The sequence below is a fragment of the Mus caroli genome, unplaced genomic scaffold, assembly GCF_978045245.1.
Source record: "Mus caroli unplaced genomic scaffold, Mus_caroli_1 scaffold_3, whole genome shotgun sequence".
Classification (NCBI taxonomy): Eukaryota; Metazoa; Chordata; class Mammalia; order Rodentia; family Muridae; genus Mus; species Mus caroli.
Window position 1 is genome coordinate 152864886 of NW_028227258.1, and position 144179 is coordinate 153009064.

General features: G+C 41.3%; 1 protein-coding gene and 1 long non-coding RNA gene across 3 annotated transcripts; both read right to left on the bottom strand.

The window, feature by feature from the left end:
* Window positions 1-57889: 57889 nt before the first annotated feature.
* Stmn2 (stathmin 2) lies at window positions 57890-105822 on the bottom strand. The gene is made up of 5 exons (XM_021158507.3): window positions 105543-105822; window positions 75547-75642; window positions 73434-73606; window positions 64171-64362; window positions 57890-58924 (listed from the first exon to the last, which is right to left on the bottom strand). Exons 1-5 carry the CDS (start codon window positions 105559-105561, stop codon window positions 58865-58867), a joined length of 540 nt encoding a protein of 179 aa, XP_021014166.1. The 5' UTR covers window positions 105562-105822; the 3' UTR covers window positions 57890-58864.
* Window positions 91548-95655, bottom strand: LOC147005682 (uncharacterized). 2 transcript variants are annotated; one of them, XR_015046647.1, is made up of 4 exons: window positions 95144-95655; window positions 94672-94820; window positions 93132-93291; window positions 91548-92584 (listed from the first exon to the last, which is right to left on the bottom strand). It is a non-coding gene; the product is annotated as an uncharacterized LOC147005682 (long non-coding RNA). The 2 variants fall into 2 exon arrangements; XR_015046646.1 differs by having other exon boundaries at window positions 93132-94820.
* Window positions 105823-144179: the final 38357 nt, after the last annotated feature.

The following is a 144179-nucleotide window of genomic DNA, read 5'->3' on the forward strand; positions in this document are numbered from 1 at the left end:
TGACCTTGGCTCCTAGCTGCCCGCTGCATCTGGCTGCCTGCCTCCTGCCACCAACACTGGGGCAGCTGTGGCTGCAGAAGAGGCCTGACAATCCTCCTTGCTCCTGTTCCCCCTCAGAGAGCTGCAACTCTTCTGCTGTTCTGGCTGTACCTAAGTCCTGCAATCCCTGTGGAAAGCACCCAGTATTCAGACCCAAAAACAGTGTGCCCAAAGTACATGGCTGCCATGTCTGGCCTCAGTGGGAGAGATATGCCTAGACCTGTAGAGATTTGAGGTTCCAAGGTGGGTTGGTATTGTTGTGGGGAGAGCTCCCTCTTTTCAGAGGTGAAGGGGAGGGGTGGTGGAGGGAGGGGTTTGTATGTGTGTGTGTTGGGGGGACAGAGGAGAGGAGGGCTGTGATCAAGATTTAATGTGAATGAATAAATAAATAAATGAAATAAATAAAAAGGTAGTCAAATAAAACTAGTAACACCTTTAAAATGAAAAAAATAAAGACGCATGGTATCTTCAACAGTAGCCCTACCTTCCACCTCTAGGGGAAAGCTGGGGGCAATAGCAATAGCCTGTAATATTTTGGGAGTCTCTTGAACAGTGCAGACCAACAACTCAAAAGAGAGCACGTGACTGAAGTTGGGTATTTTGTTAGATTGTCTATGGCTCTTGGGGGCGGAAGAGCATGAAAATTTCTCTCTCTCTCTCTCTCTCTCTCTCTCTCTCTCTCTCTCTCTCTCTCTCTCATGAAATGGGGCAGACCTCAGCAGGGTCATATGGTTTTATCAGCCATGAAAACAGGGCTGTATATTGTGGGAAGGAGAAGTACATTATCCCATTGAAGGATATCCCATCTCTTTAGCATGTCTTAAGGTGAGACAACCTACCTGAGGTTGCCTCTACCTGGTGAGAGACAAGTCTAGCTATATTAACTCTTATATTTTTGATAACTTAGAGTGTGAGGTCTCTTCCCAAGGCCAGAGGTAGGTTCTATTCTTTGACCAGAGGCAATAGCTCTTTTAATGGGCCTCACCAGCACCCGGATCAAGGCTGCTTTAAGGTCATCTTCACCACTATTACCACCAACATCACTACCCAAAGGAACCAAAAGAAAAATGCTAATCATACCCTCTCCCCAAAACAAAATCTTACGTCTTCCACTAGGAATTATGCAACAGAATAATTAAACTATACTATGCAGTTAATGAATAATTAACAACAGAATAATTAAACTATAGTATACTCTGAAAATAAATGAGAAGCTTAGGTAAGCAAATCTCTCTTGGATTAGTTTTAGAGTTTACCTGGAAGAGCATTACAGTTGGGTAATATATTGAGTCCACTAAATTTTAAAACTAGAAAACAAAGAGAATCCTTATCGTACACAGGCTTCAAGCACCTAGCACTAGTTTGGACAATATTTTTAGATGCATTATCAAGTTTTAGAGTCTCCTGGTTGTTACTGTCTTTTCTCTGTAGAATAGTCTGGAAATCTTTCAGGTGGGAATACCTAATATGTAGCAGCCTTGAGTGAGTCTCAGGTGTGTGGTCTTGCACCAGAAACATGGTGGCAGTGAGCTGCAGGAAGAATCTGGCCATGCAGGGAGAACACCAGGAGACTAGGGAGTCAGGACCTTATTCTCCTACTGCTCGAGGAAACAATGCTCAGAACACCTGCCCCTCAGCACCTCTGTCATCTGTGGATGTTCATGCTTAGCTCTTCAACAGGCCCAGAGGAGCTTGTGGTAAAACTGTTAGGATCATTTGTTACGCAGAAGCAATGAAAAGAAAGATGGTTGCCCATCTGAAGCTGGTGTCCTTGGCTTTGCTTGTGCATTGTGTCTTGTGTGCACATTCACTGCACACAGGTTTCTTTGGCTAGGGCAGGTTACCTTTGGCCTTGGCCTTTGTGCATTACATCCTTTCACACAAAGAATGACCACTACAGCCATCATAATTTTCTAACAGCTCTGACAGGCCAGCAGCTTTTGGCAAGTGTGTTGTGTATTTATTTTTAGTCACTTAGACATAGTAGCAGGCTTATCACACCATGAAGTGATGAGGGTAGGATGGCCTGTGCTCTAAATCATTTTCTTGGCATATTCCCAGGCAGTCACTTCCCTGGGAGTGGGATCAGGCAGCTGGGGTTGTACTTTGTACCAAGAAATTCTCACCTAGTATAGACAAAAGCTAAAGTATCATCATGATTGGTTCTTGGGAAGACCGATGTTCTATTCAGAGGGCAAAGAGCTGAGACAGATAGAGGTGTTATCTCCTGAAGACATGGGGGCAGACAGGAACAGAAGTTACCATGAACCACCTCTTCAGAGACAGACTTCTACTTCTACTTGGGTCCAGTGAGGCTAATTTTGACTCATGTTGAGTCCTCTGTCACACTTTTTACAGTGAGAGGAAGCACTCCCCACTTTAGCCTCCTTCCTGGTGGTCCCCTGAGAACCTTTTCCGATCGAGTCTTCCACAGTGTAGACATTTGATGGGCGAGCTGTGTGCCAGGCCAGGGTGGAGGTGGGAAGGTTGCACTGTTCTCTGAACTAAGCTGCCTTCCCTGGGAAACTGAACTTCTCTAAGAATTTAGTACTGAGGACAGGACAGGGTTCATCCTAAATGGGAGAATAGTCCAGAAAATGTTTCAATGTTAAACCAAAACCCAAAACCTTGTAGCTGGAGAGGTGAGTCAGTAGGTATGAGCACTTTCTGTTCAAGCAAGTTTTCCAGCACACACATAAAAAGCCAGGACTGGTTCTGATTGCCTGTAACCATAGTGATAGGGCAGGGCATGGTAGGTGGAGGCAGGAGGATCACTAGGCCTAGTTGGCCATCTGCCTATCCAAACTCCATCAAGACCCAGGTTCTGTGAGAGATCCTATCTCAAAGAAAGAAATCACAGAGTGATATAACACTCAAAGTGTTCCTCTGGCTTCCATGCATATACACAGATAAGCATACACAGGCATGCACACTTGTATACACATCTGTCCACATAGTGCCTACATAAACCACACACACACACACACACACACACTATACATGTTTGTATAGTGCAAACTAGACGGTAGTAGTAGTTGAGCTGTCTCTATTGTTCATTTCCTTGAGAATTTACTGAGACCAAGATTCTTTCTTCATCACCTCTGCTTCCGCCAATCTCTTCTAAGACATTTCCTAAAGACATTGTTACGGTTGCATCCGCTGGCATTCTCCTCCTGTTCATGCTTCAGGAAGATTGTGCACTCTGACAGTTTACATCTCTTCTTTATTACAATTATATAGTTGGTTTGCTCAAAAATAAATAGAACTCACATATACTGTATATGCAGCGACAAATTATTTCCTGAAGTGTATAAAAAGTTGACTAAGTTGCCTTCCCGACTGACCCCATCCCACCTCTGTTACCCACAGTAGCGATTAGATGTGTGTTTTTCATGCTTCTCTTTGTGCTTATTCCAGAAGAGTTAACTGTTTGTGAATAAATATGGGCCCTTTTCCTTGTGTTTCACAGAAAAGCAGCCAATGTACAATGCAAGTATTACTTTGCAATTTGTGTTTTGCTTTAAGATTATAGTGCATCCCTTATTTTTAACAGACAAGCACTATTTCATAGTATGGCTATACTGTGGTTTATTCAATCATTTTCTTATCTGTATCCAATTTTTTCAAATATTTTCCTCTATCACAAGTATTTTGAAGTATATTGCAACTTGTATTTTTATGTGATGGATTTTCAAGGTGGTGTTGTCATTGGGCCAAGGATGTGTGTATTTTAAAATGATTGTGCCAATTCTGTCTGTACTCTCACCTGCCATATGGGAATGACCCTCTCCCACATGCTACACACCATGGGTAGGGTCACTTTTACAAACAGGTTATAATTTCACTTTTATTCTCTTAATTACAGGAACACACACACACACACACACACACACACACACACATATATGCCATGATATGTTTCTGGAGATCACGGGACAACCTCAGCTGCCAGTCCTTACCTGTCTTCTTTGGGACATCATCTTCTGTTTAGCTGCTGTATACAATGTATTAACTTTGTATGTGGATGAGTACATATATGTACTTGTTCATACGTGTGCATGTGCATGAATGGGCACATGTGGGTACATACATGTACCTAAGGAGGCCAAAGACTGATGTTGAGTGTCTTAATCATTTTTGACCTTGTATTTTGAGACAGGGTCACTCAGTGAACCTGGTCATTGATTTGGTGACTGACTGGCCAGCAAGCCTGGAAGAGTCTGCTTGCCTCTGCCTCCATTACAGGGGCACCCTGCCACCCCCAGCTTTTATATAGTCTTACCTTCCTTCAGGCAGTATTTCTTGTTTCACTGCCTTGTTCCACAGGCTAACTGGACTGTGAGCTTGCATCTTGCTCTGCCATCCTCAGCCAGGTTCACATGAGTTCTGAGGATCTGAGCTTGGGGCCCCATCCTTGTGCAGCAAGTCTGTTACCCACAGAGCCTGTCCTCTATGGCAGGATTTTTTTTTTTGTCATATTGATATGAATTAATCTTCTATTTCTAGTTCACCTGTGCTCTGGTGTGGATGTTTGTGTCTTTGTAAGATTCCTGTGTTGAAAGGTAAGCCCAAGGCAACTGTAGGGGCCCAAGGCAGAAATGGGGGCACACAGGTTGTGTTCATGAGGGCTACGCGGTTATAAATGCCTAGTCAAAGAGACTTTGAGAACTTGATAACCTACTCACTAGACACTAAGTCTGTCACCTGAGTCTCCGCCTTCCCAGCCTGCTGAACCATGGGCGGTAAGGGTCTGAGATTTGTTAACTTGCTCCTTGCCCCGCCTAAGGCATTTCAGTCCAAGAGCCCACATGGGTGCAGCAGGTGCTCCTCCCCAAATACTGATTGTCTCGTGCTCTGATTCTGGCATCTCTACCTCTCCAGACTTATAACATCACCTCCTCTCTTCTCTGACACGTTCACTGCTGCCGGGGCTGCAGAGCAGCCTCTGTTCTTTCTCCTCCCTACACGGTTCTACTGACTCTCAACAACCTGCCACCCAGTTCTTCTGCCCTTTGTTTTACTGGTGGAGTGTGAGCTGTGCTCTCTTAGCCTTTGGTTTTCCTCTCTTAGAACGAAGAGTACATTCCAGCTGTCTGTCATTCTCACGTCTATATCTGTCTCAGACTCCAGCATCACCTACAGCCAGAAAAGTTCAGCCACCAGTCTGCCATCGCTCTTGGTCTTTCTTCATTACCTCTAGGACAACACGGACAACTATACTGATCTTCACCCTTACAATCCATTTCACCCCCACCAAGTTCTCTGACTTTCTCAACCTCATTCCTTTTCTTGCACCTGCCCTTGACTGTTTGACTCATCCTTACCTCATCATGCCAGATCAAGACCCATCTTTTCTTCTTGATCCCCGATGTTTCGATCTGCCACCCACCTCTTTGTGAGGAGCAACTTCTTTCTTAAAACTGTAAACTCTCTTATTTTCACATATTTTTAAGATTTAAATCTAGGTTCCACATATGAAAGCAGACATTGAATATTTCTATTTCTGAGTCTGGCTTGTTTCACTTCCTGTAACTGATGCGATTCACTCTCCGTAATGGGTGGATGGCAACTCCACTGTGTCTCTCTCCCCCTCTACTCTTTTACCACTCAGAGGCAGCAAGGCTGTCTCTGTACCTCCACTATTGTGACAGGTGCCACGTGGACATGATTATGCAGGTATCCCTATTGTTGTCTTCACGTGTGTTAAAGATGATTTTAACAGGCCAGGCTTAGAAAGTGGAGGCCTCAGATGGTAGGCATGGAGTTCTTAGAGTGAATGAATTGTTCTGAGGATATCACAAGAACGGCTAAGTTCACAAGGAGTAGAGATGTGCTTCCTAAGCCAGTCTGGCTTTCTGAGCACTCATCCTGTGTTTGCACCTGATGGCAGGAAAGACTATGACAAGGGCTGCTTGTTAGTACTTAGGGGACAGAGCAGGACAGCCCTGGAAACAGGGTAGTGACAGAAAAAAAATGCAGATGAGTGAGCTCTGAGGGCAGGTCCAGGGTTGGGGGAGCCAGGTACTTGGGAGACCATGTAGGGAAGTGTTAGAACATGCAGGCAGCACAGACTTCCACAACTTGCCAGCTGAGTAACATTTAGCACATTACTGAATAGCTATGCTTGCCTGTTCCCTCCTCTGTAGGCAGCAGTAAGAATGGAAAGATCTGGGGTGATCCAAGGAACTGTGTAAAGCAGAGTGGGAAGGCAGCACAGTGTTAGCATGTTGCAAACACTAGCCGGCATCACTCCTGCCTACTGATGTCCAGTCGCCTCTGTGCAGGATGCTGACTGTGGAGGCTCATTTTACTGTGTGATGGGAGATGGCATCCTCTCCTCTTCACTCTAAGAATTATGCTGACCTCCCATTTGTTTCCTTCATCTAGACTGCTCTGTCTTTTAACCCTGCATCACATCCCCCAAACCTGCATCACATCCTCTCCCCACCGCACCTTTCCATTTTCATTAGGGCCCTGGGTTTGTTTTACTCAGGCTAGGCTCCTGCAGTGTCCTCAGGACAGTGTCGACTTAAAAAAGAAAAGAAAAGAAAAGAAAAGAAAAAGAAAGGAAGGAAGGAAGGAAGGAAGGAAGGAAGGAAGGAAGGAAGGAAGGAAGGAAGAAAGGAAGAAAGGAAGAAAGAAAGAAAGAATAGGGCTGGGGAGGGCTGGGGAGATGTGCAGTGGCTCCAGCTTGCTGAGTAAGCTCATGACTCAAGGTAGTATTCCCAGAACCCATATAAAAATCTGATACAGCAATGCATGGGAATTTGTAAATATTTCCCACATTTCTATGGGACTATGGGAAACAGAGACAGGAACAGCCCTGGAATCCAGGCTAGTTAGGCTATTATAGGTGTTGGTGAACAGTGAAAACTCTGTCTCAAAAGATGTGGAAGCAAAGGACTGACACCCAAGGTCATCGTCTGTTGTCCACACACTGCTGTGGCACGTGCCCCCCCCCCCCCCCCCCAGAGACCAGGGTCTTTATCTGCGTCCCTTTTAGGCTGTTGGTTGTTGTATCAGCTGTGACCATTTTCTACTACAAATTATTCTCTTCAGCTATTAAAATACCTTTTCTCTCACACATATATGTTCTAGTCTTCTCTGATATGTCCAGTGCTCTGTACTGTAAAGTTGTTCTTAGGATCACCAAACCATCAGTTCCCATCCTCTGCTGGTCCCATCTCCTCCCATGGTAAATCAGTTTGACCCTGAGCCTGGGTGTGATTGACTACCAGGTCTGTTTCTGCCTCTCCCATGCACGTATGAAGTTCCTCCTACCTGGAAGATCCTTTCTCCAGTAGTTCAGTTAGAAGACACCATCTTCCCCTACAGGGAGCTAGTGAAGTCCTGAGTCAATATGTATTGTTGACATGGATATTTCCCAGTCAAAGACTCTCAGCACCATTGGAGTGGCAAAGCGCCAGTTTCACAAGGGTAAGGCTCAGAAGAAGGGCAAAAGCTTTCTCAGGTCTGAGTTTGAGACTGTAGATAGAAAATGTTCACCATAGCCACCCCCCGAGACTGTTCCTACAGCATTGGCTAAGCCTACTTCCTTGTTCAGCTGTATGCAACAACCTTCCTCCCTCCCTCCCTCCCTCCCTCCCTCCCTCCCTCCCTCCCTCCCTCCCTCCCCTACAGTTCAATAGTATATAATAAATTCACTGAGCTTCTGGGATGCTTCAGTTCCTCTATCAGAGAATCTAGCTTTTCTGTGTCTGGGTGTCTGTCCTTTCTTCATTCCTTCACAGCCCAAGTTATGTCAATTCCTGAAGCCAAGCAAGGACATGGCATCCCTCACATAGCACCTTTTCTACTTTTCTTTTGAAAAATATTGTTGTTGCTATTATTATTAATTTTATTATGTTTGTGAGTGTGTAAAAAGTACCCCGGAGCTCTTGACTCTAGCTGCATATGTATCAAAAGATGGCCTAGTCGGCCATCACTGGAAAGAGAGGTCCATTGGACTTGCAAACTTTATATGCCCCAGTACAGGGGAACACCAGGGCCAAAAAGTGGGAGTGGGTAGGTAGGGGAGTGGGGGGGAGGGTATGGGGGACTTTTGGGATAGCATTGGAAATGTAAATGAGGAAAATACCTAATAAAAATATTTTTAAAAAATCAGAGAAAAATTTTGTGAAGTGAGTTCTCTCTTTACTTCACCATGTATGTTCTGAAGATCAAACTCAGGTTTGCCAGTGACTGACTTTATCCCCTGAGGCACTGCCAGCTCATATCTAGCATCTTTCATTGAGCGTCTCCCTATCAGATCAGGACACTCATGTTAGCGCCTCCATTATCTTTCTATCATTACTACACTCACATTAGAGACTCTCTATCTTCCTTACATGTATGGCTCTCTATCTTCCTTTGTGTGTGTGTGTGTGTGATCTAGGAATGAATTTTGGTTAATCTTGTTTGTCAGCTTAGCAGGTTCTGGATTCAGCTAAGAGACTCCTTTGGATGGGCAAGGTTAGTTTCAGGGAGGATTCACTAAGGGCAGTGGGCACCATCTTCCAGCAGACTCCCAGGTACAGACAGGTCTGCGGGAAGCAGTGCCCTCTTGTTCTCTTGGCTGCCTTGAACCTCCCTGGGAGCTCCCTGGATGCATCAGCCACCACCCTTGGCTGCCGTCGGAACCCAGCTGAAGATCAGTGATTTTCTGAGAACTGTTTAGGTGTTAACACCAGATTAAAGATGTCATTCAGCTTCGAGGTCTGAGCAACTAGAGGTTCGCAGGCTCAAACAGCCATGGTGGGTAGTCTTTGCAAGATGGTCGAGTAAATCCCCTTCATCAGCAAGGCTCTGGGTTCTGTTCCTCTAGAGAACTCTAATTGCCCATCTTCTATCTTTAATTATCTAGTCATCTTCTAGTCATCTTCAATGTAGTGAAACACACACTCGCTCTCTCACACACACAGCATTACAAATAAATGATTTATTCAAAGGTCTGCCAGGCCTTATGGCTTATTCATATCTCTGTCTTTTAACACAAGTAGCTGAGAAAATTAATACTTTTTAAAGTTTTTTAAAGAAGAGACAGTCTTACCCTGTGTCCCAGGCTGGTCTGGAAACCAAGCTCCTGCCTCAGTGCCCTGCGTCTGGGCTTGCAGGTGTGTGGTGCCATGCGCTGCACCTCAGTCCCTGTCATCTACACTCTCATATCTCATCTAGATTGGGCACTTGGTGACCTGGTGATTCAGCGAACTCTTACTGTTAGTCTCTCTTATACTACTGTTCATATTTGTAAAATTAATCCAATTCCAGTTTCTCAGGACAAGGAAGTGTGTTTCCATCGCTGTTCCTGCACATTTTACGCACGATGTTTAGTGAATAGCTGTTGATTGAATAACCAGGAAGCAAAGCCTGGGTCATTTCCTTCCAACTTTTATGGCATTTTACTTCCTGAAACAGTGTCTGGTTCCTCCTGCAAGATTATCTGAAGCTGTGGGACGCCCTCTTTGCTCCAACCAGGGCCTCTAGTTCTGACAGGACTCACATCCTTAGGTGTCTTGAATGACACACTCTGGAAAGCACCTGGTCACTGAGTTTTGCAAAGAAATGGCTGTGTGCCAGGGCTTGCTCCCTCCTTCTAGCATCGAGGACTCTTTCCATTTTGCCAGCCAGCAGCGAGCAGCTCTGTCTTCCTCACTGCCAAGCCAAAAAAAAAAAAAAAAAAAAAAAAAAAAAAAAGGTAATTGCCTCTCATCTGTTTGAATAACCTAAGATGAAGCTAAATAAAGCTATTCAACAGGAAGGAAGCAGCGCTTGGAAGTGCTCAAACAGCACAAATAGCGAAGAGGAACCGGAAAATTCCTTTGCACCTATTATGAATACCTGCTAGGACCTATAGCCTAGTGACAGAGATGATAAATGACCAGGAAGTTAGGATTCAGTTTGGCAGATAAGGATAATTGCAGAACTCTGAATATGAATGCATCCCGCCTTAATAGATTTTAATCCCACTATCATCTTATCATCTTTGAGGGTTGTGTTTATTACCGATGTGGAGGGAGTGAATAACACTTTGCTTATATTTGTATGTTATATACTATTTCCTAAAGGTACTGTCCGCAAACATTCAGTGCAGCCTAGGTCCGGGGAGTTCTCATCACTTGTAATTAAACACTGCCCCCTGGTGGCCCAGCGGGATCTCACATTTTGTCCTGAAAGGGAAGTGAGATGGGCCAGTCTCCCTATCTCCTTTGTAAAGTCTTCCCAGTGCTATCCTCTCCCCACAGTGATATTTTACACCTTCGTGCGTTCCTCATGTCTACGCATCTTTAGCTCTGTCCAACGGTTAAGGAAACTCAGTGAGTTCCTACTGTGTGCGCGGGGCGCTCTGCTGTCGCTTCGGAGGAAATTCTCTCCACAGATGGGAAGGATCTGGTGATGGAAAGCTATGACCACTGCTGGTCAGCAGCGTTGGAGGGAGAAGCGAGGGATGATGTCTGCATCCTGCCGGAGGTGCTGAAGGACAGAGAACACTATCTGTGGGTCAGTGGCAGCCACTGTTATGTAGCCCAAATTTGCTCCATCATCAAGGCTGACTAAGAACTCCCGATCCTCCTGCCCACACACCCCCTAGTAGTAAGACTGAGGTATGCACTGCCATGCTTGGCACAAATACATTTTAAAAGCTTTGTCTTTTAAATTATTTCTAGTATCACTTAGAGAATGAAAATAATTAGCTCAACTTACTCCTGGTGGTGTAGGGTGTGCCACTTGGGAAACTCAGTTTAAAGCCTGCTTGGAATACAAGAGAGTTCAAGGTCAGCTTGGGCAACATAATGAGACTCTACTGTCACCACCGCCATCACCACCATCACCAACAACGATAATGAAAACACGACTATGCATGTAGACTTACTACACGCTACAGCACCTCGTGTGAGACTAAGGTTTAATCTTCAGTTCAGCAAACCCTTTTTCTTCAAGGCCTGTTCATTTGAAGTCACTGCCATGGGTTATGGTATTAAAACCACCAGGTTACTGTTCCCTTTGCCCTAATACAGTATGCACATGCTTAGTGACTGAAAGTCAAGTTATTAATCCTTTAAGATTTCTTATTTGGTACTTATTGGCTTTAAAAATACTTTTCACAAATTTGTGATCATATTTTTTCCACTCTTCCAGCTCCTCCCAGGTCCTTCTCACCTCACTACCCATGAACTTCATGTTCTTTCTCTCTCTCAAAAACCAAACAAAAGCCCAAGAATCAATCAATCAATCAAACAATCAATTAACCAACCAACCAACCAATCAATTAAAACATAGAAATACAAAGAAAACTGAAACAAAACCCAAACCAAACCAAACTTGGATTTTTTTGTTTGTTTGTTATTGTTAGGGAATTTCTTTTTTTTTTCTTTTTTTCTTTTTTATTAGGTATTTTCCTCATTTACATTTCCAATGCTATCCCAAAAGTCCCCCATACCCTCGCCCCCAACCCCCCTACCTACCCACTCCCACATTTTGGCCCTGGTGTTCCCCTGTACTGGGGCATATAAAGGCTGCAAGTCCAATGGGCCTCTCTTTCCAGTGATGGCCGACTAGGCCATCTTCTGATACATATGCAGCTAGAGTCAAGAGCTCCGGGGTACTGGTTAGTTCATAATGTTGTTCCACCTATAGGGTTGCAGATCCCTTTAGCAACTTGGGTACTTTCTCTAGCTCCTCCATTGGGGGTCCTGTGATCCATCCAATAGCTGATTGTGAGCATCCACTTCTGTGTTTGCTAGGCCCTGGCATAGTCTCACAAGAGACAGCTATATCAGGGTCCTATCAGCACAGTCTTGCTAGTGTATGCAATGGTGTCAGCGTTTGGAGGCTGATTATGGGATGGATTCCTGGATATGGCAGTCTCTAGATGGTCCATCCTTTTGTCTCAGCTCCAAACTTTGTAACTCCTTCCATGGGTGTTTTGTTCCCAATTCTAAGAAGGGGCAAAGTGTCCACACTTTGGTCTTCGTTCTTCTTGAGTTTCATGTGCCAAACTTGGATCTTATGCAAGAGCAGGTAATACTCTTTTCTACTCATATTCACACACACACACACACACACAACTTAGGGGTTTATTGTTGTGAAAAGACAACATGGCCAAGGCATCTTTTATAAAGAAAATTTTAATTGGGCCTAGCTTATAGGTTTAGAGATTTAGTCCATTATCATCGCGGTGGGAAACATGGCAGTGTGCAGGTAGACATGGTGCTTGAGGAACCAAGAGGTCTACGTCTTGATCTGAAGGCAGCCAGGAGGAGGCTGTCGTCATCTGCACTGGGAAGAGCCTGAGCACAGGAGACCTAAAAGTCCACTCCCACAGTGACACACATCCTTCAACAAGGCTACACTTTCTAATAGTGCCACTTCCCATGGGCCAAATATTCAAACACATGAATCCACAGGGCCCAAACCTATTTGAACCAACACACAGAGAGATACACTTAAAAATTAGATACCACAACTTAAGGAAGACCAGTCTAGTCTCTTATTCCCTGGAGATTGTGCCTGGGTCTCTGTGTTAATTTAGGGTAGTTTGTCACCTACCACAAAAAGGAAGCTTCTCTGGTGAGGGGTGAATGATCTGCTGACTTATGAAGGCAGAGGCAAGTCATTAGGAGCAGGGTTAAAGCTGTGTCAACTTAGTAGAGTGCAGTGATAAGAAGAAATTAAGTGTAAGTTTTATACAAGGTGTGTGTGGCAACAGGCCCTCAGTTCCATTTCTTTTCTTTCCTGTTTTTATTTTTATTTTTTGGAGTGAGCTTTAAGTCCAATCAGAAAGTGCTTGGTTACTCCCATAATATTAAGAGCTCTATTGTACTGCAGGCATGTCCTGTAGGGTGATCATTAGTGTAGCCCACAGCCTGGGAGACTGACGGTTATGGTTCTCCATCAGTAGAGTGCACAGTGCCTTACAGCACATGAAAGCTATCCAGCAGGGGAGAGGATGCCAGTTGAGTACCGATTTGATCTCCTGTGGTGTAGAACTTCAGCAGTAAGGCCTCACCATCAAGCTCTGGAGAGTAACTAAGAGCACTGGCAATGGTCTTTAATATTTGGGGTCTATGGGACCCCACTGACCAAATAACTCCAAAGGAGGTAACCCTAGCATTGCATCTTTTTATTTGATAGCTTATGGTTTCCAGGATGGATAGTGCTCCCTATAATCAGGTAACTCTGTATTTAAAGTGTGTGTGTGTGTGTGTGTGTGTGTGTGTGTTAGAGGAAGTTTTTATGGTAGTCGATTTCCATTTGACTTTCTCAAGGCTCAGAGATCATCATGGCAGAGGGGCAGAAAGATTATAACAGCCAGAGGAAGTGGATGACTACAACACAAAACTGTTTTCTGAACACGGCAGCACAGTTAACACTTGTGAGTTGTGGCAGTTGTTATAGCATGCACAATAGCATGGCAAGCTTAAGCCAGAAACAGTTCAAGTGTGGAGAGAGAGGTCATTATGTCCCTAGTTGGAGAGCTACTGGTGGATTATAAATTTAGGGAGAGAGAGAGAGCATGTTGCCTTAATGTGTGGCTCCTGGGAAGTCAGTTACAGTCTAGTAGGTGACTCTACACCCAGAAGTGAACAGACAGCACAAGATTGGGTTGTACAGGTTAGTAAACAAGGGGCAGAAACATGGGGGTGGGAAGTAGGGGTGGGTTTAGGAGAGATTGTGGGGCTGGAAGGTGACTGATAGAAAGCCATTGTATGAAATTCTCAAAGGATTAGTTGTTAAAATAAAAATGAATAACATCTGAAAGCAATAAGAAGGCTTATCTTATTTATGTCAGTCATCTTTGGTCCAGCCATTCATTCTGTTCATTCAGTTCACAAGGAGGCAGCAGGCTTCTGCCATGGACCTGGTATGCTGTTACACATGACTGGAGATCACAGAGCTTTTCAGACGATGCAGGATGTGACAGTGCTCTCCCCATCCACAGGACAGCAGTTGGGAATACAGACTCTCTCCAGGAGAAGAAAGAATAACTATAATATTTTATGTGAAAAACGGACACAAGAGGATTTCAGCATTGGAACTCCACCTTGGATGGAATGCGTGGGGAGAATGTCAAGGGGTAACTACATGCCAAAAGACTACCCCATCTTTTGCATGATTTTTCTTGCTCTCCTAAATTTGGTGTTAGCTTTAATCTACAAAAGCGAAACTCAGCCAAGAAAATAAAAGCTCATTAAATTTAGAAGGTTTCACTTGATGCCATAATAGACTTTCCAACGGTGTAGATGCAGATCACGTTTCACAGATTTCCCACTTCCCCCTTCTGTGTTTTTGCTACTCCTTTTGTGAGGACTTGCTTCAGAGACCACATTAGAAATGATGCGCGCCTTCCGGTCGGTGCCAGCACCAGGTCACCTTGGGCATGGAGTCGGCGGACACCCACAAGGTCCCCTAGAGGTCTCTCCACGTGATCTTAGGACCACTGGTGAGTGGAACACAACTTCTGGTCCAATCCAATCATGCGGGACCTGAGACAGCACTAGAGAAGCAGAAAACCCAACCTGGCCAGGGTCCAAACCCCTTCCAGTCAGTGCCAGCACCGGGTCACCTGGGCACAGAGTCGGCAGACACCCCCAAAGTCCCTAGTGGACAGCTTCTGAGGCAGACCCTGTTTCATGCTCCAGACATCCGGGCACCTTCGCTGCCAGAGGAGAGGTGTCCACCCTGCCCGGGAGGGCTTTGCCAGAGCACCTGTGGGAGCCATCTTGGTTCCCCGATCCCTCCGAGACTAGTCTGCTCAGGTAAGAGTGTGGACTACAGAAGCTAACAGCTTCTGTAACAGGCTGAAGCGACACAGCTTCTGGGACAGGCCCTGTTTCGAGCCTTCATCTTCGGCCAGGAGGCAGGTCTGAACTCCAGATATCTGTGCACCTTCCCTGTAAGAGGAGAGCTTGCCTGCAGAGAGTGCTCTGACCACTGAAACTTAGAGGAGAGAGCTAGTCTCTCAGGTCTGCTGATAGAGGCTAACAGAATCACGAGAGGAACAATCTCTAACCAGAGACAACTATAACAACTAACTCCAGAGAATACCAGATGGCGAAAGGCAAACATAAGACTCTTACTAACAGAAATCAAGACCACTCACCATCTTCAGAATGCAGCACTCCCACCTTGCCCAGTCCTGGGCACCCCAACACAACCGAAAAGCTAGACCCAGATTTAAAAAAGAATATCTCATGATGATGGTAGATGACATCAAGAAGGACTTTAATAACTCACTTAAAGAAATACAGGAGAACACTGCTAAAGAGTTACAAGTCCTTAAAGAAAAACAGGAAAACACAACCAAACAGGTAGAAGACCTTAAAGAAAAACAGGAAAACACATCCAAACAGGTGATGGAAATGAACTATATATATATACTAGACCTAAAAAGGGAAGTAGACACAATAACGAAAACCCAAAGTGAGGCAACGCTGGAGATAGAAACCCTAGGAAAGAAATCTGGAACCATAGATGCGAGCATCAGCAACAGAAAACAAGAGATGAAAGAGAGAATCTCAGGTGCAGAAGATTCCATAGAGAACATCTGCACAACAATCAAAGAAAATGCAAAATGCGAAAAGATCCTAACTCAAAACATCCAGGAAATCCAGGACACAATGAGAAGACCAAACCTATGGATAATAGGAGTAGATGAGAATGAAGATTTTCAACTTAAAGGGCCAGCAAATATCTTCAACAAAATTATAGAAGAAAACTTCCCAAACGTAAAGAAAGAGTTGACCATGAACATACAAGAAGCCTACAGAAAAGAAATTCATCCCGACACATAATAATCAGAACAACAAATGCACTAAATGAAGATAGAATATTAAAAGCAGTAAGGGAAAAAGGTCAAGTAACATATAAGGGCAAGCCTATCAGAATTACACCAGAATTTTCACCAGAGACTATGAAAGCCAGAAGAGCCTGGACAGATGTTCTACAGACACTAAGAGAACACAAATGCCAGCCCAGGCTACTATAGCCAGCCAAACTTTCAATTACCATAGATGGAGAAACCAAAGTATTCCATGACAAAACCAAATTCACACATTATCTTTCCATGAATCCAGCCCTTCAAAGGATAAAAACAGAAAATAACGAATACAAGGACGGAAACCACACCCTAGAAAAAGCAAGAAAGTAATCCTTCAACAAACCTAAAAGAAGAGATCCACAAGAACAGAATGCCAACTCTAACAAGAAAAATAATAGGAAGCAACAATTACTTTTCCTTAATATCTCTTAATAACAATGGACTCAATTCCCCAATAAAAAGACATAGACTAATAGACTGGCTACACAAACAGGACCCAACATTCTGCTGCTTACAGGAAACCCATCTCAGGGAAAAAGACAGACACTACCTCAGAGTGAAATGCTGGAAAACAATTTTCCAAGTAAATGGTCTGAAGAAACAAGCTGGAGTAGCCATTAAAATATCTAAAAAAATTGACTTCCAACTCAAAGTTATCAAAAAAGACAAGGAGGGACACTTCATACTCATCAAAGGTAAAATCCTCCAAGAGGAACTCTCAATTCTGAATATCTATGCTCCAAATGCAAGGGCAGCCACATTCATTAAAGAAACTTTAGTAATGCTCAAAGCACACATTGCAGCTCACACAATATTAGTGGGAGACTTCAACACACCACTTTCATCAATGGACAGATCATGGAAACAGAAACTAAACAGGGACACAGTGAAACTAACAGAAGTTATGAAACAAATGGATTTAACAGATATCTACAGAACATTTTATCCTAAAACAAAAGGATATACCTTCTCAGCACCTTATGGTACCTTCTCCAAAATTTACCATATAATTGGTCAAAAAAGAGGCCTCAACAGATACAAAAATATTGAAATTGTCCCATGCATCCTATCAGATCACCATGGACTAAGGCTGATCTTCAATAACAACATAAATAATAGAAAGCCAAAATTCGCGTGGAAACCGTACAACACTCTTCTCAAAGATACTTTGGTCAAGGAAGGAATAAAGAAAGAAATTAAAGACTTTTTAGAGTTTAATGAAACTGAAGTCACAACATACCCAAACTTATGGGAGACAATTAAAGCATTTCTAAGAGGAAAACTCATAGCTCTGAGTGCCTCCAAAAAGAAACTAGAGAGAGCAAATACTAACAGCTTGACAACACACCTAAAAGCTCTACAACAAAAGGAAGAAAATTCACCCAAGAGGAGTAGACAGCAGGAAATAATCAAACTCAGGGGCGAAATCAACCAAGTCGAAACAAGAAGAACTATTCAAAGAATCAACCAAACAAGGAGCTGGTTCTTTGAGAAAATTAACAAGGTAGATTAAACCCTTAGCCAGACTCACTAGAGGGCACAGGGACAGCATCCTAATTAAAAAAATCAGAAATGAAAAGGGAGACATAACAACAGATCCTGAAGAAATCTAAAACACCATCAGATTCTTCTACAAAAGGCTGTACTCAACAAAACTGGAAAACCTGGACTAAATGAAAAAATTTCTAGACAGATACCAGGTATCAAAGTTAAATCAGGATCAGGTTAATGATCTAAACAGTCCTATATCCCCTAAAGTAATAGAAGCAGTCATTAATAGTCTCCCAACCAAAAAAACCCCAGGACCAGATGGTTCTATCAGACCTTCAAAGAAGATCTAATTCCAGTTCTTCACAAACTATTCCACAAAATAGAAGCCAAAAGTCATTCTATGAAGCTACAATTACTCTGATACCTAAACCTCAGAAAGACCCAACAGAGATAGAGAACTTTAGACCAATTTTCCTTGTGAATATCAATGCAAAAATAGTCAATAAAATTCTCGCTAAAGGAATCCAAGAACACATCAAAACCATCATCCATCCTGACCAAGTAGGTTTCATTCCAGGGATGCAGGGATGGTTTAATATATGGAAATCCTTCAACGTAATCCATTATATAAACAAACTCAAAGACAAAAACCACATGATCATCTCATTAGATGCGGAGAAAGCATTTGACAAAATCCAACACCCATTCATGATAAAAGTCTTGGAAAGATCAGGAATTCAAGGCCCATACCTAAATATAATAAAAGCAATCTATAGCAAACCAGTAGCCAACATCAAAGTAAATGGTGAGAAGCTGGAAGCAATCCCACTAAAATCAGGGACTAGACAAGGCTGACCACTTTCTCCATACCTATTCAACATAGTACTCGAAGTCCTAGACAGAGCTATTCGACAACAAGAGGAGATCAAGGGGATACAAATTGGAAAGGAAGAAGTCAAAATATCACTTTTTGCAGATGATATGATAGTCTATATAAGTGACCCTAAAAATTCCACCAGAGAACTCCTAAACCTGATAAATATCTTCAATGAAGTAGCTGGATATAAAGTAACTCAAACAATTCAATGGCCTTTCTCCACACAAAGGATAAACAGGCTGAGAAAGAAATTCGGGAAACAGCACCCTTCTCAATAGTCACAAATAATATAAAATGCCTAAGGAATGAAAGACTTGTATGATTAAAAACTTCAAGTCTCTGAAGAAAGAAATTAAAGAAGATCTCAGAAGATGGAAAGATCTCCCATGCTCATGGATTGGCAGGATCAACATTGTAAAAATGGCTATCTTGCCAAATGCAATCTACAGATTCAATGCAATCCCTATGAAAATTCCAACTCAATTCTTCAACGAATTAGAAAGGGCAATCTGCAAATTCATCTGGAATAACAAAAACTAGGATAGCAAAAACTCTTCTCAAGGATAAAAGAACCTCTGGTGGAATCACCATGCCTGACCTAAAGCTGTATTACAGAGCAATTGTGATAAAAACTGCATGGTACTGGTATAGTGACAGACAAGTAGACCAATGGAATAGAATTAAAGACCCAGAAATGAACCCGCACACCTGTGGTCACTTGATCTTTGACAAGAGAGCTAAAACCATGCAGTGGAAAAAAGACAGCATTTTCAACAAATGGTGCTGGCATAACTGGTGGTTATCATGTAGAAGAATTCGAATTGATCCATTCCTATATCCTTGTACTAAGGGTAAATCTAAGTGGATCAAGGAACTCCACCTAAAACCAGAGACACTGAAACTTATAGAGGAGAAAGTGGGGAAAAGCCTTGAAGATATGGGAACAGGGGAAAAATTCCTGAATAGAACAGCAATGGCTTGTGCTCTAAGGTCAAGAATAGGCAAATGGGACTTCATAAAATTGCAAAGCTTCTGTTAGGCAAAAGACACTGTCAATAAGACAAAAAGGCCACCAACAGATTGGGAAAGGATCTTTACCTATCCGAAATCATAATTAGGGGACTAATATCCAATATATACAAAGACCTTAAGAAGCTGGACCCCAGAAAATCCAATAACACCATTAAAAATGGGGCTCAGAGCTAAACAAAGAACTCTCAACTGATGAATACCAAATAGCTGTGAAGCACCTGAAAAATGTTCAGCATCCTTAATCATCAGGGAAATGCAAATCAAAGCAACACTGAGATTCCACCTCACACCAGTCAGAATGGCTAAGATCAAAAATTCAGGTGACATCAGATGCTGGCGAGGATGTGGAGAAAGAGGAACACACCTCCATTGTTGGTGGGATTGCAAGGTTGTACAACCACTCTGGAAATCAGTATGGCGGTTCCTCAGATTGGACATAGTACTACCGGAGGATCCAGCAATACCTCTTTTGGGCATATATCCAGAAGATGTCCCAACCGGTAAGAAGGACACATGCTCCACTATGTTCATAGCAGTCTTATTTATAATAGCCAGAAGCTGGAAAGAACCCAGATGCCCCTCAACAGAGGAATGGATACAAAAAATGTTGTACATTTACACAATGGAGTACTACTCAGCTATTAAACAGAATGAATTTATGAAATTCCTAGGCAAATGGATGGACCTGGAGGGCATCATCCTGAGTGAGGTAACCCAATCACAAAAGAACTCACACAATATGTACTCACTCATAAGTGGATATTAGCTTAGAAACTTAGAATACCCAACATACAAGATACAATTTGCAAAACACATTAAACTCAAGAAGAATGAACACCAAAATGTGGACACTTTGCCCCTTCTTAGAATTGGGAACAAAACACCCATGGAAGGAGTTACAGAGACAAAGTTTGGAGCTGAGACGAAAGGATGGACCATCTAGGGACTGCCATACCCAGGGATCCATCCCATAATTAGCCTCCAAACGCTGACACCATTGCATATACTAGCAAGATTTTGCTGAAAGGACCCTGATATAGCTGTCTCTTGTGAGACTATGCCGGGGCCTAGCAAACACAGAAGTGGATGCTCACAATCAGCTATTGGATGGATCACAGGGCCCCCAATGGAGGAGGTAGAGAAAGTACCCAAGGAGCTAATGGGATCTGTAACCCTATAGGTAGAACAATAGTATGAACTAACCAGTACCCCCCCGGAGCTCCTGTCTCTAGCTGCACATGTATCAGAAGATGGCCTAGTAGGACATCATTGGAAAGAGAGGCCCTTGGTCTTGCAAACTTTATATGCCTCAGTACAGGGGAACGCCAGGGCCAAGAAGTGGGAGTGGATGGGGGAGTGGGAGGGAGGGTATGGGGGACCTTTGGGATAGTATTGGAATGTAAATGAAGAAAATACCTAAAAAAAAAAGAAAGAAAAGAAAAGAAATGATGCTCACCTGAAGCAGCCGTAACCTGTAGCCATCCTGTAACCAGGCAAGACTTTCAGTGGAGGGATTGAGACACTAGTCCAGCCTCAAAGCCTTTGACCTATGATTTGTCCTGCCTGCAGGATGTGCTTTGGTGCAGAAGTGACACTGTCTGGAGGGCCAGGAACCAGAGGCTAGCCCAGATGCCTAGGAAGAGCCAAACACAACCAGAAAAAGTCAATAAAACGATTCCTTATGACATTTTGCTATACTTGTAGCTAGCATAATTATTATCAGAGTCTTCACTCAGCAACTGATGGAAACAGATGCAGAGACCCACAGCCAATCACTAGGGGGAGCTTGAGGAATCCTGCTGAAGAGGGGGAGGAAGAATTGTAGGAGCCAGAAGGGTCAAGAACACTCACAGAGTCAACTAATCTAGGCCCATAGGGGCTCACAGAGACTGAATGGACAATCAGGAAAGCTGCATGGGTCTGTCCTAGGCCCTCTGCATTTATGTTATGGTTGGGACCTTGGTCTTCTTGTGGGACTCCTAACAGTGGTAGAAGGGGCTATCTCTGACCTTTTTGACTGCTTTTGGGACCCTTTTCCTCCTGCTGGTCACTTTGTTCAGCTCTAATAGGCGACGATGTGCCTAGTGTCACTGAAATCTGATATGCCATGTCTGCTAGATACATGTGGGAGGCCTTCCCTTCTCTGAAGGAAACTGAAGTAGGAGTGGATGGGGGTGGGGAGAAGGGAGATGCGAGGAGGGAGTGGGAGAAGAGGAGGAAGGGGAAACTTCAGGAGGGAAATCCATTTATTCAGAAACATAAAATGGTAAATCTTTTTAAAAAGGATGCTTTCTTCTTCTGTAATCATTAATTTCTTTACAAATGTGTGACCTGTCATGGTTTCCTGGGTTCCCAAGACAGTGATTGCTGGGGAATTCCTGGGGTGCTCTGGTTTTGCTCACCATTTCCTCTGTATTGTATCATCAGCTCCCCAGGGACAATGAAAATGCCTATTAGGAAGTTATTGTTTCTGAGTGAATGCCCAGTAATGAGTAGACAAAGCGGGCAGGAAGGGAAAACTGCCCACAGCTGTTCAGATTTATAACTGATTCTCATTGTTGTGTTTCTCAGTACGTTCCTTCACCAGAGCAAATGTACGTGATTTACAGAGGAAATGTAGTGTTTTGGGGTTTCAAAATGATCAATGGAAATATATTTAATTCTGTATTAGTCAGGGTTCTCTAGAGTCACAGAACTTATGGATAGTCTCTATATAGTAAAAGAATTTATTGATGACTTACAGTCGGCAGCCCAATTCCCAACAATGGTTCAGTCGCAGCTGTGAATGGAAGTTCAAGGATCTAGCAGTTACTCAGTCTCACACGGCAAGCAGGCGAAGGAGCAAGAGCTAGACTCCCTTCTTCCAATGTCCTTATATTGTCTCCAGCAGAAGGTGTAGCCCAGATTAAAGGTGTGTTCCACCACACCTTTAATCCCAGATGAAAGGTGTAGCCCAGATTAAATCTCCTTAAACTCAGAGATTTAATCTTCTGGAATCCATAGCCACTATGGCTCAAGATCTCCATACCAAGATCCAGATAAGGATCTCCAAGCCTCCAGATAAGGGTCACTGGTGAGCCTTCCAATTCTGGATTGTAGTTCATTCCAAATATAGTCAAGTTGACAACCAGGAATAGCCACTACAACTTCTGTTCTGTTCCAGAATTGATTATAAAATTGGTCCTCATTATAGGGTAGTGGTGCTCTGTTTCTTCTCTCTCTCTCTCTCTCTCTCTCTCTCTCTCTCTCTCTCTGTGCGTGTGTGCACACGTGCATGCACATGTGTGTGTAAATATTGCTTCTCACTACAGAGACATACTTCAAAATTAAATTTCTAATAAAGCTCCCCAAAGAACCTTAATAATGCAATTCTCTCTCTCTCTCTCTCTCTCTCTCTCTCTCTCTCTCTCTCACACACACACACACACACACAAAATCTTTCAGAAAGCTATTTGGGATAAGTTGAACAGAAAGTTCATGAGAGGAAAGCATTCGCCTCCTTCTAGATAAAAATGATTAAAAAAAACCCAATTCTTTGCTTTAAAGGACTCTGTGCTAGTTACTAGAGGTCACCCATGATTCCTAGTGCTTGCAGTCATTTCTTTCCTTCCCTCCTCCCTTCTTCCTTCCTGTCCTCTCTCTTTCCTTCTTCTCTTCCTTCCTCTCTCCCTCCCTCCTTGCCTTCTTTTCCTCCTCCTTCCCTTTCTTTTTTTAGACCAGGTCTCACTTATTTCAGGCTGTCCTTGAGCTTGCTATGTAGCTAGGAATAGCCTTCAATTTCTCATCCTCCTTCCCCCACCCCCTGCCCAAGTGCTAGGACCACAGGCATGAGCTGGTAGCTTGGCTCATGCAGTTCTGGGAATTGAACCTCAGACTTTGCTGTGTTAGGTAATCATGCTGCCAATGAAGTAGAATTTCTATCCCCTCATTTAATTTTTTTTTTTTTTTGGCTACAGTTTCTTCTTCTTCTTTTTTTTTTAATATATTTTTTTATTACGTATTTTCCTCAATTACATTTCCAATGCTATCCCCAAAGTCTCCCCCCCCCCCCCCACTTCCCTACCCACCCATTCCCATTTTTTGGCCCTGGTGTTCCCCTGTACTGGGGCATATAAAGTTTGCGTGTCCAATGGGCCTCTCTTTCCAGTGATGGCCGACTAGACCATCTTTTGATACATATGCAGCTAGAGACAAGAGCTCCGGGATACTGGTTAGTTCATAATGTTGCACCTACAGGGTTGCAGATCTCTTTAGCTCCTTAGATACTTTCTCTAGCTCCTCCATTGGGGGCTCTGTGATCCATCCAATAGCTGACTGTGAGCATCCACTTATGTGTTTGCTAGGCCTCGGCCTAGTCTCACAAGAGACAGCTATATCAGGGTCCTTACAGCAAATGCTTGCTAGTGTATGCAATGGTATCATCGTTTGGAGGCTAATTATGGGATGTATCCCTGGATATGGCAGTCTCTAGATGGTCCATCCTTTTGTCTCAGCTCCAAACTTTGTCTCTGTAACTCCTTCCATGGGTGATTGTTTCCAATTCTAAGAAGGGGCAAAGTGTCCACACTTTGGTCTTCGTTCTTCTTCAGTTTCATGTGTTTTGCAAATTGTATCTTATATCTCGCTATACTAAGTTTCTAGGCTAATATTCACGTATCAGTGAGTACATATCATGTGTGTTCTTTTCTGATTGTGTTACCTCACTCAGGATGATGCCCTCCAGGTCCAACCATTTGCTTAGGAATTTCATAAATTCATTCTTTTTAATAGCTGAGTAGTACTCCATTGTGTAAATGTACAACATTTTTTGTATCCATTCCTCTGTTGAGGGGCATCTGGGTTCTTTCCAGCTTCTGGCTATTATAAATAAGGTTGCTATGAACATAGTGGAGCATGTGTCCTACTTACCAGTTGGGACATCTTCTGGATATATGCCCAGGAGAGGTATTGCGGGATCCTCCGGTAGTACTATGTCAAATTTTCTGAGGAACCGCCAGACTGATTTCCAGAGTGGTTGTACAAGCTTGCAATCCCACCAACAATGGAGGAGTGTTCCTCTTTCTCTACATCCTCGCCAGCATCTGCTGTCACCTGAATTTTTGATCTTAGCCATTCTGACTGGTGTGAGATGGAATCTCAGGGCTCTTTTGATTTGCATTTCTCTGATGATTAAGGATGTTGAACATTTTTTCAGGTGCTTCTCAGCCATTCAGTATTCCTCAGGTGAGAATTCTTTGTTTAGCTCTGAGCTCCATTTTTTAATGGTGTTATTTGATTTTCTGGAGTCCAGCTTCTTGAGTTCTTTATATATATATTGGATATTAGTCCCCTATCTGATTTAAGATAGGTAAAGATCCTTCCCCAATCTGTTGGTGGCCTTTTTGTCTTATTGACGGTGTCTTTTGCCTTGCAGAAGCTTTGCAGTTTCATGAGGTCCCATTTGTCAATCCTCGATCTTACAGCACAAGCCATTGATGTTCTATTCAGGAATTTTATCCCCTGTCCCCATATCTTCAAGGCTTTTCCCCACTTTCTCCTCTATAAGTTTCAGTGTCTCTGGTTTCATGTGAAGTTCCTTGATCCACTTAGATTTGACCTTAGTACAAGGAGATAGGAATGGATCGATTCGCATTCTTCTACATGATAACAACCACTTGTGCCAGCACCATTTGTTGAAAATGCTGTCTTTCTTCCACTGCATGGTTTTAGCTCCCTTGTCAAAGATCAAGTGACCATACGTGTGTGGGTTCATTTCTGGGTCTTCAATTCTATTCCATTGGTCTACTTGTCTGTTGTTATACCAGTACCATGCAGTTTTTATCACAATTGCTCTGTAGTAAAGCTCTAGGTCAGGCATGGTGATTCCACCAGAGGTTCTTTTATCCTTGAGAAGAGTTTTTGCTATCCTAGTTTTTTGTTACTCCAGATGAATTTGCAGATTGCTCTTTCTAATTCGTTGAAGAATTGAGTTGGAATTATGATGGGGATTGCATTGAATCTGTAGATTGCTTTTGGCAAGATAGCCATTTTTACAATGTTGATCCTGCCAATCCATGAGTATGGGAGATCTTTCCATCTTCTGAGATCTTTAGTTTCTTTCTCCAGAGACTTGAAGTTTTTATCATACAGATCTTTCACTTCCTTAGTTAGAGTCACGCCACGGTATTTTATATTATTTGTGACTATTGAGAAGGGTGTTGTTTCCCTAATTTCTTTCTCAGCCTGTTTATTCTTTGTGTAGAGAAAGGCCATTGACTTGTTTGAGTTAATTTTATATACAGCTACTTCACTGAAGCTGTTTATCAGGTTTAGGAGTTCTCTGGAGGAATTTTTAGGGTCACTTATATATACTACATATCATCTGCAAAAAGTGATATTTTGACTTCATCTTTTCCAATTTGTATCCCCTTGATCTCCTTTTGTTGTCGAATTGCTCTGGCTAGGACTTCAAGTACTACGTTGAATAGATAGGGAGAAAGTGGGCAGCCTTGTCTAGTCCCTGATTTTAGTGGGATTGCTTCCAGCTTCTCACCATTTACTTTGATGTTGGCTACTGGTTTGCTGTAGATTGCTTTTATCATGTTTAGGTATGGGCCTTGAATTCCTGATCTTTCCAAGACTTTTATCATGAACGGGTGTTGGATCTTGTCGAATGCTTTTTCAGCATCTAACGTGATGATCATGTGGTTTTTGTATTTGAGTTTGTTTATATAATGGATTACGTTGATGGATTTCTGTATATTAAACCATCTCTGCATCCCTGGAATAAAACCTACTTGGTCAGGATGGATGATTGCTATAATGTGTTCTTGGATTTGGTTAGCAAGAAATTTATTGAGTATTTTTGCATCAATATTCATAAGGGAAATTGGTCTGAAGTTCTCTATCTTTGTTGGATCTTTCTGTGGTTTAGGTATCAGAGTAATTGTGGCTTCATAGAATGAGTTGGGTAGATTTCCCTCTACTTCTATTTTGTGGAATAGTTCATGCAGAACTGGAATTAGATCTTCTTTGAAGGTCTGGTAGAACTCTGCACTAAACCCATCTGGTCCTGGGTTTTTTTGGTGGGAGACTATTAATGACTGCTTCTATTTCTTTAGGGGATATGGGACTGTTTAGATGGTTAACTTGATCCTGATTTAACTTTGGTACCTGGTATCTGACTAGAAATTGGTCCATTTCATCCAGGTTTTCCAGTTTTGTTGAGTATAGCCTTTTGTAGAAGGATCTGATGGTGTTTTGGATTTCTTCAGGATCTGTTGTTATGTCTCCCTTTTCATTTCTGATTTTTTTAATTAGGAAGCTGTCCCTGTGCCCTCTAGTGAGTCTAGCCAAGGGTTTATCTACCTTGTTGATTTTCTCAAAGAACCAACTCCTCGTTTGGTTAATTCTTTGAATAGTTCTTCTTGTTTCCACTTGGTTGATTTCACCCCTGAGTTTGATTATTTCCTGCCGTCTACTCCTCTTGGGTGAATTTTCTTCCTTTTTTTCTAGAGCTTTTAGGTGTGTTGTCAAGCTGCTAGAGTGTGCTCCCTCCAGTTCTTTTTGGAGGCACTCAGAGCTATTAGTTTCCCTCTTAGAAATGCTTTCATTGTGTCCCATAGGTTTGGGTATGTTGTGGCTTCATTTTCATTAAACTCTAAAAAGTCTTTAATTTCTTTCTTTATTCCTTCCTTGACCAAGGTATCATTGAGAAGAGTATTGTTCAGTTACCACGTGAATGTTGGCTTTTCATTATTTATGTTGTTATTGAAGATCAGCTTTAGGCCATGGTGGTCTGATAGGATGCATGGGACAATTTCAATATTTTTGTATCTGTTGAGGCCTGTTTTGCGACCAATTATATGTTCAATTTTGGAGAAGGTCCCGTGAGGTGCTGAGAAGAAGGTATATCCTTTTGTTTTAGGATAAAATGTCCTGTAGATAATTGTTTTTTTTTTTTTATTTTTTTTTATATATATTTTTATTACATATTTTCCTCAATTACATTTCCAATACTATCCCAAAAGTCCCCCATAGCGCCCCCCACTTCCCTACCCACCCATTCCCATTCTTTTGGCCCTGGCATTCCCCTATATTGGGGCATATAAAGTTTGCAAGTCCAATGGGCCTCTCTTTCCATTGATGGCCGACTAGACCATCTTTCGATACATATGCAGCTAGAGACAAGAGCTCCAGGGTTCTGGTTAGTACGTCATGTTGTTCCAACAATAGGGTTGCAGATCCCTTTAGCTCCTTGGGTACTTTCTCTAGCTTCTCCATTGGGAGCCCTGTAATACATCCAATAGCTGACTGTGAACATCCACTCCTGTGTTTGCTAGGCCCCGGCATCGTCTCACAAGAGACAGCTATATTTGGGTCCTTTCAGCAAAATCTTGCTAGGGTATGCAATGGTGTCAGCGTTTAGAGGCTGATTATGGGACGGATCCCTGGATACGGCAGTCTCTAAATGGTCCATCCTTTCATCACCGCTACGAACTTTGTCTCTGTAACTCCTTCCCTGGGTGTTTTGTTCCCAATTCTGAGAAGGTGCACAGTGTCCACACTTTGGTCTTCATTCTTCTTGAGTTTCATGCGTTTATCAAATTGTATCTTAAATCTTGGGTATCCTAAGTTTTGGGCTAATATCCACTTATCAGTGAATACATATTGTGTGAGTTCTTTTGTGATTGTGTTACTTCACTCAAGATGATGCCCTCGAGGTCCATCCATTTGGCTAGGAATTTCATAAATTCATTCTTTTTAATAGCTGAGTAGTACTCCATTGTGTAAATGTACCATAATTTCTGTATCCATTCCTCTGTTGAGGGACATCTGGGTTCTTTCCAGCTTCTGGCTATTATAAATAGGGCTGCTATGAACATAGTGGAACATGTGTCCTTTTTACCGGTTGGGGCATCTTCTGGATATATGCCCAGGAGAGGTATTGCTGGATCCTCCGGTAGTACTATGTCCTATTTTCTGAGGAACCGCCAGACTGATTTCCAGAGTGGTTGTACAAGCTTGCAATCCCACCAACAATGGAGGAGTGTTCCTCTTTCTCCACATCCTCGCCAGCAACTGCTGTCACCTGAATTTTTGATCTTAGCCATTCTGACTGGTGTGAGGTGGAATCTCAGGGTTGTTTTGATTTGCATTTCCCTGATGATTAAGGATGTTGAACATTTTTTCAGGTGTTTCTCTGCCATTCGGTATTCCTCAGGCGAGAATTCTTTGTTCAGTTCTGAGCCCCATTTTTTAATGGGGTTATTTGACTTTCTGGAGTCCACCTTCTTGAGTTCTTTATATATATTGGATATTAGTCCCTTATCTGATTTAGGATAGGTGAAGATCCTTTCCCAATCTGTTGGTGGTTTTTTTGTCTTATTGATGGTGTCTTTAGCCTTGCAGAAGCTTTGTAGTTTCATGAGGTCCCACTTGTCAATTCTCGATCTTACAGCACAAGCCATTACTGTTCTATTCAGGAATTTTTCCCCTGTGCCCATATCTTCAAGGCTTTTCCCCACTTTCTCCTCTATAAGTTTCAGTGTCTCTGGTTTTATGTGAAGTTCCTTGATCCACTTAGACTTGACCTTAGTACAAGGAGATAGGAATGGATCGATTCGCATTCTTCTACATGTTAACAACCAGTTGTGCCAGCACCATTTGTTGAAAATGCTGTCTTTCTTCCACTGGATGTTTTTAGCTCCCTTGTCGAAGATCAAGTGACCATAGGTGTGTGGGTTCATTTCTGGGTCTTCAATTCTATTCCATTGGTCTATTTGTCTGTCACTATACCAGTACCATGCAGTTTTTATCACAATTGCTCTGTAGTAGAGCTTTAGGTCCGGCATGGTGATTCCACCAGAGGTTCTTTTATCCTTGAGAAGAGTTTTTGCTATCCTAGGTTTTTTGTTATTCCAGATGAATTTGCAGATTGCACTTTCTAATTCGTTGAAGAATTGATTTGGAATTTTGATGGGGATTGCATTGAATCTGTAGATTGCTTTTGGCAAGATAGCCATTTTTACAATGTTGATCCTGCCAATCCATGAGCATGGGAGATCTTTCCATCTTCTGAGATCTTCTATAATTTCTTTCTTCAGAGACTTGAAGTTTTTATTATACAGATCTTTCACTTCCTTAGTTAGAGTCACGCCAAGATATTTTATATTATTTGTGACTATTGAGAAGGGTGTTGTTTCCCTAATTTCTTTCTCAGCCTGTTTATTCTTTGTGTAGAGAAAGGCCATTGATTTGTTTGAGTTAATTTTATATCCAGCTACTTCACCGAAGCTGTTTATCAGGCTTAGGAGTTCTCTGGTGGAATTTTTAGGGTCACTTATATATACTATCATATCATCTGCAAAGAGTGATATTTTGACTTCATCTTTTCCAATTTGTATCCCTTTGATCTCCTTTTGTTGTCGAATTGCTCTGGCTAGGACTTCAAGTACAATGTTGAATAGGTATGGAGAAAGTGGACAGCCTTGTCTAGTCCCTGATTTTAGAGGGATTGCTTCAAGCTTCTCACCATTTACTTTGATGTTGGCTACTGGTTTGCTGTAGATTGCTTTTATCATGTTTAGGTATGGGCCTTGAATTCCTGATCTTTCCAAGACTTTTATCATGAATGGGTGTTGGATCTTGTCAAATGCTTTTTCCGCATCTAACGAGATGACCATGTGGTTTTTGTCTTTGAGTTTGTTTATATAGTGGATTACGTTGATGGATTTCCGTATATTGAACCATCCCTGCATCCCTGGGATGAAACCTACTTGGTCAGGATGGATGATTGTTTTGATGTGTTCTTGGATTCGGTTAGCAAGAACTTTATTGAGGATTTTTGCATCAATATTCATAAGGGATATTGGTCTGAAGTTTTCTATCTTTGTTGGGTCTTTTTGTGGTTTAGGTATCAGAGTAATTGTGGCTTCATAGAATGAGTTGGGTAGAGTACCTTCTGTTTCTATTTTGTGGAATAGTTTGTGAAGAACTGGGATTAGATCTTCTTTGAAGGTCTGATAGAACTCTGCACTAAACCCATCTGGTCCTGGGCTTTTTTTAGTTGGGAGACTATTAATGACTGCTTCTATTTCTTTGGGGGATATAGGGCTGTTTAGATCATTAACCTGATCTTGATTCAACTTTGGTACCTGGTATCTGTCTAGGAACTTCTCCATTTCATCCAGGTTCTCCAGTTTTGTTGAGTATAGCCTTTGGTAGAAGGATCTGATGGTGTTTTGGATGTCTTCAGGATCTGTTGTTATGTCTCCTTTTTCATTTCTGATTTTGTTAATTAGGATGCTTTCCCTGTGCCCTCTAGTGAGTCTGGCTAAGGGTTTATCTATCTTGTTGATTTTCTCAAAGAACCAGCTCCTTGATTGGTTGATTCTTTGAATAGTTTTTCTTATTTCCACTTGGTTGATTTCACCCCTGAGTTTGATTATTTCCTGCCGTCTACTCCTCTTGGGTGAATTTGCTTCCTTTTGTTCTAGTGCTTTTAGGTGTGTTGTCAAGCTGCTAATGTGTGCTCTCTCTAGTTTCCTTTTGGAGGCACTCATAGCTATGAGTTTTCCTCTTAGAAATGCTTTCATTGTGTCCCATAAGTTTGGGTATGTTGTGGCTTCATTTTCATTGAACTCTAAAAAGTCCTTAATTTCTTTCTTTATTCCTTCCTTGACCAAGGTATCATTGAGAAGAGTGTTGTTCAGTTTCCACGTGAAGGTTGGCTTTCTATTATTTATTTTGTTATTGAAGATCAGCCTTAGTCCATGGTGATCTGATAGGATGCATGGGACAATTTCAATATTTTTATATCTGTTGAGGCCTGCTTTGTGACCAATTATGTGGTCAATTTTGGAGAAGGTACCATGAGGTGCTGAGAAGAAGGTATATCCTTTTGTTTTAGGATAGAATGTTCTGTAGATATCTGCCAGATCCATTTGATTCATAATTTCTCTTAGTTTCACTGTGTCCCTGTTTAGTTTCTGTTTCCATGATCTGTCCATTGGTGAAAGTGGTGTGTTGAAGTCTCCCACTATTATTGTATGAGGTGCAATGTGTGCTTTGAGCTTTACTAAAGTTTCTTTAATGAATGTGGCTGCCTTTGTATTTGGAGCATAGATATTCAGGATTGATAGTTCCTCTTGGAGGATTTTACCTTTGATGAGTATGAAGTGTCCCTCCCTGTCTTTTTTAATGACTTTGGGTTGGAAGTCAATCTTATCAGATATTAGAATGGCTACTCCAGCTTGTTTCTTCATGCCATTTGCTTGGAAAATTGTTTTCCAGCCTTTCATTCTGAGGTAGTGTCTATCCTTTTCTCTGAGATGAGTTTCCTGTAAGCAGCAAAATGTTGGGTCTTGTTTGTGTAGCCAGTTTGTTAGTCTATGTCTTTTTATCGGGGAGTTGAGTCCATTGATATTAAGAGATATTAAGGAAAAGTAATTGTTGTTTCCTGTTATTTTTGTTGTTAAAGTTGGCATTTTGTTCTTGTGGCTGTCTTCTTTTAGGTTTGTTGAGGGATTACCTTCTTGTTGTTTCTAGGGCGTGGTTCCTGTCCTTGTATTGGTTTTTTTCTGTTATTATCCTTTGAAGGGCTGGATTCGTGGAGAGATAATGTGTGAATTTGGTTTTGTCGTGGAATACTTTGGTTTCTCCATCTATGTTAATTGAGAGTTTGGCTGGGTATAGTAGCCTGGGCTGGAATTTGTGTTCTTTTAGTGTCTGTATAACATCCGTCCAGGATCTTCTGGCTTTCATAGTCTCTGGTGAAAAATCTGGTGTAATTCTGATAGGCTTGCCTTTATATGTTACTTGGCCTTTTTCTCTTACTGCTTTTAGTATTCTATCTTTATTTAGAGCATTTGTTGCTCTGATTATTATGTGTCGGGAGGTATTTCTTTTCTGGTCCAGTCTATTTGGAGTTCTGTAGGCTTCTTGTATGTTCATGGGCATCTCTTTCTTTAGATTTGGGAAGTTTTCTTCTATAATTTTGTTGAAGATGTTTGCTGGTCCTTTGAGTTGAAAATCTTCATTCTCATCCACTCCTATTATCCGTAGGTTTGGTCTTCTCATTGTGTCCTGTATTTCTTGGATGTTTTGAGTTAGGGTCTTTCTGCATTTTACATTTTCCTTGATTGTTGTGCCGATGTTCTCTATGGAATCTTCTGCACCTGAGATTCTCTCTTCCATCTCTTGTATTCTGTTGCTGATGCTCGTATCTATGGTTCCAGATTTCTTTCCTAGGGTTTCTATCTCCAGTGTTGCCTCATTTTGGGTTTTCTTTATTGTGTCTACTTCCATTTTTAGGTCTAGTATGGTTTTGTTCATTTCCATCATCTGTTTGGATGTGTTTTCCTGTTTTTCTGTAAGGACTTCTACCTGTTTGATTATGTTATCATGTTTTTCTTTAAGGATTTGTAACTCTTTAGCAGTGTTCTCCTGCAATTCTTTAAGGGATTTTTGTGCTTTCTCTTCATTGTCTTCTGCCTGTTTAGCAGTGTTCTCCTGCATTTCTTTAAGTGTGTTATTAAAGTCCTTCTTGAAGTCCTCTATCATCATCAGGAGATATGCTTTTAAATCCGTGTCTAGCTTTTCCGGTGTGTTGGGGTGCCCTGGACTGGGCGAAGTGGGGGTGCTGGGTTCTGATGATGGTGAGTGGTCTTGGTTTCTGTTAGTAAGATTATTACGTTTACCTTTCGCCATCTGGTAATCTCTGGGGTTAGTTGTTATCGTTGTCACTGTTTAAAGATTGGAGGAGAAGCTGTGTTCCACTCACCAGCAGTCTCTAAATCCTGCGGCGGGGGTCGTGGGTAGCTGACGGTACCCCGGTGCTGGTCCAGCCGGAAGAGGCCTGTGGTCCTACACAGGCCGTTTTTCTGCTTCCCTAACTAATGCAGTCTCTGGTCCCGCGTGCAATTGGATTGGAGCAGAAGCTGTGTTCCACTCTCCAGAAGTCTTAAGATCCTGTGGTGGGTGTTGTGGGTAGCTGGTGAGTGTCAGCCGACCCTGCGCCCCAGCTGCCCCGGTGCTTTTCTTACCGGAACAGGGTTGTGGCCCTATGTAGGCCGGATTTCTCTCTCCCCAACCAGAGCAGTCTCAGGTCCCGCGTGATTGGACTGGAACGGAAGCTGTGTTCCACTCACCAGCAGTCCCAAAATCCTGCGGCGGGGGTCGTGGGTAGCTGGCGGGTGTCAGGCAACCCTGCGCTCCAGCTACCCCGGCGCTGATCCGGCCGGATGAGGCCTGTGGCCCTACTCAGGCCAGTTTCTGCTTCCCTAACTAATGCAGTCTCAGGTCCCGCGCAATTGGATTGGAGCAGAAGCTGTGTTCCACTCACCAGCAGTCCCAAAATCCTGCGGCGGGGGTCGTGGGTAGCTGGCGGGTGTCAGGCAACCCTGCGCTCCTGCTACCCTGGCGCTGATCCGGCCTGATGAGGCCTGTGGCCCTACTCAGGCCGGTTTCTGCTTCCCTAACTAATGCCTGTAGATAATTGTTAAGCCCATTTGTTTCGTAACTTCTGTTAGTTTCACTGTGTCCATGTTTAGTTTCTGTTTCCACGATCTGTCCATTGATGAAAGTGGTGTGTTGAAATCTCCCACTATTATTGTGTGAGGTGCAATGTGTGGTCTGAGCTTTACTAAAGTGTCTTTAATGAATGTGGCTGCCCTTGCATTTGGAGCATAGATATTCAGAATTGAGAGTTCCTCTTGGAGGATTTTACCTTTGATGAGTATAAAGTGTCACTCCTTGTCTTTTTTGATAACTTTGGATTTGAAGTCGATTTTATTCGATATTAGAATGGCTACTCTAGCTTGTTTCTTCAGACCATTTGCTTGGAAAATTGTTTTCCAGCCTTTCACTCTGAGGTAGTGTCTGTCTTTTTCCCTGAGATGGGTTTCCTGTAAGCAGCAGAATGTTGGGTCCTGTTTGTGTAGCCAGTCTGTTAGTCTATGTCCTTTTATTGGGGAATTGAGTCCATTGATATCAAGAGATATTAAGGAAAAGCAATTGTTGCTTCCTATTATTTTTGTTGTTAGAGTTGGCATTCTGTTCTTGTGGGTGTCTTCTTTTTGGTTTGTTGAGGGATTACTTTCTTGCTTTTTCTAGGCCGTGATTTCTGTCCTTTTATTTTATTTTTTTTGTTATTATCCTTTGAAGGGCTGGATTCGTGGAAAGATAACGTGTGAATTTGGTTTTGTCATGGAATACTTTGGTTTCTCCATCTATGGTAATAGAGAGTTTGGCCGGGTATAGTAGCCTGTGCTGGCATTTGTGTTCTCTTAGTGTCTGTATAACATCTGTCCAGGCTTTTTTGGCTTTCATAGTCTCTGGTGAAAAGTCTTGTGTAATTCTGATAGGCCTGCCTTTATATGTTACTTGACCTTTCTCCCTTACTGCTTTTAATATTCTATCTTCATTTAGTGCATTTGTTGTTCTGATTATTATGTGTAGGGATGAATTTCTTTTCTTGTCCAGTCTATTTGGAGTTCTGTAGGCTTCTTGTATGATCATGGTCATGCCTTTCTTTAGGTTTGGGAAGTTTTCTTCTATAATTTTGTTGAAGATATTTGCTGGCCCTTTAAGTTGAAAATCTTCATTCTCATCTACTCCTATTATCCATAGGTTTGGTCTTCTCATTGTGTCCTGGATTTCCTGGATGTTTTGAGTTAGGATCCTTTTGCGTTTTGTATATTCTTTTTTTTTTTTCCTTTTTTTTTTAAATATTTTTATTACATATTTTCCTCAATTACATTTCCAATACTATCCCAAAAGTCCCCCATAGCGCCCCCCACTTCCCTACCCACCCATTCCCATTCTTTTGGCCCTGGCATTCCCCTATATTGGGGCATATAAAGTTTGCAAGTCCAATGGGCCTCTCTTTCCATTGATGGCCGACTAGGCCATCTTTCGATACATATGCAGCTAGAGACAAGAGCTCCAGGGTTCTGGTTAGTACATCATGTTGTTCCAACAATAGGGTTGCAGATCCCTTTAGCTCCTTGGGTACTTTCTCTAGCTTCTCCATTGGGAGCCCTGTGATACATCCAATAGCTGACTGTGAACATCCACTCCTGTGTTTGCTAGGCCCCGGCATCGTCTCACAAGAGACAGCTATATTTGGGTCCTTTCAGCAAGATCTTGCTAGTGTATGCAATGGTGTCAGCGTTTAGAAGCTGATTATGGGACGGATCCCTGGATACAGCAGTCTCTAAATGGTCCATCCTTTCATCACAGCTACGAACTTTGTCTCTGTAACTCCTTCCCTGGGTGTTTTGTTCCCAATTCTAAGAAGGTGCACAGTGTCCACACTTTGGTCTTCATTCTTCTTGAGTTTCATGCGTTTATCAAATTGTATCTTATATCTTGGGTATCCTAAGTTTTGGGCTAATATCCACTTATCAATGAATACATATTGTGTGAGTTCTTTTGTGATTGTGTTACTTCACTCAAGATGATGCCCTCCAGGTCCATCCATTTGGCTAGGAATTTCATAAATTCATTCTTTTTAATAGCTGAGTAGTACTCCATTGTGTAAATGTACCATAATTTCTGTATCCATTCCTCTGTTGAGGGACATCTGGGTTCTTTCCAGCTTCTGGCTATTATAAATAGGGCTGCTATGAACATAGTGGAGCATGTGTCCTTTTTACCGGTTGGGACATCTTCTGGATATATGCCCAGGAGAGGTATTGCTGGATCCTCCGGTAGTACTATGTCCAATTTTCTGAGGAACCGCCAGACTGATTTCCAGAGTGGTTGTACAAGCTTGCAATCCCACCAACAATGGAGGAGTGTTCCTCTTTCTCCACATCCTCGCCAGCATCTGCTGTCACCTGAATTTTTGATCTTAGCCATTCTGACTGGTGTGAGGTGGAATCTCAGGGTTGTTTTGATTTGCATTTCCCTGATGATTAAGGATGTTGAACATTTTTTCAGGTGCTTCTCTGCCATTTGGTATTCCTCAGGTGAGAATTCTTTGTTCAGTTCTGAGCCCCATTTTTTAATGGGGTTATTTGACTTTCTGGAGTCCACCTTCTTGAGTTCTTTATATATATTGGATATTAGTCCCTTATCTGATTTAGGATAGGTGAAGATCCTTTCCCAATCTGTAGGTGGTTTTTTTGTCTTATTGATGGTGTCTTTAGCCTTGCAGAAGCTTTGTAGTTTCATGAGGTCCCACTTGTCAATTCTCGATCTTAAAGCACAAGCCATTACTGTTCTATTCAGGAATTTTTCACCTGTGCCCATGTCTTCAAGGCTTTTCCCCACTTTCTCCTCTATAAGTTTCAGTGTCTCTGGTTTTATGTGAAGTTCCTTGATCCACTTAGACTTGACCTTAGTACAAGGAGATAGGAATGGATCCATTCGCATTCTTCTACATGATAACAACCACTTGTGCCAGCACCATTTGTTGAAAATGCTGTCTTTCTTCCACTGCATGGTTTTAGCTCCCTTGTCGAAGATCAAGTGACCATAGGTGTGTGGGTTCATTTCTGGGTCTTCAATTCTATTCCATTGGTCTATTTGTCTGTCACTATACCAGTACCATGCAGTTTTTATCACAATTGCACTGTAGTAGAGCTTTAGGTCCGGCATGGTGATTCCACCAGAGGTTCTTTTATCCTTGAGAAGAGTTTTTGCTATCCTAGGTTTTTTGTTATTCCAGATGAATTTGCAGATTGCACTTTCTAATTCTTTGAAGAATTGATTTGGAATTTTGATGGGGATTGCATTGAATCTGTAGATTGCTTTTGGCAAGATAGCCATTTTTACAATGTTGATCCTGCCAATCCATGAGCATGGGAGATCTTTCCATCTTCTGAGATCTTCTATAATTTCTTTCTTCAGAGACTTGAAGTTTTTATTATACAGATCTTTCACTTCCTTAGTTAGAGTCACGCCAAGATATTTTATATTATTTGTGACTATTGAGAAGGGTGTTGTTTCCCTAATTTCTTTCTCAGCCTGTTTATTCTTTGTGTAGAGAAAGGCCATTGATTTGTTTGAGTTAATTTTATATCCAGCTACTTCACCGAAGCTGTTTATCAGGCTTAGGAGTTCTCTGGTGGAATTTTTAGGGTCACTTATATATACTATCATATCATCTGCAAAAAGTGATATTTTGACTTCATCTTTTCCAATTTGTATCCCTTTGATCTCCTTTTGTTGTCGAATTGCTCTGGCTAGGACTTCAAGTACAATGTTGAATAGGTATGGAGAAAGTGGACAGCCTTGTCTAGTCCCTGATTTTAGAGGGATTGCTTCAAGCTTCTCACCATTTACTTTGATGTTGGCTACTGGTTTGCTGTAGATTGCTTTTATCATGTTTAGGTATGGGCCTTGAATTCCTGATCTTTCCAAGACTTTTATCATGAATGGGTGTTGGATCTTGTCAAATGCTTTTTCCGCATCTAACGAGATGACCATGTGGTTTTTGTCTTTGAGTTTGTTTATATAGTGGATTACGTTGATGGATTTCCGTATATTGAACCATCCCTGCATCCCTGGGATGAAACCTACTTGGTCAGGATGGATGATTGTTTTGATGTGTTCTTGGATTCGGTTAGCAAGAACTTTATTGAGGATTTTTGCATCAATATTCATAAGGGATATTGGTCTGAAGTTTTCTATCTTTGTTGGGTCTTTTTGTGGTTTAGGTATCAGAGTAATTGTGGCTTCATAGAATGAGTTGGGTAGAGTACCTTCTGTTTCTATTTTGTGGAATAGTTTGTGAAGAACTGGGATTAGATCTTCTTTGAAGGTCTGATAGAACTCTGCACTAAACCCATCTGGTCCTGGGCTTTTTTTAGTTGGGAGACTATTAATGACTGCATCTATTTCTTTGGGGGATATAGGGCTGTTTAGATCATTAACCTGATCTTGATTCAACTTTGGTACCTGGTATCTGTCTAGGAACTTCTCCATTTCATCCAGATTCTCCAGTTTTGTTGAGTATAGCCTTTGGTAGAAGGATCTGATGGTGTTTTGGATGTCTTCAGGATCTGTTGTTATGTCTCCTTTTTCATTTCTGATTTTGTTAATTAGGATGCTTTCCCTGTGCCCTCTAGTGAGTCTGGCTAAGGGTTTATCTATCTTGTTGATTTTCTCAAAGAACCAGCTCCTTGATTGGTTGATTCTTTGAATAGTTTTTCTTGTTTCCACTTGGTTGATTTCACCCCTGAGTTTGATTATTTCCTGCCGTCTACTCCTCTTGGGTGAATTTGCTTCCTTTTGTTCTAGTGCTTTTAGGTGTGTTGTCAAACTGCTAATGTGTGCTCTCTCTAGTTTCCTTTTGGAGGCACTCAGAGCTATGAGTTTTCCTCTTAAAAATGCTTTCATTGCGTCCCATAAGTTTGGGTATGTTGTGGCTTCATTTTCATTGAACTCTAAAAAGTCCTTAATTTCTTTCTTTATTCCTTCCTTGACCAAGGTATCATTGAGAAGAGTGTTGTTCAGTTTCCACGTGAAGGTTGGCTTTTTATTATTTATTTTGTTATTGAAGATCAGCCTTAGTCCATGGTGATCTGATAGGATGCATGGGACAATTTCAATATTTTTATATCTGTTGAGGCCTGTTTTGTGACCAATTATGTGGTCAATTTTGGAGAAGGTACCATGAGGTGCTGAGAAGAAGGTATATCCTTTTGTTTTAGGATAGAATGTTCTGTAGATATCTGCCAGATCCATTTGATTCATAATTTCTCTTAGTTTCACTGTGTCCCTGTTTAGTTTCTGTTTCCATGATCTGTCCATTGGTGAAAGTGGTGTGTTGAAGTCTCCCACTATTATTGTATGAGGTGCAATGTGTGCTTTGAGCTTTACTAAAGTTTCTTTAATGAATGTGGCTGCCTTTGTATTTGGAGCATAGATATTCAGGATTGATAGTTCCTCTTGGAGGATTTTACCTTTGATGAGTATGAAGTGTCCCTCCCTGTCTTTTTTAATGACTTTGGGTTGGAAGTCAATCTTATCAGATATTAGAATGGCTACTCCAGCTTGTTTCTTCATGCCATTTGCTTGGAAAATTGTTTTCCAGCCTTTCATTCTGAGGTAGTGTCTATCCTTTTCTCTGAGATGAGTTTCCTGTAAGCAGCAAAATGTTGGGTCTTGTTTGTGTAGCCAGTTTGTTAGTCTATGTCTTTTTATCGGGGAGTTGAGTCCATTGATATTAAGAGATATTAAGGAAAAGTAATTGTTGTTTCCTGTTATTTTTGTTGTTAAAGTTGGCATTTTGTTCTTGTGGCTGTCTTCTTTTAGGTTTGTTGAGGGATTACCTTCTTGTTGTTTCTAGGGCGTGGTTCCTGTCCTTGTATTGGTTTTTTTCTGTTATTATCCTTTGAAGGGCTGGATTCGTGGAGAGATAATGTGTGAATTTGGTTTTGTCGTGGAATACTTTGGTTTCTCCATCTATGTTAATTGAGAGTTTGGCTGGGTATAGTAGCCTTGGCTGGAATTTGTGTTCTTTTAGTGTCTGTATAACATCTGTCCAGGATCTTCTGGCTTTCATAGTCTCTGGTGAAAAGTCTGGTGTAATTCTGATAGGCTTGCCTTTATATGTTACTTGGCCTTTTTCTCTTACTGCTTTTAGTATTCTATCTTTATTTAGAGCATTTGTTGCTCTGATTATTATGTGTCGGGAGGTATTTCTTTTCTGGTCCAGACTATTTGGAGTTCTGTAGGCTTCTTGTATGTTCATGGGCATCTCTTTCTTTAGATTTGGGAAGTTTTCTTCTATAATTTTGTTGAAGATGTTTGCTGGTCCTTTGAGTTGAAAATCTTCATTCTCATCCACTCCTATTATCCGTAGGTTTGGTCTTCTCATTATGTCCTGTATTTCTTGGATGTTTTGAGTTAGGATCTTTTTGCATTTTACATTTTCCTTGATTGTTGTGCCGATGTTCTCTATGGAATCTTCTGCACCTGAGATTCTCTCTTCCATCTCTTGTATTCTGTTGCTGATGCTGGTATCTATGGTTCCAGATTTCTTTCCTAGGGTTTCTATCTCCAGTGTTGCCTCATTTTGGGTTTTCTTTATTGTGTCTACTTCCATTTTTAGGTCTAGTATGGTTTTGTTCATTTCCATCATCTGTTTGGATGTGTTTTCCTGTTTTTCTGTAAGGACTTCTACCTGTTTGATTATGTTATCATGTTTTTCTTTAAGGATTTGTAACTCTTTAGCAGTGTTCTCCTGCAATTCTTTAAGGGATTTTTGTGCTTCCTCTTTATTGTCTTCTGCCTTTTTAGCAGTGTTCTCCTGCATTTCTTTAAGTGTGTTATTAAAGTCCTTCTTGAAGTCCTCTATCATCATCAGGAGATATGCTTTTAAATCCGTGTCTAGCTTTTCCGGTGTGTTGGGGTGCCCTGGACTGGGCGAAGTGGGGGTGCTGGGTTCTGATGATGGTGAGTGGTCTTGGTTTCTGTTAGTAAGATTATTACGTTTACCTTTCGCCATCTGGTAATCTCTGGGGTTAGTTGTTATCGTTGTCACTATTTAAAGATTGGAGCAGAAGCTGTGTTCCACTCACCAGCAGTCTCTAAATCCTGCGGCGGGGGTCGTGGGTAGCTGATGGTACCCCGGTGCTGGTCCAGCTGGAAGAGGCCTGTGGTCCTACTCAGGCCGTTTTTCTGCTTCCCTAACTAATGCAGTCTCTGGTCCCGCGTGCAATTGGATTGGAGCAGAAGCTGTGCTCCACTCACCAGAAGTCTTAAGATCCTGTGGCGGGTGTGGTGGGTAGCTGGCGAGTGTCAGCAGACCCTGCGCCCCAGCTGCCCAGGTGCTTTTCTGACCGGAAGAGGGTTGTGGCCCTATGTAGGCCGGATTTCTCTCTCCCCAACCAGAGCAGTCTCAGGTCCCGCGTGATTGGACTGGAGCAGAAGCTGTGTTCCACTCACCAGCAGTCCCAAAATCCTGCGGCGGGGGTCGTGGGTAGCTGGCGGGTGTCAGGCAACCCTGCGCTCCCGCTACCCCGGCGCTGATCTGGCCGGATGAGGCCTGTGGCCCTACTCAGGCCGGTTTCTGCTTCCCTAACTAATGCAGTCTCAGGTCCCGCGCAATTGGATTGGAGCAGAAGCTGTGCTCCACTCACCAGAAGTCTTAAGATCCTGTGGCGGGTGTTGTGGGTAGCTGGCGAGTGTCAGCAGACCCTGCGCCCCAGCTGCACAGGTGCTTTTCTGACCGGAAGAGCTTGTATATTCTTTGATTGTTGTGCCGATGTTCTCTATGGAATCTTCTCCACCTGAGATTCTCTCTTCCATCTCTTGAATTCTGTTGCTGATGCTTGCATCTATGGCTCCAGATTTCTTTCTTAGGGTTTCTATCTCTAGCGTTGCCTCATTTTGGGTTTTCTTTATTGTGTCTACTTCTCTTTTTAGGTCTAGTATTGTTTTGTTAATTTCCATCACCTGTTTGGATGTGTTTTCCTGTTTTTCTTTAAGGACTTCTACCTGTTTGGTTGTGTTTTCCTGTTTTTCTTTAAGGACTTGTAACTCTTTAGCAGTGTTCTCCTGTACTTCTTTAAGTGAGTTATTAAAGTCCTTCTTGATGTCGTCTACCATCATCATGAGATATGCTTTTAAATCCGGGTCTAGCTTTTAGGTTGTGTTGGGGTGCCCAGGATTAGGTGGGGTGGGAGTGCTGTGTTCTGATGATGGTGAGTGGTCTTGATTTCGTTAGTAGGATTCTTACATTTGCCTTTCGCCATCTGGTATTCTCTGGTTCTAGTTGTTATAGTTGTCTCTAGTTAGAGCTTGTTCCTCAGGTGATTCTGTTAGCCTCTATCAGCAGACCTGGGAGACTAGCTCTATCCTTAGTTTCAGTGGTCAGAGTACTCTCTGCAGGCAAGGTCTCCTCTTGCAGGGAAGGTGCCCAGGTATCTGGTGTTTGAACCTGCCTCCTGGCAGAAGTTGTATTCCACTCACCAGAGGTCTTAAGATCCTGTGGAGGGTCCTGTGAGGACCTTGAGGGTGTCCAGAAACTCCCTGCACAAGGAACCCTGCTGCTGGAGTGAACTGGAAGGGACTTGTGACCCTGATCATGCTGGGTTATCTGCTTCCTTAATTAATACAGTCTCAGGTCCCGCGAGATTGGATTGGAGCAGATGCTGTGTTCCACACACCAGAGGTCTTAGGTTCCCGTGGGGGATCCTGTGTGTGTCTTTGCGGGTGTCTGGAGACTCCCCACTCATTTAATTTTTATTACAACTTAATGAACATTATTCTGACCTTGCAGTTTATAACCAAGGAAACAGACAAGAGAGGCCACATATTTTGTTTATTGCTACATGACTGATAACTGGCAGCCGTGGAGTTTGAACTGAGCCCTTTGGCTCAGACACCTTTATTCTTGCCCAGCTCACCTGCTTCTGTAGAAGTCAGAAGCTTATTCCAGAATCTAGACCATTGAACATGGAAGACTAGGCAAAGACTACAGAGAATGTACACCTCTGCATTAGACAGGGTTTGAGAATAACCTAGTTGCCTGGTATTTGTCTAAAGAGTAAGGGAGAAACCCAAGATGAAGACAGAGATTTTGGCTGAGCAGTTAAAAGGATGAGAGCAAAAGAGGATGTGGAGTGAGGCAAGTTTGGGAAGGAGTGTGAGAGTTTTGTGTGTGATATCTTACTATGTGATGCCAGTTATCTACACAGTGAGCTGCTAATTGGCTCTAGGAGACTAAAGCTCAGGTGAGAGTGAGAGGGATGGATTTAGAACTGCTAGCATATGGACACTGTTGGAATTGTAGGCTTGGTACAACGTTCCAAGGGAGTGACAGTAGATAGACGAAGAAGATGCTTAAGAACTGTAGATGTTGTCATGAAGAAGAGGGTCCCACAAAGGAGACAGTTCCGCTGTAATATATGAGGGGAGAAAGCTAGGAGAATGGGGTTAGAGTCTCAAAGACTGAGGACAAGGAGAGTCCTTGGTGTCAAACCACAAGGTAAGTGGAAAGAGCTCTGAGAATCCCCGCTGGCTGTAGCTCCAGGAGGTCACTGGTGACTTGTCCTGAGCAGCAAAGCTTTAGTAGAACAGGGGCAAAAATCTTACTGTGGGAGTATGATGAAAGAAGAAAACGGGAGAAATGACAGAGTGTGAGTGGAGACAGGGCTTTAGAAGTATTGCTGCAAAGGGGAGCTTGTGTGGGAAATTAATTCCTTTAAATAAGAAAGAATAGCATGGTGAAGGAAAGGAGGGAGGCCCTGGACCAGACTGTCTGAGATGCTGAGGGGAGCTGGCTGCTGGAGAACAGAAGGAACTCTGCACATAGCTCTTCTGTAGCAGTAGGCCAAAGGTAGAGCATCTATGGTTGGTGGGTATTACGGTTTATACGTGGTTTAACATTTTATCCCCTGAAGGTTCAAAATCTGGAACCTCTGTCCCCTATGGAATTGTACTCAAGTGTGGCAGGCTAGTGGAAGAAAGTTAGGTCGTGGGAACATCACCTTGGAAGGTTATTTCCAAGCTCACAGGAGCAGGTTAGATCTCCATGGCGTGTGTCATAAACTGGGGCCAACCCAAGTGCTTGATTTCTTCTGAAAAAGGACAGTTTCCTTCGTGCTTCTCTGCTATATTGTAATGTAGGCAGCAGCAACATGGAGGTGCCTAGATCCTCCAGCCACCAGGATCATGGGCCATGCAAACGTTGTCGTCGTAAGTTATCCAGTCTTAAGTATTTTGTTACAGCAACACAAAATGGACTAAGATAGGCGTCTTAGGAAATGATTGCTTCATTTTTTCAGTGAGTCAGATAGAAGAGTCATTGACTACCTATCCTTCAGTGAGTGACACTGGTGGCAGATGGGAGTGGCTTGGGCGGCCCTACCTCCAGTGTAACTGGATGCAGCCCTCATTAAACTGATCTCTCATTAAACTGATCCCTCTCACTGCCTGCTGATGTCATTGTCAGACATTCTGTTCCTGTCCTGGCACCTTTTAGTTTCTTAGGTCTCCACTGTATCTTTCAGGGCTTTGAACATCACCGCTTAGAAAATGCTCATGGAATCTTACTCTGGTCCACACTGTTTGGTCACTTAGTCTTTTCTTAACAAGCTTCTATGATCTTGCAGTTCCAGCATTCTATATGTGAATGATGTCATGGACTATAACCGGCTCAGCTGAGAGCTGGCCCAGTCTAAGACCTCATCCACAGCAGCCACTGAGCACCTAGGTGTCTGAACCTGGGATGATCTTCTCCGAGGATGACTCCATGTAAGCAGAGCTCCCTTCTGCAGGTGTTAATTCTCAAAGGGAAATCTTTCCAAGGAGTTTACACTTTCACTGCCTTCAGGGCTCCCCCATATAGAACCACCAGCTAGGACCAAGGCTTCAGCATAGGAGCCTGTGGGGGACTTTTCACATACAGAGTAGCCAGGACTACACACCTCACACCACCCTGAGATGCCTATAGACTGTGTTTACAGGGAGCAGAGTCCCCGGGAGAGAAAAAGGATTAGATGTTTAAAGGAAGACAGCACACAGGGTTAGTACAAAACACTATGGATATAGCATCGATGCATACTTACCCATCTGACAACAGTTTAGTTCAGCTGGATGTTACTTTGTCTGGAACAATCAGAAACTTGAGTTTTCAAAATGCTGTCTAGCTTTTGCCTCGTGTGATGTGACATGCAGATAGCCCAGAAGGTACCTTAGTGGGGCCAGCATTGTCTTGGTGGTGTAGCTGGAAGTTTAGTCTTAAATTTCCAGCTAAGGAGTCATATACAGATGGGTGGTAGAGATTTCTACTTTCACAGAAGCTTATTTTTCCTATAAGTTAAAATAGTCCTTTGTGGGATCAAGAGAGGACTCCATGGATAAGAGCACTTGTTCTTGCAGAGGACCAGGTTCAATTCCCAGCACCCACATGGTGGTTTACAACTCTCCATAACTCCAGTTCCAAAAGACCCCCAGAAGGCACCAAGCATGGACATGGTACATAGACATACATGCAGGCTGAACACTCATAGATACATAAAGCCAAATAAATTAAAAACAATAGTCCTTTGTATGATGCAAAGCTTAAGTCAAGGTCAAACAGAGTAAAAGCAAGCATACACTATTAGACTGTGGAGAAATGAGAGAAGATGGGAACTCGTGACTAACTGTCTGTATTCAGGCATTGCACTGAGTATCTTTCTATTTGAGTACATTAATTCATTTTCTCCATTTGTTACTCCATATGGAATGTATGTAACTGAACACTCGATAAATGGTGGGAACTGAGCAAAAAGACTAGAGACTTACCTCAGAGGAGATTACAATTCAATGAATTAAAGTAGCTCAGCAAACGGAAATTATATTAATAAGTGATAGTTTCCAAATGTTTCTTATGTGCTGGATGCTTCTGGGTCCTGTTACATCAGCCTGCTTAATCTCTGCAGTCTTTATCATCATTATATTGTGGAAACTAAAGAGGGGTATGGGAAGATCGAGGGAGGGAGGATAGCTCACATCTGGCCAGAGTTCCTCCTATGCTCTGGACAGAAGGACATGGGAGGACTGCCAGACACTTTCCACTCAGCCCCAGGTGGGCATCTAAGCCACAAACCACACTCGATGGGGAAAGGGGGATGGACAAGGGGCAGCCCCTGACCAGGGGGCCCCTGGGGCGATGCCCTGTAGTCTTGGAGTTATGGGAGAGAGGGCTGAGGAAGAGAGGTTCCCATGAAAGCAAGAGTAAGCACAGCGGGCCTTGATGAACAGAGACAGTCTATGGTTTTAGAGCTTTATTATAGAAAGGCAGGGAGAAAAAGAAAAGAAGAGAGAGAGAGAGAGAGAGAGAGAGAGAGAGAGAGAGAGAGAGAGAGAGGGAGGGAGGGAGGGAGGGAGGGAGGGAGGGAGGGAGGGAGAGAGAGAGAGAGAGAGAGAGAGAGAGAGAGAGAGAGAGAGAGAGAGAGAATGGCCAAGAGGAGAGAAGGGTTCCAAGAAGGAGAGAGAGGGAAGTAAGGCTAGAGAGTAAGAGGGAGAGAGTGAGAGGAGAGGGCAAGGAAAGAGTGAGAGGAGAGAGCAAGGGGAGAGAGAGAGAGAGAGAGAGAGAGAGAGAGAGAGAGAGAGAGAGAGAGAGAGAGGAGAGAGGAGAGAGGAGAGAAGAGGAGAGAGGAGGGAGGAGGGAGGAGGGAGGAGGGAGGAGAGAGGAGAGAGGAGAGTAAGTGTAAGGGGAGTAAAAGAGCGAGGTGGGGCCAAGCAGCCACTCTTATGGTAGGCTGTTATCTTTACGGTTGCTAGGTACCTGGGGAGGAGTCTAACCTGAAGGTCAGAAGCTTGGGACATTGCCTATATGACTGCTAGTCATGCTTCTCCTGTGGGGGCTGTGGGGGCCGTGGGGGCCGTGGGGGCCGTGGGGGCTGTGGGGGCTGTGGGGGCTTTAACTTCAACAGGAGCCTTGAGTTCCAGGAGACATGAGGGAACTCTTACCATCCCATGTAGGTGAATTATCACCACTGGGTCCTGGGGTTCCACACCTCAGCTTGACTGGAGACCAGACTGTCTGTGTATAGCTCAATGCCCAACATTATATGAGTCATCTAAACAGATATTTACTTTCTGGAATATTTTCTTTGCAGGCTGTTGGTCAGCTAGGCTTAGCTCCAGGCTTTTGTTGGGTTCAAATTTGCTCCACATGTCTCTAATTTTTCTTTTTTTCCAGAATCTTCCTCAGGATATGCTGCCATAGTAGGTCACAGGAGGTGGAGGGGTTGCAATGATAGCTGTCAAACTTCTGAACCTTTAAAACTCTAACTCAAATATCAGATCTACTCTTTTTTTATTTGTTTAGTTTGTATTTTTTATTAGATATTTTCTTCATTTACATTTCAAATGCTATCACAAAAGTCCCCTATACCCTCCTCCATGCCCAGCTCTCCAACCCACCCACTCCTGCTTCCTGGCCCTGGCATTCACCTGTATTGGGGCATATAATCTTCGCAAGACCAAGGTCCTCTCGTCCCATTGATGGCCGACTAGGCCATCTTCTGCTACATATGCAACTAGAGACAAGTTCTGGGGGGTACTGGTTAGTTCATATTGTTGCTCCTCCTATAGGGTTGCAGACCCCTTTAGCTACTTGGGTACTTTCTTTAGCTCCTTCACTGGGGGGCCCTGTGTTCCATCAAAAAGATGGCTGTGAGCATCCTCTTCTGCATTTGCTAGGCATTGGCATAGCCTCACAAGAGATAGCTTTATCAGGGTTCTAAGTCAGCAAAATCTTCCTGGCATATACAATAGTGTCTGGGTTTGGTGGTTGTTTATGGGATGGATCCCCGGGTGGGAAAGTCTCTGAATGGTCCTTCCTTCCATCTCAGTTCCAAACTTTGTCTCTGTAACTCCTTCCATGGGTATTTTGTTCCCCATCCTAATAAGGAAAGAAGTATCCACACTTTGGTCTTCCTTCATCTTGAGTTTCATGGGTTTTGCAAATTGTATCTTGGGTATTCTAAGTTTCTGGGCTAATATCCACTTATCAGTGAGTGCATATCATGTGTGTTCTTTTGTGATTGGGTCACCTCACTCAGGATGATATCCTCCAGATCTATCCATATGCCTAAGAATTTCATAAATTTATTGAGTTTAATAGCTGTGTAGTATTTCATTGTGTAAATGTACCACATTTTCTGTATCCATTCCTCTGTTGAGGGACATCTGAGTTCTTTCCAGCCTTTAGCTATTATAAATAAGGCTTCTATAAACATAGTGGAGCATGTGTCCTTATTACAATTTGGAACATCTTCTGGGTATATGCCCAGGAGAGGTATTGCTGGATCTTCCAGTAGAACCATGTCCAATTTTCTGAGGAATCACCAAACTGATTTCCAGAGTGTTTGTACCAGCTTACAATCTCACCAGCAATGGAAGACTGTTCCTCTTTTTCCACATCTTCACCAGCGTCTGCTGACCCCTGATTTTTTGATCTTAGGCATTCTGAATGGTGTGAGGTGGAATCTCAGGGTTATTTTGATTTGCATTTCCCTGATGATTAAGGATGTTGAACATTTTTTTCTGGTGCTTCTCAGCCATTAGGTATTCCTCAGTTGAGAATTCTTTGTTTAGCTCTGTACCCCATTTTTAAATAGGGATATTTGATTTTCTGGAGTCCATCTTCTTGAGTTCTTTGTATTAGGGAAAAGTAATTGTTGCTTCCTGTTACTTTTGTTGTTAGAGTTGGGATTCTGTTCTTGCAGCTATCTTCTTTTAGGCTGTTGAAGGATTACTTTCTTGCTTTTTCTAGGGCGTAATTTCCCTCCTTGTGTTGGAGTTTTCCCTTTATTATCCTTTGAAGGACTGGATTTGTGGAAAGGTATTGTGTGAATTTGGTTTTGTAATGGACTACTCCATCTATGGTAATTGAGAGTTTTGTTGGGCTGGTATTTGTGTTCTCTTAGGGTCTGTATAACATCTGTCCAGGATCTTCTGGCTTTCATAGTCTCTGGTGAGAAGTCTGGTGTAATTCTAATAGGTCTGCCTTTTGACCTTTTCTCCTTACTGCTTTTAATATTCTAACTTTATTAGTGCATTTGTTGTTCTGATTATTATGTCTTGGGAGGAATTTCTTTTCTGGTCCAGTCTATTTGGAGTTACGTAGGCTTCTTGTATGTTCATGGGCATCTCTTTCTTTAGCTTAGGGAAGTTTTCTTCTATAATTTTGTTGAAGATATTTACTGGCCCTTTAAGTTGAAATTTTTCATTCTCATCTATACCTATCATCCTTAGGTTTGATTTTCTCATTGTGTCCTGGATTTCCTGGATGTTTTGAGTTAGGATCTTTTTTGCATTTTGTATTTTCTTTGATTGTTGTGTCCATGTTCCCTATGGAATCTTCTGCATCTGAGATTTTCTTTTCCATCTCTTGTATTCTGTTGCTGATGCTCGAATCTATGGTTCCTGATTTCTTTCCTAGGATTTCTATCTCCAGAATTCTCTCCCTTTGGGTTTTCTTTACTGTTTCTACTTCCATTTTTAGGTCTTGGATGGTTTTGTTCAATTTCATCACCTATTTGGTTGTGTTTTCCTGTAGTTCTTAAAGGGATTTTTGTGTTTCTTCTTTAAGGACGTCTACCTGTTTAGCAGTATTTTCCTGTAATTCCTTGAGGGACTTTTGTGCCTCATTTTTAAGGACGTCTACCTGTTTAGCAGTATTTTCCTGTAATTCCTTGAGGGACTTTTGTGCCTCATTTTTAAGGACTTCTACCTGTTTAGCAATGTTCTCCTGTATTTCTTTAAGTGAGTTATTAATGCCCTTCTTAAAATCCTCTACCAGCACCATGAGATATGATTTTTAAAATCGGAATCTTGCTTTTCCAGTGTGTTTACATATCCAGGACTCACTGTGGTGGGACTACTGGGTTCCGGTGATGCCTAGTGGTCTTGGTTTCTGTTAGTAAGATTCTTACATTTGCCCTTCTCCATCTGGTAATCTCTGGTGTTAATGTTCAAGCTGTCTCTGGCTAGAGCTTGTTCCTCCTGTGATTCTTTAGCCTCTGTCAGCACTCCTGGGAGACCGACTTTCTCCTGAGTCCCAGTGGTCAGAGCACTCTCTGCAGGCAAGTTCTCCTCTGGCAGGGAAGGCAGAGGTCTGGAGCTCAGCTCTGCCTCCTGGCTGGAGATGAAGACCTGAAGAGAGCTTGTCCAAGAAGCTCTGCTGCTTCTGCGACCTGCATGCTCTCCTGCAAGGACTGGTCTCTGAGAGACATGGGATACAAGATGGCATTCTTGCCTGAGTCCCAGGGTCCAAGCCCTCCCTGGAGGCCAACTCTCCTCTGGCGGGGAAGGTGTGCTGAGTTCTTCAGATCTACTCTTATACTACTGGTCAGAGTATGACATCATTAAGATGGAGAAACACACCCTTCCCTCTAACAATGGGAGGTGCTGCAAGCTCATGGGCCCATGGAACAATTCAAAAATTGAGGACACTAACTGGAAGGGATATAGAGATTTGTTGTCCTGTTATCATTTATAAATTGAGAGATCTTGTGAAGAAAGGACAAGACTGGTACAGCTAGGAACTAACTCTGCAAGCTGGAGACAACTGACTTCAAAACTACTTTTTTTGCACAGGATGGTTTGGGGGCAGACAGCAGTCATGAGTTGAGAAGGGCCCTATAGGGAAGGTGGAGTCTGGGGTAAGCCTGATTACCCTTGGGTAAGATTCAGAACCTCCGCCATGTTGAAAACAACCGTGCTCATTAGCATGTTTGAGAACAGTTTCATTGGGGGAGGTGCGAACAGAGGCAGATGATGGCAGGTAAAGGTGGTGAGTGAGAGGTGGAGTAAGAGAGAGAGCTGCTCAGCTTGGCTAAAATGAGCAAGGAAAGTGTGGGACTGAGATTGAACTAGGGCAGAGCAGGGAAAGTCTGGGACTGGGATTGAAGTAGGGCGGAGCGTCACCTTTTTGTTTCTCTTAAAAACATGAGTATATACTGTTTTCATCTACTAGCTCTGGGCTTAGCTTGCTGTTTCCTTAGGCTCTGAGGTGGGTCTTGAGGTTCTCAGGTTCATCCTCATTTTGTGGGCGAACTCTCAGAGCTATGCTTCTCTCCAAGAATGGCCTTCCTTTGCTGTTCCTAAGAGCTTGTGGCTTTGTTTAATTGTCTTCCCCTAGTTGTATAGCTTCTGAATCTCCTCCCAGTGACTTCCAATTTTTTCCATTATCATCTGATAGGCACATCGTTTGGCTTCTTCTGTGTTTAAGACTTCCTTTATGGCTTAAAATGATGTGATTAGTTTTGGAGAGAGTTCCACTGGCTGCTGGGAACAGGAGTTCTGTATCTGCTGCATGGACTACTCTGTGGATGCCTATTTTTGTGGTTGGTTTGAAGTAGAGTCTCATGTAGCCCAGGCTGGCCTCAAGCATGTTGTATAACCAAAGACGACTTTGAACTCCTCCTGCCTCTACTACCTTGGTGCTGGGATAATAGGTGTGCATCTCTGTGAGAGGCTTGCAGAGTGCTACCAGGTCCATTTGATGTATGCATGGCACAGCTTAACTCTGAGGTATCTCTTTTGGTATTTTTTGTCTGTGTCATCTACTATCCAGGACAGTGGGGTGTGGGAAAATCTGCTGTCATTGTACCTGGACCTATCTGCCTCTTTACATTCATCAAGAAGTGCTGTTTTATGAAACTGGGTACACCAACATTTGATGTATAAATATTTGCTATCCTATCTTTTTGGTGTATTGATCACTTTATTGATTTGGAAGGATTTTCTGTATCTTTTCCTGTTAATTTTGTCTCAGTTTCCAGACATGAGAGCAACTATTACTGCTTGTTTCCTGCTTTACTTGCTTGGCCCACAGTTTTCCATTCACAGTACGGTCTGCCAGTGAGATGTGTCTGCCAGTACATCTCTGTATATTTATTTATTTTTGACAATGAATTAATGTCTTCTGTGTACCATAAACTTTGGTCAGATGGAGTTATAACAATTTTTTTTAACTTTATTTTTTATTATTATTAGTTTTTTTATTTTGTTTTATTTTGTTTTGTTTTGTTTGGGACAGGGTTTCTCTATGTAGCTTTGGTTGCCCAGGAAGTTGAGTTAAGTCTCAATGTAATTACATTTTCTTGTGTGATGGTGATTGTAGCACACCAGGAAACATTTTTCCAATTATGCTGGGGTTAAGTGCACTGGGAATAAAAGGCTGTTGTTAGACTCCCTGAAGTCTAATCCAGGTAGACAAAGACAGTCTGCATGGGGTTATTATTCACTGGATCCACTTTCTGACACCTGCAGGGACCCCCATGGGATTTGATGTGTTAGGAAACTGTAAGTAGCAGAGGTGCAGACCCAGTCCTGCATAAGAAGCTTTTGTGTATAAATGTTCATGTAAAGTTTCCCTGTTGCCCTTTAAAGGAAGGCTGGTGATTGTAGCCACCATCAAACCAAGCAAGGGAAGAAGTCCAGCCTCTGGATTCAATAGTTCACTTAGCTCAGTTCTCCCCCTTATATCATGTCTGACTAGTTTCTTTGACATTTAGGCTTTGAGAATACAGAAAATATGTAAACCATTTGAAAGCTGTTGAAAGAGTCAGAGAAACAATTCCTACCCCTTTCTATGTGAACGTTTGGATTGGGAACCATGTAGGTGACCAAGAAACCTCTAAGATGGTGAGAAGATGCCATAATATTTCTTTACCCCTTAGTAAAACACAGAACTCATTTCTCAGTCATGCCAACTGTCTCCTGCAGATGGGGCTGTGCTCTGTAGATGCCACCTTTAATCCAAATGACAGTGCAGAAGGAGAGGGCGTGATGTACTGAGCCATAATTTCCTTTTGAACTCTCTACCTAAAGGTGCTAAGTGTCAGTTCTGCTCATATTTTATTGGAGAAATTGAGTTACAAATCACACCTTCCCTCAGGTACAGGGCAAGCACAATCTGAGTCTGTGCTCTGTCCTGCACAGCCTCAGAAACTAAGGTCTCCACGTGGCACCCACAGGCTTCCTTGTTCTCTGTGTTTGGGCTGCATTTGGCCAACATGATGTGTGGTTAGACTAAGCAGGGAGGAAATCTATCTGGTGTTTCTTTGCCACACCCTGCCCATTTGTAGGTCAGAGCTCCTGGGCTGGGGAACATTTATTGCTGCTTGTATTTCCCAGGCTCTTCAATAGCCTGCACTGGTTTTTCTTAGTTTGCTCACTTACCTCTAATAGAACTGTCATCAGCTTTGCCTTACTTAGTGTCTGTAAGGTGCTATCTGTTTTCTGTTTCTGCTGAAATTTGTGCTAATACGATAATCAGTAAAAACATCATGACCCTTGGATACTTGAATCTGGTGGGTAGCAAATGGGCAGAAATAGTTACATAGATGCCAAGCAGGGCATATTCTTGATGCTCCTGTAGATATAGCTATGGGGAGTAGAGGGCCAGGAAGACTAGTTAAGAGGGTGGAGCAGGGAGCTGGGGAGATAGCTCAGTGGGTAAGGTGCTTGCTATGCAAGTATGAGACCTGGAGCTCATATCCTCAGAACCCTCCTAGGGTCACCTGTTATCCTAGCATCCTGGTGGCACGGTAAGAGGAGGAGGCAGGAGAGGCTCTGTAAGCTCAGGGTCAGCTAGCATAGCTAACAAGAAACCCTACTCCAAACAGACGGAAGGACAGACATGTGAGATTTTCCTGTGACCTCCATACATGCTCTATTCATACATGACAATTCAGGTATCTGCATGCACGTATAGGAACATGAACCCACATACGGATCCCTCTGCTCTGGGAATAAGATAGGGACAGAATAAAAAAAAATGTTTCCCTATTTCAACCCTCCCACAGTTTGGCCAGTGGGGATGGCAGGATCTCTGTGATGATCAGCTGATGTGCATCTCTTCCCTTTAGAAGGAGCATGGCTGTGGGCGTGTCCTATTCAGTTTCACCCACTCAGCCATTGAGTATCATGTGTGGGAGATGGTAACTTGATTTTAAAATTTGTTTTTGGTCAAGAGAACTCTGTTAGTTACTTTTCTCATTGGTGTAGCAAAATGTGCAAACTAAGCAACTTAAGGAAGAAAGGATGTAGTCTTCATGGGGAAAGGCCAGGGGCAGGAGTGGAGGCTGCTGGTCAACTTGCACCTGCAGTCAAGAAGCAGGCAGAACACCCAGTCTCTTTTCTCCTTTTCCACTTTTGTCTACTTTGGGAGACCAGGACCATGCGATGGTGTTGCCTGTATTTAAACTGGATCAAGGCTCTCTGGAGACAACGTCACAGACATACAAAAGTGTGTTTCATAGGAAATCCAAATGCAGTCAAACTGAAAATGAAGGCAGGCTGTCACTAGGACTCACATATCAATGGAGGTAGGAAGGGGGTGGGGCTGTGAGGTCTCCACATTGATGCATGACTAAATGAGACTTGGTGGTGTTCTAGTTGACACCTGTGTAAATGATGAGTTGAACATTTGGTGACCAGCAGGGTGGTGGTCATTGATGCAGCTCACTGTACATTCTGAGTTTTCTTCCTGAGATTCTGATGGGGCGAGCCTTCTCGGCTCCACAATGTTGACGGGCTCATCCCACAGGCTTCAGTATGGTCTGTGCTACTTCAGAGGGGAAGCATAGAATAGGCAGTGCTGGACAAGTCATGCTTCAATCTCCCTTCTCTACAGTAACAGCGAAGCCAACTCGATTTGCCTTTGGCTCCAGAGTGAGAAATGGCACAGACATAAGTCCACTGTGACCCATGTTAGGTTTGTCACAGGAGTAGCAAATAAAATACTGTGATTTTAGTTCATTGTGATAAAAAGCATTTTTAAGATCACAGCCTGACCTAGACTTTCATCATGGCTTGAGTTGTAGTGAACATATTCTATGCAGACCATGACATGGGCATGGGGACCTGAAAGACCACATCCCATGTGTCAAAGTGCAAAGGTGTGGCATTCTGGAGGAAAAAGGGACTCATGGAATACTTCAGTGTCATCCTTTACATGAAGGGGAGGGTCGTGAAGTGACAGACAGACCAGATCAGTGTGCAGAGGTGGCTGCAGACTGGAGCAGAGTTGTAGCAGTAAAAGCCTGAGAGGACAGGGGTGGGCTACTACCTAAGTAAGAGGAGCACGGGATGAGGAATGTGAGGCTAACTGATGCTCCTTGCTGGCCACTTGGAGATGTTAATGGGCACAGAGAAGAATCCAAGGGAGTCCTGAGGTTTGCAGGGCTTATTTTGGGCTCTGTATTTGCCTTGCATTTTCTAGCAAATAGTCTGTGATGTTTGTGCTGGTTGTTCAAGCCAAGGACTCTGTGTTGTCTTCCTCAGCAGATCAGTGGATGGTGGAGTCCTGCCTGCTGGTGCATTTTATACTCTGTTTTCTCCTCTGACACGTGACGAATGTTGGGAAAAGCCCATAGGCAGATACTTAGGTTTGAGTCTGGACTGTTCCTTGTGTTAAAAGCTTGGTCCTGACACAGATTGGGCCTGGTGAGATCTCCTTCCCTCCCCCTCCCTCCATCCCTCCTTCCCTCCTGTCCCCCTCCGTCCCTTCCCCTCCCTTGCCCTCCCTCTCTTGCTCCCTCCCTAGGTGAGCAATACTGTTCTGTCTCACACAGCTGCTTTTCCACGGGCCTTAGCATAAAGGAATAGAACAATCACAGGCTGAAGTCTTAGAGACCGTGAGGTAAAACAAAACCTCTTTCTTGCCTGTCCTAGGTGTTTGTGCAGTTCTCGTAGCTTTTCTGACACATCAGGTTCTGGAAGAGAGAGCAGTATTTGCTGCTATGTGGTTGTTCTGTACATTTTTGGGTGTAGAAGGCACAGGAGAGGGGAGTGACTCATCAGATCAATGGGATTTTGTTAATTTTCTCAGAACATTTCAGTGGCATTTACACAATTTAAACGTAACACTCACCAGACCAAGAGCATGTTAAAGAAAATCTTTAAGTGGATTCAGGCTGAGCAGAGTGTTTCACTCCCCTACAAATAGCCCTTAATTAGTTTGTGAAGGGGCTGGAGAAACTTCAGAGGTTGTAAGGCTTTCTGAAATAACGTGCAGTGTGAGAGGCCAGGGCACTGTCCGTTACCCTCTCCTGCCTCTCACCATGCACTGCCTAGGCAGCTCTTTGCTCTATACTTTCATTACCCAGCAAACAGGACTTTATTTCTTCCTTCTCAGCTTCTTTTCCACCCTACACCTACCATTTGAACAGGATTACATAAGCTTCCGTCAACCTGATCTTCGAGGAACATACCATAATGGATTCAGATTCCCTCTGCATGGTGGCCACTGGGACTGCTCCACACAGCTGGAGCAGCGTGTTTACAGTGAGGCTGGGGGAGCAGTGAGCACTTGGCTTCAGGGTACAGAGCTCAGGGGTACATTCTAGAGGTGGAGGCCAGCAAGCTTGACTTTGTTTCCCTTTATTTTCCAGTGCTGAAGATAAAACCGAGGCCTAATGCACCCCAGGCTAGTGAGCAATTTGCAGTTAACAATCCTGCAAGATGACTTTGAGAATGATTGGTCTAGGGTAACATCGTAATCTGTCTTCACCAGAGAAATGGGATTTGGCAGGTGCTCCTCTCTCTCCTCTCCTCTCCTCTCCTCTCCTCTCCTCTCCTCTCCTCTCCTCTCCTCTCCTCTCCTCTCCTCTCCTCTCCTCGTTTTTTTTTCTTTTCTTTTTCTTAACATTAGGCAGTGGGACTAGGCTGTATTTCTGCTTAGGGAGGGACACACTGTAGTGAGAGGCAGTGCCAACCACTTTAATACTCTGAAAGCCTCACACTTACAGTGTTGGGTCTAACTAAGCTTTGGGCTTATGGTCATTCATGGTCACACGATCCTACTGATCTATGTAAAACAGAATGAAGACAGATCTCGCCCTGGACTGATCAGGACCGCCAGCATTTCAATGTGTTGATAGGGCTGGAAAGGTGCCCACTACTTATGAGCACTGGCTGCTCTTTCAGACCTTTGTCTTGGTGGCTCACAATCATCTCTTAACTCTAATCCCATGAGATCTGATGCCCTCTTCTGGCCTCCTCAAGCACTGAATACATACAGTCAGGCAATACATCCATGTACACAATAATAATACTCATCAGACAAAATCTAAATAGTAATACTAATGATAATAATAATAATTAGAATCTAAAATTTTAAAAAGCATTTGAATATTTTTTAATTAAAAAATTAAATACTGGTTCTCACTATGTAGCCTTGCAATCCCAGAACTTGGGAGGCAGAGACAGATGGTGAGTTTAAGGCCAACCTGGTCTACATAGAGAGTTCTTCTAGTCTCCTCGAAGCTATATCGGAGATGCTGTTTCACTAGCTTAAACCTAGCCAGTGATCTTGTGAGTGACAGCCCAATTTATTTATTCATAAATCTGCATTGTTCCAATTATTTCTGACTTTCTGCTCAAATTGGATGCTGTTTGTCTGGTCGAGTAATACCCATCTGGGTCCCTGGCAGGACCCTGCCGTGTCCATGTGGGCAGTGTGCTCATTGGCAGGACACAGTTTGGCAGTAGGATAGGGAAGTCACATTGTAACAGATGGCCTAGGCTGGGGGTGTCCTGTGGGCAGCATGAGAACTTGAGGTGGTGCCAGGAACCCCACAACGTCCAGAATGAGGTTCCATTGCTCAGGACCGCTAGCCTGGACCTTCAGTTTCTCCTTCACTGTGCCTGTTGCTAAGGGGAACAGGTTGAAGGCCTTCCCCACTGTGTCAGCCTGTCCAAGGAAGCGGGAAAAGAGCTGTCCTGCTGCTTTACAAGGGAAGTCAACCAGCAGGCCCTTGGCTTCCTCCAAACTCATTACTGCCTCTTTGCTCCCAAGACTGTCCAATCCAACAGCCCTCCTACTACAATCTCAGCATCAGGCTCTGAGCATACAGGGCCGAGAGACCAGACCAAACCGTTATTAGTTCACAGAACTCCAATTCTTTATTCATCACAGCTTGCTCACAATGACATACAAGAAGATAGCACTGACGAGGAGTAAATATGCAGGCAGTTTGGGAGTTGGGAGTTGGGAGTTAGGGAGAAACAACTTCAAAACTGCAATAGGTACGTATGCTGGGTGTCTGCTGATTCTTATACTTGGCACAAATGCCCTGCCTGGCCCCTTCACTGCGTCAGCATCACAGATGGAGTGGTTTGGTCTTGTTTATAGGCAGGATTGCCCTACACTGGGGAAGAAAGACCAGCTTGAGTAAAAGTCCACAGTGTTTGTGATTTTGTTTGTGTTTTTAATACAGCAACCAGCTCACAGTCTCCAAGTGGAAAAACGTTCAGTAGCATTATGTGCTTGTACTACAGGCAAAAGCTTAAAATGAACATCATCACCCATGGCACCCACAGATAAGCCACCCGACATGTCAATTAATTCATCCCATCATAATAACTAAAACGAGAGAAATAAGCCCACTTCATGAAGAACAATCCCATGGCTGCTTGAACCCTCTGGCTTTGCGTTTGTGATCAGCACGTTGGAAGGTTCAGCCTTTCGCTTCTACCCTGACTGAGCTCAGATTTGTCTTCTCATGCATCTGTTTCTACAACCCAAACACATGTGTAGCGCATAATCCACGAGGAGCAGACGTAAGTGCTATGACTGGTAGATTCCCTTAGCCTGGCTTTGCAGCTTCTAGGCAGGAAGCAGATTACGAGCAAATGTGGAGGTTCACATGGACACACAGTACCCACGATCTAGGTGTGGTCTTGGTCACGCTCAGAGATTATGGAGTCATCTAGGTCATTAGGCAATGGTGGGTTTCTAGCACCATAGACTGTCTACTGACCTCATTTTTCGGTTGGAATGAAAAGGGCAGGGACTGAGTGGGGCTTCCAAAAGAACAGACCTAGCAAATTCATCTGAGTGGAAAGACACAACGTCAAAAGCCTGTTACAGGACATGTAAGATCATGAAATAACTTGCATAATGCAATACTTGTATTTTTTAACAAAAATGTAAATATTTACAAAATAAGATCCAAGGTACTTTTTTAAACATCAAGCAAAACATTCTGCAAAGAGACCGCATTGATTTTTATTTTATTTTTGATTCTGTTTTTTGTTTTGTTTTTTCATAATGAGTTCTTTTTAAACCATGTCATACACTTCCCATACTGATATCGCATGATCCATTATAATATAGGCAGGGGGATTTACTATGGGAGGGGCTTGCCATACCCGCCATTGCTTCAGCCAGACAGTTCAACCTGCAGTTCCTTGTTCCTGCGAACCTCTGCAGCATGCCTCTCCTAGAAAGAGCAAGGGCAGAGGGGTCAGTGCATGTGGTCCCAAGAACTCACAGAGCCACCGTAGCTGTTGCTGGACATGTTTGGCCTGAAATAACCCAGGGTGGTGTCTTCCTAAAGATAAGAATTCCTAAAGGGATTTTCTTTACAGGGAAAATGTGGGCCCAAGAGATATCACAGTAGAGAAGATTACAAGACATATAGTGTCTTATCTTATACGACCCCTCCCTTGCTGGTGATCAACCCTGGCGCCAAGTGCCTTGTAAATGATAAGCAAGCCTTTTTGCTATGGAACTGTAACTAATTCTGAACAACAACAACAAAAACAACAACAACACTATTTTCTTTTCAAACTATAATGAATAGGTCAAACGAAAAATGAGAAAAGATCCAAAGAAAATATTGACTATATTGACTTCTGTATAAATTCAGAGATGGGCACTAACATATAACACTGATCTTAATTTTTTTCTTTATTTTTTGGACTATTTTAAGGAATCTGTGCTTGCCCATAGGCACTTTGGGAAACTGAGATCCAGACAGGAGACAATGGCACTACTTCTAAACACCTTGTGCGTGACCTTCTGAACTTGAGTCAGCAGTGCTGGAGTGTACTCTCGGGCACATGCTGGCTTAGTCCGTCAGCAGAATCATGTTGTCAGGATACTTTGAATGCTTGCAGGTCCCAGCCTTGTGTCTCAGATGATTAAGGCTGTAAACCTGTGCTCTAAGGTCTGTTAAGGGCATCCCTTCTGTATAAAGGCTTCTCATGAGACCACAGACCGATACAGCTGCCTTCTGCATCTAAGCACTTGCAGAACCAAGCTCTTCCCTTCTATGGGGCAGTCCCATGGATCTAAAGAGGAGAAATCCTATTCTTGTCTCCTTGGCTGTGTTGACTACAAGGTCTCAACTGTGTCATTTCATTCTGTGGACATTGCATGTGATTGGTGCATATTTATTTCCATGAGGAAACTTTACTAACAAAGTTACTAACTAGTCTTGGCTGGGACATAAACTTTCTACAGAGGGTGATGATGGGGAAAAAGTGGGTCTAGTGTTTTTACTTTATTCTTCTACACTGGATGACCAAAGAAATATAACTTTGCATAAATGGCTGTTGAACTGAATTTTGAAATGCTAATTATTAGTAATACTATTTATCTTCTACTTAGAACATTTAAAAATTGCTTTTCTCCTCAGATAGCTTCTTTGATTCATTTCCCAATAATCATCAATAATCTCAATAAAGTAAATCTTATCATTAAGCTCTATCAAGGTCAAAGTGCCCATTCTTACAGGGTTCTTTATGCTATAACCTAATATTTTCCACCTATGTTTACTACAACTATAACCATATAGATTTTGATGAGATTAATTTCCTTAATTCTCACAGTATCATAGTAGAGATTCTGTTATACCCATTTCACAGAGGAAGAAACCAAGGCATAGGAAGGCTGAGAAACTTTACCAAGTTCATACAACTAGCAGGTGGTTAGATTCAACATTAGTTATATATGAATTTGAGAATGATCCAGCCTCTCACGTTTAGGGGGTAGGAATGGGAAAAAATGTCACATACCTGTCCTTCCTCCAAAGTTAAAAAAGTTGAGGAAGCAGGAAGTTGACTCTAGAGAAAGATTTTCTCTTTTTTTTCCAGTTATGTTTTTTATTAGATATTTTCTTTACTTACATTTCAAATGCTATCCTGAAAGTTCCCTATACCCTTCCCCTGCCCTGCTCCCCTACCCACCCACTTCCACTTCTTGGCCCTGAAGTATTGTAATTTAATTGGCTTAAATGAGCCTTTCACACACATTGTAGAGAAATCAAGTTGTGTTTGGAAATGTGAGGAAATTAGAACAGGTGCAGCCAATTTTCTTTTGCCCAGTTATTACGAGGCAAAACTGTATCAGTGTCCCTTTCTCACTAAGATAGCGAGCCATTAGTAAAAGCTGAGCTTGTAGAAAACTGGGAGGATGGGGACCTCTTCCCTGCACTGGAAGACAACAGAGCTTCAGAAGGAGCGGCAACTCGGCGAGAGTGAGCACTACAGCGTGCCCTGTTAGCTCATTCCCCTTCTTACTCGAATTAGTAAAGCTACAGGCTTGCCCCGGCAATCAGAGACTTCATCTGAGTTTGAGATAACTTTAAAGGGAAATTTAGATAAACCTTCTCCGTTTCTAAGAACACATTTTCAGGAAGTTTGGTTGATCTGCTATTTGGAAACTTTACAGCCACGGTGTGAAATGAACACTCCTGATGTGTTATGTGACTTTAAATGAAAATGTTGGGGAAGCTATTAATGTCACCAGCCCGTGGTCCTGGTCAGAGAATTGCTCAGTGACTAGAAAATTCCAGCTGAGAGCTGTGAACGTAGCTGTGAGTCTTTGGCTATGAAGTTTACTACAGACACTGTCTACCAAGTTCACTAAGGACAATGTCTTTGGAGTTCATAGGACATTGTCTATCCAGTTCACTAAGGATATTGTCTATAAGTTCATAAGGATAATGTCTATGAAATTCACTAAGGACAGTATCTATGAAGTTCTCTAAGGACTTTCTTCTATAGTAATGTCTACTTCATTATGGATCTCATACTTAATTTTTCAGGTATACTTAGAAATCCCAAATCTATAGTAGCTAGGCCCATGCATATCTAAATTTGTAAAAAGAATCTCTTCAATTTCTCCTGCCTCCACTCCTCAAGGGAAATGTAGTAGTATTTTGATACTGTAAACAGTACTTTTAAAAGAAGACATCTTTGAAAGATGGCTTTAGAAAAACTTCTGGTCCTCTGCAATATGTGACATACAGATTTCTTATTGAAGCCAAGAAATGTGAGGCTATTTCTTCTTCCTCCTTTATCTCTTAGTTCCTCTTTAATGGGTGTAGGTATCAAATATCATAAAAACAGTAACTAGATGACCTCTGGTAATAATCCTATTAAATCTCATTTCCTAAGTTTATTTAAATGCAAGATGATGTTGGCACTATCCGGGTCCTTTCTTCTTATTAATGGTTATGAGCAAATGGTATAAACGAAAGGTCAAAAATAAGTTGGAAGAGCCAGTAAAAATTCTGCTGTCATGCATCAAGATGCTGGTGGTCACCGGACCAAGGGAAGCATGGAATATTGCCTCTAATGCTATGGTCAGTGTTCAGTGAATGAAAAGGATTATCAAATTCAGCTCAGGACACACTTTGGTCTGGGAAAGGCTTGCACTCATCTTTAGATTCTTCTCTCTGCTTGCTTTATAATCTTCGCCAAATGCAGTAGGCTCTCTAAGGTTCTTTAGATGTGGAATGGAATAACAATATTGTTTTGGTAGACCAGCTGTTTGGATTAAATGTGATAACATATGCAAAAGTGCTTGGCCTATATTGAGTAATCAATAATGGCTGGGTATAATTCCTTCCCCTTTCATTATTTATTCATCAGACACACTCAGTAGTAACTGCTCACACCAATGGTGCTTGCAAATCAGAACAACAAGAAAACGAAGGTAAGTCAGAAGAGAAGACTGTAGGGTGACAACACATGTGACCTCATAATGATTAAAATCGATGCCTATATATTATCGAAATTGCCTCAGAGGAAAGGAATCTTGTTCTTTCAAGGGAAAATAGTTTCACTTTAAGATAAATCATATAGTATACTGCTGTTGTCACTACAGTAATGGCTGTGATGCATTTACTTGATGCTGGTTGGGTTATTAGACACAAAATTGCTCACTGTGCAGAGATCAGGTCTCTTCATTCTTAAGTTCTACACTTGTACTTGGTAGGTAAACCTGATGGTGTGAACTTTGCTGGACACTCCTTTGATTTTTGTTTTGCTGTTATGAGGTATTCAAATTTTACAAACTAGTTTACAAATTACGTGAAGAGGGACAAGCTGTAGGTTTGCATACATACATCAAAACCAGTGGCACTCCTGGATGGCTAGTGAAGGTGTGGCTAGTGAAGGTAAGGCTGGCTTAGAGTGATATCAGCATATTGTGTCCCTGGCAACTGCACTGGGATTTTTCCAGGGCCTATAATACGAAGTGAAGGCTAGGAGCTCCCCAGACAGGACTTGTCCACTGAGAAAGAGGAGAAGGGACAATGACAAAGGGAACATGGTTGTCCTAGATCTCAGTGAAGAGCCAAGGTCTGACTTGAGATGTTGGGAGAGACAGGATGTTGCTCTGAAGAGCAAGGGCCACACCTGTTTATATGTTTTAAAAAGTTAATTCCAAGTTGGCTCTTCTGGTTTCTGCCCAAATCTCACATCTTTGAGGGCCTCCATGTTTTAATTTCTGTGTTGGAGCCAAGAACATTTTTTGGGCAGAGATCTCAAAAAAACCTAGGAAGAACACATCTCACCTAAAAGACCTCTGGGAAATAGTATTTTAAAAAGACTGTGGCTGGGTAATGTGGTGCATGCCTGCAATCTGAACTCTGAGTCTGAGGCAGGAGGACTATGAGTTTGAGTGTCAACTCTCAGTACTTAGAAGACAATGGCAGTATCTCTCGAACCCTCAAGGGCAGGCAGGGAGGTGAGATGTATAGCTGCATCTTTTCAGAGTTCCTATTCTTCAAGCCTAATCCAATTTCTGGAAATGGACAAAGCAAAACCATGAACAGCTACAATGTGCAGTTTTTCAAAGGCAATCTTTGGGGACATGGAATGTCAGTGTATGTGTGTGTGTGCGCATGCGTGCACGCATGTGTGCGCACATGTGTCACATGCACACATATACAGAGGGTTAATAAGGAAGGCCTGAGGACTCCAGAACGTGATGAAATAATAATCCCTCTGCTGTTCTTGCCATGCTTCTGATTTCCCTGTAGATTGTGTTACATGGAGAAAATGGACTTATGATCAACATATATTTTAAATTTAGTTTTTGTATTAAATATATATTACTTTAAAGAAATAATGCTTGTTAATTTTATATTAAGATCAAGTAAAGCATCAAAAAATATAACAAGGTACATATTAAATATGTACGGTTACTTTTTCCAACACAACGGTTTGTACCGATGTCCTGCGCATTTGAAATCAGCCTTCCTGAGTCATGTGGTGGAGTGTTTGACAAGGGCTCCAGTGCTCATATAGGGTTCCTTTACTGCACTACAGGGCCAGGCCACAGGGCGCTGAGCAACCTGAGGCTGGCTGTCCTGCCGTGGTCCCCAGCCCAACCATGGCTCCCCAAGCTGTGCTGCACAGGAATGTCCCCTGCTTCGCCCTCTGCTGCTCTTACCTTTTCCTGCAGACGTTCAATGATAGCAGCTAGATTAGCCTCACGGTTTTCCTTAATCTGTTCCATTTTCAGGATCAGCTTCTCCTCTGCCATCTTGCTGAAGTTGTTGTTCTCCTCCAGCGCCTTCTGGAGCACCTCTCGCTCATGCTCCCTCTTCTCTGCCAACTGCTTCAGCACCTGAGCCTCTTGAGACTGGGGAGGAAACACATCATTTCATCCTTTACACATCGCCGGATGCCACTTACTCAGTGCTGGACCAGATGCTGCAGCTGTGAGCAGCACTGTCCACCCTGTGCATTCTGGAGACCTCAGCGCTTCCATCAGAATATGTTGGTGGGACACGGCTCACTGAATTGATCACTGTGGAGGTTTTGGACAGAGCGTCTTAGGAATATTAGCTCTCATAGAGGAACCATTCTGTAGATTATCTGGCCAGTCTTTCCTTTCCTTTTTTAAAAAATAAGATGCTGCTAAGAATTTATGCAACATGCAGTGTTAGAATGAACCAGCTGACCATAGCTTTCTGTGGGAGCCTGAAGAAGGCGGGAATCGGAGCCTGGGTTTTCTTTCTCTTCTGCCCTTTGTCCTGCCCTAACATTTCTGACTAAGTGTAGGGTGGGCCCTATAGGAACTGCTCAACTGTTTTTCATCAAATTCACCTTTTCTTGTTTTAGACACCTGTCCTCCTTTTGTCCCAGGTGCTGGAGATGTAGCTCTGTGGTAAGGGGCACTTGCTGCTCCTGAAGGGGACTGAGGTTTGATACCCAGCACCCACATGGCAGCATACAATTGTCTTCAACTGCAGTTCAGGAAATCCATTGAAGTCCTCTGGCTCCTTGGATGCCAGGCATGCATACATGTACAGACAGACATGCAGACAAAGCACCCCACACATAAAATACATTCTCTGTAGAGAATTGAAAACACTTATACAAATTTAATGACCTCTTGGCCAAAAAAGAAGAAAGCCTTGGTTGTTGCTGCCACTCCTCACTGTGGTCCTTCAGGAGTGAGAACAGACACATTGTAGTTAGCTTGTGCATGCTCTCTCTTCTTATCCTCAGTAAGATGTATGGCTCTCTTCAAGTGTCATCACTAGGGGCTTGATAATGGTAGAGATTATAGTATCTACCTGCTGAGAACCATTTCCAAAGTTCTTTAGTGGGGCCAAGGAATCTATACTTTTTATTAGTCTACTATTGCTGGTAGGCCACAGTCTACTAAACTCTCTCTCTCTCTCTCTCTCTCTCTCTCTCTCTCTCTCTCTCTCTCTCTCTCTCTCTTCCCCCCACCCCATCTGCCCAAGCTCAAGTACACATGCCCTCCCTCTGCAGGTGTCTGTTGAGGTTAGAGATTACTGTTGAAATGTAACCCAACACTGTTTCTCTGTTTTATTTACTCATTTATTTTCGAGATGTGCTCTCTTGTTGAACCCAGAGATTGCCACTTTGTAGACTCGCTGGCCAGTGAACCGCAGGAACCACCCATTTGTCTCTGACCTCAGAGCAATGAGGTGATCAACAAGTGCCTAAATATTTGCATGGATGCTGGGTATTTGAACTCAAGTATTCAGACTTGTGCAATAAGCATCCTACTCACTGGGTAATCTTCCCAGCCACGGAACTCAACATTTAAACTCCTCATTCTTCACTAGAACACAGCTCAGGATTCTGGAGCTCTCTCTCCATAACTCTGCTAGTGCTGAAAGTCAGTCTTAGTGCCTATTTACTGCGGCTTGCTGACAAGCTCCTTCTGCTTATAACAGCTCTGGTGTCATTCCTTGGAGAAAAATCAATTCTTTCCTGAAAATGGCTTATTCTTGCTCTTGTACTACCCAGGAAGAGACTGGTTTTGAGTCCAGTATTTATGTCAGTGCACAAATAAGCAATAAGTGCAGAAAATTCTACAAAGACTTGACATAAATTAAGTGAGAAGTTGAACAGTGTCAGCACATGATCTAAATAAGTAGAAGCATGCTTCTACCTTCACCTGGAATAAAGCGCTCACTGTGTGCTCAGTGTTCCTACTGTGTGTTGTGGCAGATTAGAAGGAAGGTGGTGGGTTGTGTGAGTTTGCTGGATGGAAACTGGTAAAGGCTGCTGCATAGGAATTGCTCAATGGTGAGTGCTTGGCCTCAAGGACCTGGCTGAGAGCACGTTTCTGACCCAGAGTCTCTGAGGATGGAAATGGAGCCTTGGGCAAGATAGTGGCCAGCTGATAGGCTATAGAAGGAAGTTAAGGGAGACAGAGTCATTCACAGGTGGCATCCCGGGAGATGTCACTCTAGCTCACAGTTTGAGAAACTGCGGCACATTGCTGGTGGACACCTCTCGTGAACATTCTCATAAAGAACTGAGCACCACTGTAATGACTCTGTGAGAAGCCCATGAGGCACAGAGACAAGACAGGGAGAGGAGTTATTGGACCACTGTACTGACTCTGTGAGAAGCTCATGAAAGCACAGAGACGAGACAGGGAGAGGAGTTATTGTCCATGCAGGGACGCTTGAACATTTTGCAAATAGGTTAATTAGTATCTCTTACACCACTGAGTCTAAGGGTTTAATTACCGCACAAATGAATTGAATGATAAATCTGAGTTAATTGGTCTATAAAACTCACTTTCCTTTACATACACGTAAGAGATTTAAGACTACACTTTAGATACACTGGTTCTCCATGGCTTTTGAAATACACATTCTCGTGCCCCTTCATCTTTCCCCCACTCATCATTTGGGGCATATTACTCAATACTCAGAACTATTCATCAAACACCAAGTCTCTTAGTTCCAAGATGCCTTTCCACAAGTAGGCTGGATGCGGCCTCTGTGAGCTTCCGGCTTTCTGCTAATGCTGACAGAGCATCATTGACCTGGTGAAGGCACAGAAGTACGCTGAAACATGACAGTAAAGTGTAGCTGTGTGAAACCGCATGAAGCACTCACGACATGCTGAAAAGCCAGGAACACAGAAAGAGACACAGAAGAAACTCATCCTATGCCTCAGATAGGTTTGCTGTGATTCCCTTACAGAAACAGTCTGAATGATCTTCCCTGCCAAGAAGACCACCAATAGGAAGATTTTATGACCATGAAGCACACAGGCTTCCTAAATACTAAACTGTGACTATATAAAAACTACCCTTTTTCCCCTATATTCCATTTCAAGTGCCATTTACAAGTTATGATGCCAGCTGCTGATGACAATTCCCAAAAGAATACAAACTTGTATGACCATCCAAATAGACTGATTGGAGGAATGTCAGTATGAAACATTGGAGTATTGCAAAGCCAGAACCTAATTAAAAGTTATCTCAGGCTTTTTTGGGCCTTTGAACAGTTATTATCCTTCGTTGTGTGTGACCTAATATCCTAAGAGAGCTTAAAAACCTTTGAGATACAGTAATCTAACAAACCACTAGGTTTCACCAAGGCCAAAGCCTCACCCGGCGGTGAGGCCTATAACAGTTTTCTCTGCTTTTCTGTGACCTGCCTATTGTGTTTCCACCAGTATATCTGAAGAGTGTCTTGGTTTATGATTCCTTTTGTTCTGCTAATATAAATCATAAGGAAACTGTTACCATATTTTGACCTGGTTTCAAAAGAAACCAGAACTATGTACTCAGCCATAGTTGCTCATAGTTGACTCAAAACCCTCACTATTTCCACTTTTCAGGGAGATTTATACTTTTGTGTGGCTACAACATGACACTGGGAAAGAAGATCATGTATGTAGAGTTATTGTAGGAAGTAGGCTGAGCTCCAGCCTCTCGAGAAGGTGGGTGACTGTGTAAACTGCACCCAGTTCTGACCCTACAGAGGTCATGGCTTGACAAATGCACAACTTCTTAAGGGGAAGGAATGAGAGTGGCCATGCTAAAGCTTTAGAGGTACAGATGGAGACGCTGAGGTGACCAGGTTTGGATGCTAATGAGTCCCTTTCACAGTGTTTCATTTAGAGCAGGGACTCACTTCTCTTTCAGAGAAAGAGAGGTTCATAGGTCATTAGAACTCATTGTGCAGTGATGTTAATACAAGGATTAAGTGGGGAGCCTTTCAATTCAATTGATTTTAGTATATAGTTTTATCAAGCTTGTATGTATCATTAAATTTATACCATTTTTCATAATATTAATGTTTTAAGCCAGTTTTAGTTGGCCTAACCTACTTAGACATCTATTATTCATCAACTTGTTTATTATCTGCATTATGGTAAAGACTAATTTATATTTCAAATATTTATAAAGTGTACTAAGTGACAGAACTGCTTTCCTTTGTAAAACCATTTGCTGGACCTTAATCCTTGCAGAGCTGGGTGCATTTTAAGCCAGGAATAGCCAACCCCTTATGCTGCTCCTCATCTCTCTGCAGAGGGTAATGTCCCCATTGTGTGACACAGGACATTTTACTAGTCCTTTGTATAGGTGAGTGTTCTGGTTCATTTTTATCAGCTTGGGAAGAGGAGATCTCCATTGAAGAATTTCCCCTACTAGATTGGCTGTGAGCATCTTTGTGGGCCTTTTCCTGACTAGTGACTCATGTAGAAGGGCCCAGACCACTGTTGTGGCACCACCTTGGGGCAGATGGGCCTGGGCTGTATAAGGAAGCTTGGGTAAGAGAAGACAGAGTTTAGATGGCTTGCCCAAAGACATCAGTTACTAGGTGGAGAGATAGGTTCAGCTGCAGACATTCTAATAATCATGTGTTCTTGGATGATTTGAAAGACACCTTTAAACTCCGTAGTCTGCAGATAATGAGACCACAGGCTGCCTGCAGTGGGTCATGAAGAAAAGAGAAGCCATTAGTCATGAGGATGGCACAGCAGAGTGTTAGAGGCACATACTGGGGATGTGCGCAGGCGCACTGGGGACGTGTGCAAGCCTCATTCTGAAGCTTCTTGCTGTGCGGATGATGAATGAATGGGCATCACGCCTGGCTGGCCAAAGTGTCGATGTCATTTCCCAAATGTGGTCAGTTGCAGTAGGAAGAGTTTAATTTCAAAAAAATAGACACTGATTACCAGAGGTACTTTATTTAATAAAGGAGACGAAGTAAGAAAAAGTTACACTCTTTTTAGAATAGGCGTTTTTTATCAGCGTTTTTATAGAGCATTAGTTCTGGCTGGGGGGAGTCTGCAAAGTGCCAGGCTCACCTCCAGATGGTCAGTGCTGTGGCAGTGTGCACAAGTGGCCGAGGGATGCTGGGAAATTGCCACGATATCTAATTCACAGCACATCTGATCCCCCGTGGACATACTTGTTCAGCAGCCTTCCAGCCCTGACTTCAGAGAGCCCTGTCTGCACAACTTGGGACCCCAGGTCACCGAGGGCTTTTGGATTCCCAGCGACAGGCTCTAAATACCCTAATAAATGGGTTTGTGTTTACAATGTCCTAACAAAAATCACATGTTACACCTCTGCCCAAGTCTACCTCTGTGCTTACTTGGAATTAGGATTATGGCAGTTTAGGGAGAAAATGCTTACGACCTTAAGATAATTAGGGATATTGATTAGCAGTAACAACTGACTTTGTTTATAACAATAGCAAAATATTAACACACATGTAAATGTTGTGTGATTTCTGGGCAGAAGCTTTAAAAGTTTGTAAGATATGGGAGAGGAAATAGGCCCAGGGCATTGAGACGTGTGACTATGGCTGGATCCTATTTCAGCACCTTTTTAAAATTTTTATTTATTTTTAAGATCTAGAAGCATTTATTCTATGCGAATTTTTTTTTTTACTATCTCTTTATGGCTTACATAATAGAGTCTGGCCTAGTGTTCCTCCCCACTCGCCTATCCACTAGTTTGAAACCACAGCCTTCAAAACACATGCTTTATGTTTGCTTCTGAGTCTCTTTAGTTCTGAAGCCATTTTTTTGTTTGTTTGTTTTTGTTTGTTTGTTTGATTTTTTTTTAGTCTATCACAATCTCCCGTCTTCCCTATCTAACACCACTTTTTCTAGTTTGCCTTTTTTGTTTGTTTGTGTGTTGTTTTCCAGATAGGGGTTCTCTATGTAGTTCTGGCTGTCCTGGAACTTTCTTTGTACACCAGGCTGGCTTCAAACTCACAGAGATCCTCCTGTCTCTGTCTCCTGAGTGCTGGGATTCAAGGTGTGCGGTGCCACCGCCGCCACCACCACCTGGCTCTAATTTACCCCTTTAAAAATAGAATTTTCTTCAAAACTATGCACTGGTTCACACTAGGAACTGATGAGGGTTTTTTTTTCCCCCCTCTGTTGTCCGTTCCTTGAACTCAAAGCCGAGGTCCTTTAAAGCTGTGCTGCTGTACCCGCGGTTCCCCTCGCCTCCCGTGCTCACTGCTCTTGCTTCCCTGGCCTTCGTGATGTTTTTCAAACGCCCCAGAACCTTCTGACTCCAGGGCCTCTGCACCTGCCACTCTTACTACTCGACCACTCTACCCTTGTGATTTGTTCCCGCGCTCATGCCTGATTTTGTGTTATATGCTACGGTCTGTCCCTTAGCGAGAGGAAGTCTCTTTAACTGATTTCCTAGAGCTAGCGTTAGGGTGAGTGGCAGGTCCTAGATAAAATCTGTCAATTGTGTGATTTCAATTTCAGCAGATGTTGCTTGGAAACTTACTGCCTATAATTTTTCTTTGGGATGGTAGTATGGAATACACTGTTAATATAGCTTACATATTGTTTCCTTAACATGGGAATTTTAATTTTTTACATTTTAATTTTCTTGTTCACTTAAAAGTAAAATTTGTAGCAATATAGTATACTGTTAACACACATATCTACTTTCATGAAGTCTAATGGAGGAGATGGTTAAATAAGTAGTAATGCAAATAATTATATTCTTACTAATCATGCCAAGTTCTTGGAAAGGAGAGCTGGGAACTGTTGGTACAGCAGAGCCCGTCAGAGAGCTCAGGCCTGTTAAGTCACAGGAACGGGATGTGAACAGAGACTACAAGAAGCCAGGAAGAGAGTGTGGGGCCATAGGTCCTAAATGTGTCCTGTGCTGGCCCTGATAACACAATGAGGAAATCACAGCAAGTGACAATCTTTATTTTCCAAACTCCTATGCAGAGGTAACTTCTATAGATATATTTCAAAATGTTGAATCTCAGTAATTATTAGGAATCAACTAAAAAAGCAGATGTTAAGTTTTTCCATTCCTTATAGAAGTTGTTTGATCTACTAGCCCATGGGGCTGTTCACTTGAGTGGCTACTGGCCACAGAGGGGCCGTATGGACTGAAAGTCACCAGAGGGGTAAGCCACGTTGTATACTTAGAGCAGTCTGAGCAGCTGAATGTGGGTGACCTGCATGCCCTTGCCGGATAGTCTCTGGATGTATCACTTGCTGAAGACTGTTTAAGGAGAATGAACAGGTTTTTCACATGAGTGCTAATTAAGTCAGTGCAATGCAACAGAAAAACAAAATCAATGGCTGAATGTTTAAGTTAGTACTTTCTCTTAATTAGATGTCCTTTCTCCTAATTAAAACTCTACTACCAGAACATAATCCATAAGGTGATTTCTCCACTGAAAAATTTACAAATTGCACAATAAATTTAATGAGATACACCATTTAAAAAAAGTTCCAAAATATATTTTTTCTGAGTATCAAAATATTGGCTGATTCTTTTGGTCAGTGTCCATTAGCTACACAGTCAATTTCTAGTTTGATTTAATTGTTTAAATAATTGTTAATAGTTTACTGCTGTCAGGATGTAGGAGTTTTACAAGAACTATTAATTACTTGCCTCAGGGAATTTTATAAGTTTTATAAATTAACACCCAGTTAATTTTTATTATCTCTGTGTTCTTTTTTCTTTGGCCATTTTCTGTTAATTAGGTACAGTAGCTGGAAATGCCGTCAGTGTCCTAATCCTTGAAGCTGAACTCTGCTTTCTGAATTTTAATTTTGGACCAGACACTGATTTTATATTTTAAGTGCTCTCTCTCTCTCTCTCTCTCTCTCTCTCTCTCTCTCTCTCTCTCTGTGTGTGTGTGTGCTCCTTGTGTAGAGCTTCCAGATCTGTGCTGTGCCCATTATATAGAAGGTGCCTCTGCCTAGTGAGTAAGAACTTAAATTGCGCAGGGTGCAATAGGCACTGCAGGGCTTTAGACGAGATAGTTGGTTATGTCTATAAGTAAGACCACAAGAAGCAATGGCAAAGTTAACTTATTACCTGGGTTAATAGCCTACTTTCTCCATCTTAAATCTGAATTTATAACAATATTAATAGATTATAGTGTTTAATATATTGATAGATTTTTTGTAGACAGCATTGAGTTTCATTAATGTAATAAATATAATTCATATTTATATAATTCATATGATAAATGATATAATTTATATAATTTACATAATTGAACTGTGTGTGTGTTCAGAATACCCATAGTGACCTCATGAGTCTAAAATACATCATGATAAAGCAAATGGAAAATACAGTTCAAAGATGCTTTATATCAAAGATATAAAAGATGACCGGAAAATACAGCCCATTGGAGAAGGTACATCTAGACAGAACATCTTTAATTCACAGATTTGCCAGCATATCTTACTGCTCTCAAATTTTTCAAAATATTTATTTTTAATTGTATGTGTGTGTGGTGGGGGTGGGGATCGGGAGTGGTATGTGCACTTGGGAGTGTATGTGCACTTGAGAGTGGTCTGTGCATTTGGGAGTGTAGCTTCCTGTAGAAGCCAGAGGTGAGAGTCCCTTGAAATGGATGCTTGGAATGGAACTTGGGAAGAGCTCTTTACTGGGCTTTCCAGCCTCTGCCCTCCAGTCTTAATGTCCATAGTTTTTTTTTTTTTTAGTATCCTACTGTAGAGAATTGAAAGGGTTCAGATAGTGCAGGCTCACTCAGGTACCATTGTCTCTTGGAATCTCTGATTGAACCTCTCTCTCTCTCTCTCTCTCTCTCTCTCTCTCTCTCTCTTTCTCTCTCTCTCCCCCACCCCCATGTGTGTGTGTGTGTGTGTGTGTATCTGTGAAAAAGAAAGGAAGGGAGCAGAGGGGAGGAAGAAAAGAGAGACTTTAAAAATCTGTGACTTTGAGGCCACCTGGTCTACAGAGCAAGTTCCAGGACAGCCTATACTACACAGAGGAACCCTGTCTCAAGAAAACAAAAGAAGCCAAACCAAACCAAATTAAACCAAACCAAACCAGACCAGACCAGACCAGACCAGACCAGACCAAACCAGCCAAACCAGACCAAACAAAATAAGAACAAGAACAGCAACAAGAACTACGACGACAACAACCCCCATGGAGAAAGTTACCTTTCTTCGCTCCTCTGCAGCCTCCAGCTTTTTCTGAATCTCCTCCAGAGACAGATCTTTCTTCTTTGGAGAAGCTAGAGTTCGTGGAGCTTCTGAGATGGGAGATGGTGGCTTCAAGATCAACTCGAAAGCCTGGCCAGAGGCCCGCTTGTTGATCTGCTTCACCTCCATGTCTGTGGAAGGAACAGCCGAGAGTGTTAAGTCAGCAGCTGAATCATGCAACTGCTTTAATGTCATGTAGTCCAGCAACTGCATAAATGCTTTTGATCATAAATGTAGGAAATTGTCATTTGCAGCTATGTAGATAAACCTGGAGTGCATTGTAGTGAGAGAAAGTCAGAAACAGAAAGACAAAATTCCTGTCCTCATAAGGGCAGAGTGTAATATGTCTGCCAAGGCTGATGGATTCTGGGCAGATGCTGGCTAGATAGTACAAAACTTTATCTAGGCAATTAAAATATGTTCATGAGTCTCCTAGTTTGCTTTCTGTCACTGTGACAAAACACCATGACAAAAAACAACTTGGGAGGAAAGGATGCATTTGGTTTACACTTCCAGGACACAATCCATCACTGAGGGAAGCCAGGGCTCAGACTTCAGCAGAAACCTGGAGGCTGAGAGTGAAGCAGAGCCTATGGAGGCACGTTGCTTCCCTGCCTCCTTTCTGTGCTTTGCCCAGCTTGCTTTCACATACAATTCAAGATTAAGGGTAGCACCACCTACCGTTGGCTGGACCCTCCCACATCAGTCAGGAAAATGCCCGTAGACGTGTGCACATGCCGTGTGGTGGGGTCAATCTCCAACAGAGGCTCCTTCTCCCCAAGTGACTGTGGATTGTGTCAAGCTGACCAAACATCCAACCAGTGCAATGTGATTTATAGTGATGATATATTGTGTTATGCTTATGTTTAAAAATTATTAGAATATGCTCATTGTACAAAATGTTGGATGTGGATATGAAAATTTCCAACTTTCCTATCTAGTGCTTTGTTTGTGTTCACACTCCATTTCCCTCCTTTGACTTTCTCTACCTCCTTCCTCCTAGTCTCCTTCTTCCCAAATGTTCCTCCTCCTTCTATATTCACATCATGTGTGTATGTGTGTGTGTGTATATATATATATATATATATATATATATCCATGCGAAAGAAGATGAGACATGTGTCTCTTTGAATCTGATTTGCCATGTTAATAAAGTGATCTTCAGTTCCATCAATTCTTGCAAATGACAATTTTTTAATGTAAATGAAAACTCCATTTTATCAGTAGTCTACACATTTTTAATCTACTTTCTCTGATTGGATTCTTGCCACAAATACATGATAACACATGAAGTAAGCATATGTTAGATAACTTGATTTAGCCATTATCAATGTATATTGTATTGTTTATCCTTATGGTCTGTAGATGATAAACATAAGCCAATGATAAACATAGCTAGTGATTTTCTGTTTATTGTTTAATTGACAATTAAAATTGAATGTGTCTACAGTATGCATGTTTTGAAATACAATATACATTGATAATGGCTCTCTAAGTTAACTTTGAACTTGCAACCCTCTTGCTTTCAGACTTCTGAGTGCTGGAATTTTAAGTCTGAACCAACATGGGCAGTATTGCTATTTTCTTCTTAATCCCTCTTTGCTTGTGACCTCAGTCACAACTTTATGAATTTGATTATTCTTATCAGCTTGCTTATATTTACCCACAAAATGTGAGACTCTACCAAGACAAACAGCGATGGTGGTAGATTTTCTCTTCCTTTAGTGGTCTAGGTAGAAAAATAACTTCATGCAGATTAGAATGTAGTGTAGTGTGTCTCATCATTTGAAAAGAAAAACTGTAGACATTCTGTGGATTGACGTGCTGATGAAGATGCTCATAACAAGCCTGCATGCTTCTTACAAGACATTTATGTGCTGTTAATCAGCACCAACTTCAGACTGTTGTGAGCAATAGGTCATCAGTAAGACCTAATGGCTAGACACAAATTACCAACCCTGAGATCTAGAGAACACTCATCTAGTTACATTCGGAGCTGTGAAAGGGAAGCACATATATCCAGCTTCTGCAGATTATGTAGCTAGAAGTGTCCGTGCTGCAGGGGACTCACCGTCATAGGTGTAGATGTTGATGTTGCGCGGCTCCGGGTAGAAGCAGGAGCAGATCAGTGACAGCATAGACAGCTCCTTCATTTTTTCCTTGTAGGCTGAAAGGGAAGATTCAAGATTAGGGTGCTTTTGTTTTTCACAATTTCCTCTTTAATGCCTATGCAAATTCGAACAATAATTATAGCATTTTGCAGAAGGCAGGCTGCTTGGCTTGCTTTTCCAATGAATGAGAGACATATTCATGCCTGCAGGGGGACAGGAACTGCATTGGTTAAGTAAAAAGTGAAAGTGAGTTAGATTAAAGCAAAAAGGCCTTGAGATCCAGTAGGAAGAAAGAGGAAAACAGGGAAAACAGTGATAAAGGAAATGGAGGACATGAGCAGAAGTATGCGCATGCGCATTCTAATTACTGTCCCTATGAGTCCTGAGAAGTCTGCACATCAGTTCGAGGCCAGCCTGGTCTACAGAGTGAGTTCCAGGACAGCCAGGGCTACACAGAGAAATCCTGTCTCGGAAAAAAACCCAAACAAACAAACAAAACCAACCAAACAAAAAAGATTCTCAGGAGTACATGGTAGTACATCCCAGACATTGGATGGTTGAAGATTGATTTTTGCTTTTGATTGTGACTGTGTCCTGATATTTTCCCTCTTGAAGGAAGAAACTATTTTAGTAGAGCCCACAGTTAAGAGACTTTTAATTGTAAAAAGACCTTGGATTTTAAAAGAGATCAATATTTTAAAGAGATTGAAATTTTAAACATTTAAAGTTATTTAGATCTTGGGGATGAATAAGAATGTAAGGGTTGAGGCTTAATAGTGATGTGTTTGTGTGTCAAGTTGACAAGAGGTCAATTGTACTGGCAGGTTTTGTGTGTCAACTTGACACAGCTGGAGTTATCACAGAGAAAGGAGCTTCAGTTGAAGAAATGCCTCCATAAGATCCAACTGTAAGGCATTTTCTCAATTAGTGATCAAGGAGGAAAGGCCCCTTGTGGGTGGGACCATCTCTGGGCTGGTAGTCTTGGTTCTATAAGAGAGCAGGCTGAGCAAGCCAGGGGAAGCAAGCCAGTAAAGAACATCTCTCCATGGCCTCTGCATCAGCTCCTGCTTCCTGACCTGCTTGAGTTCCAGTCCTGGCTTCCTTTGGTGATGAACAGCAGTGTGGAAGTAAAAGCTGAATAAACCCTTTCCTCCCTCCCCCCCCCCCCCCAAAAAAAAAAGAGTACATGGTGCATCACAGGCTATTCATTTGGGGATAGTTGCAGAGCTCATCAGGAGGGTTGTTAAGCAGCTGTCCCCTCCAGGGAACTTTGTTGCTGTTTTCCCTTAATCCCGGGAGTGCATTTTCTTATCTCATCTCACCTTCTTCCCGCACACTGCACTGAGAGGTGGTCAGCTGATCAGGATTGCCCTCTCTTAGACACATAGTCTGGGTACCAGCAAACAGAGAAGCTATAGATCAGACTGTGCTGGTTCCAACCCTTCCCTCCTCTTTACTGCATGTTTTCCTTCCTCTTCTAATTTGCTTACCCAGGTAGACCTGGTGAGCATCTCACCATGGCCACCAGGACAAATGTCTCCAGACAACAGGATTGGGAAGAAAGGGCGAGACACTTTCACTTTTGTTGGTCATTTAATTAGTGAGATTAATTAAAGAAAGTTGAAGAAAATGATGAGTATATTATATAGTAACTTGTGATAGGAAACAGACACCTATGGCCTAGCAATGTAACAGTTGTGTGGTGGCAGGATCCGAATCACCTCTGTAACCCAAGGGACAGTGTAGACCTTGGGAAAAGATGAATTTGGACATTATTGACAGATTTATTGTTGTTGTTGTTGTTGGTTAGCAGGGTAACAGATCCAACAGATGTTTTATCATGTTTAACACAGACTGTGGGTCATACGTAGCTGAGGATAGCTATGAACATAGCCCAGCACAAAATTGTAAATGTACTTAAAACTGCATGGGATTTATATCTTATTGTAACTCAATTGTGTGTTCCTAAGCCCGACTTTTGCAGGTGACATGGCATAATGTCAAGAGGTTGACAGGAATGCTAAACTAAGACATTTCTAAGAGATTTTAATATCTATAGTCACTGTACTCAATTACTAATTTTATAAGTGAGGAAACAGTGCCACAGAGACCAAAGTCACATCTGACTGATGACAAGAACAAGGCCTCTGGGTAAGAAAGCAGGAAGACAATCTATTCAAAACTGCCAAGGGTCATGCTGCCCTAATTTAAAGTCAGTGGCCACAGGGTTGAGTGTCTGAGAATGTGATCAACTACATGCAAAGAGCAATATTGTCAATTTCATGGAGTTTAGCTTAGCACATGCACATGATCTGAAGGGGCACCTGCTTATTTCCTAAAAATGAAAAACACAGGGACTTTTCTGTGTAACAGACATTTTTAACAATGCTTGTTATGAGAAATTATATTAAGTTTTCAATTGTAGAAGGCAGAACCATTTTTCTTTGGCTTGTTTCTTTACTTGACTAGTAACTTAGGTATAGCTAAGAAAGTTTTCCATGTATGTTCAGTGTGGATCATAATTTCTATCAGAGGACAGTGTATTTGATGGCTTAATACATTTAATTCCACAAACAACCTGAAAACAATATAAGAAGGCTTTGCATGTTAGGACTGTTAATTTTTTTTGGTAAGTGACTACGGTAGGACACACAGAACATTTTGTTAAATGATGTATTCTCTCCAAATCTTCAGGGTCTAAGTCCGTGAATCCAACAGACCTCAGGTCAAACATATTTGAAATAAAAATGGCTTCTGCAATGGCACATACCATCCATGAAATCAATACTAGACCAGTATTATTCAAAATTGTTTTGCACAGTATCTATCTATCTATCTATCTATATCTTGCTCCTTAAAGATAGAGTACAATGGCCATTTACATCATTCCATAGTCTTGGGTAATCAATAGATGACTTCCATAGGACAGGGCACGCATAGGTTATGTGCAAATATTATATCCTTTAAAATAAGGGACTTCGACATCTGTAAATTTTATATTCCCAGGGGACCATGGAAGCAATTTACCTGCACACTGAAGGATGACTGCACACCATACAAACATTAGATTAAAGTAGATTAAAAGTTTACTAAGAAGTAGAATAAACATACAAGTATAAATATAACCCATAAAGAGATACAAAGTTAAAGCTATAGAAGAACATAGATTTCTACTGACCACCTTTCATATCTGTCACTAGTGACTTGGTAATGGGCTTTAATAATTTTAAGTAAGGTCTCCAAGCTAGTTTAGAGAAAGGTATGCAGATTACCTGAGGCTGACACATTGGGAGGAGCCCTAAACTTACGCTAATAACTGAACGGTTTTAATCCTCTGTCCCAAAATCCAGAAGGGAACTTTAACTTTTAATTTGTTTGGAGTCTTTGATACTGTTTATGTATGTGTGTGTGTATATATATATATATATATATATATATATATATATATATATATGTGTGTGTGTGTGTATGTATATATATAATATTATGTTATATGTTATATATTATATATGTGTATGTATGTATATATATACACACATACATATATATGTATATGTGTATACACACACATATAAAAATTTTTGTTAAACTATGCATTCTTTGAAGGTACACACTATTTTACTCATCGACAAAACAAATTGCAGAATAGTTCTGGAAAGATCATAAAGCGGTGGCCTAATTAACTAGTTGTCTTTGGTCAGTGTCTTAGTCAGGGTTTCTATTCCTGCACAAACATCATGACCAAGAAGCAAGTTGGGGAGGAAAGGGTTTATTCGGCTTACACTTCCATGCTGCTGTTCATCACCAAAGGAAGTCAGGACTGGAACTCAAACAGGTCAGGGAGCAGGAGCTGATGCAGAGGCCATGGAGGGATGTTCTTTACTGGCTTGCCTCCCCTGGCTTGCTCAGCCTGCTCTCATATAGAACCCAAGACTACCAGCCCAGAGATGGTCCCAATCACAAGGGGCCTTTCCCCCTTGATCACTAATTGAGAAAATGCCTTACAGTTGGATCTCATGGAGGCATTTCCTCAACTGAAGCTCCTTTCTCTGTGATAACTCCAGCTGTGTCAAGTTGACACAAAAATAGCCAGTACAGTCAGTGACTTGAACTCAGTTTCCATTTCAAGTACGTGGGATCACCATGTATGGGCAGGTGTTTCTGTGAGGCATTATCGAAGTGCACAAATACAAGAGAACATTGCTGTTTCTCAGTCAGAGAGGCAGGGTGTGGATAGAAAGTCGACTGAGACAGGCGGAAACAGGAAACATCACATGGGCACAGACGTGATGTAGAGAAGCTGTGAAGGACTTGAGGCAGTGAGGTGGGTCAATGGGAAGAGCTTCACAGCCAAGGTTGCCAAACTTCAGACAATAAAAACACAGGCCAATAAGTTAAGGTTCAAATAAGGCATCACCCAGTGTGTACTCTGTGTTTTTTCTGAAATTCCTCTTTAAGTGTGTGTCTTGGATTTAATAGGCAACCAGAAACAATGCACATGGCCTACAAAGACTGAGCAGTGCTAATCAGCTGTAGTTGCTCAAGCCTTTATCTTAGCTCTCAGGAGCCTGATGGAGGAGGATGGCAGCGTGTTTGAGGCCTGCCTGTGACACTCAGTCTCAACCATCTCCCCTTTCTGCTAAAAGTGACTATGTAGTGTTTAAGAGAACAAAGCAGAGAGGATGTGTTTATTTTTGTTGATATGGGACTTGCTTCTAAAGAGACAATATGGGACCATTTGTGTGTGGGAGTACACAAGAACTGACATTCTCTCTCCCCTTGCACTTTGAAGGGTGGTCTCTGAGCTCTAGGGTAAACCTTTTTATAGGTAGACTCAATTGGGCTTTAAGACTTCTGCGAGAACGTCTTCCTGGGCATTAATTCTGCTCATAGGTATTTGGTCAGAATTTGGACTTTTGCTCCCTTCCTGCATTATGCTTATATGAAGAACAGTATCAGTATTGTGCCAGAGCATCCAAAGATCATGAGTAAGCAGGCAAACTGAAAGAATTTTAAGCCTGGGGATTGAGTCTTTGGAATCTTCTGTGATAGATTTTAAAATAATTATTTTTCATTATATGTGGATGTACATCCTCTCGTACGTACATGTGAGTGCAGGTGGCTGAGGAGGCCAGAAGTGTCAGATCCCCTGGAGTTCTAGACAGTTGTGAGCCCTCTGATGTGGGCACTGAGAAGATCAGTGAGCGTCCTTAATCACTAAGCCAACTCTAGCCCCTGTGAAAGACTTAGAGATGTGTATAGGGTGATAATGTGTCTTGGCCGTAAGTCCTACTTTGCATCCATAGCTCCAGTATATGCCAATTGGTAAGGGCTGTTTTCAGTGTTAAAAACCTCCCAGGTTAGCCTTCATTATCAATTTAGGAGTAGGAAGCCACTATACATACTGGACAGAGTTGTTTTGTAACTCCCTCCCTCCCTCCCTTCCTTCCCTTGTTCCTTCATTCCTTTCATCCTTCCTTCTTTGTGCTCTTGTTCTATGTGAATGCCAGTGTGCACATATCAAGATGTAGACATGGAGTCAGAAGACAGTCTCTTGTGTTGGTCCTTGTTTGAGACAGGATTTCTTAGTTATTTTCCCACTGACTATGCCAGGAGAGCTCGTCTGAATTTATGTGAGATTTCTGTGAATCTCCTATGGTTCCAAAGGAGAACTGGGGTTATAGGAGTGTGCTATTAGGGACTATGGGAATTTGAACTCAGGTCCTTGAACCTGCACAACAAACACATTTATCTACTAAGTCATTTCTCTAGGACTATCTCCGCCAATACTTCTTAATGTGCTTTTGTGAAGGAGACATCAAGAAACAGATACTGGAAGTTCAGGAGGTGATGTGGAGTGGCATGACTTAGAAAGTGTGTAGTGCAAAGGAAACAAAGAGGGCAAACAAACCTTTATGAATGAATTGCTAGAAAATAACTGGGTTTGGGACAAAGGTTTCCAATACCACAGAAGGAAAGGTAAAAGGTCTCTCTGAATAGGGTTCTAAAGAGGAGATTTTTCATGTAAAATGTGACCAAGCTGAGGCTCATAGGGTGGGTCTGATAGGAGAATTCGGTGTGGGTTGATGTACTGGAATACAAATAATTTTATGGTTTAAAAGTAGCAACAAAGGACTTGCCAGCAAATATGAAGTACCATGAGAAATGTGCTCATTTTCTGCTAGTATTACATCCATTCACAATCATGTCTTTTCTTGCATTTTGGAGTCAATGTATGTTAATATTTTTTCCATATCCTAAGACCAGGTAGAGTTGAATGCATCTTTGCAAGAATGTGGGAGTTAATAGGTGATTTCTTATATTCCTTTCCAGCGATGCGTTGGTAAACATTATTAACTACTAATGTTTACAGATAGGTGCATTTGTCTAGTGAATTCATTTAAAATTCAACCCACACAGAGTATAATAATTATATAGTAATAGTCTCTTAGCCTGTGATGTATGGACACTAATTGAACTTTCTTCATTTTTTCCAAATGGCCACAATAAATTGTGAATAATGGTACTAGGTGCTCTCTGTTGAGCACAAACGATGAACTAAGAAAAGCATCGGTAGACCTTTCTTGCTTAAGTATCTCAATAGTGCTGTGAAAGGTCCAAGTTTATAAGGGAAGAAGAGGCTCAGAGGTGTGGAATGCATTCTGCATTTTTGATGGTTGCTAAAGTGGGAGATTTAGTTTTCATATAGGTCTGACTCTCTCCCATCCTTTTAATGTTGGATTCACCTTCTTGTTGATTGTTTCGCAGGTCTCTCTCTCTCTCTCTCTCTCTCTCTCTCTCTCTCTCTCTCTCTCTTTCTGTCTCTGTCTCTGTCTCTCCCACATGTTGGTGTTGAACCAAGTCTGTGTATGCAAGGCAAGAACTTCGCCACTGAGTTTCACCCCGGTCACCTTCCCAGCAAATTGTTATGTGATTTGCTCTAATTTCACTGTCTACATGTTTGCAACAAGAAACTATTGAAGTAAAACTCATAAACTGCTGGTTTCTGACATTTCCTCCCTTACTTCCATACACAAGTCATTGATTACACAGGTATAGATCAGGCCATTCTTCAGTATGCATGGGGGACACGCTTTGGAATCTTCTGCAGACATCAGAATCTGTGGATTCTCAAGCCCCTTAAAGAAAGGGTGTAGTATTTGCCAATTACCTGTGTTTACCTTCATTTCTTTTGTGAGTCTTCCTCCTGGATAAGTTCTAAAGTTTATCTTGCTTTTGAGTTTATAATATGATGACATTTCTCTCTTCTTCTCTTCCCTGCAATCTCTCCCACAAAACTGGCCTTGCTCTGTCAAATTCATAGCTTCTTTTTCACTAATTATTATTGCATGCATATATGTATATATAGTCTATCTGCTCTTACTTATGTGTGTGTGCATTTTTATATACTTGAAACCATGTCTCAATTATTTAAATATCTAGTAATTTAACAATTATGTTAGTTAATATTTGTTATTTGCTATTGTTCAGGAAATATCTATATGAAGTTATGCACATGTTTAATACAAAGACTTTTTGAATATTTTCAATTTGTGATTGAATCTATGGATGCCAGTCATCTATGGATGATTGGATGATTTTGCAGAAAGAAAATACAACACTTTTTGATGTGTAAATTGCCTATGGATAATAAATACTGATATAAAATAGCGGAAACTTCAGGACCATTCCTCAAAAGAATGTATGGATTTAGTGATCAGCCAAGAGTTCATTTTAGATTAAAGCATCATGGAGATTGGTTTACTCTAGAAAACAGCATGAACAGATGAAGATGGCTCCCATTCATCTAAATGTATATACCACAGACTCTGAGCTTTTCTCAAGCTTTCAAATACATTTTAACGATATATGTCTTGTTTTAAGTAGAAAATAATATACATTATTAATGATGTTATACTCCATTATTTTTTAAAGACCCAAACAATTAGAAGTAAATGGCTTAAAAATTTTCAATTTTCCACTTCATTTGGCTTATGTGGGAGTAACCATTAATATGACATTTCATATATCTCATTTTGTTGTTATTTAATTTGGAATTGGCAGCCTTATAGAAATGTCTTCTGGGCAAAATCTCATCTTAGTCCTTACTTTTATCTAATATTCAACGTGAAAAGGAGTAATATGTATTATGCTTCTTGCTAACATATCTTCATATGTTCCAGAACAGAACATTCTGGAAGTGTCACATGTTAACATACTACTTTAGCAGAAACTATCTCCTTTAAAATATTATTTTTAAAAGCTTTTATACTTGTAACTCTAACACTCAGGGTTGTTTTCAGAGGGACAAAGGCAAGTGGATCCACGAAGCCAATTCAGACAGGTAACTGAGACGTATATATGTATAGACATATGTGTGTATATATAATACATACATGTGTATATACACACATATAATATATATGATATATGTATATATCATATACATATATATGATGTATTTAAAAGTGTGAGCTTAGAGCTCAGAATTTGTGATAAATGCTTAGAAGAATGAGTTTTGAGGTTTGGTCTTTTGCTATGTATCCTAATGCTAGATATCTGGTCTCTAGGCGTCGTTGTGCTATGTGACCCTGACCCCCTCCCCAGTTATCCCTAATTGATGAAAAAAGATGGCTATAGTTGGGCAGAGTTGATATAGGTGGGCTTGGGAGCTTCCAGGCTTGGGTTCTGAGGAGGACCATGAGGAAGAGAAGGTGGATAGAGAATGACAAAGCTGCCATGAGGTAGGTGCATCCTGAAGACAGCCTTGAGAGCTGGCTAATTCTAGTTAAATGCTGCCCAGATAGGACATGGCAAATGACAACATGGGGTTATTAGTGGGGAGGTAGATTCTAGTAGTATAGAGGGCAGATACCTGCCCAGCTCTAGTGCTGACTAAGGCTTATTGTAATAATAAAAGTTGTGTGTCTTTTTTCTAGGAAATGAAGGATCAAAAGTAGGGCACCCGCCCCCCACCCCCATTGAGATTAAATGTTTTCAACAACAAATGAGAAAAATGTTTATTTGCTTTTGCTGATTGGGATACTTGTCTGTCCTGGCACACTGGTATTCATTCCCTACCCCATAACTATCATTTTATTGATAAGCTATTTTGCAGTGATTATGGAGCACACAGATGCCACCAGCGTCACTATATGGGTGGCCAGCATTTTATTTTTAATGATAACTTGCCTTCTAAAAATTCAGTTCACAAAAACACGGTAGCTATCAGGCCATTTAATAAAAGTTGAAAGCGGGCGGTGGTGGTGGCACACACCTTTAATCCCAGCACTTGGGAGGCAGAGGCAGGCGGGTTTCTGAGCTCGAGGCCAGCCTGGTCTACAAAGTGAGTTCCAGGACAGCCAGTGCTATACAGAGAAACCCTGTCTCCAAACAAACAACAAACAAACAAAAGTTGAAAGCATAACTTAATAACAGGAAACTGTGCTTTGAGTTAGGGAGAGTCAGAGACCAGAACCTGAATTCCCTGATCTTCACTCTTTGTTCTTGTTGACAGTAAGGGCACAGTTATACAGAGGGCTGGCTGTCCTCTAGGCTGCTCTAGGCTGGCTGGAGAGCACCTTGAGTCACCCTGGGGCAGACCTGGGGCCAGCCTGGGGTCAGCCTGCCTATTTCCTGGCTCTTCCTTGTGTGGGCTTCAGGTGTGAACATGTTGGTTGAGTAGGGAGAGTTTCCTGGCAAGTTCTAAACGCCCATATGGAGTCAACTTGTACTTCTTTAGGAAGGTCTCTGGGGACAGAGGACAAAACAAGGCACTACAGAATGCAAAGTCAAGGTCTCTTGCACACAGTTTATAGCAATTGGATGTCTTGGTTTCTTTCTAATAGGAAGATCAAAATTTTTTGACCATGACTTACAATTAGTGCAAACAGTGATAAACACTGCTTTTTAAAAAGAAGGACTCTGTCATTTCCAGGCAAATGAAGCTTTACTGCTTAACTAGGAATCCTGTTTTCCCAGCAGTCCTTGTAGCTTGTTCCAAAGATATTTTATTTTATTAATTTTCTTTGAGGTGAGGTCTCACTATGTAAAGCTGGCTGGCCTGAATCACTCTGTAGATCAAGCTTGTCTCAGAGATCCACCTCCCTCTGCCTCCAGAGTGCTGGCATTAAAGGTGTGTGCCACCACCACTAACTCTGGAAGATAGACAATGTGACAAGCACTGGCCTCTGCTAGCTGATTCTGGAAAGATCTAGGCTAATAGCCCTGACTGTTAAGAAAGACCACAGTCCTGTTTCTGCCAGCCTGTTCCCTTCCCCACACTCAGGCCTTGTCATAGGTAGGAATCAACTACTTGGCAGTAATTTTTGACTCTTTTAAAATGTTTACATTTTGCATATTTCCACTCCTGCTGCTTCTTTTAACTATACCCTGACATGCTAGTTATGTATTCAGCACTTTTCACAGTGGCCACCACTTCACATTAATTTAGGTTAATTTATTTATTTACTCCACTCAGGTGTGCCATTTTGTCTCAGAACTTATTTATTACTTGTTTACTTATATTTATTTATATTTTAAGGCAGAGAGAGCCTCATGTATCTTAGGCATCCCTTGAATTGGCTTTGTAGCCAACGATAATAGCGAGCCTTTCATCCTCTTGCCTCTGTCTTCCAAATGCCAGGATTATAGGCAAGTGCCACCAAGTACAGTTTCTGTGGTAGTGGGGATGCGATCCACAGCTTAATTTGGGATACGCAAAGACTGTGCTGCTGAGCTACATGTGCAGTCCCTTATTAAGAGGACTTAGAAGCTTCCTGTTGTGTTTTAAAATGAAGTAAACAGGGCTTGAGGATGCCCCAGCAACTGCAGCACCTGCTAAGCAAGCTTGAGGAGCCTCAGCTCTGGCACAGGTAACTCTAACACTCGGGGATGTTGGGAGGGGCAGAGACTGGTGCATCCCTGAAGCCAATGCAGCCAGGGGCAGAGTCCAGCTGATAAGCTTCAGCTTCACTGAGTGGCTCTGTCTCAGAAACAAGTCAGGAAAGGAATCAAGGGAAGATGCTCAACGCTGACTGCTGGCCTCAACATGCATGAGCACACATGTGCATGCATACTGCACATCTAACAAACAGGTGCATATACCACACGGCGTCACACACACAAAGAAGAAGGCTAGTATGAATTTGCTTATCCATGCTTAGTATGTATTTATTCTATATACAACACTAATTTAAATTGGGAGAATTAAAATATTTTATCGATGAACATGTAACTGAACATTTATCACTGAAAAAGAAAACCACGTAACCCCTAGATCTAAAGCCTTATTTTAGTACCTTAGAAAACCACTGATATGACCTAATGTTTCTAGATATTTCTGCTAGGATGACATAATGTTAATTAGGTTAGTGTAAAATTAGAGTCATCCCACTTTCATCCTACCTATCCCTACTCACAGAGACTATGGTCACCAAAGCCAGGGAGGTTTGGGAAGAGTCACATTATGATCAGTCAACGCATTTCCAGTATTCTTTGTAGGTTAAAACTCTCACATCAAACAAAGGGGGCATTTAAGAGAGTCAAAGAAGTATACCCCATTACTGGGTCTTACAAAATTATCTGAAGCCTTTAAATGTTAATTTAGTGGATTCTCAGCTCCAGCAATAACGACAAGGGAAGGGAATGGGCTGCTGTAAATTGGTTCTGATCCAAACTGCAGTAGCAGTAAATTATATCACTTGGGAAACTCATACTGTGTCTCTTGACTTTTTACAGCTCCTGCACTGTTTAATGAAAAATTTGTTCTGCAATCGGGGTGAGGGGAGTTGTCTCTTAAAACTCCCCCAGTAAAAGATATTAAGGTCCACGGAGGTCAAGATGCACTATGATTTAAAGAAATCTTAGAAGCTTAGAATCTTATTTTGCTTATGTGTCAAAATTTTATCACCAAGCCTTATTGTGAGCACTGAAGGTTCTTCCCTTCTTAATCCCTAGATAAATAGTGGCCATGTTTGAATATGAAGAAACAGGCAAGTAAAGGAAGGGTCACAGTAGCTTGTGCTGTGAGCGTCTGCAGCCCCATTTCAACGGATCTCCTCTATCATTCTAAGAACTTCCCAAAGGTCGGTCAATCCATCGTTCTAGAAGTGCTTGCATGCAAGCCTCCACTTGAACTGGTATAAAATGTCAACCAATCTGAATGGCTTTATGTTACTATTTTAGTTCTGAGTATATCTTAAAAAAAATCCATGCCTTGAGATATGCTCTTCAAAGTCACTAAGAAAAAGACAGACAGAAGCAAATCTGCTGAAGACAGACTAACACTTATCTGTTTTTTTTCCTGATAGAAAAAAAAAAAACACTTTGTGATTATCTTCAGTTTGGGGCATTTAATACACAGATTTTTATATGTCTTTATAATTTGAAATCCTTATTTGGAAAATACAATCCATGCTGTTTCCAGGGATGGCGGCACATCACGTTAATCCTAGTGTTCTGGAGGCAGAGGCAGGTAGACTTTTGAGAGTTTGAGGCCAGCCTGGTTCCAAGCCAGCTAAGCAACATAGTAAGATCTGTCTCAACAGCATCAAAACAGACCCATGCCGTGGATACTAGTGTAATATCAACTGTGAATAAAAAAGTGTTTTAACTTGGTATTATTGCCAAATAATATCCCTGATACCTGCACCAAATAGAATTCTTGTCAGGGTAGTTGTATTTAAATTGTAATCCCAGCAGGTGTGCTTACTACTCATTAGCAGAAGGCAAAACCATGCCAGGCATGAGCCACAGGAGCTTCACCCGAGAGCCGCATTTCCTGTTTCTCCAAACGTAAGAGAAAGACTAACGTCTCTACTGACACTGTATAGAATACCCTGTACACAGACTTACTCAGTGTTGTCCAGCAGCTGGATTTCCAAAGCACACTCATCAGAGTTAGTGCTAGTCAGTCACTGACGGTGTGCATTCAGTGTCTATGCAGGTATACTATGTCTATGTGTGCAGTCAGTGTCTATGTCTATTAAGTGTACTATGCTTATGCAAACAGGTGTGCTTAAGCAGCAGTCAGGAAAGATTTGCCTTAAGGAAAGCAAGTCCTATGAGTTACACTTACACTTACACTTTATTGCTAGTTTGTGATTCAAGAGAACACTGAATGCACACATGAACAAGCAGAGAGCATTGATGCAGTCAAAGGTTAGGGCTATCTTGTTTTACAAACCATTTTAGGAATTTTTATTATAAAGTATTATACACTTGGTAATCTGGGGTAGATTGTAAATGTTCTTAGCATATTCATAGAAGGTAAGCATGGGCTCAGGGAAATGCTGCTAAGTCTTTTGTTGTTGTTGTTTGACCATTTCACAGTGTCTAAATATGTTAAAGTATCACATTAAGTCACACATTTCCACATCCATTTTGTTTTCTAATTACAGCTTACTGAAGTTGAGAAAAATACAATTTGAAATTAAAGAAAAGGCCAACTTTGCCTGCAGGTAGGCTTCACATGCTTATAGTACGATAAATGTAAGATGGCTATTCTTCCAACAGCTAACGCTCACCAACATGCCTTTTTAAATGATGCAGATGACGTAGAGAAGACAGTGCTGTGGAGGACTGGATTTGTTTGAAATAATCAGCTATGCAATGCGGGAGAACTGGAATAACTTAGGAGGAGCTCTGCTCGTTAACCTTCAGGATAACCATAAGGATTCCCAAAAGATCACGTTCTTCCCATGGTGTGTGGAGTTTTATGGTTATTGCATTTTGATTGTTCTCTTTTGTTTTGAAGAACTGGTTTCATCCAGTTGGTAAGTACTCACTGCAAAGAATTACTTTCAATGCACTATGTACAGATTACTGACGACAGGGCACTTGGCTTCATGCAGTTGGAATCCTCAGCCATCAGTGACTCATTGCAGTGAACACTTTCAAGTAATGCTATTTGTACAATAAGCTCTATTTTGTGACACACCATGATATACTAAAGCTTCCACGGCTAGACTTCTCTTAATTTTTGTTTTCTATTTTCTTTTGGGGGGAGGTTGCAGGGTGGATGGTGGATATGGAAGAACTGAGAAAGGAGTGGGATTGGGTTATATGATGTGAAATTCTCAAAGAATCAATAAAAAAAAATCACGGGGAAATAAAAATAATCCCCAGACCTAGTGCCCTGAACTTGAAAGCAATAGAGGAAATTCCCTAACGATGTTCTCGCAGCTGAGGAAATCAGACCTGGTACCATCTGTCACCTAGCTAGGCACCTCTCTCTCTTTGGGAGTGGTTGGCAGTGAGGGTGGCAGCAGGAGCTGGTGGAAAACAAACGGGGGGAGATGTAATGAACAGAGCAATGGTAAGCTTTAAAAGGATTCTATGTTCTTAGTTGATATTTGACTTGCCTGTTTTTCTACTTGATTATATGTTTTTGGTGTTGAATATTGATTTCTTTTCTTAGTGGCAGACAGCTGTGGTCAATAAATCTCGAGGGAACTGTCAAGGGAGTCTCTCTATGGGGGGAGGGAGGCTCTGAGGTGAAGGTGAGAGCCTCCCTTGACAGGAGCTCCGGAGGATGGATCCTGACATGACCTGCTCACTGCTGCTTCTTCCCTGCCGTGTCCACGCACACTTACTCTCTCTCCAAGGTCTCCAGTCACAGAGCCTGCCTGACAGTGGCATTTCTCTTTAATTTGTACATGCGTAGAACGGAGTTCCTACTTTTGTGCCGTTTCTGTTGGTATGGATGAATTCCTTGTTGGAGATCGGTAGAATAAGCTGTGAGGTGGAGAGTGTCTTTGGGAGATTTTCATGACTGCAAATTCCTTATCTCCCTACCCCTGTCTTGCTCCCGGGATCAAGCTCTACCACTAGACTACATCTAAAGGTCTGCAGAACTTGAACATATCAAGTCACCTCTCTACATACTACTGGGTGACCTTATAGTTGGTTTTAAAATACTCAATAGATTTTAAAATGGAATGATCTTTCCTTTACATACACTTTGTTTTCTGAAGTAAAAACATCCTTTATCTACCTTATGTTAGGTGAACATAAGGTAGATAACATTTATCTTAATAATAAGTAAACATGTTATAATAAAGAAAATCTTATGAGTTTTATGTTCATATTTATGTCTTAGAATGTTTTCTTCTTTCTGGATCTTTGTGTTTCATAATAGCTGTGTGTGTGATAGTGTGAATGTTATCTAAGGCAACAAATGTTTCAGGAGGCAACCCATATCTCTGATTTCAAGTTGTTAAATTTTCAGGGCAAATCCCACTCTTCCTAAGGCTTCATGAAAAGTCTATTTTTGGCTTCAAATATTGCTCCTCACAGGCAGAAAGTGATCCATAAAACATAAGCCATTTGCATGCCATCTGGAACTCTCTGATAGTCACTCTTACGACATGAAGATTCCCTGCTAGTGTAACTAGATGGAGAGACTGGGGTGGCCTATGGATTTTACTTTATTTGTGGCAGCAAATACTCTGTTCATTGGTTAAAAACACAATAAAAATAGAATTAAGCATTTGATTTGCACATATAAATGTGAATTGAAATTTGGCATGTAATGTGCTATTATCAAAATATCGCCAGTTGGTTATGCAAAAACCCAAGGATACAATGTTTGTTCTTTAGACTATTCACTCTAGATTTATTTATTTACATTTTTCTCAAAAGTAGGGTTTTAATTGGAATATTGCTCACAGTTTTGAAATCCAGCTATGTTATAATTGGTTAAGTAGACAGAAGGTCTATCAAGTAGAATGCGGTGACCATTTGTATATGTAATGTAGCTTCCAAAGCTAAGTGTATGTACTTCATTCAAACGTCAAGGTTCCTATTTCAAAGGTTTTGTAGAATCTTTGGCTTTTCAAGGAAAAACCCCCTTTCCTGGCTTGCTCCTGACCAAGTTGCCCCTTTTCCTCTATTTTGTTTACTAATTTTTTTCTCAACCTTGCATTTTTTTGGGAGTGGAGAGGGTGTCTCTCCTGTAATATATTCATTCTGTATTCCCCTACACGTATTCCTCTGAACATTCGTTCAGTTAACAGATGTCTACAAATGCTTGTCCTTTGGTTGCTGAGCAGGGAGGGGCTGTCATTCACGAGTAAGCAACGGATGCTGAGTTTGTCAGTTGTCCTAGAAACTGAGTTTAGTTGGAGGTTAACGGTCGGTCCAGAGGCCACAAATAGCATGGTGGGGTTGGCTTCTCCTCTTGAAGTTCACTAGCTTTGAATAATGCTAGAAGATGGGTTTTCTGAGACCTTTCCTGTGACCTCCTCTTAGAGCAGACAGCTGATTGTGCCAAGGAAAAAAGAGACATATAAATATTTCTTCTCTTATTTATTTATATGTTCTCTTGCTTCTGCCCTCACTAATAACTAGAGGGAAGCAAATAGTCGTCTAGAGTAATGAAGAAAATATTAACTGGAACTCAAGACTCGTGTTCCAGTTCTGGATCTAACCAATCTTAGATGACATATTATACCTTCTAAAAATGAGTTTGTCAATCTTAGATAACACAAAATGCCTTCTGAACTTGAGTTTGTCAGTCTAAGGTAACATTATACCTTCTGAATGTGAGTTTGTCTACAAATAAGGATCGAATATTATTGCAGTGAATGAGGTGATGTGTTGACAGTGAACTGTTGACATATTACTAATAAAAACTAACCATCAACAAGTTGTTCTTTATTTTTTGACACTTTAAAGGGCTATACCTAAATGTGCTGGCTGGTTTTATGTCAATTTGCCACAAGCTCGAATCATTTGGGAGGAAACCTCAATTGAGAAAATGTCTCTATCAGATTGGTTTGTGGACAAGCCTGGGGGAGTACTTTCCCAATTAAGGATTGATGTGGGTCATCTCACTATGGGTTGTGAACCCCCTGGATGGGAGGTTTCTGATGATCTAAGAAGGCAGGCTCAGCAAGCCATGAGAAACAAGCCAGTCAACAACACTCATGGTCCTTCATCAGCTCCTGCCTCCAAGTTCCTTTCCTGACATCCATCAATGGTCGCTGTGATGTAGAGCTGTAAACAAATGGAACAGACCACGTCTTCCTCAAGATTGTTTGTACTGAGGTGTTTTATTACAGCAATAGAAGAGGATACTAAGGATGTGGAAATCCAATTCTTACAATTCCTATTCTTTAAGAAACATTCTTTCATTACTTTATTAACTCTGCGTGTGTGCTTTGACAGTTTCCTCCCTATATCCTTTCACTGAACTCCTCAATAAACCACTTTTTCTTCCCAACAACACCCTCATTTCATAACTATTTTTTGTTTGTTTGTAGCTCACTATATGCTTCTATAACTTAGTTCACTCTTACCACAAAACTAGCAAATACAATCAGAACCTACATTTTGTTTAAGGAGACTGTAGGTTGCGGTTAACTAAATGGGCTCTGGATCAACATCATTTATTTTAAATTCGGCAGTTACGGTCTTTGGCTTCTCCTCTTCTCACCTGTTAGAATGTAGATGATACTCCTAGTAAGGTTCTTAGTAAAGTCACAGTGATAAACATGCTAAGGATCTGTGCATGTTCACCTAAGTAGTTCTGCAAAGAACATACCTGCTAGAGTGAAGACAAAGTAGAGAGCATGCCTGGCTCCAATTAATACCCAGGCTGACTGGGAAACAAGAGAAAGAAGTGTCTTATGCTGATATAAAAAGGAAAAGCATTCCACATTGCAGAGCCCAGAAGGCAGAGGAGAGGCTGTTCCTGGTGAACACTAAATGATAGGGAAGAGGAAAGGAAAAAAAAGTATAAGGAGACTTTATGGCGAATTGCCAAATTTGTCACAAGATGATCTTGAGTTCACAGGAAGGAAAGAGCAAGGAAAGCTGGCTTGGGGGTGGCGTGGAAAGCTGCCACAGTCTGTTCAGGGAGAGCTACAGCAACTGTGAGAAATCTTCTTTGCCATCTTAGCTAATGATCTTCAGTCTGTGTCTTCATGGTCATAAAGTTTATAAAGTGATCTCACAGAAGAGCATCGTAGCTGTGTGTTTCCTCAGAAGCAATGGCTTCCAGGTTTGATCTTTTTAAATGGGGAGTTTTGACATTGTTACCACCATGAGAGCTGGATACAGGAGCTCAGTGTTCTTTCTCACGTGTCCTGTGTGCCTGTGTGTGTGCACTCATGTAAGTGTGGATGTGAGCATGTCTGTGTGTGAATTTACCTTCTGTAGGCTGTAATACAGCTGACAGCACACACTGCAATTGTTTATTTTGCTCCTTTTATATATCTCATTTCCAGGGAATTTTTGACAAATGTAATCCAGGTCTTTTCAAAATTGCTTAATTCCTCCATGGCAGTCTTCAACTTGTAAAAATTAATTCATCCTAAGTACAGAATTTCATCTTATTTGTTTGACTATCAAATGAAGCATCCTGTGAAGTTTCAGACTCTCCTTGAGGATTTCAAACTCAGGAAAAATGGCTACATCTTTTCAAAGCAACGGGGAGTTCTTTTTTGCAGTAGTTATGAATGACCTTGAGAGGATTTGAACCATAGTTTTGCTCCCATGTGACTCTCCTCCTTTTAATGACTCCTTGATTATGAGAAGGTAGGAGTATATCCTATCATCTGGTTTTATAGTGTGTGAGGTTGACACAGTATTAAGTAGATTGTGAGTAGGTTGCTATAAGCACTATCTAATCTGAAACATACTGTAAATATGAGGGCAGATTTTCTCAGTGTATCTAGAGTTACATCAACCCCTTGTTTAAATATCATGTGTTTTTATATATTGATTTTTTGAGAAATAGCAAGGATTTTAGAAGTTGAAGTGGGGAAGCATGATTAACCGCAAGGAGACTAGGGGCTGGGATGACTGAGCAGGAAAGAGAGCTGGGGTGTAAGGAAACCGATGGATCAATAGTGATTTAAGAAGTGTGTGTGTGTGTGTGTGTGTGTGTGTGTTAATTGACATCTGATGTTGATAAGCTTTCCTGCTACAAGAAGACTCAATTATACTGATGTCACCTACATTGTTCAAGTAGGATGAGATATTAGTGCCAGGAAAATGTGGCAGAAATAATATTACAAAAACACTCTTACTTTAATTATCTTTCTTGCAATAATACTTCGACCCAGATGGAATGCACTTACTATTAAATTCTGGCCTTGCTTGATATGAATTTGTCTTGGAGATTTTACTACTCCAGCTGCTGTATAGGATAGCAATTTCTCTTCTGTTTCAAAAAATTATTGAGCAGTGACCATTTCAGCAGTTGCAAGGACTTTCCAGTAGGTTGTCACTATGTGTGAAATTAACATAAGAAGTGAGATGTTTAATCTTAACATTATTTTTATTTAGTCTTTTCTTGAGTGGCTCAGGGGGTCAGAGAATGTGACTAATTTCTTTTTAAACTGTAAAATGCTAAGTATTCGGTTGCTTACCTAATTTTCTCAGTGAGCAGCACATGACTAGGCATTATTTCCCTATTTTGTAATGGTGAGGATTGTATTACTACTGTAGAATCAATGAGCAATTTGCTCAGGGCTTCTCAGGCTGTGAGCAGAGCAGGGTCAAAGCAGTGCTGTGCAACCTGTGCACCACCCTGCAGCAGCTCTTTCCTACCTGGTCCAGCCCCAGCATGTTTGGGGAACTGAAGTGCTGTGTTTCTGTCCAAGTGTTGTGCTTCTGTTTTGGTTTCTGCAGGGCTTGATGCCTGGCGTGCTGATCTGTTCTCTCTTACTACTTGGAGCTTTGTATTTCTAGTAGCTCTCTGGAAAGCAGTTTTTAAGGAAGCTTTCGGTACACATGGGCCTGGATGTGGGTATTCTCTCTGATTAGGATTTGATCTGACTGCCTCAGAGGTAGAGCAAGATGATGCCTGCAGGGAACAGTGAGACAGAAGATGGAGCAGTGGAGGTCTATCTGTTTCTTCTCATCCCTTTCATATTTCCTGCCTGTTCCTTGGGGTTTCTGTATTGGGCCCCGAGATTGTCTCAGATCAGTGAGTGCCCCACCACCGTCCTTCCTCCGGAAAGGCTTAGGTTCGGAAAGGTTAGGTGCAGCAGGATACAGAGGGACCTGTGGGCGAGTTCATTGCTACTTCTCAAGAAGAAGGCTCAAGGCTGCTCAGCAGGGTTCTGATATCCAGCCCTCAACGTAGTCCCTGCTGTTGCTGAAGGGTTCAGTCACCATTTTAGCTCAGTTTTCATTATTTTGAATGTATCTTTCAAAAGCAAATGACTTCAGATTTAGGCTGTGCTTCTTGTTTTCCTTACTTATTTTAAATACAAGCTCACTGGCATTTACCCATGACACACCCTTCCCTCTCCAATCCCCTTAACCAGGTGTGGTAGTCTACACATGTAATCCCAGCAGCTTGAATGACAGGCATATCGAGGTCAGTCTGGGCTTTAGAATGAGAAATACACACACACACACACACACACACACACACACACACACACACACACACACAAAACCAACACTACACACACAAACACTACACATAGAGAGAGACACACAGAGACTTGGTGAGAGAGACAGAGACAGAAACACACAGAGGCAGAGATAGACAGATTTGGAGACACAGTGAGAGAGACAGAGACAGAAATATACACACAGAGACAGACAGACAGACAGACAGACAGACAGAGCGAGCTATTATGTCTAATGATAAGAGAACACAAACTCTTGCATTTATGCAGTTACTTGATAGACACCAGTCACGTTCGTATTTGCTTACAATCACTTTCAATACAAACAAGGAGCTTGTTAGGTATGAAAATTCATGAGGCCAGCTTCAGACACTCAGAACAGAAACTCTTTCCAATGCTCAGGAAGACCTGAGAAACATTTTAACCAAAGGACTCTAACCAGCTTGGTGATCTCAGTCCTTTCTAATCGATGTTTTTATTATGCTGGTCAGATAGTTTGGGTGTTACAACAGAACTGCGAAAGGGGAGAAGCCTTCTATGCAGGTGTAACTCTTGCTATTGCTTTTCTATTTTGTTAGTATGTATAAGATCTTGGTATCTTTAATATAGCATATTACTGTAGAGTGAGGAGCAGGCTCATTTATAGCCTTAGAATACAAACCTCAGGCTTCTGAACAGAGTTGGTATTCACGAATTTAAAGTAGGTAATTTTTAGGGCTGTTAAATGTCATTCTTAGTGGTGTTAGCTATCAATGTTTTTGAACTGCAGGCAAACATACCTAGCATGTAGTTTTAATCTTCATGCATGTTTGATTTTAGGACAGAGGACTAAGTGCTAACTGTAATTAGTTTTGTATCCACATCTAATCTATATGTCTGCCTTGGGCACCCGACCTTTCTTTCTCTACACTTGACTGAGTAAATTTTTCTAAGTCCTTAACAGATGACTTCTATACTATGACCAAAGCACAGGTATTACATGAAGATTTTTAAAAAAGGACGTTTGGAACAAGTGAATGTTTTTTGAAATGTTTTCTCATGTAGACAGATTATACTAATTAAAAAAATGATACTTGGTTTATGTGTATGGGTGTTTTGTATGCATGTCAGTCTGTGTTCCACCTGTGTGTCTAGTGCCTGAAGAGGCCAGAAGAGGACATAGGATCCCTCCAGTACTGGAGTTGTTAGCCTTCCTCTGGGTTCTGGGAATTGAACCTGGGTCCCCTAGGAACACAACCAGTGATCTTAACTGCTGAGACATCTGTTAAAAAACAAAACAAAACAAAACAAAACAAAACAACAAAACAAGAGGAACCCAAACAATTTCTAATCTTCTGGGCTTATCTGCTTTTTTTTTTTCGAAAAAATTATAAAAGGAAAAATTTGCTCTGATTGAAGGAGAAAGGAGAAACAATTTTTCTAGAGCCAGAAGTGTGGGTTTTGTGATCTGCCACAGAGATTTGACTGCAGTAATTTTCACGTTTGCACCATGGTAATCAGGAGGGGATAACCACAGCTGCAACCTGGCTATCAGAGTTACAGAATGGCAATAGATATTTGTATTGGAAATAAAACAAATTGCTGCATGTTGAACTGTGTCCTGAGGCGGGTTCCTGGAGGCTGCCACCAGTCTGGTACTCCCTGATACCAGAGGTGGTGTTTCCTGGTCTCAATTTTCTAAGTCAAAGTATCTTATCAATTAGGCCCCCCTTCCCATGGAAGTTAGGTTTCTGTTACTAAGGAATTCAGCTGGAAAACAACTAGGTTAACTATGAGCAATTTTATTTGATAGAAATTAAACTTTGTTACTGATGTTAATATAGAAAAATATTTTTAAAAGCAAGGTAATTACTAATCAAAATTTAGTGTAGACTTCAGAATATTTGTTGTAAAATGTATTTTGGAGATAAGATTTAAAGAGATTGCATCCAATTATGTTCATTTTGATAGAAGGACATTCAGTGGCTCACAGTGTCAACAATTTGTTGTTCCTTAGTTCTTGGACAACAGAGAAAATAGCACAGACTTCAAGACCTCAAGTATAATGGTTGCAGAAGGACAATTGTTAAGTGGGAACTTCTGAAGGGTCTGCAGCATGACCCAGCAAAGAGGGAAACTCAGACAATCACTGAAACCAATCAGCCCTATTATTCACCTGCTTTATATCAAAGACAGATTTTGGAACTTATAATTTCACCAAGGTAAACAAAATTGTAAATAAAAACTTTGCTAAGGATTTTGCTCTGTTTTACAGCATCCATGTGCCTTCTCTCAGACACAAATCCCAGACATGCGTAGTCCGGGTGACCAGTGCCAGGAGTGCCAAGATGCATCAATTAATAACAAATGTACACAAAATGTTATCTTTAATCATGACTAATGAAAATGGGTTATTATAGACACAGGCTTTACTGCTGCAAATGTCTCCTTGACAAATGACAGGGCCAGATTCTTTTATTAAAGATAATTAAAAAATTCTCACAAGGGAGTCAGAGCTTTCCCACAGCTCTCTCCTGCGCGTTTGCTTTTGAACTAGTAAGATAGTCTTGAAATAATATATAGTCTTATTAAGTATAGATGCCTAGGCTGTATTTCTTTTAGATTTAAGTTTCTTTCATAAACTGAAGATTAAAATTAAATACCTGGGGTGGATGCAAGGATTGAAAGATGCAGTTTGTCTGCACCAGAGCAATGATTCTTAAAGCAACACTGCAATAAAATTGTTATTACAGAACTAACATATTCTTGTTCATGTGTTCAGTTTACATTTCTATTATCTCTAATTTTTATTTCTAAACCTCCAGGATTAACCATTCACACACGACCTCTGCCATGCTGTCTTAGCATTGCTTTCTTAAAAATAAAACAACAGCAACAACAGTAACAGAAACAACAACAACAAAAACAACAACCAAACAAAACAAGAGATTAGCAACTATAACAATGTAAAATAGAAATTCTCAACCTATGTGTAACCACTCCCTTTAGGAGGGGCTGCATATCGGACATCTTGCATAGCAGATATTTACATTTTGATTAGTAATAGTAGCAAAATTACATTTATAAAGTAGCAACAAAATAATTTTATGATTAGGGGTTACCACAATGTGAGGAACTGCATTAGGAAGGCTGAGAACTACCAATCTAAGGTTTTCCAGCTTCCAGAGACCTGGAAAGACCTGGAATAACCCACTGAAAACAACAAACAAAAGATAACCTTACTCCAGTTCTGGGCTGTCCCTGTAGTCTACCAACCGCCTGGGCCAATTGTTATTTGGGATCCTGGTTTTAACGCTGTCTTTGAGACATTGTGTGTTTAGTACGATTGCTGCAGGACAGAATTTCCAGAAGTGTATCATGTCTTTGCCCTGCCACTCACCACACATGGAGACGGATACATGATCTTTTTAATGATATTCCTTGATGACCTATTTATTGCCCTTCTAGACCAACATCCTTAGAGGAGTAATGATGAATAATGGAGGTTCTTTATTGACTTAAGAAAGTAGAAAAATTATTTACTTATTTGGCTTAAATTAGGGTCTCACAGTATAGCCCAGGTTGGCCTTGAACCTACAACCCTCCTACCTTTAGGTCCTGAGTGATGGGATTTGCAGTCATGAGCCACCACCATACCAAACCTAATCTGTTTTCCAAAATAGGGTCATACCTAATGAATTCCTTATAACCCAGTGAATTCATAATATTTTTTCATGCAACATCTAGGATTAAATGCTCTGTTGGAATAATTTGGTAAGTACTATCTATGCACATACACTAACTTCAGTATGATTTTAACCTGTTTTCCTATCTTTCCCATATGGAGTTAAGTATCTAGTAAATTTTGCATTATCCTACATCTAAAAGGTTCTGGGTTTAACTTCTGTTCTGTGTATCATTTGTAAGTAACAGTAATATCATATTATATATTATCCCTTCTTTTTTATTTAACAATTTTTATTGGATATTTTCTTCATTTACATTTCAGATGCTATCCTGAAAGTCCCCTATACTTCTTAACTGAGCCACAGATCCACCCACCCACACACATATTCACAGAGCCAGTTTTATTTCTCCCACAATTTTTCTCAAAGGTCTTCTGTTGAGTCCTGTAATATAAATATATTTTAAACAATCTAATTAAGAGAGAGTGATGGCACAGAATACATATCCTCAGAGGAATTAAATCCCTATGCATATGAGTCTGGAAGTGAAATATTCTGTAACCCATTGCCACAGATTTCAAAGTCAGAACAGTGGAGCTTCCTATGAGGGGCACATGCTCACCATCACTCCATTCTAACAGTGGCAACTTCATGGTTGGAATTGGCATCAGGGTCAGATTGTCAGAGCTGAAGGAGCCTCTTCCCTCAGTCATTCCCCAGAGAATTAAACTGCAATAAGAACTGAACTAGAGTTTGAGAAACACATTTACATGATAGTATTAAATACCTTAAAGGTAAATTATAGCTATGTAAAGTATATAAAAATAATCTCCATTCCATTGAACATCGAAACGATTTTCTTTGATAATCATCACAATTAATTTATACTCATATGTTTATTTTTCTTTAAAATTGGTATCAGTTATTTACTATACTAGTAAAACTACTAAAGGTTTTAAGGCCATTTTTTGGTCATCTTCCAACAATTATCAAGTATAATTGTATATATTTATAAATATGTCATATATAAATCATAACTGTTGAACATGCACAACAATTGGATGGAAATCTCATTAGATTTGGTTTAAAAAGTTATCCTTAGGGAAGATGGAGAGCAGCTGCTGCCAGGCTGGCCACACCTCCTCAGGACCACCTTTTCCTGCCTGCTTCACTCACTTTTTGTTTTGTTTTTTTAAGTTTCCTTTAAGGGTGGAGCTTCTGACATTAGAGCTGTTCCTAGCATGGGGCATATTTAAATAAATGAATCAGTAAACAATGGTTTTAATTTATGTCTTTACTTACAAATTAAAACATCTGTTTCTAAATAATTTTGCGATTACTACTGACATTTTCTACCATTTATGTACCATACAACCCCAGAAGTAACATAAATGATATAATAATTATGCTGTAATGGAACTGGAAAAAAGATCATGAGGGACTAATTATTGGGGCTCTGCCAACTTGTAGATTGCAATCTCTCATCCCACTGTAGATATGTGCATGCCCTTCTCATTCACAAGAGCAAAGCATGGCATTATTCTATTAAATCAACAGTCGAATGATTCCAATAAAAGAAAACTTTTTTTATTTTATTTATTTATTTATTTATTTTTAGCAGTTAGTGCTTGAAGCCAGGTTAAAATCAATCATAGAGACATTGATTGCCCTCTAGTGGTGTGAAAAGTTAGTGCAGACTCCATGGTCTCCCAATTGCAAGAACTAGGAAGCAAATAGCTTCGGTTCTGGAAGCATTTGGGTTTGAGTGTTTTCTGTGGACCAGACATTCATACAATGTTACAGATTACACGGTAACAACAGTGAATGTTTTTCCACAAACAAACAAGCAAACAAAAAACCTGGTGGGAAGCTGCTTCGGATTAACTATCCCTATGGGGCTGACCACACCCAGGTCTGGGTTTGTGCAGTTAGCTGCCACATGCTTTGAGACCAATTTTATTTAGCCTTTTGCAAGCAACTAGCTACTGGAGTGACACGAATATACATTTCATCTCATTTAAGGGAATAAAAGCATCCGTGGACAGAATAACAGCAATTTCCCTAAAGATGTACTATATTTATCAATGAAAAGACAATATGGATTCATCTTCTATTTTATAGTTAGTCATTTGTGTTTTATGCAAAAATCTTGCTTGATAGATATAAAATAAATACAGAACTAAGTAACTATTTTGATCCTAAGTTACAAAAGGAAACTATTTTATTATGTGAACCGGCATCCCGGGAGGGCATGTCTTGAGTCTACACAAAATGGAACTTCTTGCAGCATTTTTTTAACTGACAGATATTTGATGAAAGGCATATCGTGCCAAATGACCTAATGTTTATTTTTCCAAATTACTATTTATCCATAAGCGATTAAAAATTTAAATAAAAAGTAATGGTAACGTTTAAATGCCAGAAGTGAAATCCTGTAAAAAAAAATGTCTAATGAAGAAGCAATGATTCTCATAAAAAAATAAACAACCCACAAATCTGTTTGTAAGTCAGTGCAAAACTGCTAGGAATTTTGATGAAACAGAGGTCTAGAATTTAATTTTTCAAGCTACAACGAATCGGATCTTAACGGTCATTTAAAAACATGCTTTTCCTCATAGATTTTTAACATGTGCAGGCAAACACCACAGATCCAATGATAGACATCATTGTTCCAGCGCCTGACAATGTGCTTCACAGGGCAGAACCCTGCTTACTGCCACCCACTCAACGAGTATGACTTAGATATTTGTACTTGATTGATCAAGCTCCGTTTATTTCTTTATTCCCCCCAAAATCCTGATAAAATCTTCAATTTTTTATTTCTAATTGTTTATGCTTTAGTTTATACTGTGCCCCCATTTGAGAAGATAATGGGCGGTACAATAAGTACTTACAGCAAACATGCTGACTACATAGATTATTTAATGAATCAGGAGAAAAGCACTGTCCTTGCTGATTAATTGATTACCCTTTGCAATGGGTAATCAATGCTTTAAAAAACCCAAACCCCAAACGGCACTCTTTTCACTGTGGAGGTAATGTCTTTTCTCACATTCACAAGTGCAGTCTAATTATGGCAGAAAGGACCTTGGCACCTGTCATCTGTGGGGTGGGAGTTTCATTGGTTGGTGGTCACCATTTTATGATCCGTTTTTCTGGGTAGAATTGAGACTGTATCAAAAAGCTCTTGGAAGAGGAATTTTTTGGGGGAAACAAAAAATGCGTGCAAAAATGTATGTATTTATGTATGTATGTATGTATGTATGTATGTATGTATGTATGGTATCCTCTTGTGGAGGGGCATAACATCTCAGTTATATATAATTTTTGCCCATTGAAACTAAAACAATTCTCTGTGGAGAATTTTCCAGCGATCATCTGGTGCATAGGCTGTCCTTAGCAAGTACCAGCACACACGTCCCAGCCACAAGAACATACAACACAGCAACGGGAAGTCAAAATGTATCTACGTTATAGAAACGGAAATGAACAGATGCAGATAGAATTGTTTTGTGCTTGGGTATGGGAAGAGGATGGAGGTTGGCAAAGATGATTAGGTAGATTAGTGGCACGGGGTTAATCGGTACAAAGGGACCAGCATACTTTTTGAACAAATGAGACTTAAGAGGAGTTAAGTGAGTCTTGGACTAATAATCATGATGATTTCTAAGGAATCACAATTCTGGTCACAAGGAGTAACTAGCCAGTCGTCTGCAGCTGAAACCTCTCCGTGGGAATACAGACAGAGCAGGAAAATCTCCTCAAACCCCATCAGAACCCTTCTGGACAAGCAGATTGATAGCAAATTGTGGCAACCGAGAGTAGCTCAGGACACTGCCCAGAACCCTCTCCTGGGATACTCCTGTGGGGGCGAGACCCAGTTCCGAGAGAAAGGCGAGTGCTGCAGGGCTGGCCCGGGTCCACGCGCGATCGCCACGTGCTTGCTCCCCAAGCTCACTGGCTTTGGTTCTAGCAACGAGGGGTGGGATCGAGCCACGCCCCATTGGAGGACCCTCAGTGGGGTCTCTATCCCAGTACACAAGGCCATGGGCTTGGGCTTGGGAAAAAGGTCCTTGGATTCTGCATGGGCAAGGACACCTTCCCGAACCACATGAAAGGGGTCACCTCTGTGGTCCAGGGGCCCAGCAGGGCGCGGCTGCGTCTTTGTGCGGCCAGGCTGGGCTCGCCTTTCTGCACAGCCTCTATCCGCTGGGAGGGGCTTTGTCCTGTGACCCTGAGCCAGGGCAGATGTGTGCACACCCTGAGGGGGTTCAGGGCTGTTCTGGAAGGCGGGGCTAGGAAGAGGGGTGCCCGGACTGCAGATTGTTCAGCAGCCCCACCCAAGTTCGTGGGAGCCAGCCTGGAGCCTGAGTCTTCAGAGCTCCGCAGACAGGGTGGGGCAGGGCAGGGTGGAGCCAGTCCATATCCTTTTTCCTGCTCTGCATCAGTAGCTCGATCTAGTGTGTGTGTGTGTGTGTGTGTGTGTGTGTGTGTGTGTGTGTGTGTGTGGTTCCAGCCGCTTCCCCAGTGCAGGCCCCTCCCAGTCTGTCCACCCTAGGGAAACAAGAAGCACAGGACCTTTCGGAACGACGGCACTGGATCTAGACTGGACTCTATTGCGGTTTTACAGAGCCCAAAAGATTTGGCTCCATCTGACCCACAAAATTGAAATTGCACGAGGCTCATCTTAAAGACCTTGACCTCTTTTGCTTCATGTCACCCTTACACATCTTTATCTGTATTATTTTCTGTATACCCTTCCAGGTTCCCTAATTGCCCCCTCCCCTTCCCCGCGAAATGGCCTAAGGAGTTCAGAATAGTCCCCCCCATCCCCTGCTTCTTCCCCCCCCCTTTTTTTTCTTTTGCCACTAGGTCTAAATATCCTATTTAATGTGGTTCTGAAAAATATGTTAACGAAGAACAATGAGGCCAGGGTGGAGCGGCTGAGGTTAGTGGTCAGGTCAGGCACGCAGGCTGCTAGTGAGTGAGTGGGGCGTGGCGGGGCTCTGCCTTTCCCCCAGGGTTTGGGTTTTTCAGTGTTGTGCTGAGCTCCCCATTGGGCCCCCATTCTACTGAGGGTGTGGAGCTGGATCCGGGTGGGGATAGCTTGACTCTGCACAGGGTGGGGCGGTCCGCAAAGTGTGCCCAGCGCTGCAGGTGCCCCCCCCCCACTCCCACCATAGCTTCACACACAAAGAAACCCCACCCCGGCGCCTTGGGAAGCCAGGTCCCTTTACCCCTCCCCGCCGCGCACGCTCCCCCGCCCCTGCAGCTGCCCACCCGCGCCCTCCACGCCCTCCTCCTGTTTCCCCTCCCTCTTCCTAAAACAAAGGAGCTAAGGTCCTACCCCACCCCTCCGGCCGCCTTACCTCCCAGCACCGCGCCCCAAGACTAGCGGTTTTTCCAAGATAGACAATACCATTAAATGTGCCCACTCCCCTCCCCCGTTCCCACTCATCTCTCAAACCTCCAGGATGGGACCGCTTTGACTTTGCATTTTCTCTTTTATTCCAACATCACCCCCTTCCTGTCCCTATTATCTTTTTAAACTACAGAATAAATATAGGACGTTCAAAACCACTTTCCGAAATGTCCCTTCACCTCACGGAAGGCAGATCGTTAAGGTAGCCCCCTCCCCTCTGATGGGCACTTTAGTTTTAAATATGGAAGCAGAATAAAATTCCTACCCATCGGAGGAAAACTTACCTGCTTCTATCTTTTAAAAAGAAACCATTTACTTTAGTTTTTCAAAGACACCCTCCCCCCTTTGGTCTCTTAGAGCTCCCTCCAACCTTTCACAGTTCCTGTCATGAATGTCTTTCCCTTTATAAAATATCTTTTAATGTCTTCAGAGCTCCGAGAGAGAGAAAGGGAGAGATTGGCTCCAGATAGAGCCTGTGGGGAGCAAAGCGCGATTCTTACCCATTGCTGTTTTAGCCATTGTAGGGATGTGCACGCACGGAGTGGTGGCGAAGGCAAAGGAGAAGGGTCCAGCTGTAGCCGCGGAGAGAGCGAGAGAGGAGTCTGAGTAAGGCACTGAGTCTGCAGAGTGGGACCGTGCTAGAGAAAGAGCAAGAGGCAGGAGCCCATGAATAATTATCACGCAGAAGCTCAAGCAGATTGGCTCTCAGGGTCCCCTGACATGACTCCCGCAGAGTGAGAATCTCCAAGCATTAAATATTGATCGGCCAATGGTGCTGGAGTACAAAGTACCAGAATGCAGTTTGATATGGAAATCAGTCCTTGTCTGGAAGCTCCCCCCCATTTTGGAGCCCAATAGTACAGTCCAAGTGGAGTGGTGCCTTAGCCTGGAAGCCTCCTTGGAGCTAAGGACTGGGCTGTGCTTACCTGTACCCAGGAGGCTATACTTTGCTCAAACATGTGTCATTGCATAGATTGGCACAGAGAAGGAATAGACTCAGGGGCCTGAGAACCCACCCCAGTGTGCTGAGTGTTGGATAAATCTGTTTAAAGCTTGTGTTACTACTGTTTCTTATTTTGTCTTTTACCTTTGGCCCTGCCCTTGGTGAATCCTAGCCTCCCTAATATATGATGGCATTCCCAAACCAACCCATGTCTGGCTGTGGTGGCAGCTCAGAAATGGCCTGGGCTACTGGTCTTTCTTTCTAGCATAGTTGGGCTCCAGAGTGCATGATCTCAGGAGGGTCTTATAGCAGAGGGAGGGTGGCTGTCTTTTCCTCCCTTTAGCATAGAGGAGAGGACTGTTGGCTACCTGGGCAGAGATGTAAGTTCCACCTAAGGACATGATGCAAGAAAGCAAGCGAATAAATGAATGTTTGGGCTGACCACTTGCTCCAAATATCAATGTGCTCTTCCCTGTCCTTTCGTCTCATATACTTCTTTCCAAAATTATAATAGTCATTCTATATGTTCACGCTGTTTCATAACAAATAAAATTCCTGAAATAAAAAAAAAGAAGTAAAAAAAAAGTGAACTTGGACTAGGAGTGATTTTTCCTGCATTCACAGTCAGATTAAAATTATGAAGTGCAATGAACTTTGAAACATTATAAACAAGGTATTCATTCATTCACTCATTCATTCATTCACTTCAAAAAACATTTAGCAAATGTCCATTCTTTCTCAATTCCTATATTTTCTGAGCATGTGCAGAGCACTGGAGACACAGACTTGGGGATACTTTTTCGACCTGTGTTCATGGAACTTTTGATGTGCAGGATTGAACTGTACTGTACTGACATTGTATCAGCCTCAACTCATGTAGGAATTGTGGTTGACATTTAAAAATAGCAAGAAAGAGATACTTCCATCTCAGAGATGAAAAAAAAAAAAAAAAAAAAAGAACATCGTTGCAGCCTGAACATGAATGAAACACTCTTTAATTTTAAAAGTACCAAAAATTAAGATTTTACCCATTGGTAAATTTTTTGGTAGTTACTAAGTTACACTTTAAATTTTTTTTTTTTTTTAGTGTCCTGCACAGTATGAAGTGGAAGAAAAGTGCCTGTAGTGGAAGAAAAGCAGATGCACTGTCCGTGGTGCTGAAATGGCTCTGCACTTCCAGTTACTTTGTAAAGCGTCTTCACACTCTGGATGACTTGCTGACTGGCAGGAAGCTACTGGAATGGGAGCATTCCTGACCTGCTGAATCACAGGAAAAAAAAATAAAATGAAGATCAATACAATTATTTCTTGTGCAGGAAGATGAGAGAAATTATTCCTGTCATCGAACAGGTCCATGACTATGATACAGATAGAGTACTGTAGGGCATTGGCAGGGTTTGGAAAAAAAAATGATCATTTTTTTTCTCCTTCCCCAAAGTCATTTCCCAGTATAAATGTGAGAGCTTCTTCCTTCTCTGAAGGCTAGTTAGCAACCAGAAGATGAGGAATCTTCAGCATGCCTGCGTGAGTAATATCCCCCCCCCAACCCCTTTTCCCAGGCTGTGTGCCATCTGTATACACTCTTCAACCTTCTTGGAGGATGGGACCTACAGCCATGACATAATGTCTTTAACAGTTACAATTGGCAATTCAATGAGATCTATTGCACTTGTAGCACAAAACACAATGCAGTCCTCATTTTTTACTCTCCTGTGAGTATTCCTTCCTGAGAGACAGGAGCAGGAGAAGGAGGTCAGTGTGTGCAGGGGCAGATATCAGATGAGTGGCTTTTAAAACAATTGTGGCTTTTTGGGAGTTCTAGCCACTTCACCACAGCTCTGTATGGTTTTCCAAATAAAGAGAAGATAGCTTAGTATAAATTACTATAAAACACCAAGATAGTGAGTTATTGTCAATTGGATAAGAAAGTGAGATGGATTAAAAGATCTGTGTCTATATTGATTAATGCCTTTTATTTTCTTTGACATGGCAATGTGTTATCATGCTTCTTGTTCTGGGAAATTATGACAAAATAGGAATTGGAAGATTACTTCATATTCAGTACATTGCCTTCTTACTTCTTTAGCTAGTTCATTTTTCAACAGCTACTCTTTGAATGATGTTTAAGCTTTTTATATCACGAACTTAGCTAAGCTTCTTTTTATTGCCTAAAATGTATAAAATGAAAAAAAACATAGACCTCTTTCTGAAATAAAATGCTTTGGAAGATGATGACTATCTTTTGAATGAATTAGGTCACATTTGCTTGCAAATAAGAGAGAGAAAGCCACAACAAAACAACCACACATTGCCTCTGAAAATGAAGTGTAATTTCTTGGCTCCTGTAACTATAAAACAGAGTGCATTCATTCTAGTCATCTTTTCTTGAAGCAAGTGCTTCTCGTGGTTATTGGTAATCATTCAGATTGAAGAGTAGGCACCACAAAAGTCCACTGTACAGTAAGTGCAGTGACACAAGGATTTGGATGAAGTGACAGGTTATCATATATAAGTGTACTGCATCTCCATAGATATATAATTAACTGTAGGTTCTGTGACTGCGTTTATAGCTTCTAATACATTTAAACACTTTAAGAGCAAGGGCTGAGTAGTGAACATCTTTATTTGCTTCACAATAACATGATTCACATGATAGACTAATACTTACAAAACAACAACAACAACAGATCCATTGCTGAAATGCTAACAAAGCCATAGCTCTGTGAAACCATATAAGTGCTTACTTATAACTATGCTTGTTGTGTCCATATTGTAGCCATGTACCAGATTGTTTACTATTGTTCATTTATGTCTTGTTCATTCTTCAAAGGGAAGAAGTGGATTGGATTTATACCAGTAGGAAACCAGTTATAACTTTTGTCTCCTTCAATGGCAACAAGCTGGAGTCATGGAAGTTAAAGTTGTATTAATGGCACCTTTTATTTCTCTAGTTAAGTCTATTGCAACTTGTCTCTGAGAGGAGGTCAAAGGGATTGGTTTCCTTCCAAACTAGAGAATAACAGTTGCTGTGGATGATGAAGTGATCTAATACAACCATATGATCTTGTTATTAATAATTCAAATGTCTGGTAGAGAATTCTATAGTACTTATTGAGAGATAATAAGATATGAGAAATCATTGCTATACTTGAATTGTCTTGATCTGACTTTATCTGACTACAAGGAAACATTGAAAGAAAAGAGGCACAGATATTTTCTAGGTGTTTAGAGATTTAGAATATTTTGTAGTTATAAAAATCATACATAAAAAACTAGTTAATTGGCAAACAGTTTTGTTGTTTTGACATATTTATATCCTTATAGATTAGAAGGAAAAACGGTGAATTTAAAAAGAAATGTACAATAATACTTATTTGACAAGAGTGTTAACCCAAGGAGAGAGGTCTGGTGTTCTTGGTTCAATACAGTAGCATAATTTTTCTCATATTATTAGCTTTTTGAAAATTTAATACATTGTATTTTGATAATATTCACCTCTCCACTACTTCTCTCACTCGACCCCTTTCCTGCCCACTCAACTTTTTGTCCCTCCTTTTTTGTTTTAACCCACTGAGTTCAACTGTGACACTCATACTCTTGGGTGTATGACTTTGGTTGACCTGCCAGAAGTCACATCCCTAAAGAAAAATCATATTCCCTTTCTAAGAAGCTATCAATTGCTAATAGCTCTTCCTCTATGGGTGTGACTCTGTCTCTACCTTCTCTCTCTGCTCTTATACTCTTCTCTAGTTTGAGCTTTTGTACTGTGTATGCTGGCCCTTGCTTTGTGACTTCATATTTGCAACTTCACTGCAGTGTCTAGAAAACATTTGTAATCATCCTCCAACTTGGTTCACACACTCTCCATGTTGTTATTAGCACTATTTTTGAAATTCAGAAAAAACACTATTTTATTGTTTTCCTCAGACATTATCCATTAACAATTAAGGAATATTTAGTTAATTTATCTCTCCCTTTCTGTACCTAAGGTTTTAAAACTCTATGCCTCTGTGAGGGTTGTGCATATTAGTAATTAATATAATTCACCCCAGAAGCAAATTTACTGAAATTAACAAATCCTATTGCTGGTTTTGTATTTGCACTTCTAGGGATGAACTTGCTCTAATCATAAGAGACTGGTATAGACCTAATAAGCTTCATCTTTACATTAAATTGGTGATGTTGAAAAATTATTTGCCGTCTTGGCAGTCATTGCTGCATCATTTCCCCTCTCTTTTTGAGTCACTTTACAGCTTAAAATCCAGGGAGAATGTTAGTTAGACGTTACTGAAGCTAAGAAGTTGGTTTCACTGGGATTCCACTTAGCTTTGTAGTTTACAAGCCTTGAGTAGGTAAACCAATGTGATGGTTATAAAAATGCTACAAAAAGAAATCTGGAAATATGAAGCTCTTTTCTTTAACATAGGGGCTCTAGCATGAATATGGTGATGTTTAACTAGTACTAGTCATTAGTTGCCTAAATATTCCTCTATGTCATAGAGGAGGGGGAGGAGGAGAACTTAGAAAGAAAAATGCCCATAACCCTAACCCTAAAAGGGTTTCATGATACTTGCTTCCAGAAAGATTTTCCTGTCAGTCCATTATTAATTCATCTTTTGACCTTATGAATTCCCCCCATCTCCCCTATTCTATTGTAGAATAGAATTAAGTTTAACAGACATAGATAGCATTTTGAAAAGCTTCTTGATAAAATATTCAACTTAATAATAACAACACAGTCTTGAATGAATTTGCAGATCATAGAATCTTATTCTAAACTTCCTTGCATTTTTCCATCTTGCAGAACTCTTTGTATTTTATATTTTTTAGTGTGTGTTGGTTGATTATAAATTATATAGGCTGAGAAACCACCCCCAAAATTTTCAGGATTCCATTGAGCAAAACCAGAACAATGTGCAACTCTTTCTCACTTATTGTAGCATAAAATAAATTGCTTCTGTCTTATCAGATATGTTGTTGAGCCTTTTATTTAGAAGGCACAAGAAAGTTCGTCCTCAGAAGGAGCACCCTAAGAACTGTGAACTTTCAAATATTTATGTCAAAGTATATAAACATCAAAGGTACAATTTTCTCATGGTCTATTTGAACTGATTTGAAGAAGGGCAGAACATATTGTCAGCAAAGTTTAAATGGTTGCCAAGATGACCCAGATGCCCCCTTTCCACTGCCACAGGCATGGGTGGGGCAGGAGAGACCCAGATTCCCAGGAGCCACCGAGATGAGCAAGAAAGTATGGAGGGTGGGTGAGAAAGAGAAGCAGGATGCTGTGTGCACAGTAGAGACACAAGGGTCATGACGAAGAGCCTGATGTGAATAGCTTGTGCTGCCACCTGAGGCCATGTTGCCACTAAGGACCATGTCTGGGTTTGTGGTCCTGCAGCATCTGGGGTGGGGTGGGGATGGGGGTGGGTCTCTTCGATATTACCACCAGAGGCCATGAAGAAGTTTCTGGTCTGGGCTGCTGCCTGGGGCCATGCCGATGTTCATGGGCTGTGCAGAGCTGGCTGTAGCACTAGGATATCTAGCCTCACACCTCACTTGGGCAGTGTGGGAGAGCTGGCCACACCCCTTGCCAGCTACAATACTCTGAGAGTGAAGCCTGCACCTCACCCAGGCAGCGTAGTAGAGCTGGCCCTGGTGGCTGGGGCACAGATAAGTTGTCCCCAACCTTTGCCAGCTGTGGCACTCCAGTAAGTTACCTCCACTCTTAGCTGGGGTAGTGCTGGAGAGCTGGTTAGATAGCCTGAGAGAGGGAGAGCTATCTGGTTGACCAACTCAGCTCCCACCCAGGCACAGATCCTGGGCTTTGAGTTAGAATAGCCCAACATCTGTCCTATCTATGAACTGCTAGAATGCATGAAGGGGCAGGTCCTGCAGATCCAGTGACACAGAGTAACAACAGGATATCTGACAGGAGTTTCATTAAGAATCTAGTAATGATAGTGTACCAGAAGCCAGAGGTTTGAACCAGACCAATGACTCATTGCAATGCACATTTGCAAGTACGGTCATTTGGGCAAAAGGGTTTACTGTGTGACACACTGCAGCTTCTACAGCTAGATTGATTTATATTTTCATTTTTTGTTTTTTCTTGTGGGGAGGTTACAAGGGCAGAAGACAGACGCGGATGAGCAGGGACATGAGTGGGATGTGCATGCACGATGTGAAACTCACAAAAGACCAATACAAAGTTCAAGAAAAGGTTGCCAAAGTTTCCTTGCTTTCATTGATCTTTTTTCTTATCTTTGTGACATCTTTAAATAAATTTAAGACACCATTTAAATTAATTCTTAATATGTATCCTTAAAATATCCTCCTTTCTGATACAAACAATAATTTATCAATGATTATATTTTAGAAATTATATATTTATATAGTTTATATAATTTATAACCCAGGTAACCCGGGGCTTTGAATTGGGCTATGCCAACATTTACATTATCTATAAACTTCTGGAGCACATGAATGGACTGGTCCTCCAGAAGCAAACCTTCAGGATCTCCATGATACGTGACAAAAAGTATATATATATATATATATATATATATATATATATATATATATATGTACATATATATATATATAAATGGTGGGTCTCTTTGATATTATATATAATATAATATATATTTATTATATATTATACTATATATATTATAATTTATTGATACACTAACACCAAGGCCACAATCACCTTTTTGTGATTGTCTCAGCAATGTTATTCTATAAGCCTTATTTGAATTAGGATCCAAATACCACCCTTTGCACGTCTCAAATCATTTTACTCTGTAACACAGCTATTTTCCTTTTTCCAGATTTGTTTATTACAGAAAGTAGGCTAATTGTTTTAGTGAAACTTTTTACAATTTGGATGTGACTGTCTGCATCCAATGAGATGCTCATTTAATTTGCCCCAAGTGTTCTGTAAATGGGAGCAAACATTGAGGTTTTAGATGTAAGATCATTTTATGAATGACTCAGGTGGATTATCTTAATTAAAAGCACAGCCAATATTTAGTCACATGCATCAAAGGTCAGTTGTGGTATCAAGGAAAGAATTATAACACAAAACTCACTGCAAACATAGGGACAACGAAATGGGCATTTCTTGTTCATGGGCAAGAAATTAGTTAAAACATATTAGTGGGGGTGATTTATATGAACTTCCTGGCATTTACCAGGGAGTTTACTGCAAAATATTGTGACTGGAAGCAGCTCAAAGTAATGATTTATTTCAAAATGTGGCTGTTGTTGAATTAGAAGCTGTTAGGCTTCTCTGATGAACATCCTTTATGTCTCTCAATTGAAGACTATCATTTCTGGACTATGATAATTTTGGTCCTCTTAGGTCAAAGTTTGCAGGTTGAGCCATGATGTCTTAATATTTTTGCTGTGGCAGTATAATGAAGCTTAGACACATATCCGATTCATATGCTAAAGTCCCACACTGACAGAATTAGGAGGCGACAGCAATAGGGAGTGATTGGGTCATGAGAATGGACCCTTGTAAATGGGATTGGTGCCTCTGAAAAGAAGCCCAGGATGTTGCGCTGGTTATCACGTGTGAGGATACAGCTATCCCTGAGGTAAACTCTTCACCTCAGCCCTTAACATCCTAGCTTTCAGAACTGTTGTAAACAACTTGTAAATGTCCGGGAACAGTTAGTTTATGGTACACTTGTTACAGCAGCACAAGGACACCATGTTGTGGTCAGCATGGCATAATGGCAGTGGACTGATTTTCAACATCTTCATTTTTTAGTAGAAAAGTAAGTATGAGGACAATCATGAACATTAAGAAATATCTGAGCTGACTCTGCTGGTGCCAGCCTTTAATCTCAGCTATTTGGGAGGCTGGAAGGAGGATTTCCAAGTTCAAGAGCTGACTGAGCTAGAAAGCAAACTGAAGACCAGCGTGGGTAACTTAGTGATAATGTTTTCAATATAAGAAGTAAAGTATGTTGGGTGGTGATGGCACATACCTTTAATCCCAGTGCACAGGAGATAGAAGCAAGCTTGTTCCTGTGAGGTTGAGGCTAGCCTGATCTTCAGAGTGAGTTTCAGGAGAGCCAGGGCTACACAGAGAAACTCTGTCTTAAATAACAAAAACCAAAAAAACAAACCAATACAAACAAACAAACCAACCTAAAATAAGCACTAAGGAATTTAGTTCAATGGTAGAGCCCTTACCAAGCTCTAAAGTCAACCCTCAGTAAAACACACACACACACACACACACACACACACACACACACACACACACACATATACATACACACACACTTTGTAATATCAGTTTGTATCTAGTTTTCAATTAACCTAGAACTATCTAGGAGAAAAGAGTAGTCTGGCCAACCTTGAATAAGTGTGTGACTTTCCCCTTTCTAATTAACGATTCTACTTTCCTTGAAGTTTGTATACAGGTGTTAGTTATTGTATTATTGGTCTATAAATAATCTGAGACAATTTTATTAAGTAAGACTATCCTAACCAATACATTTATGTGGTTGGACTTCTAAACCTTGGCTTGTTTTATTTGTCTTTAGTCATAGTCTGCTATAAATTGTAGGCCACATATTTCAGTCTGAACAAGAAATTCTAGAAGATATATGGTATTTTGAGTCCTTTGTGATAAATCACCACACAGTCTTTCTCCAGATACAAGAAACAGAAGGCTGATTTTCAGTCCCTACAAAGGCAGAGTGATCTTGACAGAGCATAGGTCACACTTTGATGACAGTAGCCTGGAAGGGCATCTAATCATGCAGGAAAAGTGATTGTGTGGGTGTGTGTTGAGAGAATGGGAAGACAGTCTTCAGTCGTGTCAGTTGTTAACTGAATGCATTTGGCTCTATTTCCGAGAGCAGGCAGCAAGGTCAGCTTCAGCGAATCAGGTGATGATTCTGAGCTGATTGATTGATGGGAGTACAGCGATCACATCCTGCAGCAGTAGTCATGCTTTCCCTCCTGAATCCTGCTGAATTTGAGGCTCCTAATCCATAAATAATATTAGTGAGTCGGGGGTGATGCTAGAATTCAACTGAGGTATAGGCATTAGATGTGCTGAGGTTAATACCTTTAGAAGAACATGGGCCATATGAGAGATCCATCGCTGACAGGTTGGTTGCTCAGCACTTGTCTGTTTATTTTTGACACCTCGCTTCTGTAGGCATTTAATTGAGTTTAGGATTAGTTCTCCTGTGCTGATGTATATTCATCAAGTAAGATCCTTTTTAAAAACTAACTCATTTTTTACTTACTCACTTAACATCTTGATCAATGTACCTCCTTCCAGTAACAACCCCCCACCCCTTGGTCCCTTCCCATATTTGCCCATCCTGGCACATTAAGCCTCTGAAGGTCTAGGAGCTTCTCCCACTGAGGCCAAATAAGACGGCCTTAGGGGAATGGATTCCACAGACAGACAACAGCTTTATGGATAGCCCTCACTCCCACTGTTTGGGACCCATATGAAGACCCAGCTGCACATCTGTTACATATGTGTTGAATTGGTGCCTAGGTCCAGCCTGCATATGCTCTTTGGTTGAGGGTTCAGTCTCTGGGAGCCCCAAGTGTCTAGGTTAGTTAGTTATGTTGGTCTTTGTGGTGTTCTATCCTCTTCCAACTCTTCCATAGGAGTCTCCACCTCCGTCCAATGTTTGACTGTGGGTCTCTGCATCAATCTGAGTCAGCTGCTGGGAGAAGTCCCTCAGAGGACAGTTATGCTAGGCTTCTGTCTTCAAGCAGAAGAAGAGTATCATTAATATTGTCAGGGACTGGTGCTTGGTTGGGCTGGTTATTGCTTGGCCGTTTTCTCAGTTTCTGCTCCATCTTTGTTCCTGCATTTCTTGTAGATGGGTAAATTTAGGGGTTGAAAATTTTGTGGGTGGGTTGGTGTCCTATTGCTCCACTAGGGTTCCTCCCTGGCTACAGGAGGTGGCCACTTCAGGTTTCATATCCCCAATACTGTGAGTCACAGTTAAGGTCACCGCATTGATTTTTGGGAGCCTCCCCTATTGTAGGTCCCTGGCACAAACACCAGATGCCCCCTACTCCCCCCCCCCAATAGCCTCAGATTCCATCCATTCTCATGGCCTTCTGCCCGTCTCCTCTGTCTCTCCCGTACCTGATACTGACCCTCCCCCCCATTCCTCTCCCCTTCCCCTTTCCCACCCAGTTCACTTTCTCCATCTGTCTCCTACAGTGATTTTATTTCTCTTCTAAGTGAGATTCAAGTGTCCTTGCTTGGGCCTTCCTTCTTGTTTAATTTCTTTGGATCAGTAGAGTGTAGTGTGGGTATCTCATATTTTATGGCTAATATCCACTTATAAGTGAGTACATACCATGCATGTCTTTTTGGGTCTGGGTTACCTCACTCAGGGTGATATTCTCAAGTTCCACCCATTTGCCTGGAAATGTCATGATGTCTTTGTTTTTCTTTTTTTCTTTTTTTTTAATTTTTAATATTTTTATTACATATTTTCCTCAATTACATTTCCAATGCTATCCCAAAAGTCCCCCATAGCGCCCCCCACTTCCCTACCCACCCATTCCCATTCTTTTGGCCCTGGCATTCCCCTATATTGGGGCATATAAAGTTTGCAAGTCCAATGGGCCTCTCTTTCCATTGATGGCCGACTAGGTCATCTTTCGATACATATGCAGCTAGAGACAAGAGCTCCGGGGTTCTGGTTAGTACATCATGTTGTTCCAACAATAGGGTTGCAGATCCCTTTAGCTCCTTGGGTACTTTCTCTAGCTTCTCCATTGGGAGCCCTGTGATACATCCAATAGCTGACTGTGAACATCCACTCCTGTGTTTGCTAGGCCCCGGCATCGTCTCACAAGAGACAGCTATATTTGGGTCCTTTCAGCAAAATCTTGCTAGTGTATGCAATGGTGTCAGCGTTTAGAAGCTGATTATGGGATGGGTCCCTGGATACCGCAGTCTCTAAATGGTCCATCCTTTCATCACAGCTACGAACTTTGTCTCTGTAACTCCTTCCCTGGGTGTTTTGTTCCCAATTCTAAGAAGGTGCACAGTGTCCACACTTTGGTCTTCATTCTTCTTGAGTTTCATGCGTTTAGCAAATTGTATCTTATATCTTGGGTATCCTAAGTTTTGGGCTAATATCCACTTATCAGTGAATACATATTGTGTGAGTTCTTATGTGATTGTGTTACTTCACTCAAGATGATGCCCTCCAGGTCCATCCATTTGGCTAGGAATTTCATAAATTCATTCTTTTTAATAGCTGAGTAGTACTCCATTGTGTAAATGTACCATAATTTCTGTATCCATTCCTCTGTTGAGGGACATCTGGGTTCTTTCCAGCTTCTGGCTATTATAAATAAGGCTGCTATGAACATAGTGGAGCATGTGTCCTTTTTACCGGTTGGATATCTTCTGGATATATGCCCAGGAGAGGTATTGCTGGATCCTCCGGTAGTACTCTGTCCAATTTTCTGAGGAACCGCCAGACTGATTTCCAGAGTGGTTGTACAAGCTTGCAATCCCACCAACAATGGAGGAGTGTTCCTCTTTCTCCACATCCTCGCCAGCATCTGCTGTCACCTGAATTTTTGATCTTAGCCATTCTGACTGGTGTGAGGTGGAATCTCAGGGTTGTTTTGATTTACATTTCCCTGATGATTAAGGATGTTGAACATTTTTTCAGGTGCTTCTCTGCCATTCGGTATTCCTCAGGTGAGAATTCTTTGTTCAGTTCTGAGCCCCATTTTTTAATGGGGTTATTTGACTTTCTGGAGTCCACCTTCTTGAGTTCTTTATATATATTGGATATTAGTCCCTTATCTGATTTAGGATAGGTGAAGATCCTTTCCCAATCTGTTGGTGGTTTTTTTGTGTTATTGATGGGGTCTTTAGCCTTGCAGAAGCTTTGTAGTTTCATGAGGTCCCACTTGTCAATTCTCGATCTTACAGCACAAGCCATTACTGTTCTATTCAGGAATTTTTCCCCTGTGCCCATATCTTCAAGGTTTTTCCCCACTTTCTCCTCTATAAGTTTCAGTGTCTCTGGTTTTATGTGAAGTTCCTTGATCCACTTAGACTTGACCTTAGTACAAGGAGATAGGAATGGATCGATTCGCATTCTTCTACATGTTAACAACCAGTTGTGCCAGCACCATTTGTTGAAAATGCTGTCTTTCTTCCACTGGATGTTTTTAGCTCCCTTGTCGAAGATCAAGTGACCGTAGGTGTGTGGGTTCATTTCTGGGTCTTCAATTCTATTCCATTGGTCTATTTGTCTGTCACTATACCAGTACCATGCAGTTTTTATCACAATTGCTCTGTAGTAGAGCTTTAGGTCCGGCATGGTGATTCCACCAGAGGTTCTCTTATCCTTTAGAAGAGTTTTTGCTATCCTAGGTTTTTTTGTTATTCCAGATGAATTTGCAGATTGCACTTTCTAATTCCTTGAAGAATTGATTTGGAATTTTGATGGGGATTGCATTGAATCTGTAGATTGCTTTTGGCAAGATAGCCATTTTTACAATGTTGATCCTGCCAATCCATGAGCATGGGAGATCTTTCCATCTTCTGAGATCTTCTATAATTTCTTTCTTCAGAGACTTGAAGTTTTTATTATACAGATCTTTCACTTCCTTAGTTAGAGTCACGCCAAAATATTTTATATTATTTGTGACTATTGAGAAGGGTGTTGTTTCCCTAATTTCTTTCTCAGCCTGTTTATTCTTTGTGTAGAGAAAGGCCATTGATTTGTTTGAGTTAATTTTATGTCCAGCTACTTCACCAAGGCTGTTTATCAGGCTTAGGAGTTCTCTGGTGGAATTTTTAGGGTCACTTATATATACTATCATATCATCTGCAAAGAGTGATATTTTTACTTCATCTTTTCCAATTTGTATCCCTTTGATCTCCTTTTGTTGTCGAATTGCTCTGGCTAGGACTTCAAGTACAATGTTGAATAGGTATGGAGAAAGTGGACAGCCTTGTCTAGTCCCTGATTTTAGAGGGATTGCTTCAAGCTTCTCACCATTTACTTTGATGTTGGCTACTGGTTTGCTGTAGATTGCTTTTATCATGTTTAGGTATGGGCCTTGAATTCCTGATCTTTCCAAGACTTTTATCATGAATGGGTGTTGGATCTTGTCAAATGCTTTTTCTGCATCTAACGAGATGACCATGTGGTTTTTGTCTTTGAGTTTGTTTATATACTGGATTACGTTGATGGATTTCCGTATATTGAACCATCCCTGCATCCCTGGGATGAAACCTACTTGGTCAGGATGGATGATTGTTTTGATGTGTTCTTGGATTCGGTTAGCAAGATCTTTATTGAGGATTTTTGCATCAATATTCATAAGGGATATTGGTCTGAAGTTCTCTATCTTTGTTGGTTCTTTTTGTGGTTTAGGTATCAGAGTAATTGTGGCTTCATAGAATGAGTTGGGTAGAGTACCTTCTGTTTCTATTTTGTGGAATAGTTTGTGAAGAACTGGGATTAGATCTTCTTTGAAGGTCTGATAGAACTCTGCACTAAACCCATCTGGTCCTGGGCTTTTTTTAGTTGGGAGACTATTAATGACTGCTTCTATTTCTTTGGGGGATATAGGGCTGTTTAGATCATTAACCTGATCTTGATTCAACTTTGGTACCTGGTATCTGTCTAGGAACTTCTCCATTTCATCCAGGTTCTCCAGTTTTGTTGAGTATAGTCTTTGGTAGAAGGATCTGATGGTGTTTTGGATGTCTTCAGGATCTGTTGTTATGTCTCCTTTTTCATTTCTGATTTTGTTAATTAGGATGCTTTCCCTGTGCCCTCTAGTGAGTCTGGCTAAGGGTTTATCTATCTTGTTGATTTTCTCAAAGAACCAGCTCCTTGATTGGTTGATTCTTTGAATAGTTTTTCTTGTTTCCACTTGGTTGATTTCGCCCCTGAGTTTGATTATTTCCTGCCGTCTACTCCTCTTGGGTGAATTTGCTTCCTTTTGTTCTAGTGGTTTTAGGTATGTTGTCAAGCTGCTAATGTGTGCTCTCTCTAGTTTCCTTTTGGAGGCACTCAGAGCTATGAGTTTTCCTCTTAGAAATGCTTTCATTGCGTCCCATAAGATTGGGTATGTTGTGGCTTCATTTTCATTGAACTCTAAAAAGTCCTTAATTTCTTTCTTTATTCCTTCCTTGACCAAGGTATCATTGAGAAGAGTGTTGTTCAGTTTCCACGTGAAGGTTGGCTTTCTATTATTTATTTTGTTATTGAAGATCAGCCTTAGTCCATGGTGATCTGATAGGATGCATGGGACAATTTCAATATTTTTGTATCTGTTGAGGCCTGTTTTGTGACCAATTATGTGGTTAATTTTGGAGAAGGTACCATGAGGTGCTGAGAAGAAGGTATATCCTTTTGTTTTAGGATAGAATGTTCTGTAGATATCTGCCAGATCCATTTGATTCATAATTTCTCTTAGTTTCTCTGTGTCCCTGTTTAGTTTCTGTTTCCATGATCTGTCCATTGGTGAAAGTGGTGTGTTGAAGTCTCCCACTATTATTGTATGAGTTGCAATGTGTGCTTTGAGATTTACTAAAGTTTCTTTAATGAATGTGGCTGCCTTTGTATTTGGAGCATAGATATTCAGGATTGATAGTTCCTCTTGGAGGATTTTACCTTTGATGAGTATGAAGTGTCCCTCCCTGTCTTTTTTAATGACTTTGGGTTGGAAGTCAATCTTATCAGATATTAGAATGGCTACTCCAGCTTGTTTCTTCATACCATTTGCTTGGAAAATTGTTTTCCAGCCTTTCATTTTGAGGTAGTGTCTATCTTTTTCTCTGAGATGAGTTTCCTGTAAGCAGCAAAATGTTGGGTCTTGTTTGTGTAGCCAGTTTGTTAGTCTATGTCTTTTTATCGGGGAGTTGAGTCCATTGATATTAAGAGATATTAAGGAAAAGTAATTGTTGTTTCCTGTTATTTTTGTTGTTAAAGTTGGCATTTTGTTCTTGTGGCTGTCTTCTTTTAGGTTTGTTGAGGGATTACCTTCTTGTTGTTTCTAGGGCGTGGTTCCTGTCCTTGTATTGGTTTTTTTCTGTTATTATCCTTTGAAGGGCTGGATTCGTGGAGAGATAATGTGTGAATTTGGTTTTGTCGTGGAATACTTTGGTTTCTCCATCTATGTTAATTGAGAGTTTGGCTGGGTATAGTAGCCTGGGCTGGAATTTGTGTTCTTTTAGTGTCTGTATAACATCCGTCCAGGATCTTCTGGCTTTCATAGTCTCTGGTGAAAAATCTGGTGTAATTCTGATAGGCTTGCCTTTATATGTTACTTGGCCTTTTTCTCTTACTGCTTTTAGTATTCTATCTTTATTTAGAGCATTTGTTGCTCTGATTATTATGTGTCGGGAGGTATTTCTTTTCTGGTCCAGTCTATTTGGAGTTCTGTAGGCTTCTTGTATGTTCATGGGCATCTCTTTCTTTAGATTTGGGAAGTTTTCTTCTATAATTTTGTTGAAGATGTTTGCTGGTCCTTTGAGTTGAAAATCTTCATTCCTATCCACTCCTATTATCCGTAGGTTTGGTCTTCTCATTGTGTCCTGTATTTCTTGGATGTTTTGAGTTAGGATCTTTTTGCATTTTACATTTTCCTTGATTGTTGTGCCGATGTTCTCTATGGAATCTTCTGCACCTGAGATTCTCTCTTCCATCTCTTGTATTCTGTTGCTGATGCTGGTATCTATGGTTCCAGATTTCTTTCCTAGGGTTTCTATCTCCAGTGTTGCCTCATTTTGGGTTTTCTTTATTGTGTCTACTTCCCTTTTTAGGTCTAGTATGGTTTTGTTCATTTCCATCATCTGTTTGGATGTGTTTTCCTGTTTTTCATTAAGGACTTCTACCTGTTTGATTAGGTTATCCTGTTTTTCTTTAAGGATTTGTAACTCTTTAGCAGTGTTCTCCTGCAATTCTTTAAGGGATTTTTGTGCTTCCTCTTTACTGTCTTCTACCTGTTTACCAGTGTTCCTTTGTATTTCTTTAAGTGTGTTATTAAAGTCCTTCTTGAAGTCCTCTACCATCATCATGAGATATGCTTTTAGATCCGTGTCTAGCTTTTCCGGTGTGTTGGGGTGCCCTGGACTGGGTGAAGTGGGAGTGCTGGGTTCTGATGATGGTGAGTGGTCTTGGTTTCTGTTAGTAAGATTATTACGTTTACCTTTCGCCATCTGGTAATCTCTGGGGTTAGTTGTTGTTGTTCTCACTGTTTAAAGATTGGAACAGAAGCTGTGTTCCACTCACCAGCAGTCTCAAAATCCTGTGGCGGGGGTCGTGGGTAGCTGGCGGTACCCCGGTGCTGGTCCAGCTGGAAGAGGCCTGTGGTCCTACTCAGGCCGGTTTTCTGCTTCCCTAACTAATGCAGTCTCAGGTCCCGTGCGCAATTGGATTGGAGCAGAAGCTGTGTTCCACTCTCCAGAAGTCTTAAGATCCTGTGGCAGGTGTTGTGGGTAGCTGGCGAGTGTCAGCCGACCCTGTGCCCTAGCTACCCTGGTGCTTTTCTGACCGGAAGAGGCTTGTGGCCCTACGTAGGCCGGATTTCTGCCTCCCCAACCAAAGCAGTCTCAGGTCCCGCGTGATTGGACTGGAGCAGAAGCTGTGTTCCACTCACCAGCAGTCTCAAAATCCTGTGGCGGGGGTCGTGGGTAGCTGGCGGGTGTCAGCTGACCCTGCGCTCTAGCTACCCCGGTGCTGATCCGGACGGATGAGGCCTGTGGCCCTACTCAGGCCGGTTTCTGCTTCCCTAACTAATGCAGTCTCAGGTTCCGCGCGCAATTGGATTGGAGCAGAAGCTGTGTTCCACTCACCAGAAGTCTTAAGATCCTGTCGTCTTTGTTTTTCATAGCTGAATGGCATTTCATGGATTCATCATAAAATCATTTCATAGAGAAATCTAAATTGTTTCCAGTTCCTGGCTAAAGCTGCTATAATCATAGCTGACCTTGATTCTTAGGTCTGTTTGCTTGGAAAACTTTTTTCTAGTCCTTTACTCTGAATTAATATCTATATTGCTGAGGTGTGTTTCTTTTATGCAGCAGAATGATGGAATCTGTGTTCACATTCATTCTGTTAGCCTTTGTCTTTTTATTGGGAAACTGAGTCCATTGATGTTGATAGATATGAATAACCAGTGATTGTTACTTCCTGTTATTTTGCTGTTGTTGTTGTCGGTGTGTGTGTTCCCCTTCTTTTTGCTGGTTTGGTATTACTTGTTTCCAGTGGGGCTTTTTTGGATGTAGTTATCCTTCTTGGGTTGGAGTTTTCCTTCTGGTATTTTCTGTAGGGCTGGATTTTTGAATAGATAGTGTTTACATTTGAATTTGTCTTGAAATATCTTATTTTCTCTATCTATGGTGATTGAGATATAGTCTACACACACACACACACACACACATACACACACACACACACATATATATATATATATTTGTGGGTATAGTAGTCTAGATTGGCAGCAATTTTTTTATTTTTTTGGTTGAAGACATCTGTCCAGGCCCTTCTAGGTTTTAATCTCTGTTGAGAAGTCAGATGTGATTTTGATAGGTCTACCTTTGTATGTTATCTGGCCTTTTTCCCTTGCCAGTTTTAATATTTGTTCTGTAGATTTTGTGCTTTCATTATTATGTGGCAGGAGGATTTTTCTTTTCTGGTCCAGTGTAATTGGTGTTCTATAAGCTTCTCTTATGTTTATAGGTCCCCACCCTCCTCTTAAGTTGGGGAAGATTTCATTAAAAATATTTTTTGGTCCTTGGGGCTGAAACTCTTTTCCTTCTTCTATTCCTATTATTCTTAGGTTAGGTCTTTTCATGGTATCCCAGATTTCCTGGATGTATTGTGTCAGGAATTTTTTAGATTTAACATTTTGACTGATGTATCAGTTTCTTCTATTGTATCTTCTATGCCCGAGATTTTCTCTTCCATCTCCTGTATTCTGTTGGTGATGCTTGCATCTGCTGTTCTCTTCCCTAGGTGTTCCATCTCCAGGATGCCTTTGGTTTATGTTTTCATTATTGCTTCTATTTCTACTTTCAGGTCTTGGATTGTTTTATTCATATCCTTCACCTGTCTAATTGTATTTTCCTATATTTCTTTGTTTCTTCTTTAAAAGCCTCTACCTGTTTAATTGTAGTTTCTGTATTTCTTTAAGGAATTTATCCATTTTTTCTTTAAAACCATCTATCATTTTATAAGTTTGGATTTACATCTTCTTCATAATTTATTAAAGAGTTTTAAAAATTTAGACAGCCTCTTTGCTTGTATGTCTTGCCTGTAGAACTGTATGTGGATGCTGAATTTCCCTTCTGAATAGGAGCTAGTATCTGGTTATCTGTACTTCTAAAAATCATCTCCAGTTGTTTTGTCCAAAATGTGACCTCCTCTGCATCCACACCTGAGAATCCTGCACCTGAAGCCTGACTGGGTCCCAGTTTTCAAAGGCCAGTGCAGCTCCAGAGGTCCTCACCTGACTGGGTCCCAGTTCTCAAAGGCCAGTGCAGCTTCATAGCTTCTCATGGCATAGTTTGAGGCTCTGTTTGATGATGTGTCACAGTTCATGCTCTGCCTTTTTTTTTTTTTTGCTTAATTTTTCTCCTTTTAGGGATATTGTACTCCATTGCACACCTCAACAAATATCCATTACAAAGTACTCTGTCTTAGGCACTGCCTCATGGCAACCCAACAACAAAGCTGTTGTGATAGATCCTCAAGTCATGCAAACTTGACTTTTTGTAAGATAGCTTACAGAAAATAGGGATGATTATACAGCAATTATGTGGCTTAAAGACACGAATTATTAACCAGTGATACACTGAGGGCTCTAGGAAAATATTAGGCAAGTTAGGATAAGTCAACTATTAAATTGTCACAGACTTCAGGAGGAAAAATAAGGAAACCAAGTGAGCTGCATTAAAGTTGGAAAGTTGATGACTATTGGCAACAGAAAAGGCTAGAAGTAGGGATAAGGTTGTTTCAGCAGTGAAGGGTGTTGTTCAGGAGCTGTGAGGTTTCTTCTAGATTAAGGAGTCAAGTGTGCCAAGTGAGGCTGGTACGGAGGTTCCATCTAGCCCAGTCAGTGTCAATAGCACCTGTAAGCACAGTGGAGAGCTATGCCAAGGAGAATAGACTTGAGGTAGAGAACCCTGTAAAGTAGCCTTCACTGTGACCTGTAATGAGGAAAAATTGATTTTGTTTTTTTGTTTTTTTCCAGGGCTAGGCAAGCGTTCCACCACTGAGCTAAATCCCCAACCCCAATAAGGAAGTTTTTATGTAGTTGGAGATTTCATTAGTCCTTGTATAAGAAAGGAGAGTCTCTGATACTAGAGAGTTACTAAGTTTCTTTGTTTTGGGAACCAGTGACTAAAATGAACATATGAAGACTTACCAGGTTTTAATTATATCCAGCATCCACCCGATATAAGATTGAGGAGTAAATTGAGTGCTCCATTTAAGAGGCACCAAGAATTGTGGGAATAAGAAAGTGAAATCTGAAGTGAAGTAATCCAGGCATAGAAAGAAGATTGCTAATTCTTACTCATATATGTAATTAAGAGAGAGAGAGAGAGAGAGAGAGAGAGAGAGAGAGAGAGAGAGAGAGAGAGAGAGAAAGAGAGAGAAAGAGAGGAATCAAATATATCAAATATCTAGATATAAAGATGAAAATAAAAATTAGCTAATTAGCTACCAGAGTCAAAATGTCAACAGAGATTGGGGAAATTTAAACTAAGATTCTAAAATACCAAATAGGTGTGATGAAGACACCTAGAAAGACCTCAGTAAGATAAGGACCATCATTAATGGTTGTGTATTTAGGATTTCATTTGCTTTTTGAGACAAGGTCATGCTGTGTAGCCCAGTCTGAACTGTCTATGTAGCCTAGGCAGACCCCAATTCTCAGTCCTACCACCTCAGCCTCCCACATGTTGGCATTCAAATTTTGTGCCACTGTGCCTGGTTTATTTTTCGGATTTGTACTAAATGTGTAGTTTCAGTTGCTTTTTTACCACAAATGGGAAAAATTCACAGCTGTATGAAATGACGGATATGTTAATTTGTTTTACCTTATTAAAAAATATATCTTATAACATCATGTCATATATCTTAATTTATTATAAAAGAATTTTATTCTTATTTTATGGCCAATTCTGAAGTCCAGAAAGCCATTGTTAAAAGGATTTTATGGGAAATTGGTCATCATTTTAGCATACAGCATACACTTTGGTGCTTAAATTTAAGATTTTTTTATTGCTTTCAAATAGACGATATATTTAAAATGAATATAATAGCAAGTACATTTCAGATATTAGCAACCATGACCTTTTCAGAAGCAAAGGGTTTTCAGTAGGAATGATATGTTCTGTATAATTTTGCTGATGAGTACTTGGCTTTTTTCCATCCCTGGGCTAAGCAGATCTCTTTGACATACTGGCTCCATTGCCAATATCCAACTTCAGAAGGTGACTGTGCTACAAGACCATTCTACACTTAAGGCAATCACTGTGTCCCATAATGGCTGCACCATCAATATCCCACATAGATTCTCTTCTCCACATTCTTGCTAACATGCAGTCCCTTTGTCTTTTAGAAATAGCCCTAGGAGTAAGTTTGCCACAATACCTCCTTGTGTCTTTATTTGGATTTTCCTGATGACTAATGCTGATCTCCAACTCTCCCTGTACCTTTCAGACAGTCCTACTTTCCTTTCATGAATTCACGTGTGCTACCATTTGAATATGAAATGTCTTACACAGGCTGGTGTGTTTAAACACTTGGTCTCTGACTGGTGACACTGTTTTGGAAGGTTGTGCCACCTTTATGCACCATGGCCTGACTAGCAGAGATGGTGCACTGTGAAACTCTTGACTTAGTTCTCTGTGCTTCATGTCATCCACGATAGTGGGGTCAGATGCTCATTCTACAATAAGGGGAGGACAACAGCTACTGAGCTTCTTGCCCTGAAACTGTGAGCACTGATAAACCATCTTTCCCTAAACAGAAGGACATCCCACCCTGAGACTGAGCTGAAGTGAGTACTTCTCCTAAGCTGCTTCTTATCTGTTATAATGGTGGAAAAAGCTGGCAAATGCTGAGAGCAGTACAGATGATGGAGGCTAGCTTGTGACATTTTAGATGGAAGTAAAGACTAATAGGGCCATGGGAAAGGTATTTTAAACTAAGAATCTGTGGTTCTGGTCACCTGGGCTTGAAGCACTGTTTGATTAACAAGAGACTAGAGCCACTAAAGTGAAATTTTTGCTTTGCTAGGACAATTGGCACTGTTCATCTGGGGCTGAATAATTAGCTGTGATTAGGAAGAGACCAGCATCACAAAGGCAGAACCTTCTGTGAAATGTGTACTTGGCATTGGCACCTGGAAAGCTATATTTTTGGTAGCATTTCTGGGAATGCTCACCCGTGACTCACTTCATAGCTCTGCAGCCCCGATTCTGAACACAGAGCGCTGCACTGTGGGTGTTGTGAAGTTAGGATACACCAGCAGGTATGCTCAGATGTTTCAGCTCAGACTCCACTGTTGTATATTATGAACTGCTCTCATAGAAACATAACAGTTTAATTATAGAAAACATTAGTATTTCCCTCTTGTTATTTTTCAGCATGTATTACCAAATTGATAAATCTTTGGACTGTGTTAAAATGTTAGATTTTAAAAAAATTCTGTTTGAATTACTTATTTGGGTTTCATTAAAATGTGTTAAATGATTGTTGTCTTGTGTTAGGACAAAATTTCATTAGTTTCTGAAATGCCTGAAACAAACTTCTGCCATTTTGTATTTATATAAAGTTAACATTGTTGAATAAAAAAAGCAAAATATTGCTCAGCTCCAAAAATATTGAAGGTGCTTTGTGTTTTATAGTATCAGATATTTAGGCAGATATTTAGGCATCCTTAAGTAAAAGAAGCACACACACACATCTATCTCATCACTATATAAATTTGCTTTAGTCTTTAATAAATGGTAAAATTATATAGACAATAATTGTTTAAAAATTCCTTATGATTTATAATCAGTAAATATCTAATTTATATACCATGTTGAAAACATGAGTTTATACACATATAACACACACACATATTCATGATTTATAATTTATGATTTATAATCAGTAAATATCTAATTTATATACCATGTTGAAAACATGAGTTTATACACATATAACACACACACATATATATGTATATATATATATACATATATATATATATACACACATACACACACACACACAAACTAGGATTGTATGAAACTTTCATGGGCAACAATGCTAAAAGTAGGCGTGGTAGTTTGAATAGGTTTGGCCCCATAGAGTCATGTGTTTCAATGCTTGGCCCACAGGGAGTGACATTATTAGGAGGTGTGCCCTTGTTGGAATAGGTGTGATCTTGTTTGAGGAAATGTATCACTGTCAGGGTGGGGTTTGAGGTCCTATGCTCAAGCTCCACCCAGTGTGGAAGAGATAGTAGGTTATGTGTTTTGGAGTTTTTGGCCCAAACACCTCCTATACATAATATCCAGTTGCTGTCACCTTTGTTTACTATATTAATCACTTTTTGTACCAGTGATAAACACCATGACTAAGGTAATATATAAAGTTTACCTTGGCTTATGATTCTACAGGGACAAGAGTCCATCTTGGCAGGGACACTTGGCAATATTCCATCTTGGCAGAGACATTCAGCAATAGTGGCAGGCATGATGGCAGGTACAGAAATCTAGGAGCTCACATCTTTAAATTACAAGCATGACATGAAGTCAACTGCAAGTAGCACCAGGCTTTTAGTGTAGAAGTCCTCCCCAACTGGCTTATTTTCTCCAGCAAGGCTGCACCACTAAATTCTTTGCAAACAGTATCACCTACTAAAGACCATTCAAATCCCTGAACCTATGGGGGCATTTGTTATTCAAATCACCAGAGTTACTCTCCAGAACTTGATAGTAAGATCTTATTTTAGAAGACACTACATCCTTGGGTTGTAGAACATGGAGAAATCACACTGGTACTTATTTGAAGCAAGATTCATTTTCTGGTTAACTTTCATAGCTCTGGAGAGTGCTATGCATGTTACAAGAAGAGAAAAGTAATTATTAGTCTTAGCAACCTGTGAACCCAGTGTGTTCCAATAACTACTGACCCAGTAAGATAAACTCATTGGTACAATAGTAACAGCAATGTTATAGAGTGACCAATCACTTTCTGAATGGTTTTAAGACCCACTCCAGAAGATAAAGCCCATACCTGGCACCGTTATTGGGACTAAGAGCCTGTGGCTAAATCAGTCATAGTCCAGAGGGGAAAAACTACTAAGTGGACATTGTATTATACTGATTCCTAATGACTTATCAATATATACATAGACTAGTATATCTCTTGATCCTTACTGGGGAAAATTCTTGCAGTAGATAGTGATTAACACAGACCCACAACTGGTCAAGTTGCAGAGGCTAAGAGACTGCAGAATGACAATCTCTAACGAGGACATTTCTATTACAGATCTTCTTCCCATGGTTCAGAGATCATCGCAGAAGAGGGTATGGGAATGTCAAGACCAGAGGTGGTGGATGACTACAAGGAAACCATTTTACAGAAATATCATGGCACCTGCACATAGGAAACCATAGGTCCTGACAGCACTCACAAGACCTGTGAAAGCTCAAGCAAGAGACTCTGCAGTATGAAGGGAGGAGGTAGGCACAATGGTTCCCCAGTTGAGAAGCTGATGGTAATTGATGGCTGCTGGGAGAGGAATACCCAGTGTTCTGTGAAGGTGTGGCTCTGGTACGCATACTACAATCCAGTGGTGGCTAAACACCAGGCATGTATGGGACGCATAAATTTGACTTAATTGTTTAAAAATGAGAACACAAAGAGGGGTGGTTAGAGAAGTGGGTCTGAAACTGGGAGGATTAGGAGGAGAGAAAGTGAAAAATGATCAAAACACAAAGAAATAATAAAATACAAGGAGAATAAAATTCTGCCATAAAGGAGTCACTAGTGAAAGGGCTTAAGAAGCTCTACTTTGAATTATTTCTAGACTATTAATAGTACCTAATACAATATGAATGATGTACTAGTAGTTTTTATACTGTGCTGTTCAATACAGTATAGAATTTCATCTATATTCTTCAATACAGCTGAAAATTTCACCCAATGTTGAATCTGATTGTAAAGCACATGGATGCAGGGACCCAGCTGTGCCAGTCTGTAATGTTGATTTTTTTTTTTTTTAAATAAGGTTGCTGCAGCTGTTCAGAATCTCTTCTAGTCACAGAAACATTTTGGAGTTCTATTTTTGTAAAAAATGATTGCATGGGATCTGTAGAAGTGTTTGGATAATATGGACATTTTAAACATCTTAAGACAATCAGTAAACATGGGATTTCATTCGTGTCTCGGTGTTCTGCACTAATGTGGTTTAGTGTTCAGTATATAGATCTTTCATCTCATTGGTCAGGGTTATTCCTAAGTGTTATTTTATTTTTAGTGCCACTATAAATGGAACTTTTTCTTAGGGGATAGTTATTTGATGGTATAGAATGTTACTTATTTGCATGACTTATCTTATGTGTGAAATATGTATTTAAGTGTCTATATTATTTAATTAATAAATAATTAATAATATACATGCTCTTAATTATTTTTCTATTACTGTGAAGAAACACCGTGACTTACAAAACCTACAAAAGAATGAATTTAACTGACTTGATTACAGTTTAAGAGGATTAGTCCATGATCATCATAGTAGGGAACATGATAACAGGTAAGCAGGCATGGTACTGAACAGTAACTGAGAGCTTTACATCTAATCTATAGGCATTTGACAAAGACCTAACTGGAATGACATGGCCCCTTGAAACCTCCAAGTTCACTCCTGATGACACTCCTCTAACAAGGCCATATCTCCTAATCCTTAACAGTCCACTAACTGCAGAACAAACATTCAAATATATGAGCCTATGGTGGACAACCTCATTCAATTCCCCCTCCCCTACTCATCTTAATTGGATATAAAATCAACTAAGAGACATGGTGGATCTGTGAGAGCATCTGTAATGATTAACTGCAGGGTGGTGTGGCGTGGCCAACACCATGAGAGGACCACCAAGGACAGCAGCTGTGAAGTGGAGCTAGCATGAACCTAGAAGACAAGCTGTATATGTTTTGGATGGCAGATATATATAAAATTCTTCCCAGACCTTTTGGAGTCCAGAGGAACATAAATTCTTAATAACTTTTGAATTTTGGTTTTGCTTTTATTTAATTTGACTTTACCACAGTTTTTCAACTTTGGAGATATTAAATAATTAAATTATCTAATTTAATTAAATAATTTAAGATTATTTGATTTGTTTTTTATTTTATAGGGGCCCATAATTATGAGATCTTGGATATTTTAGGGACACTTTAAAATTTTAGAGAGACTTTAAATGTTTTAAAGAGACAGAACTTTCAAAGTATTTAAATTCTTAAGGGCTGTGGGACTTTAAAAAGTTGGAATGTTTATATTATGATATTAATATTATTAATATTAATATATTATCATAAGGATAAGTGTGAAAAAAGGTTGTAAAAATAGTGATGTGTTTGTATGTGAAGTTGACAAGGGGTAAGTTGTGCTGGGTACTTTTATGCTAACTTGACACAATTAGAGTCATTTGGCAGAGGGAACCTCAATTGAGACTATGTCCCCATCAGATCAGTCTGTGGGAAATTTTCTAGATTAATAATTGATGTGGGTAGGCCCAGATCACCCAGACAGTGAAACCTCTGGGCACTTAGTTAGTCTTGAGTGGCAATAGAAAACAATTTTACCAAGCCATGAGGAGCAAGCCAGTAAGCAGCATTCTTCCATCAGTTCCTGACTCTAAAATTCTACCCTCCCTCCCCTTCCCTCCTTCTCTTTCCTTTCTCCTATTCTTTCACAGCTTCTTCCCTTCCTTTATTTTAATTCATTTTTGTTATTTAAGATAGGGTCATTCTACATAGGCCAGGGTAGCCTTGGATGCTTGATCCTCCATACGAGGGAAGAAGCACTACCTTGAAGACATGATATGAGCTGTGCATGGTCTTGCATACCTGTTGTCTTAGTCAGGGTTTCTATTCCTGCACAAACATCATGACCAAGAAGCAAGTTGGGGAGGAAAGGGTTTATTCAGCTTACACTTCCATACTGCTGTTCATCACCAAGGAAGTCAGGACTGGAACTCAAGCAGGTCAGAAAGCAGGAGCTGATGCAGAGGCCATGGAGGGATGTTCTTTACTGGCTTGCTTCCCCTGGCTTGCTCAGCCTGCTCTCTTATAGAACCAAGACTACCAGCCCAGGGATGGTCCCACCCACAAGGGGCCTTTTCCCCTTGATCACTAATTGAGAAAATGCCTTACAGTTGGATCTCATGGAGGCATTTCCTCAACTGAAGCTCCTTTCTCTGTGGTAACTCCAGCTGTATCAAGTTGACACAAAACTAGCCAGTACACCTGTTATTCCAGCACTGAAAGTAAGAGGTTCAGTAAGTCCAAAACTGACCTGGGATACCTAGTGAATGTGAGGCTAGCCTAGCTGCATTGCAAAATCTTGTTTTAAATCAAAACCAAAAAGACAATATCTAAATGTGCTTTGACAATGCTATAGATCTGATAGCATCATGACAATTTTAGAGAAAAACAATTCATTTCAAGTTGTGCAAAAAATACATATTCATATCTTGTTAAATTGTATGAGTATCACAGGGCATGTTTTTTTTTGACTCTTCACATTTTTATTTTTTAAATATTTTTATTACTTATTTTCCTCAATTACATTTCCAATGCTATCCCAAAAGTCCCCCATACCCTCCCCCCCACTTCCCTACCCACCCATTCCCATTTTTTGGCCCTGGCATTCCCCTGTACTGGGGCATATAAAGTTTGCGTGTCCAATGGGCCTCTATTTCCAGTGATGGCCGACCAGGCCATCTTTTGATACATATGCAGCTAGAGTCAAGAGCTCAGGGGTACTGGTTAGTTCATAATGTTGTTGTACCTATAGGGTTGCGGATCCCTTTAGCTCCTTGGATACTTTCTCTAGCTCCTCCATTGGGGGCCCTGTGATCCATCCAATAGCTGACTGTGAGCATCCACTTCTGTGTTTGCTAGGCCCCGGCCTAGTCTCACAAGAGACAGCTATAACAGGGTCCTTTCAGCAAACGCTTGCTAGTGTATGCAATGGTGTCATCGTTTGGGCTAATTATGGGATGGATCCATGGATATAGCAGTCTCTAGATGGTCCATCCTTTTGTCTCAGCTCCAAATTTGTCTCTGTAACTCCTTCCATGGGTGATTGTTTCCAATTCTAAGAAGGGGCAAAGTGTCCACACTTTGGTCTTCGTTCTTCTTCAGTTTCATGTGTTTTGCAAATTGTATCTTATATCTTGGTATACTAAGTGTCTGGGCTAATATCCACTTATCAGTGAGTACATATCATTTGAGTTCTTTTGTGATTGTGTTACCTCACTCAGGATGATGCCCTCCAGGTCCAACCATTTGGCTATGAATTTCATAAATTCATTCTTTTTAATAGCTAAGTAGTACTCCACTGTGTAAATGTACCACATTTTTTGTATCCATTCCTCTGTTGAGGGGCATCTGGGTTCTTTCCAGCTTCTGGCTATTATAAATAAGGCTGCTATGAACATAGTGGAGCATGTGTCCTTCTTACCGGTTGGGACATCTTCTGGATATATACAGGGCATGTTTTTATTGAGCATTTATATTATATTCACTTTTTTCATGGCCTCTTTTCTTTAAATGTTGCTGCATTTCTTCCTAATATATAAATACAACATGTTCAGTTTGTATAATGTTACTTGTGTGTTTATGTTCTCAGGGCTGATGGGTGCTGGATAACCAATTAGTGTGCTTTTCCCTGTGGAGGGCTATTTTCCTGCTCTCAGCACTCACCAGTTGCTTGCTCTTGAGTAGGGATGAGGCCTTGTAGGTTTTCTCCCTTAGTTCATCTATTGATGTCATCATTGTTCAGGTCAAGGTTAGGCAGCTAAGTTGGTGAGACTTCATGGTGTAGTTTCTCTGACATTTCTAGGAGACATGGTCTCACAGTAAATTTCCCATTCCTTTATCTTTAAGATCTTTGACTTGTTAGTGTGAAAATCCTAATGTTTTCTTTTTATGTTTTCTTGCACTGTTTGACAACATCCATGTTTTTCACACTGATTTACAATGCAACCTTTATCATGTGAGATGACTTTGAAGGTTCTGGTATGAGACATAGATGACATTTTAATATTTGACAGAAACAAAGTGCCCTCATTTTAAAATAACACCAATTCAAACTCATGCTCAAATTTAGCTACAGTCGTTTCATGCTGGGTCTTATTGAAATGCAAACATAGGAGATTAAAAACAGAAGTACAATTTCCAAGGCAATGTCATGCATAATACTTCTAAGATGTTTTTGGCACAGACGCTACTTAGGAACTATAGTTAAAAGAGAGAGATTTACAAAGAGTAGTTCATTCCCATATAGTTTTCAACATAAAGGCTGTCATTAATCTATACCCAGGATCTGGGAAGATATGTTTGTGGGTATACATTCCTTAAAATAAAGAGTAAAGAAACCAAGAATACAAAGGAAGATAATTCTGTTTATTATTGACTTCGATTATTAGGTTTTTTGTCCTAATTCTTGTTTTCAAAGTAGACCTAAGTGACAGGGAATCAGTGACTGAGAGAAGGAAGAACAATGCCCAGACAACAGGGAAGAAATAACTTGTTCAGAGGACCACACAGTGCTAATGTAGCCTTTGAATTCTGGGCAAGAAGCTCAGTATTTCATGGTAAATATGAAAGGGCAGTGCACATTTTGGAATCCTAGGCACTTTCAATTCTTCCTGTGTTTAGTACCTGAAAGTCTAACCATTTAATGGGGGTGGGGGTGGATTTCCTTCCTTTGGGGAACTGTCATCCCCAGGATGCATGATGTCCTAGGGGTTTGGAATGGTTTTTAACCAAGTGGCAGATGCACCTGCTTTGTGCCTGAGGCTTTAATGTTAATGGGCTCACCAAGCCTGGACTCAGAGTCTTTTTATGCTCGGGAAGAGTAGCTCCAGTTTCCCACTAGCAGGCTAATTATACTGCAATTTTTCTTTTTTCTTACTTGGAATTTGAGCTATTGGAAGAACTTTCCCTCATCTGTCAGATGCTGAGGAAACTAACTGGAAAATGGGTTCCAGGGACAAAGACATATGAGTCTGTTTCTTGACTGCAGAAGCTTTCCAGGAAGTGCCTGGGGTGAATGTATTTTTCCTTCAGAACAAGCCTGAGTTCCTACTGGCATTGTATGCTGGAATGCTACCCCAGGGAGCAAGGGAATAGAGAGCCCATGAAAGAGGCGTCTTAACTAGCAGGCTCTGTGAATAACAGCCTACCATTTGTCAGTCAATGTCAGTCCTAGCTCCTGCAAGGAAATTATTTGTGAGGAATGGTTATCTGACAATTCATCTATCACTTTGATATGCCATTGCCTCTTGGATTTGGTCAGTTGTGTCCTTTGAGTTAGCTAGAATGATCACATGACCTCCTAGGCCTAGGCTATATTTTCATTTGTAGAATCACTGTATTTACTTTCTTAAAATCGTGTAAAAATAAATATTTGAATATGCAGCAAGGGTGTGGTAAAAGTAAGAATCAAAGATGGAACGAAAAATAGAATTGTGTGCCCACTTAGCAAGTGCTGCCTTCTCTTGCTTCCAGCTGACTGCTGTCTGCTGAGCACATGGAGCCTTGTTTTTCCTTCAGTGTATCTGTGTCAATTAATTCTTTCAATTGTTGGCTAACAGGATAGGTAAGTACAACTATTTATATCAGTAATTTTACTTATCTCATGTTAATGGTGTAAGATACACCTTTGTTTTGTTTCCTTGTCCTGAGATGATCTTATAGTCTCCACTATGAGATTTTAGGCCTAAGAGGATTGATAGCTTGTACTAATTAACAAAACCAGTAATATTTGAACTCAGGCTAATCTAGTACCAAACACGTGTTCTTTACTTACGTGGAAACCCAAAAGTGTGTTTGGACTTGAAACTACTTTATATGGAAAATGTATTTAAAATTCCATGTGGTATCTTGGAGAATAACGAGAAGTTTGTGAGCAGCAGTTTGAGACCTGCACATCTACTATAGCATGTGGATACTAAGGATGTATGATTTTACTATGTGTCTATGAAGGATTGGACTAAGCCAGTGGTTCCCAACCTTCCTAATGCTGAGACAGTTTAATGTAGTTTCTCATGTTCTGGTGAACCCCAACCAAAAGAACTGAGGGAGAAGTAGAGAGAAATGGTTGATGTTGAAAGAAATCCTGCACTGTGGCTAAGGTAGCTATAGTACCTCACAGTTTCATGTAAATCAAGATTCATGTGCACGCATATATGTGCAATGGATCTGACAATTAATGAAAACCAGGATGCATGTCATATGTGCAATGGAAGGAAGATTGAATTTTTGCACGGATGGAGACAATCACACTAAGTGATTTACACCATTCTCACAAAGACCCATGTCACACATGTTCTCTCATCTGCGGCTCCTAGGCTTTCTGTAGATGCATACAACTGTGCTCGTACATATGGCATGGAAGAAGTGAGATTGTCTAGGGACACTGGGGACTAACTGGCAGGGGGAGGGGAGGAAAGGGAAATATACTCACTGTAAAATAGATACTTGTATGAAAGTTAAAATATTAAAATAAACGCAGAGTCTGGAGAGGCTCCTTTGTGTTTCAGAAAACTGGTTCTTGCACGGCTCACTCAGTTCCCATCACCCACGTGCTGTAGTTGCTCACCATTGTCTGTAACTCCAGTCTCAGGGGGTCTGACACCCTCTTCTGGTCTCTATGGGCATCAGGTATGCATGTGGTACACATATATTCATGCACTTAAAAACACTCATATATAGAAAATGAAAGTTAAGTAAATGTTAGATTAAAAGAAACAAACAAGAGAGTTAATAATTATATAAATGAGCCCTTACGTGTAACTAAGAAGTAAAACAGCTTTGAAACTGTTTGAATATCTCCTTTCATAAAGCAAAAAAAAAATTTTTTTTAAATGTTTTAATTATTTGTTTTTGTTTTGTTTTTTGAGACAGGGTTTCTCTGTGTAGCCCTGGCTGTCCTGGAACTCACTCTGTAGACCAGGCTGGCCTCGAACTCAGAAATCCACCTGCCTCTGCCTCCCAAGTGCTGGGATTAAAGGCGTGCGCCACCACGCCCGGCTAAATGTTTTAATTAATTTGTTTTTATGTGTATGAGTGTTTTGCCTGCTTGTATGTTTTTTGCACAACATGGACATTGTACAAGGAGGCCAGAAGAGGGCATCATATCCCCTGGGTAGGAGTTACAGACAACAGTTGTGAGGTGCCACCTGGATGCTGGGGACCAGCGGGTGTCCTTTGGAGAAGCAACTCGAGAACCGAGCCGGTTCTCCGCGGAGCCGGTTCTCTCTCCGCGGAGCCGGTTCTCCAGCCTCATTTGTTTGCTGGGTGTGTGTTTGTTTGTTTCTTTTTGTTGTTTTTCAACTTATGAAACATCTTTCCACAAAGTAACAGTTCGTAAGGCCTTGACATTATGAGCTAGAGTTTTCAGCACCTGGCCTAACTTTTATAATTTGAAGCAACGAAGAACTTTTCAAGGCACAAAACCACGAGGCAGTTGAGCTCTACTTTTCTAAATAACCAAGATGTTAATAAGCAGTCAGGGTCTTGGTGGGATTTCCTTCCTCAGTAATGCAGTGGCTCCTTTTTGAAGGAAAAAGATTGTCAAAAGATGAACTGTTGGCTTAAACTAGTTTTATCCTTAAGTAATTTAAATAAAACATTTTTAAAAAAGGTTGTGGAAATAGTTTGTGAGGCCCCGAGTGTGTATGCCCAAAACCCACACCCAGCCAGATGCAGTAGTGTACGTCTGTAATCCAGATGCAGTAGTGTACATCTGTAATCCAGATGCAGTAGTGTACGTCTGTAATCCAGAGCTCCCACGAGGTGGAGTCAGGTTATTTCGTACATGCATCAGCACCCTGGCAGGCGAAGTGGTGAGCAAGGAAGCCTGCCCCCCCCCCCCCACTCCGTTAATACATGTAACATCGGTATAAATAAAAAGGGATTTTTATTGTAGACGGGGGAGATCAGCTTCAGAATTTTGTAGCCATGGAACACGTGTATGCTATCAAAACCCACTTCAAGCCAATCATTCGAAGCAATCCTCAGGGGGCTGGGATTCATCTACAGTCAACTGACAGGCAGGCAGGCAGGCAACTGCTTTAACATAAAATCAAGGAGACTGTGGCTTTTAATACGCCTTTGATTCACTTGTTTCTAATAATAAGCTTCACGTGAAAAATGCTGACTTGGGAAGTGCAAAGGACACTGTGGCAGCGCATGGAGGCTCACATTTCTTTTTGAATTGTCAGTCTTGAGATGAAGACACAGGACGACTTGGGAGAAATGGAGACTATAACACCTCTCCCAGTCACATACATTTCTAGAAGACTATTAACATCTGTATTACCATTTATGATCACATTAACAGTAATAATCCAATGATAAATAGCCAGTGTTTGTGGTCATATATATATATATATATATATATATATATATATATATATAATTTTTTTTCTTTTGGCCAACATATGTGTCAGTTTTTTTCACAGAAATCTTGATGGTGTCTGTGGAGTGCTCAGCCACAAATGGAACATCTATATCACCCACCCCCTGAAAAGTCCAGGGAACATCACAGGATATATAAGATTATAAGGTTAGAGGTTTGCATGCGCCAAAGCAAAACGATGTCTTTTAGACCTGATAAGACTGTTATTTCAGTTGAGTTTGTACAAGCCAACATTGTTACTTGGAGGAGAGACCTCTCACCAGCTCTTGGCTTCTTGGAGAGGGAGAATCAGTTTTCTTTGGTGATGTGGCTTCAGGTAGGTGGGCCATGCTCCAGCAGTGGATATTCCCCCTTTTATTTCTTTTGGACTACACACATTAGACCTGTTATTTTAAAAAGTAGACATTAGTGGAAAGGAAGATGGTGTGTGGGTGAACCGGGGAGAAAGTATGAGTAGGGAAGTGAGTGATCAAAATGAAGTATATACAAAGATTTAATATAAAATTATATTTATTAAGGAAAGCTTGCTCATAAAGGGAGCTCTCTAATCATCTCCATCGATCAAGCAATAGGTTTATTTAGACTTAGAACTATTTACAGAAAAATCAGCAGACAGCCTTTCTAGAGGAGCCATGTCTATGTCCTAACCACAGAAGTGTAGTGAGGGCTAAGAGCACAGTCCTTCTCATCTAGACTGAACATCTTCAGTTTGAAGTTCCCCCTGGTGGGTTCTGCTGCAGTAAATGAATTAAAACATGGATCATTGAGATTCTTATGGGTTTTCTTAGTATTCTCTTTCCTTTGGAATATATTTCTGTTTTAATCAGCAATAATGTGACTGCTAGCAGGAAATATTCAAATTATTTAAGTGAAAACACCAGAATTTTGAAAGGATGCAGAGAAGTAATAAAAGTGAAGGCAGAGCTCTCAGGGCTGGATTGCTGAGCTGGAGGCACTTCGTTTGCCTGTGGTTTTGCCTCTGTCTCCCTGTTCCTGGGCTGACATGGGGTCTCTCAGCACTCTTGATCTCCCCTTAGTTTTTGTCTCTATTTCTTTTTGTTTTTCATTTTTCTCTCTCAACAGCTTGGCTTACTTATGCACACAGTAAAAAAAGTGACCTTCACAGAGTCCCAAAATGTCCAGTGTTTCTGGCTAACAGAGACAATGTGGCATTTTCCTAATAAATTCCTAGGAGAGAAAATCCAAATTGGATTAATTTGGCTCAGGTTTCCATCCTGGCTCAACCACCTGCGAATAAAGACAAAGAGTGATGGCTGTGGAAGTTCATTACTGAGGGGACTGTAGGGCCACTTCCATCAAATCAAAACAGCAACGAGCATACGTGTAACATCACTACGACCTGCATGTTGTGTCATGTATCAGCTAGCAGTCAGAAGGCACCACGATAGAACTATGCCTTGAAAGGTATTCCAAGCAATTTGGCATCCTCATGGGCTTAACAGCCGTCTCTCAGCTTGTTACCTTCAGCAAGATGATATCTTATTTAACTTATTTATGACATATGCTTAAATATTTTGTATGGATTAATACATAACAGAAAACCAGTGATTTTATCTTTACTCTCTTCAACTCAAGATTTGTCTTAGTAGCCTTAAAGCTTTTTACACTGTTTTTTTCCTACTCAAAAAAAAAATTATGGCAAGAATATAGACATAGAGATGAGCCAGGAGAGAGCACGAATCTCATCTGTCTGTTGCTGGCCTAATTCTCAATTAAGTCTTGCTTAACTTTTTTGGGTTTGGTTTCCAAACTTAAGATGTATATGTGTCATGTATAGGATTAAAGGTAACATTTGAAGAAATGCCTGGTTGTTCATAACTGCAATCCTAGTTGCTTGGGAGGCAGAAGTCAAAGGATTACAAGTTCAAGGCTTGCTTGGGCTACAAAGTAAATTCAAGTTGAATCTAGACAAGTTAGTGAGAGTACATTTAAAAATAAGAAGTGGGAGGAGAGTGGGAATACATCTCAGGGATGTAGGGCTTGCCCAGCACTGTATCACCAGAATTCTCCATCCCCAAAGTTTTCAAAGGGTCCAGCACATCCAGCACACAGTATGATGCATAGGCAGGTTTCTGTTGTATTTATTCTTCTCTCATGTAACGCATCCCACCACAGCCTCCCCTTGCTCCTCTCCTCCCATCCCCCTTCCCTTCTTCCCCAGATCCACTGCTCTTCAGTTTCTCTTTAGAAAAGTACAGGCCTCCCAGGGGCCTCAAGCCAACACAGCATAACAAGATGCAATAAGACTGTACAAATCCTCATTTCAAGTCTGTATTAGACAACCCAGTAGGAGGAAAAAGGTTTCAGGAGCAGGCAAAAGAGTCAGAGACACCATCCTCCTACTGTAAGGAGCTCAACAAGCACCCCGACCCAACCAACCTCAGAATGTATGATCTAGCGTAGACCCTTGCAGGCTCCATGATTGCTGCTTCTGTTTCTGTGAGCCCTGCTTAGTTGTTCTACTGGTGTCCTCGATCCCTCTGGCTCTTATAATACTTCTTTTTCACTTTCTGTGAAATTCACTGAGCTCCACCTAATGTTTTCAGAATGTGCTGGGTTAAGGGTGGCTCAGAACTTGTGTGGATGGCCAACCAATGGCTTGTCTAACTCAAGGCCCACATCATGAGAGGGAGCTCATGCCTGAATGGCCAGGAACTGGAGGCTGGAAGGCCTACACTGATAGTCAATGAAAAGATTGCTAATGATACTGTGCTTCACATAAGTGCCTAGCCCAGTCTTCATCAGAGAAGTTTCCTTCAGCAGCTGATGGCAGCAGATACAGAGACTCACAGCATAGTTAATTTTTATAAAACACATATAATGATATTTCTTATGACAGTCACATGTTTCTTCACTTATGATGGAGTTACAGCCTAGTAAATTCCTTATAAGTTGAATGTATTATAAATTAAACAATTCAGTTATTACAACCAGCCTATTCATCATCATAGCTTATCACTATAAAACAGTGTATTAAAGGTTTTTTTTCTTTGAGGAAACATTGAGCCTCTGAAAACAGGATCACAATCTCTGGGTATCCTTATAGCATTGCTAAAGGAAAGCAACCGCTGAGGACCTTCTAAAACACTCACAGTGAAGCCAAAGTAAAGACAGGCATTATCTTCTGCTGCAGCAATGAAGATGAATCACAGAATTACAAGAAACTGACTCTCTGACAAAAAAATGAATCAGAAAACGGAGAAGATCATGAAGGTTCAAGCAATCCAGGGTAGTGCACAGTGAGTCGAAGCCTTTGTTAGGATGGCTTCGCTTTGTGATCCAAGCTCACCACTTACAGAAAGATTGGGAGTCAGCTTCTAGGAAAGCTGCCAACTGTGCATAAGCAGAATTACTGGCTGAGTGAACTTGATCATTTCCAGTATGTCATCTGGTTCGAGTCCTGAATCGTGGCTTCTGCTCTCACTCCAGCTGCAGAGAGGTACAGAACCATCTTGAGAAGGGGAATTCCTTTTTCTTCAGGCTCCTCAGCGGTAGCAGCTGGTCTAGATAACATAGGTTTCCATGCATTTTAGCCTCTGGAGACCATTTCTGTTTTCAGTGGGCTTCAGAGCATGTTAGTTAAAAGACATATCTCTGAAGACCAGTCTTACCTTGCCCCTCCTCACTGTCTGCGTGTAATTTGTTTTCAGTATCCAGCTCATGTCTTCTCAGGAGCACCTTGTTGCCTTGTTCCAGTGAAGACGCCCTGCTACATCATCTCCAGTGTGCAGTGTGTGATTCTTCTGGTTCTGCATCCTTGCCTTTTCTTACTTCACCACCCCCAGGGACTGGAGGGCTGACGCAGAGTCACAATGACCCTGGACACATACTTACTACTACAGGATCCTGAGAATCATGTTCCATGGTTCTATAAGAATTTACTGTAAGATCCTTCAATGGAGTCTTTTTGTTGTTCAGTATTGTGCCTCCAGGATCCTGGATAGGGCCTGGCCTACATTAGGTGTTCAATAAGAATTTTTCTCATTTTGTTTTATTGTTATAACTGTTCTTGTTATTTGCGCTGCCTTAACTAAACCATTTTACCTGGTTTTGGTCATCAGATGCCTGACCCTGTCTCTGCTCATCGATTCCCAATTCTGACATGCATAATTCAGTTAGAATACCACACTAATGCTAATTATTATTCATAGGACTACTTAGCACTTTTCATCATCTAAATGCCTTCCAATTTTAGTTAATTAATCAACCACAGATTTGTGTGGAGGTGACTATAAAGTTTGCTGTGATGATAAACCACTGCAGTGTTTTTGATAGGAGACAGGTAAATGTGAGAGCATCTCAGTGGACTGTTCTGGAGCCACAATAGTTCCTTTGCTTTCTCCTCCCATACAGAAGCCTACAAATGAGAGGTCTCATTGGTAGATTGTTTGCCTTATATTCCAAGTGACTGCGGCATTATTCAGAAAGTCCTTTCTTGCACTATAAAATCAAGGTTTCTGTGAATTTTTTTCCCTCTAAGAGTTTTAAAGTTTTATGTCTTATGGTGTGTGTGACGTGTGCAGGATGAGAGGTGATTTTCTAGTTTCACCCTTGAACATATGGATGTTCAGTTTTCTGTGTAGATATCTAAGGTCAGTTTTGGCTAATGAACATTAAAATATTTTATTCTTAACTTGGTTTTGAAATGAACCCATTGTGGTTAGATATAAGGTGCCCTGAAAACTACTTTACTTTATAAAAACCACAAAATGCTGCTGGAGAAAAGGAACTTTTCTCCATTGTTCATTTTTTTTTTCTTTCTTGGGCATTTAAAAGTCTGTTTCTGTCTCTTTTGGGACTTATTTGTTGTTTAACGTTTTTCATACAATATAATTTTCTCATATTCTTTTTCTTCCTCCATCCTCTCCCAGATCCTTATAACCTCCTTGCCTACCCAACTTCATATTCTCTCTCTCTCTGTCTTTCTCTCTCTCTCTCTCTCTCTCTCTCTCTCTCTCTCTCTCTTAAAAAAACAAATCTCAAAACAAACAAGAAACAGAATAAGACAAGGTACACCCTAAAGTATTCTCTCAAAGAGTTGTGCCACTGTACAAGTCTCTCCCTTTAAATTCAGTCAGAACTTCTAATTTGTGCCCAGATAGCCACATATGTGTCAGAGCCATAGAAGATGGCAAAGATACTGCAGTGGTAAGATGTTGCCTTGGCAGATGGAGATGGGTAGCTCAGTCTCAGAGAGAGAACTGTGCTGTCTTATAACACAGTGTATTAAGAGGGCATGTGCAAAGGATAGAGAGCAGTCTCCAAGAGCTGAGGGCGACACCAGGATGACATACGGTGGTGAAACAGAGTTACCATGGAAACTTCTGCCAACACTGGCATGGGCTTTGATGACCACCTGAACCTACACCAAGAATATAGGCTGGAGCCTGGATTTTATCATCATAATGCCATGCATAGAGAATTCAGCTGAGTTTGACAGAGGATGAATAGACATTGT

What these genes read in the sequence shown, in the direction of transcription:
- Stmn2 (XM_021158507.3), bottom strand. An exon ending in CAACATCTACACCTATGACG is followed by an intron (nt 73,607 to 75,546) that starts GTGAGTCCCCTG and finishes TTCCTTCCACAG; the next exon opens with ACATGGAGGTGAAGCAGATC. An exon ending in TTGAACGTCTGCAGGAAAAG is followed by an intron (nt 58,925 to 64,170) that starts GTAAGAGCAGCA and finishes TGCTCTTTCTAG; the next exon opens with GAGAGGCATGCTGCAGAGGT.